Source organism: Podarcis liolepis, assembly GCF_965112155.1.
Source record: "Podarcis liolepis genome assembly, chromosome: 1".
Taxonomy (NCBI): Eukaryota; Metazoa; Chordata; class Lepidosauria; order Squamata; family Lacertidae; genus Podarcis; species Podarcis liolepis.
This window is the reverse complement of record NC_139554.1, coordinates 27,001,190-27,145,368: the sequence shown is the minus strand read 5'-3', so window position 1 is coordinate 27,145,368 and position 144,179 is coordinate 27,001,190. Positions and strand designations below refer to the sequence as shown.

The 144,179-nt window shown below is 43.0% G+C and overlaps 1 long non-coding RNA gene across 3 annotated transcripts; it reads right to left on the bottom strand.

Moving 5' to 3' along the window:
* Positions 1–35,001: 35,001 nt before the first annotated feature.
* Positions 35,002–122,957, bottom strand: LOC310707162. 3 transcript variants are annotated; one of them, XR_014526368.1, is made up of 4 exons: positions 122,772–122,957; positions 40,097–40,280; positions 38,204–38,262; positions 35,002–35,196 (listed from the first exon to the last, which is right to left on the bottom strand). It is a non-coding gene; the product is annotated as an uncharacterized lncRNA (long non-coding RNA). The 3 variants fall into 3 exon arrangements; XR_014526369.1 differs by lacking the exon at positions 38,204–38,262; XR_014526370.1 differs by lacking the exons at positions 35,002–35,196; positions 38,204–38,262 and having other exon boundaries at positions 39,716–40,280.
* Positions 122,958–144,179: the final 21,222 nt, after the last annotated feature.

Here is a 144,179-nt window from a genome sequence, read left to right as displayed (position 1 = left end):
TGGGGAACTTGCTTCCTTGGAGGGAAAACTGTCAGTACCTTGTTTGGAACCCTCCTGGTCAGACAACACAGCCGTGCCACAATTCGCTGGCTCAGTGTGTGAGTCCCCTGCAATGCCTCTATCCCCCCCCCCCCAAGTCACAGAAATCCAGGACTGCAAAATAAAGTGAAGGTATTCACCGAAGACCCAAAGAAGTGAAACAGCTTGGGCATGAAAATGATCTGGAAAAGCCTGATCTCTCCAACACTATCCAATAACAAGGCCCTTCTTGGGCAAAGGATAATTACCTGATCTGATGCCAGTATGTTCATGATTCTAATTTCCATACTTTTATATATTTCATTAGTGTTGGTTTATTTCATAGACCCACCCACTCTCTCTCTCTCTCTCTCTCTCTCTCTCTCACAGAGAATACACCTCCACACCCACCCACACCGGGGTGTGTGTGTGTGTGTGTGTGTGTGTGTACATATATATTTCTAGTTTCTGTCCATGATGTCTTGTTTTCCATCTTTTCCATTTCCACTGAAGCCCTGATGAGCAGTACAAATGAGCAATGAAACAATAAAACTGTATGAACATAAAGCTGATTAGATTTCCCCCCTCTAGGATGGATTAATGAGACTTATTTAAAGGAATAGCCTTTTTGATATCACCACCCCTCTCTTGACTAATACGATTAATCCACAAATGATGCTCTGCAAGAGAGAGAGAAACAGAGAGACAGAGACAGAGAGACAGAGACAGAGAGAGGAAAGAAAAAAGACTTCCTTAGGAATGATGGCTCACAATCAGGTTACTCTCATGAAGCATATCTCAGCCATTTCTCTTGTGGACTGCTATTCTCCACCTCTTCTTCTTCTTCTTTTTTTTACAGGAAACTGAAAATGATGTGAAATGAAGATACAGATACTGAGAAGACAATGCTTATCATCTCCTCAGTATCACTTACTATGTGGATAACGTATGAAGTCCACATAGGGATGGAGAATAATGGTGGTGGTCGTGGTGGTGGCTCCCAGATTTTGAGGCATTAAGGCAATGCGTCCTTGGAAAACACAGGTCATGCAATCTAAGAATTGGTTGGGTGCCCCGTATCAAATTAGTGGCACAATGAACCATTTGCTCAATCTTGTCCCATAGTAAATGTCACGTTGGTGGAGTGATGGGAGAAACCACACTGTGGATTACAGAGCACTTTTCATGTTTAGAATTCTGACTGGTGTATGGCTCTACAATAGTGAAACTTGACCATCTCTGGAATCAACTCATGGGATTTTACTTTGTTTTTATATATGCTGGGGAAACCCAGCCAGATGGGTGGGGTATAAGTAATATACGGTAATAAGAATAAGAATAAGTTAGCATGACAATTAGACCATCTGGTTGTACACTCCTGCCCTCTGTTGATGCACTTTGACCTGCAGAAGCAAAATATAATTTAGAGTAGCCTTCCTTACAACTCCTAGCAGCACCAGTCAGCATGGTCAATGATCAGGAATGATGGGAGTTGCAGACCAGCAACATCTGGAGGGCACTGGGCTGGGGAATGCTGAGAACAACAATAATAATAATAATAAAAAAATTTATTTATATCCCGCCCTCCCCAGCCGAAGCCGGGCTCAGGGCGGCTAACAACAATAAAACAGTATAAAAGTATAGCATAAACAACACTCTAAAATCATTCATTATAAAATTAATTAATTCAGGCCACTGGCAACCATTGGGCCATAGCTCCACGAAGATTGCCGAGGGAGGGAGTCAGGCTGTGCCCTGGCCAAAGGCCTGGTGGAACAGCTCTGTCTTGCAGGCCCTGCGGAAAGATGTCAAGTCCCGCAGGGCCCTGGTCTCTTGTGACAGAGTGTCCACCAGATCGGAGCCACAGCCGAAAAAGCCCTGGCTCTAGTTGAGGCCAGCCTAACTTCTCTGTCGCCTGGGACCTTCAAGATGTTTTTATTTGAAGACCGTAAGTTCCTCTGTGGGGCATACCAGGAGAGGCGGTCCCGTAGGTACGAGGGTCCTAGGCCGTATAGGGCTTTAAAGGTTAAAACCAGCACCTTAAACCTGATCCTGTACTCCACTGGGAGCCAGTGCAGCTGGTGTAGCACCGGGTGAATGTGATCTCGCAGCGAAGACCTCGTAAGGAGTCTTGCTGCAGCATTCTGCACCCGCTGGAGTTTCTGGGTCAGTCTCAAGGGCAGCCCCACGTAGAGCGAGTTACAATAATCCAGTCTGGAGGTGACCGTCGCGTGGATCACAGTGGCTAGGTCAGGGCGAGAGAGGTAAGGAGCCAACTGCTTAGCTTGGCGGAGATGGAAAAATGCCGCCTTTGTTATAGCTGCAATCTGTGCCTCCATGGAAAGGGAGGTGTCGAAGATTACACCCAAACTCTTAACGGACGGTCTGGCACTAATTGCGCCCCCGCAAGAGATGGGAGTTGCCCCCCCAATCCCATATCGCCCCGTCCTAGCCACAGGACCTCTGTCTTCGAAGGATTTAGCTTCAACCGGCTCCCACGTAACCATCCAGCCACAGCTTCCAAACATCTGGTCAGTGTGTCTGGGGCCGAGTCAGGATGGCCATCCATCAACAGATAGAGTTGGGTGTCATCGGCATACTGATGGCAACCCAGCCCAAAACTCTGGACAACTTGGGCGAGGGGGCGCATAAAGATGTTGAAAAGCACCGGGGAGAGTATCGCACCTCAGTTGTAGGGATGAGCAGGAACACCTCCCCAAAAAAGAATCTATTCTTTTATTTTTATTTTCCCCTTCTGACTTCCTCTGCCTTGTCCTCCTCAGTCTCAGTTTTTGATCTCAGGAGAGTTTCTAAGAGTTGTACCCAACAAAGTTACCCCATTAGTGCCTGTGCAACATGACTTCCTATCCATTCCCCCCCACCCCCAGATCTGCTCTGTGCAGTTAGGAGGAACCCAGAAAAGATTGGGAGAACATGAAGGCATGCAGGGAGAGGAGAGGGAGAGGAAGACCCCTTGTGCAGGCAGACATCCTTGCATTAACAGGGCAGTTTTTTTGGATGCCACCATATAATTTCAAGATCAAAGAACAGACTATTTGCCAGAGGTTTGAGTTCCTTCAGTTCATTTACATCTTTTCCTGTGCTAGCAAAAAAAGATGTGTGCATTTCTCCTCCTCCTCCTCCTCCTCCTCCTCCTCCTTCATCTTCTGGCAGAGTGTTCAGTAGCTGTGTGTGTGATGAGGCAAAGCCACTTTCTTGACAGCAGTGTTATCACATGGGCACATCAGCGGGCATGCCACCACCAATCTGGCATTTCTACCAGTACACTCACATGGTGCCCACCTTAGTCACATCCAGGTAGGTAGCAGAAATGCTGGTTTTGGGAAAGTAGATATGCCCCATTACACATGCAGTTTCTGGTTTTATCAGTCTCAATATAATTGCATGCTTGACTGCATACAGATTATTTCTTTGTGGAGTTTTACATAACCTGCAGATACTGGCAAAAGCCAGAATAAAAATATCTTCACCCACCTTATCAATTGCAAGAGTCATACAAATGGCCAAGTTACCCCAGGGTGGAAGAGCTGTTCTGACTGATTTTGTGGTCATCTGTATGGGCTCAGATGAAGTTCAGGAAATGCTGTGGAAAGGGAACATTCCTGAATATTTCCCCAAATTTTGATGATTTTTCAGGCCCCTGACATCTTGAAGTAATTAACGTCCCTGAAGTCCATCAAACAAAGTTGATTTTTTGTGGGGATAAGAAAGGGGTAGGAGGAATAGGGTGGAATGAAATTATGAAGAGGCTGCTATAACCCCTCCGTTTGTTTTAGAAGACTGGAGGCATTTTCTTTTTGGCAAGACATTATAAAACCCCGAACATGGGGATGTGGGAAGGTTAAGCAGTCCTGAAGGCCTTCAACCACTCAGGAACGAATGGAGCATCCATTATGCCTCTGGCAAGCGGTAATGAGCCATTCATGCTCTTATGCCTCTGGGTGTTCTTAATGCTATTAAAATGTACTTGGCTGTAAATGAAAGCAAAAGTGTAAAAAGAAACAAACTATGTGGGGAAACAATTAAAATGAAAGGAGCTCTGAGACCAAAGAAGAGAGCAAAAGGCAGCAGATTGCAAAGATGTTCGTCTCAATTATTTGCAGTGAAAAAGTGGTCTAATTTACAGAAGGGCCTTATTATTAGTGAGGCATTTTGTTACCATCCTCTTGTTTTTGTTTTAAAAAGGAACACATCTGTCAGAGCTGCTTGAAGATCCTAGCTCACAGAGGATCACGCTAGCCAGCGATCATTAAGTAAAAGTCTTTATTGAATTACAGTTTCCAATCTCACGCTGCTGCGCGCAACTCTACGTCTAGTAGCTAGGTCGGCGAAGCTCCGTCTGAGTCTCCGCCCCGTGTGCACCAACTTAATATCCTAGCCTTGCTCCACCTTTTCCGCCTGACTGTCCTCCTCTGGGTCCCTCTACCCCCCGGGGCTTCTTCCTTCCGGGATTCTTCTGACGCTGACCCGGACCCTCCTGCCTCCTTGCGCCGGGCTTTAGGACCTGGTTCCCTTTCGGGGCTGCTTACTGCGCCGCCTTCCTCTGCATTTGAACTTGGCGCGCGCGCCCAACCTTCCACTTTCCTCTTAACCGTTTCTTCGCTCCCCGATGGAGGTGTGGCCACTCCTGACTCATGCCCTCCCTCCTGTGGTGAGCTGCCAGCGCTTCCCCCCTGGCTCCCTTCCTCTTCCCTGCTTCCTGGCGGTGACGCTGGTCCCGATTTCCAGCTGCTCCCCCCTGAGTCCCCTCTGGCTCTATCTTCCTGGGGTGCCCCCCTAGACTCCCCCCTTGCCCTGGCCACTGGTGCTCCTTTCTGTGAATCCTCTGATTCACTGGAAAGACTAGGAGATCTCGGGTCGTCGTCATCACTCATCTTTTCTTCTGCCTCCTCCCCTTCGCTCTCTGTTTCCTCCCTTGCCCGTGCCTCTGCTCCTAAACCCCTGACATCCATCCCCCCTCGAAGCCCCCCATTCCCCCCTCCCCTCCTTCCGGTGCTGGAGCTGGGGGCTGCTGTTGCAAAGGGACGAACGTCGGATATCGGTCGCTTCCCGTGGCGGGCCTCCATCTGAACTCTCCCGGGTCTTCCTCCCTGCTCTCGTCGACGACGGTCACCTCCGCTTCCATCTCTGTGCCGCCGTGCTCGAAACCAGGGTCGTCCCCGAAAATGTCCATGTCCGTCTCTCCCTCACTTCCTCCTGGCGGCGTTGCTCGTCCTGAGCATTCCAGCCACTTTCTGCGGAACTGCTCCTCTGGCCTATCGTCCCACCAATACGAGGGTTCTGAGGCAGATCCCGAGGGTGACCCCTCCGGGGAACGGACGTCTCGTGTCGGTTCCTCGTCCGAGTCGAACCCCCGGAACGTGCTGGCCGAAAGCGTGGGCGTGAAAAGCCAGTCGTCGAAAAAGTCTGCTGGCATAGGTCTATGTGGGAAGAGGGCATGAAACTCGTCTTTGAGCAGAGGTTCGTCTAAGGCGTAGCCCGGCACCCAGCTGTTCGCACTGGCCGGGGTGCCCTCCTTGGCGAGAAAGTATTCTACCCCCTCTTCCCCCCATCTGGAGTCCAAAATCTCCGTGACTTCGTTGATGCGCTCCTTCTGTGCCACTCCCGCGTGCCCTGTTCTGTCTCTGGCCGGACTCGGCGCCGTTCCGGGTTCCTGGAACCTGTGCGGTGCCTTGTAGGGAGTGAGCACCGATCTGTGGAATACCGGATGCATTCTGGAACCCTCCGGAAGTGCCAGTCTGAAAGCTACCGGGTTGACCTGCTCTTCGACTTGGTAGGGCCCCAGTTGTTTATGCCCTAGTTTCTTCTTGGCCAACGACCTGGCCGGCACTGCGTGGGCTGCTAACCAAACCCAGTCTCCCACGTGGAGCTCTTCTCCAACCCTTCTGTGCTTGTCTGCTTGTACCTTGTATGCGTGCTTGGCCAGCTCCAGGTGGCGCCTCAGCTGATCGTGGACTTCCTGCAGCTCCGACGCGAACGCATCTGCTGTCTGCGGCTCCCCCTCCCCCATTCTTTCCAGTCCCGGGAAGGTTCTGGGGTGCCTCCCGTTGTTGGCGAAGAACGGCGTGACCCCCGTGGACACGTGCTTCGTGTTGTTGTAGGCGAACTCGGCAAGCGGCAGGTAATCCACCCACGTCGCAGGCTGTTGATTTGCATAACATCTCAGGTACTGCTGCATGATGGCATTGACCCGTTCCGCTTGCCCGTTGGTCTGCGGGTGTCTCGCCGACGCCAGGTTGATCTTGACGTTCAGGAAGCCCATCAGCTTCTGCCAGAAATTCGAGATGAACTGCCGCCCCCGGTCGGACAGAATAGACCGTGGCAGACCGTGAACCTTGAACACGTGGTCTATGAACAGTTTGGCGGTTTGCTCCGCCGTGGCCACCTTAGCACACGGAATGAAATGCGCCATCTTGGAAAACAGGTCCACCACCACCAGCACTGCCGTCTTGCCCCTTGAGCTGGGCAGATCCGTGACAAAGTCCAGGGCCACCCTTTCCCAAGGTTCGACCGGAATTTGCAGCGGTTCCAACAGTCCGGCCGGCGGTTTGTGCACTGGTTTGGCCCTCTGGCAGGTGTCACACCTCGCCACGTAGTCTGCGACCTCCCCTCTCATTCCAGGCCACCAGAAATCCCTGGCTACTAATTCCACCGTCTTCTCCTTGCCAAAGTGCCCGGCCGTGGGCGCGTCGTGCAGCTGCTGCAGCACCTTGGCTCGAAGTTCGTCTCCCGGCACGTAGATGGCCCCTTTACGGATGAGCAATCCATCTCTTAGCTGGAAACCGTCGGCCGCTGCCTTGCCCCTTTGCACCTCTGCCATCTTTGCTTGTGCGAAGGAGTCCCCCTGCAACGCTCGTCGCACCGCCTCTAGGTCCACGGTCGCCGCGGCGCACGCCCACACTGTTGGTGCGAAGATGTGCATGGCGGCCGCTGGTGTTGCGTCCTCCAGATACTGTGGCTTACGGGAGAGAGCGTCTGCCATGATGTTGGTGTCCCCCGGGACATACTCTATTCGGAAGTCGAAGTTCGCAAAGAACTCAGCCCAACGTATCTGCCTCTGGTTCAGGAACTGTGCCGTGCGCCAGTGCTCTAGATTCTTGTGGTCCGTGCAAACCTGCACCGTGTGCTTGGCGCCGATCAGAAAGTGCCTCCACGCCTTGAACGCTGCGTGAATGGCCAGCAACTCCCTGTCCCATATGGTGTAGTTCTGCTCGGACTTGCTGAGCTTCCTGGAGTAAAACGCTCCCGGTCGCCACACCCCCTGCGGGTCTTTCTGCAGCAGGACCGCCCCCACGGCTCTGTCCGAGGCGTCTGTCTCCACCCTCATCGGCTTGCTGGGGTTGACATGAAGCAGCTGCTCTTCCGACGCGAAGAGACGCTTGAGTGCCTGAAAGGACTGCTCCGCCTGCTCTGTCCAAATGAACTTCTTTTTTTTGGAGCTAAGCGTGTCAGTGATGGCCGCCGTCTGCATCGCGAAGCCCTTGATAAACTTGCGATAGAAGTTCGCAAAGCCGACAAACCGTTGGACCTCCTTCCGGTTGCGCGGGCTCTTCCAATCCAACACCGCTCGAACCTTGGCGCTGTCCATGGCGAGCCCCTTGTCAGACAGCTTGTAGCCCAGAAAATCCACCTCCGGCACGTCAAATTGGCACTTCTCCAGCTTGGCGTAGAGCCTATGTTGCTTTAGCCTGCTCAGCACTTCCTTGACGTGTTTGTCATGCTCCTGCTGCGACTCCGAAAAGATCAGGATGTCATCTAAGAAACAGACACACGTCTTGTAGAGAAGTCCCGCCAACACGTGATGCATAAACGCTTGAAAAACGTGGGAGCCATTTTGCAATCCAAAAGGCATAACTCTATATTCGTAGGTCCCCAGTGGCGTGAACATGGCTGTCTTCCACTCATCACCCTCCCGCATGCGAATGAGGTTGTACGCCCCCCGCAGGTCCAACTTGGTGAACACTCTGCCCTTCCGTACCTTTGCGAGGAGGTCGTCAATTCGGGGCATGGGGAAGTCCGATGGCCTAGTCACACTGTTCAAAATCCTGTAATCCACTACGAGTCTCTTTTGGGGCGTGTCCCGCTTCTTAACAAAGAATACGGGACTGCCCCCCACTGCCCTGGACTCCCGGATGAAGCCGCGCTGCAAATTATGATCAATGAACTCCTTGAGTTCTTGCAGTTCGTCCTCTGACATGGAATACAGTTTCCCTTTAGGCAGCGCCGCCCCCGGCAGCAGGTCAATTTTGCAGTCATATGGTCTGTGAGGGGGTAGCCTGTCTGCCTCCTTCTCGCAGAAAACTTCCAAAAATTCAGCGTACTTGTGGGGAATCGCTTGCAGCGTGCCTAGCAGCAGCTGTGACTCCTCTTCCTCTCCTTCCTGCCTGGGCACGATGCAGTGTTCAGCACAAAAGGAAGAGCCGAAGGTCAGCTGCCTCTGGTACCAAGCCATCGTTGGGCTGTGCTTGTCCAGCCAACTCATGCCCAATACAATGGGCGTGTCAGATAGTTGAGTGACGTTGAAGCTGATGATTTCTCTGTGATTCCCAAGTCGCATCACCATTGGTGGCGTCTGCTTCACCACTTGCCCCCCGAGCAGCTCCCTGCCATCCACCGTGACAACCTGCAGGGGCAGTGTGGCCGGCAGCAACTGCACAGCGTGCCTGTCGACAAAGTCCTGCCCTATAAAGTCCGCATTGCTGCCTGAGTCAATGGTGATTGGCACGTCCATGGTGATTCCATTGGGCAGCTGGAGAGATGCTGTGAGCCTCACTACTGGTTTGGGCGGGAGGGGGTTCACGGGCTGTAAAATCTCTGGGGACTGCGTCACTAACACGTCTGGCTGGGCCCCAGTGCCTCTTCCTCCAGCCAGACAGCGTCGTTTCCCTGCTGTGGTCCTCCTTGCTGCGTTGCTGCAGTCACCATTGCTGAGGCTGCAGTGAGCTTGTGGGGCCTCTGGGGACACTCTTTTGCCATATGCCCTGGCTCCTCACAGACGTAACACTTCCTGTTCCCTCTAGGAGGCTTCGCTTTCACTGCTGCCGGTGCTAGGGCTCTGGTTGCTGACTGAGCCCTTGCACCTCCAACCTCCATAGGTTCGGCTCCTCCTCCTGGCGGAGGCGTGGATTGCGCCCGCGCTGCTTCTCTGGGAAGGAAGGAGGGGCCCCCGGCTGGTTCGCGCCCTCCACGCCCTTCGTCCCTGCTCCACGGACGTCCTTCCAGCCTCACCCCCACTGCCAGTGCCCTCTGAACGACCTCCTGGGTGGTTCGGGGTCTCTCCCCCCTCGCGATCTCATCTTTAATCGAGTTGTGCAGCCCCTCCCAAAAGAGGTCTCTTACAGGAGCCGAATCTCTGTCCCATTCCAGGGCACTGACCAAGGCGAAAAAGCGGGCATGATACTGCCTGACGCTGGCCCTCCCTTGTCTCAGCCCATGCACCTCCTTCCGTGCAAGATCCACGTCAATACTTGATAAAAAACACCCATCCATCGCTTTAATAAAGGCATCTGCATTCTGGAGCGCCGGGTCCTTATCTCTCCATAAATTGCGTAGCCATGCTTTCGCATCCCCATGCAAATGGGACATGATGAACCCCACTCTCTCTTGTTCATCTCTAAAGTCTTTATGCAGCAGTTGCAGTGCGCACAGTACGTCGGCTCTAAAGTTGGGATACTGTTGCAGGTTCCCATCGAAGTGAGAGACCAGCCCGCCTGTCCGTCTCGCCAACCCAATTCCCTCCTGCCGGGGTGTCTGCTTTGTCAGCACGTCTAACCTGACCTGGAGATCCCTGCAGGCGGCAGCTGCCTCCTCCTCTCTCTTCCTGGATGCGAGAGCCTCGGCGTTCAGTTGTGCCACTGCGTTTCTGAGTTCCTCTATCTGCTGCTCAGCCGTCATGTCGTCTGCCGTTCGTGAGCTCGCTAGTAGGCACCTGTTTCTCTCCCCTCCTCGAGGCTGTAGATGCCCACAAGAGGGAGACGGAGCTTACTGTCAGAGCTGCTTGAAGATCCTAGCTCACAGAGGATCACGCTAGCCAGCGATCATTAAGTAAAAGTCTTTATTGAATTACAGTTTCCATTCTCACGCTGCTGCGCGCAACTCTACGTCTAGTAGCTAGGTCGGCGAAGCTCCGTCTGAGTCTCCGCCCCGTGTGCACCAACTTAATATCCTAGCCTTGCTCCACCTTTTCCGCCTGACTGTCCTCCTCTGGGTCCCTCTACCCCCCGGGGCTTCTTCCTTCCGGGATTCTTCTGACGCTGACCCGGACCCTCCTGCCTCCTTGCGCCGGGCTTTAGGACCTGGTTCCCTTTCGGGGCTGCTTACTGCGCCGCCTTCCTCTGCATTTGAACTTGGCGCGCGCGCCCAACCTTCCACTTTCCTCTTAACCGTTTCTTCGCTCCCCGATGGAGGTGTGGCCACTCCTGACTCATGCCCTCCCTCCTGTGGTGAGCTGCCAGCGCTTCCCCCCTGGCTCCCTTCCTCTTCCCTGCTTCCTGGCGGTGACGCTGGTCCCGATTTCCAGCTGCTCCCCCCTGAGTCCCCTCTGGCTCTATCTTCCTGGGGTGCCCCCCTAGACTCCCCCCTTGCCCTGGCCACTGGTGCTCCTTTCTGTGAATCCTCTGATTCACTGGAAAGACTAGGAGATCTCGGGTCGTCGTCATCACTCATCTTTTCTTCTGCCTCCTCCCCTTCGCTCTCTGTTTCCTCCCTTGCCCGTGCCTCTGCTCCTAAACCCCTGACAACATCAGTAGGCAATTCATTGTTATACATACCGTATCCTCTGTAATGTTTCATGGAGGGATCTTTTTTTTTAAATTAAGTGCTCAGGGATTTCATTGTATAATAGCAAGCATGGTAAATATTAGCAAAGTTGCTGTCACACTGCTTGATGCCGTACTCTGTAAGAAAACTTTAGAACAACATTCAAAGGGTGCATTTTCACACTTCCCAGTGTCTCCGCATTTATATTTTGATGACATGCGGTCTAGGACCGCAATACCTCAAGAACCGCCTCTCTCCATATGAACCTACCTGGACCCTGAGATCATCTTCTGAGGCCCTTCTTCATGTGCCTCCTCCATGAGAGGTCTGGAGGGTGGCAACACGAGACTGAGCTTTTTCTGCAGTAGCTCCCCATGTGTGGAATGCTCTCCCCTTCATTATTCCTTCATTATACAGTGGTGCCCCGCAAGACGAATGCCTTGCAAGACGGAAAACCCGCTAGACGAAAGAGTTTTCCGTTTTGGAGGTGCTTCGCAAAACGAATCTCCTATGGGCTTGCTTTGCAAGACGACAATGTCTTGCGAGTTCCTGCTTTTTTCCCCTCCCCCCCTTTTCTAAGCCGCTAAGCCACTTATCAGCTGATCCGATCAGCAGATAAGCCGCTAAAAGCCACTAAAAGCCGCTAAAAGCCGCTAATAGCACTAATCCGCTAATCTGTCAATGGGCTTGCTTTGCAAGATGAAAAAAACGCTAGACGAAGAGAATCACAGAACGGATTCTTTTTGTCTTGCGAGGCACCACTGTACACCTCTAGGTACCAAGTGAAAACATTCCTCCTTAACCAGGTCTTTGGCTGGTTGACGCCTGATGCCTTTTTAAAATGTGTTGTGGAAGGCAGGATTATTGGGTTGTTTTTGTTTTTATTATGTCTTTTTTGTTTCTTTAAATTGTGATTTTATGTTGTGAACCACCCAGACATCTACAGATATGGGGCAGTATACAAATTTAATCAATCAATCAATCAATCAATCAATCATAGAGCTACCTGACAGAAGGGTACAGTGGCCACTGCAGCATCTTCAAACAAAAGGAAGTACAACACCCCTAACATTCCAAAAAAAAGAATGAATGAAGATGCATAGTTCCACAAGATTTGCACATGCTAATTTATATGTAAAGATGCCAATCTAGAAATAGTTACTATTATGGAAACAGATATACATCTCACCACAGTGGGGAAGACTGCGCCCAGGTAACTTGTGTGCCGAGATGGGCAAATCTATCAATTTTGGTTTCTCTTGGTTTCTATTTTCCCCAGTCTTAAGCTTAATTCTCTACACTTCTGCATCTATATCTATCTACCCATGAAAATTCATCAGTGAATTTCTCTAAATATACACATTTTTGTATGCAATGTTGCCTAATAGACACAGTTTTGCAAAGCATTTTTCTCTAATATAATGCGTTTTGTACGTTATTTTCACTAACATATGCACTACTTTGGTATATGCATTTTTGTACACATCACTTGGCTAGAGAACTACCTTGCAGCATGTGGAGAAGTGTGAATTTAAAAGGATGGGTGTGTTTAAGTTCAGAAAATGTGAATTGGGTAGGTTTGCCCTTCAATGGGAACTGGATCAAATTTCTCCCCCATTTCTACCAGTGTACGCCTTCTCAGTCTGTTGTCCAAGATTGATGGGCAACTGCAACGCCCCTCCTGCCCTCCCTTGTTAATATTATTTATCTTTAAACTTGACTTAAACCAGATGGGCCTTCAAACACAGGACTCTGGAAAGAAAGAGACATGGCCACCCTACTATAGAGTTAGACAGATTCTGTCTTTAAAATAAGGGGTGTTGGGACCTGTGGTATCTGTGATTCATTATACTCTATAGGGAACCCATTTAGGTTAACATCCTGATCCAGCACATGAGCCCCAGACCAGGTCTGGCTTTCTAGCCTCTCCACCACCACATGGAACCAATAGTCAGAAAATCAGTGGACTAGAGCAGAGGTTTTCAACCTTTTTGAGTCCACAACTCCCTTACAAACAGCTGTGCAAGCCTTTGGGAGGCAGAGACGTGAAAGGGCATCAGAGGATGGAGGAAAGGAAAGAGGGACAGAGACCAGTGTTGCCCACGGCACCCCTGACCATCATTTAAGGCACCCTAGGGTGCCACGGCACACTGGTTGAAAACCACAGGACTAGAGCATTTTCCCATATCAGATGGTGTGTGTGCTAAACTCTGTAGGTGAACAGAGAGCTTCTGTACTTCGCTCCCCACAACCCAGCCATGTTCTAGAGTTATTTGTCCACCCTGCTACATAGCCTTCTGCTATGAAGTATGGCAGTTCCTTACCCTCAAACACAAGCTAATACAGGAGAATTACTTTAGATGATTGAACAGAAGTAGGTTTTGAAAGCCTGATCAGTTGAAAGACTGTTTTGTATCAAAATCCCGATGTGCTAAAATTTTAAAAGCAATTGTTACCAGTGTGGATTCCGCACCATTATGATTCATAACAGTTAACAGATCTTACAAATTTGCCCCAGAAGCCCTCCCCACAATTATCTTCAAATACTCCAGGGAAAATCTTCAGGGGATTTACTCAATAATTAATATATGTAATGGGGAGATAAAAGCATTGCTTCACCAGTGCATAGATTAATATTTATTAAACACAGAAACACACAATCTACCCAACAGAATTGAAATAAAAGGGGAGAATCTCAAGTATTTAGTAATTTTAAACTAGATTCACCTTAGCTACTACTAGATATTTGAAGAGGCTCTTGCCAGTACATAAGAAATTGCCCTTTTTTAGTAAGTGGCATTCCAGTCATGGTGTGTGTGTGTGTGTGTGTGTGTGTGTGTGTATAGTCAAATAAAGTGAAATAAAGGTAAAAAGGAAAAGGTTCTTGAAACTGCAGTTCAGTAGGTATATAAGTAATGCTATTATTCCAGTGAATATACAGTTAATAACAAGTCATATTTTTAATAAATGCAGTTCAGGTATCTGCATCTAAAAGCAATCCATTCATATGTTGCAAGAGTTGTCATATTTCTATCTGTTGATGAAAGGGGGCCATAGTATTATCTTTCCAGTGAATCAATATCAGATTTTGGCAGAAGAGTCCATTTACACTGACCAGCTGTCAAACTCCATATCATTGGTATGTGGTTTAGGATAATACTATAATTTGATATTTGCACTCCCTCCCCAAAGTAGTGTTTATACATCCCAATACTTTTTTTCCAAAAAATCGTAAGCGTCGAACATTGCATAAGTATATGTTTCAAAGAAGCATTTTCCTCATTGCATCTCCAGCAATGTGCTGAATTCCAATTGTGCAAAAGTCATCGGTTTCTGCAAACATCACACACCACCACATTTCTCCATCCAGGCAAGCAAGAGGCATTATCTCAATTCAAGAGTCATATTCCACCTAGCCAGAGCATGGTGGATGGCTGGTGAGGCTCAGGGAGGAGAGTGGCTTGGTGATAGTCCTGGCTGTCAGCTAAAGAAGCCTGGAGGATAGCACTTGTCTCCCAGGACTAAAGTTCCCCATCCCTGGTCCAGACATACATTACATTAATCATAAGCAAGGGATGCTCTCAAAACTAGGGGCCTCTTGCAGGTTCCCTTTTTGTACATTTAAAAAGCCAACCCTTTCAGACTAGACAAGACTAGAATCATAGAGTTTGAATGGGTCCTGAGGGTCATTTAGTTCAACCCCCTGCAATGCAGGAATATGCAGCTGTCCAGGACCGAACCTGCAACCTCGATGTTATCAGCACCATGTTCTAACCAACTGAGTTATCCTGTTTTACTTTTCATTTTCTGACTTTTAAATCATTATTATTATTTACATTTCTATCCCACATTTTTATCTATGAGCTCAAAGCGAGCCTCCTTGTCATTTAATCCCCACATCAACCCTGAGATGCAGTGACTGGCCCAATGCCACCAAGTGAGCTTCATGGCCAACTGGCAATTTGAACCCTAGTTTCCCAGGCCCTAGTGCAACATTCTAACCAATAGAACCCCAAGGATCTTCTTGGGGTTGGGGGGAACCAAAATAAACCCCAAAATGCTAGATCAGAGGTGCCATTAAAGCCTTAACTCTTAAAACTAGCCTTGACATCAATAGCGTTCCTGTTTACCAGCCAGATCTCTTGTTGTTGCCTGTTTCAAATGCCAACTCTCCCTTAAATACCACCAACAGCTCCTCATTTAAACACATATTAGCGAGGCAATCCTTCAGTCATAAACTTGCCACTAAGACATAAAGAAGATGATTACTGACATTCTGTGACCTTTTCTGAATTACCCAAGGGAAGGAATATAATGAATATCCCAGACTCAGATTGACCCCCACGACTCTTGATATGAAAGCAAAGGAGAAACAAAACAAAACAAAATTGTGACCGAAGCCATTTCTTCCCTTTCCTGTCTCACTTTGAAAGTGCAGATGAATTGATGAAATATTTTCATCTCTGCAAAGGATTTTCTTTGAGGCCTGCAGTCATCATTAGCTGCTGCCTTGCATATGGGATGTGTATCTGTGGGGGGTGGGGTGGAATGTGACATCTGATTTAACTTGCTCTGTTTGGATTGTAAACCTCACAAACACGTATGCACACATATAAAAGGAGAGAAAGAATTTGCTGTTATATTATGTGCTTTTCAGAAAATAGAGGGTCCTGCTGAATAGACGCTGGGGGCATGACTCTGCCCTAGAAATGCACATCAGTTTTTTTACTAGTTTAACTGATATGCTTTCCCTCAAGGTATCATGGGAACCACTTTTGATAGAGACCTCATGTCCAGTTATTCAGCCCAGTCAGTTCCCAGGATTCTGTTAGGATAGAGAAAATCTGTTATATAGTCCATAATATACGCATGCCCTGAGAAGGAGAGAAGCTATTTCAGAGCCTAATCCAAGTCATGCAACAACAACAAAATCATCAGTAAAATCCAACTCTTATCTCTTCAATGTTTTCTAAGCCAAAACATTCCGGAAATCAGCTGAATTTATGCATCAAGCTGATACGCTCATTGGCAACAGTGCTGTAATTAATTATCTTGGATGCGTGGGAAAACAAAGTGACCCTCTCGGTGGTCTAGCCCCAGTGAGATTCTGCAGCAAAAGTGGTTTGTTTTTTTTATCAGCAAGGGCAGGTTCAGGAATGTTTTTGCAAAACGAATAGTAGAAAATAACACACAAGGCAATCGTGCAGGTCTTACCCTTTGTAGGTCTTTGGAAAACTCAAGCAACATCTGAGTTACCATCCACACAATCAGTTCTAGCCGTGTTGATTCAAGACAAGGTGATACCCTGGTTTCAACAAGGATTCCCTGGTTTAGGACCAGTTTGCCTGTTTCATCATTGAAGCCTTACCCTAGATCTACCAGAAAATAACCTTATCTTATCTTCAACAGAATATAGAAGACCGTCCATGCCCATGGCTGTAGGTGTATGTTAGGTTGCCAAGACCCATCATCATTTGGCAATTATCTCATCAATGCATAATTAACAAATGGTATTGTTTCAGACAAACGTGGTGATGGGCACCAGCTGAAATGGCCTTAAACGGCAATTAGAAAGCAAGTCTATCAATACCTATTAGCCATTGAAGCTAGCTATATGAAGGCTAATGTTCAAAAGCAGTATGCCTCTGAATGCCAGTTGTTTGAGAACAAATAAAAACAGCATGGGTAGCTGCTTTAGGTTTGGTCAACTCACTGGTCAATCTAGTGCTGTATTTTCTACCTTGAGTTTGCATTCAGATACACTGATGTACCTTGTTATGTGGTGGAACTGTGTCATGTGTAATGCCATGTGCTGTTAAATAGCAGAAAATAACTGTATGCAGGTAAAAAGGTAAAGGTAAAGGGACCCCTAACTGTTAAGTCCAGTTGTGACCGACTCTGGGGTTGCAGCATTCATCTCGCTTCATTGGCTGAGGGAGCTGGTGTACAGCTTCTGGGTCATGTGGCCAGCATGACTAAGCCGCTTCTGGTGAACCAGAGCAGCGCACGGAAACGCCGTTTACCTTCCTGCTGGAGCAGTACCTATTTATCTACTTGAACTTTGACGTGCTTTCGAACTGCTAGGTTGGCAGGAGCTGGGACAGAGCAACAGGAGCTCACCCCGTTGCAGGGATTTGAACCTCCGACCTTCTGATCAGCAAGCCCTAGGCTCTGTGGTTTAACCCACAGCGCCACCCCCATCCCAGTATGCGGATGCCAGTATATGACCCCAAATTTCACCAACAAGTAAGTTACATGATTTTCCAAATTAACAAGGTTATGAATATATTTCTTTACCCTAGAAACAATAAACATGGAAATTAGTGCTAAATTTCCACTAGATTTCCAGAAGTGGCTTTTATGCCATGTCAAAGATTGCATAAAATGTGAAAATGAACAGTGGAAGAAATTTTGTGAAGGTGGAATAAAGGGTTGTCTGAATGCAGCCTTACTAGCCATGGACAAGAGCTATTGGCACACAAACAACACCCTACCTGGAGATGCTGGTGATTGAACCTGGACATTTTGCATGCAGAACAGGTGGCCTACAACTGAGCTGCAGCTCTTCCCCCTGTCAACCCCCCCCCCCCGGAGGGAGCTCCCAAGACTCAGCCCCACACTGCAAGCTTCATAGATCAATTCCCTATCCACTCACCCACAGTCTTTGCATTCTGTTTGTGGGTTTCCAGGAAGCATCTGGCTAGCCAATGTTGGTAACAGAATCCTGGACTTAATGGACCCTTGGCCTAAACCACCAGGGCTCTTCTCATGTTCATATGCTTTATCCATTTCAGTAGAACTGCATCTTTTTTAACAATTTCCTCCAGCTTTTCCCAGTTTTTCTTAAATGTCAAGCCGCTGCAATAATGTCTGACTGCTGAACCATACACTTCACTAAGTTGCCTTCCGTGGTTTTATTAATGCATCCCATTTCTCATTCTGTTTGCCTGCAGATGAGTCTGGCAAAGCCCCTCCAAGTTCTTTAAAAACACCCATCGGAAATCAGCTAAGGGATTTTCACGAATCAAGCTTCAATTGTGTTTTGAGTGCTGTGTGCGGGCAAAAAAAAAAAAAAATCGATGAAGAAACCCAAAACCAAAAATAAGATGTTATCACTCGAAGTGCCATGCACAGAATGGGAATTTCCCTTTTTCTTTTTGGGTAGTACAGAGGAGACAGTCAATTGAAGGCAACTATAGATAATAAACCAGGCACTTTACGCTTGGACTAGAACATCTCTGATTGGCTCAAACACACAGAGTAAGTATAGGGCGATGAAGCAGGGAAAAGAGATAGGTACTTTGCTGGGAGGAAGCCTTTTACAGTAAGTGACTGCTGAAAAGAGCTCCAACCAGACTGTAGAAGCAAGCAAGGATTTCAGAGTTTTGGATGTGGCAAACTCCAAAAGCATCTTCCGGGCTGGGTGTCTGGGTGCTTTCCCCGTTCATTTTCTGTCAGTCTGAGCTTTCAGAGAAAAACAGAAGCCACACGTTTATGCATGATTACACCAGGGGTAAGATAACTTTTCAGTCAGAGGACCATATTCCTTTTCAAATAAAATTTCAGGAGCCACTTTTCAGTGGTGGGCAGGGGAGGGGTGATGGACAGGGATTTAACTCTTAGGCTACATTTCAGCCATGAAAAAGTAATAGCATTCAACACATATACCCTCACCTCTCCATCCTCCAGACAACAGAATACAGTGTCATATATTCTGAAGATAGCATCAGTCTGAGTCTACAATATGGAGCTAGATTCACCAGTGGCCTGATACAATGTGAGACAGCTTCATATGTTCAGTTGTCCTAAATATGCCTACCTCCATGTTGGATTGTGGCCAGTAGGGTACATGCTCCAATGCCAGTGGTTTTGCCCCTCCCCCCTGACTTTTTTTGTTTTGTTTTGCTCATTTGAAATCGTGCAACCCAATAGAAATGTTCAATAGGACTTTGCCAAGATGAATGCCCTGAATGGCTGTCGTTTTCTGGCAGATGCCACTTTTCTCGCAAATTATATTTCTGGACAAATTGCGTTACCAATCAAGCCAGCAATAAATCAATATCAGACTAAATATTTAAAAATCCAATTGTTGCTTTGATTACACTGAAGTGACAAGGCATGTGATGCATTGTTTTGAAGAATGGGATGCATTTCACCCAAGAAAATTGAACCAAATTCAGTGCAGCCAACAATCTGAGACGAATAACTGTAGCTTTTATTAACTCAGTGTTTTTAATTTTGACTTGCATTTTATCATTACTTGAAACTTCCGGGCTGATTTTAGCTCTGGCTGAGTAATGAAGTTTGGGAAGAGACTTTCTTCAGGACTGCAGTTATGCTTGAATTGGCAAAACAATTCTGAACGAAAGGAGGAATATAGGCACAAACAAATCATTCATAATTTTTCTCCTTCAGCTGCGCAGTGACAATGAATAATACAGCCCACTTTTCAAGTCCCATTTTGTTAATGGAATCTTGTTCTTGATTTATTTGAATAACTGACTTTCTTTTTACTCCTGCTACTCAAGTTTAAAAGGCAACAGATGTTTCAGCCTGGAATCACTGGGCACAGTCTACAAAGCACTGTTGCTAGGCAGCCTCCATGAGCATTTAAGAGTGCTTCACCCAGTGCATGTTGAATATAAAGAGAATGTAGGGTTCTACCAGCTGCACATTCCTCCTTGGATAGGCTGATCCTATGGCCCAGTTCAACATAGTCATGATCCAATGCACTCTCAAAGTTGAAAGCACAGAAATTGCGGTATGAGGAAAAGTGTCAGCCCAGTAATGATGACAACATCTTCTACAAAGTCCTTGATGATGCTATCTGGGCAATCATTTGTTGATTGGAAGGTGCCAATCAACATAGGAAGCTGCCTTGCACTGAATCGTACCATTGGCCCATCCAGCCCAGCACAATTTTCATAGTGACTGACAGCAGCCTTCCTGGATTTCAGCTAGGTGTCTCTCCCACTTCTATCTGGAGATGCCAAAGATTGAACCTAGGACCTTCTGTATGCAGAACCATTGTTCTTCCACTCTGCCCATTCCCCATCAACATGCAGCAATGATCAGAGTGATGACATCACAGAACCCATCCTCTACTCACTTTAAAAATGGATTCCCAGAGCAGCCTGCAGGCATTTCCAGTGTTCAGGAGGGCAGCAAGTGACATCTCTGACCAAAAGTTGAACCAAGAGAGTGTTTTTTCCAATTCTTCTGGCAGTCCAAACAAGTGTTGGCATCAGCAGCCTGCAAACAATCCTTCTGGCCAGGGAAACAGCAAGAGCTGGACAGGGAAGTTGGCATTGCAACCGTCCGTTGCAGTTGCAACATCCAGCCAACTCCATTGCCCAGTACTGAGAAGACCTGCACATGGAGCATACAAGTAACACCCCCTCCCCAGGAGAAGGGTTCAAATCCCACTGTAGTATCAGGGATACCTCAGGACAATGGTTAGGGCAGTTTATACCACAGGAAGGGAGGAAATGAGGATGCACAGAGCCTACAAAAGAGCAGAGGCAAGACTGTGAGCTGGTTGAAAGCTCATTGGGAACAATCAATGCAGTAGTGACAAAATACTTGCTTTCCCGCCAACTCAAAGGAGATTTGTCCTCTGCAAGGCAGAGGCTATTTTCAGGTGAGTCTGTTGGCCACAATATTTTTTTGATGGAGGCATGTCGCTTTGTGTGGAGAAAGGCTTTGACACATCCACATTATAGTTTTGTGCAAACATGGACTGAATATGATGGCAATTCCTGCGATTTAGGCCGTTACCCAATTTCATCTAAAATGGGATGAACATTGGAGATCCACTAATGTGGATTTGGGTTCTATAATGTCAGAGAAGGGGGTGGGGAGAAAAAAGTATGACAATATGTATTTCTTCATCCAGTAAAAGCTCTATGATTGTGGAAGTCTATTGAGTATGTTGACATGATGCATGGAACATATGTACAAAAACTCACTTATCAGTTTTAAGATTACAAATACAGTATTGCAGTGTAAGTGTGAGCTATATAGGTATATGTGAAAGGATTCAGGGTCTGCCAGCTGAATTGAGCAAGGCAACACTGGTGTGCAAGTCAAAACCTGTAAAGTTAGCAAATGTATAAACCATTGCTCATTGGCAGAGCTTCTGCTTTGCATGCAGAAAGTCTAGGTTCAATCCCGAGCATCTGCAGATTCCCAGTCTGAAGCCCTGGAGAGATGCTGCCAGCCAGTACAGATAATGGGGAGATGAACCAGTGATCTGATTCGGTATAAGGTAGCTTCCCATGTCCCCATGTTCCTAACCACACACATCCTTTTGAATGTTAGAAGCAAGCTTATGTTTGATGCTATACTAGTAGACTGAATAAAGGTAAAGGTAAAGATACCCTTTCCTGTACGGGCCAGTCTTGACAGACTCTAGGGTTGTGCACACATCTCACTCTAGAGGCCGGAAGCCAGCGCTGTCCGCAGACACTTCTGGGTCACGTGGCCAGCGTGACGAAGCTGCTCTGGCGAACCGGCACCAGAGCAGCACACGGAAACGCCGTTTACCTTCCCGCTATAAAGCGGTACCTATTTATCTACTTGCACTTAAGGGTGCTTTCGAACTGCTAGGTGGGCAGGAGCTGGGACCGAACGGCGGGAGCTCACCCCGCCGCGGGGATTCGAACCGCCGGCCATGCGATTGGCAAGTCCTAGGCGCTGAGGTTTTACCCACAGCGCCACCTGCGTAGACTGAATAATCTCCCATTATAGAACAAGTGGAGCAACTCAAAGACATTCTTTCATGGATAACAACAGATCATCACAGGTCACTACAATGCTTATGTTATATTCTATCATGCAGAGTTTCTGTTTCATTTTAGCAGGGCTGGTAAACTTTTGTAAAACTTACGCTATAGAGGAGCTGCAATTGAGCAAAGTACTCCTCGGCATTGGCATTGCAAAGCCTAGCTTATCTTGATGGCTTGCACAGCATTTTCAATTACAGTGATCTGGAACTTATAGAGAAAACACTGACAAAAGCTGACCAGAGGTTGAGGAAGCAGGTCATGGTAAGTATTATTAGTGAAATAGACTATCCCCTGCACTGAGCTGGAGAGAGCAGACAAATGTCAATCCAAATGTATTGTTTGTTTGGCATGACCCCTGAGTAGTTTATTTCCTGTGTGGAAGATAGAAAAGCACTGCAGATTTAAGAGGCATAAAACCTAATAGGAAACAGTGATATTTTGTGGATTTACTTTTATTATATATGCTATAAAAATCGAGGCACAAAATCCATCTCCATAAACACTCATGTTTAATTTACATTGCCCTGTACACTGTAGTTCAAATGCAACATCTGTTTTTAAACAACGTAGCCCCTGTTGCTTCTTGTCTACTTCAAAGTGCCTGCATCATAAGAGATTGAAGTATTTGAGTCTCTCTTTCTCTGTGTGTGTTGCTAATATTCTGCTTGCAATTCATCTCCCTGCAGGACACTGAAGGAGATGTATTGGCTCTTGAGTGTTATATTCATCTGAGCAATGCCATATATGAAGAGACAATTCACATCAGGTCAGGCCCTCCCTTCTGTGCACAGGAAAATGTGCAAGCTGTGAATTTCCTAGGCAGAGGACAGGAATCACATTCCTTATCTCACTTTGCTCTGTTGTTTCGCTGGTAAAGCAAGAAGGCCACTCACACAAGCAGGTGTTTGCTGAGCTTACCTGGTCACAGTAACTTTGTTACTGTCTCATTAGCAATCCATATGTAGGTGACCCTGGGTGCTTCTGCCACTTATGAGAAGTACCTATGTGAGTCAAATGAGCCAGGTAATGTTACAAAACTTCAAGTGTTAATGAAGCTATGTAGGAGGCAGTACATAGTTAATTTTCTCCCATACAATAAGATGATGCTCACCAATGTAGATGACTTTAAAAAGTGGATTAAACAATTTCATGGAGGTGGAAGAGGCTCCTAGTGTCTATTTATGCCCCCAAATTGTACATCCAGATTGAACCTGATCTGGTCTGGACTGATCCAGACTCAATCTACCCTGCCACAAATCTGAATCTGACTCATGATCCGGAAAATACAAGTCTTTGGAAATCCCTCGCCTTTCTTGTTATACAATTTGGTTTAAACTGATTTTAATATTGTAGTTTTAAATTGCTGTAACCTGACTAGGTACTCTAGGGATCCCAGTGCTTACCCAGGGTTTGGTTTCCTTGGAATGTAGGTCAATGGAGATTGTGGCATCTTTAGGTAATAGGCATAAAACCTGAGCATAGGCTGGATGGGCTCACCCCATTAACACTCCAACAGATTCTGCTTCCCCATTAGACTTCCAGGGGAAACCCCCTCCCCAAAGCCATAGCTTTGGATTCCAAGAAAAGTCAAGCCTATCTGTCCAGCTTCCATCCCAGCCAAAAACCTCATACACCAAAACTAGCCCCACCCCAGCCAATTGTTCTCCTTCCTAGGATGACTTGGCATCCAGTCAGGTGAGCTGGGAAAAGACCAACCCCCTCCTATTAGAGAGCATCATCACATAGTCGACACATGGTTCACTCTTTAAGATGCTGAGAAGAGCACTCGGTTAGCCAGCTAAGGCCATCACCTTACAAAGAGACGGGTTTGACCACATCAGCAGGTTCTCTTTTTACTAGATTCTTTTCTCACAGATACATAAATCAGAGGTTTGGAAAGTACCCCTAAGTACCATCCAGACCAACCGTACAATCCAATAATAAATATACATTTCACAGCACGTTTAGTCATCTTGTGGTAAGTTAACTTAGCTTGTTGCACATCAGAGTCTGTTGACTCTAAGCATGGAATCTGGAAGGTTATCCTTCATTCTTTCTACTTTTTTAATGAGAAGGTAATGAATTTCTTGAAATTGCTGGCAAATCTGTAGTGTGTTTATGTTGGCTCATTTCCGACATTGCACATATTATAAGCATACACCCGTCCAGTTGATTATTATTTCTTGCAGAGTAAACAAGAATTCAGCTGTGGTCCATTTGCAGCAATGATCCAATATCAAGAAGGGAAATGACTTTCCTCACATCAATTTTCAATAATCCCTTTCAGTGAGTCCAGTGCAAGTGACAAGGATGCAAATAACCTCCTTGGCTTTGTTCCCTATCAAATATTAAGTGAAATAGGCAAGCCTGAGAGGGAAGAGAGAGAAAAGCACAATGGCACTTTAATTTGTGGAAATTCTATAATCAGGGCTATCATCAACCACTGAAGTGGTAGATGGAAGGATCATTTTGTAACAAGGTTAATTTGTAGATTGTAGCTGAAAATATACCTATAAGGTTGTTGGAAGTCAGATTTGAACATGATTAGTAAATTATGCACTATTATTAACGGCAAACAAATAGCCTCGCCTCGCCTCAGTGTGGCTGAATGGAAAAATGCCATTTCTCAGGGCACGCTGTAAACAGAAATAAACCAATTGTGAAATGCTGCTTTTGCATGTAGGGTAAGCCTTCAAAACTCAGTCAGCTCCCCCACATAATCCAGATAATCTGGCTTCTTCCTGCTCTTTCTACAGAATCAAGAAGTCCAGCTCATAGCAGGCATTTGACCCATCTCTTAATTGCCTGATATATTTAGCAAAACAACAACAAACAAACCTATGGTCATGTGAAGCATCCTCAATAAGCACAAGAGATGTAACCGGCTGTGTTCTTAGATAAATAAGGTATACTATTCATAGTATCAAATTGTAAATTTCAACAGAAGTAACTTATAAAGTCCAACAAACAAACAAAGCAGAAGACCCAGTGGATCAGATCATTCTCTAGTCAGTTCATGCATAAGGTCCATCTGTGTAATGGTGTCTATTCCACCTGTCTGTTCATAAAGTCCAAACAATCCACATGAAAGGTTGTTACAGTTCCACAAAATCCTTTCACAGAGTCTAGACAATGATTTCCGGAGTATAGGCCTTGTTTTGCCGTCCTGGGCTTCATCAGTAGTTAAAGCACATGTGTGATCTTATAGCATAGCAGTAGCTGTCTCAAGGACAGTGTTTCCGGAACAATACTGTCCTTGAGACTTTTGGGATGTCTTCCATTGGAACTTTTGAAAAACTTTTGAGAAAATCTTACTTTTTAGACTTTTGAGATGTCTTTTGTTGAAACCTTTGAATAAGCATTGTGAGACTGACCTTTGACGCCTATCTTCTACACAAGGCTTGACGTTCTGCGCCACTAGTCTGTTACATTGTATATATGAACTCCAATAGATTTATTTCTACCTTTTGAATGATATCATTACAGTGGTACCTTGGGTTAAGTACTTAATTCATTCCGGTGCTCCGTATTTAACCTGAAACTGTTCTTAACCTGAAGCACCACTTGAGCTAATGGGGCCTTCTGCTGCTGTTGCGCCGCCGGAGCACGATTTCTGTTCTCAACCTGAAGCAAAGTTCTTAACCTGAAGCACTATTTCTGGGTTAGCGGAGTATGTAACCTGAAGCATATGCAACCTGAGGTACCACTGTATTCTATTACATGTGATTTAACAGTTATTAGCCTAAGCGTTGTGTCTATATTTCTGTGAAATATGTCTTGTCAACTCATGGGACACTCCTGCAGATGCAGATACATAAAGCAATGCAACTTGATCCTTAAAAGACTTCTACTTTTATTTCCCCAGTTCCACAGGACATCTCCTGCCCTTTCTCTATACCTGTCCCCTGGAGCTTTGGCTCTGAGACAGGATGATATGCTGGATCTTAGAACTTCCAATTCTTTCACATCTTCATTGCACATATTTAAAAAGATCGCGGTCTCTACAGTGTTGTTGGCATCCATCTGTCACAGGAGACAATGGAGGAGTGTGTCTTGGTGGGGTCAAACCATTGGAGAGTTACGGCATCTGCTGTGGCGGTAGAGACAAATATGGGAAAGATATGTTTTGTTGCCGCTGGGGCAGATGAAGGCATCTGGTTGTGCTTCTGCAGATGCACCATGGCGTTTCTTTTCTCCATGGCTCCTCCCAGTGTTCATTCCTCCTCTGGCCACTACTGTGGATATATGCTCCGACTGTCTCCAGGCACTGCAGTTGTCTGCAAGGGATTTCCACACCGTGGGGTTGATGTTGCCAGCCTTCATGTCTTGGTTGCAGACACCTTCGTAATGCAGAGTTGGTCTGCCAATGAGCTGAAGAAACTGTGTGTAAGCTGCTGTTCCCTTCACCAGCATGGCAAAAGCCTAATTTATTTGCCATGGTTGTTAAAATCAGAACAATTCTAATGGTTCTTTCCTCTGTGGCTCCCTTTCAAAGCAGAATGAAAAACCAAACACAGTTGCAAGTTACACACCGCAAGCCGTCTGGTTAATGCATAGCTCCAGGAAATGAGCGGAATCATTTCAGTCACACTCTTCATTGGAACAGTAATAACCCATGAGTCCATTTTCCCTAAAAGCCTTGGAGGCAGGAAAAAAAATATCCTGTCAAAATACATCAATGTAGTAGAACTTTTTTTTTTAGTATATATGATCAACTGAAAATTATTGGACGATATACTTTGTCTCTGTCTCTCTCCCCACCTTCTGTCTCACTTATTAAGCATATTTTACTTCGATGGGAGCTTTGTTCCTTGTATATTGTGTGTCAACTTAAACAGCATTAATTTCAGGACACTATCATGGGGACAAAATGAAAAAGAGGGGAGTTTTCTCAAACATGGGTTGAATACTTGGAACAGGTTGCTAATTTTTCTCCTCTGTTGCAGAAATCGATCCTAGTCTCCATTGCTCTTTAAATATGTGCTTTTATGTTTCCTGCTTCTCAGAAAGTAGTGGTGTTCAAAGCAAAAGTGCCTACAGGAATCTACGGACTGGGATCCTTGTTCACTCTCTTGCTAGAACTATCAATGAATTCTATGTTGCTGCGCTGCTACTCTACTTTAACAGCAACAAAAGCATCCACAGCTCTTCTGTGGGCAGCATTTAGACAGTCTCACTTCTTCAAAATCCCATGGACCTAGAGTAGAAACTATAAAGAGATAAAAAAATACAGAAATATAGCATTCAGGGAAGTAGAGAATATATTAAAACATGGTAAGACTAGGCTTTGGAGGCGCCCTGATCCAACTTGGGGGTGCTTTGCTGACATTATGGTTTGACTTTGGGAGGGGTAAATTCATTCTGAACCACCCTTGTTCACCTCATCATTTGGCCCTAGCACAGAGTGGTGGTATACTCCTAGTATATACCATCACTTTCTTGGGTTCACTTTTGTCATATGGACAAGAAAAAGGGCTTCATGAGTAGGAGTGGAGGCTGGGCATTCTCTTTCTGGATTACCAAAAACTGGAAGATTTGACAAATACGGTCTTACAGTGGTAAGTAAATATTCTGACTAAAATTCTACTGAAGGAGTTCCACAGTTGTAGAAAACACTTTATTTTTATGTCTGTCCCTGCAGTATTGATTCAGCATTCATCAATATAATAAAGAAATCACCTTATGAACATATGGATCTGCTTTATATGGATTCAGGTCATCTACCCAAGATCCTATAACTGCAGTTGTCAAGGACTGAAGTGAAGCTGGAACCTTAAGGACACAAAGCCTACAATTGGTACCATAGGCGCTGGCTTCAAGGCGGCTGTGGCTCTTTGGGCCCCTTATATATATAGGGGGCCAGGTCCCCCATTGTCGAGGCCAAACACGGAGCTGGGCGTGGGGTGATGTCACGATGTCATATCAGGACTCCTTAATGTTCTTTGGAGGACAGCGCCTCTGCTTGATACTGATGCAGCAGAACATGAGGAGACCACATATAAGCTTGGAGGAACCAAGAAAATCCCCAGATATCGCAGTGCCCTGAACAGGCTACTTACTTTGCTTTTCCCTCTAGCCTTATGGCTTTATATAATTTCCATTTGTATCTTTCCCCTCTCTTTAGGCAAAACACTATGCAGTGGGCATATTATGTCTTACCAGTAGGTGGACCTGCTGTAGCAAAGAAGAAAGAACTAACTCATTCTTTGAACTTTCCAATGGAGGCAGAAGCTTCATGAGTAACCAAAAAGTAACAAAAAAGAAAAGCATACCAGGTTCTCTTAGTTCTTGCCACGAACAGCAACATATTGGTTTAGATATACTGTGTGCACTCACTTTGTTTACTGTGTGCAGACTTTTAATGTGCTTTACTCTGATCAATGTTAACCGGTTTTGTGTTGATCTTCAATTACCTCCTCTGCATGTGAGAGCTGCACTCCCTCAACAGACTGTGTTTCTTTGGATGAGTTTAAATGCAGATTTGTTACCAAACATCTGTCAAGGCCACTTGTGTATGCCATGCATCTTTGAATTAAGTAAGCAGAGGCAGATGTGCAGCTCTTGTGGGCTTTCCTATTTTTCTTAATGAAAAGTAAATTTCCCCTTCTTACTTTAAATAGTAAGGTCAAGACATTCTGGTACCTGTGTGTTCTAGTCAATGCTGTTTAATTTTCAACACCATTGCTATACTTCTGAAAACAGTCTTGTGCTTGCCAGATGTTTATGGTATTCTTTGAATCAATGGAAGTAAGTACAGTTTCTGTTTCTTAAGTTCACATTTCAGCATTTACGATATATTTGAAATCTGCCTTTATCTGCATTTCCATGGAGAAGTTTCTAATAGCTCACCAGGGCCCTTAAAATAGGGTTTCAATTCACCTACTGATTTGCCCCACACAACAAAGAAACTGTAGGTGACCTTTTACATAGAGCTTCACCTCACCCTTCATGTTCTGTAAGGAAAAAATAGAAATAAGGTCACAGCATAGTGTAAGAAACACTTTGATAATGACCACCTGTCCTTTGACCCCAGTTTTCTTACAAGTAGTCCTGATACAAAGTGAAGCCTCCAGATTGAACTTTGAGGAGTGAAGACTAAATTTCTAGACTTGTAACTCCAGCAACAGCGCAGTCCTTTTGTTCAAAAGATTCATGCGAGATCTTCACTTCCATACCTTCACATATGAATCGGACATTATATTTATTAATTCAGGAGAGGGGAAATATTAATTTCACATATACACTCATTTGGTCTGAACTGGTGGTGACTGACCAGGAACGAGATCTTGGGGTTGTAGTAAACAGCATTTGGGACTTTGTGATTTAGAGAAAAAGTCAGTAAGAGGTGGCACGATATACATTTATTAAAGTATGTATGGCATGGAGAAAGTACATAGAGAACTGTTCTTTCTCCCTCTCTCATAAAACCAGAACTCGTGGACATTCATCAAAGTTAAATGCTGGAAGAATCAGGACAGATAAAAGGAAATACCTCTTCATTGAGCTTGTAGTTGCTTCCACAAGAGAAAGAAGATTAAATTAATTCATGGAGGACAAGGTTATCAAGGACTACTAGGCGTGATGATCATACTCTGTTTCCATGGTCACAGGCAGTATGCTTCTGAATTCCAGTTGCTGGACACTGCAGAAGGGGAGAATGCTGTTCCACTTAGGTTCTGCTTGAGGGTTTCCCATACATATCTGGTTGGCCACTGTGAGAACAGGAAGTTGGACTACAGTAGATGGGCCATTGCTCTTCCTTCAAGACGACAAGGTGGAGCACACTCCAAGAGACATTAGAATGGCAGAATATAATAGAGCAGGATTAAGGGAATTCCCTGATCCTGTATCACCTTGTGATTTTTTTATTTATTTCTTTAGTTATTTTTAAATCATCCTCTCTTTCATTACCATTATCAGGACCTCAAGAGCTGCTTTAAACTAGGGTTTGGGAGGGTATTTTGTTTGCATTTTGATGAGAAACTACATCATTTATGTTAAACGAAACACAATTATCCTACAAAATTAAATGAATTTTGCAGTGAAGTTCTCCAACAAAACAACGTGTACAAAAATGAATATATTAGTGGATAGTGTGCATTAAAATGCACATGTTTGTAAAAAATAACATACAAAAAATATATTAGAAGAAATAGCTTTGCAGAAACTGCAAAGTTGGAACTGCATACAAAATTTGGATGTAAGGAAATATTTGCAAATAAAAGGATGAATTGTCATGGCACTTACCCGTGTGAAAATGCAGAGCTGGTCAGTTTGGGAGAGTTAAAATGGTTTCAGGACTGTCTTCCTGTGCTGCGTCAGATCTTTAAAAGACACCTGAAGGCAGCCCTGTTTAGGGAAGTTTTTTAATATTTAATGCTGTATTGTTTTTAACACTTGATTGGGAGCCACCCAGAGTGGCTGGGGAAACTCAGCCAGATGGGCGGGGTATAAATAATAAATTAATAAAAATAATAATTTAAGATGAGGAAAATAAGAAAGTGGGAGGAACAAAAACAAGATTAGATGTCTGTGGGTTGCAGTAGTGGTTCTAGATAAAACTCTTAGATTTAACCCACCTCAGACACACTACAAGTTGGGACTTCAGTCACTACTTATGGAATAATGAATCAGTGGAACTTGAGGTGAGTGAGCTCCTCCTAGCACACCTCACCATGAGATTCAATTTATATGATTCCCAGGGGCAGTGGGCAGGGGAAAGAGAGATTAAGACCTTTCTAAGAGTTCTCATTGGAAAGACAATTCCTGGGGGAACTCACCTGTACCTTCCAACCTTCCCTACCCCTCTACTTTCCCCAAATAGCTTGGCAAAGCCATAGACACAGAGAGCGAATGCGCTTAATGATGGTGACAGTGATGGGGCACTTGAGAGAAGACTGCAGTTGTGAGAAGCATTGAAAGGACACAAGATGGCACTTCAGAATCTATATATATCCATAGTTCTTCATCTTAAAATTATCACCTGAGGTGACTTGTAGGCATGAGGTCAGGAAATTATTTCCATTAAAATGGCACCAAAGAGTTCAGGTCCTCATTTTCATTTTGCTGTGTACCAACACTTTCCTGTGTTTATTTAATTACAATCACATGTGATTGGGAAGGGAGCACAGTCTCCTGTAGGAAGCTGTCAATGAGATGGATGAAATTAGATGGCAGGCCAGGCACACTGGTGCATTGATAGCTAAGACAATAGCTTGCATATTTTTAAAATTGTATCAAGGCATACCTATTATTTAGCACTCCGCATTACTGTCACTGTCACAGCGGCTGACATTATTCAAACAAAGCATTGTTTCAATCCATCAGTCTCTCCTTCGCTGTCAAAGATGCAAATTATGATTCACGTTGCAAACTCATAATCGGGGGAAAGGTACATTTCAGGGATGGCTAAACGATACAGGATACAAAGCCTTTGTAAATTTGCCTACCGGCGCCTGATCTATGCTGTCAGCTGTCATATGACTGGCTTAGCCTTTGGCTGCACTGCTGAAAGGAAGGCCTGGAATCAAGTGATAACATCTTTTTTTCTGGATGAGACCATTTCAGACTTGAAGTGAGGTGGCTATACTGTAGTTAATGTTGTGCACCTATTATGTGTTTTAAATTCTGGTATTTTGTGGCTTGCCATTCACACGACTCATTCAGCTGCTGCTTAGAGGCCACTGTGTTGAACTTAAAAGCGCATCCCATGCTGCTTTCATGACTATATGACGATCCAGCCTATGCCTTTTATTTTCCCTAGCTAAAGCAAAATAGCTTAACTGCAAGCAATCCTGATTGATCTCTTCAACATGAACAAGTGTCAAAATAATTTGAGAAGTCACTGTGAATGGCAGCAAAATGAATTACATTACTGATACGTTTTCCAATGGCTCGCAGGCTGGCCTGCCTCAAGTTCCACCCACAATCATCTGTGGATCAATGAAATGTGTTATTTATGCTCACTCAGTGCTTTCACTTGTCAGCGATGATCTCTTGTTGCGCACCTTGGAGGGGAGATAAAACGGACACAATGTGGCGCTCAATTAGGCATGCATGCCAGCCAAAAGGCACTGGTAGATAGCATTTGTCGGCCACGTTGCTTTTAGCTATAGATAGAGGCCTTGCATCAAAGCTGTTTACTGTATGCTTGCTTTTTTAAGAGAAGCCTTTGTGATAATCCCAGAAGTATTAACTAAATACAACAAGGAGAGAAACTCCAGTCTTCCTTTCTCAAATCTCCACATTTTTCACTCTCACATTATAGCAGATTCCATTACCCATGCCGCCTTTCAGCGTTAAAGTTAGTGGAATGTAACTGTCATGCTAAATCCACAGAACAGGCAAAATAGGTATGATGCCCAACTTCTGTTGAGCTGACATTTGAGGGTTTACAAATACAGTCATACCTCATGTTACGTCCGCTTCATGTTATGTTATTTCAGGTTACATCCTGCAGCAACCCAGAAGTACCGGGAAGGGTTACTTCCAGGTTTTGCTGCTCGCGCATGCACAGAAGCGCAAAATGATGTCATGTGCATGTGCAGAAGCGGCGAATCACAACCTGCGCTTGCGCAGATGCGCTGCTGCGGGTTGCTTTCTTTTCATGTTGTGAACAGGCCTCCAGAACGGATCCCATTCGCAACCAGAGGTACCACTGTATGTGTTTCAGGGAACTCCTTTGAGTAAAGGCAATTGAATCTGCCCACATAGGTTACCTGTATTTTGAGCATCTCAGCCAAATAGTAAAAGCATGTTTAGTTAAGCCTCTCCTCCTTTCAGAGGGGAGGAGTTGTGAGCGGGAGCTGTTCCCGCATTTTGCAGGGGGCGTTCCGGCCCCTGCTTGGCTGTCCCTGCTGCTGCGCCACGCCCCCCGGGCAGCCAACCAATTGAGGGGAATCACAACACTTAGTTTGTTACTGATGTCTTGTGGTTTCCATGGCCTGAGAGATCATGATCTCCTAAATCATGTGTCACAGAGGGAGCGACAGAGGGTGGAAAAGGAAAATACAAACTTTTTTTAAAAAAGTAGAATTTAAGGAAATAATTGGCATGCATTTTTCTATCTTTCTGTATTTTAATGTTCTTACTAGGTAGAAACTGGAACCAGAGGAGTATGGAACCAGAGGAGTATGGGATCCAGCATGGAAATGAGGAAGCAGGAAAAGAATTGCAACTAATTACAAAGGTCTTTTTTGAGGGCTTACCAAAGGCATCTGGTTAGCAATTGTGAGAAAAGGCTGCTAAGCTAGCTGGGCCTTTGGCCTGATCCAGAAGAGCTCTTCTTGCATTTGGAATGTAATTGGCTGGATCTATTACCAGTCTGTAGAGTCACTTTCACATGTGTTCACTGGCTTCACTCACCATAAACCTGTTCTGTCCTATTTCCGCATTAATCTGCAAATGCCTAAATCCATTCAAAAAGCCATATTTAAACAGAGCCCCTCCCTCCATCCTGAAAATGATAACTCACACAAGATATGTATTTGCCACTGGTCTTTTTCAGAGGCAGAAGTATGAACACTCGCTGCTAAGTGCTCCTGGGCGCCTCCTTGACATTAAGGATTCTGCAGGCATCCTCTTTCTGCTTTTGCATCTGTGCAATTACACTCTAAAGCTTGTATCCTCACAGGCCTCAGGGGCTTTTGCTTCTATCACTCTAGATTCACTTCAAAGGGAGCCCGCAGTTTCTTTTGTTCAGGGCTTTCTTTCTTCTAGGAGTTTACAATCAATTAGTCAGAGTCTTCCAGCGTCCCATACAATACAGTGGTACCTCAGGTTACATACGCTTTAGGTTACATACGCTTCAGGTTACATATGCTTCAGGTTACAGACTCCGCTAACCCAGAAATAGTGCTTCAGGTTAAGAACTTTGCTTCAGGATGAGAACAGAAATTGTGCTCCAGCAGCGCGGCGGCAGCAGGAGGCCCCATTAGCTGAAGTGGTGCTTCAGGTTAAGAACAGTTTCAGGTTAAGAACAGACTTCCGGAACGAATTAAGTACTTAACCCGAGGTACCACTGTAACAGGAACATTTTTCTCATTCAAGCCATGAGAGGTATAAGAAGGAAGGTCTATATACCTAACATAACTAATGAAGGCAGAAGTCCATTTATGCCAACCTGGTTGCTAACCTGGTTTTGGACTAGGATTCTCATCAGCCTCAGCCAGCACAGCTGACAAAGGCTAAAGTACAGCAGTGGTGGTCATCTGCAATCTTTCACCACCACCACCACCATTCAGTATTTTTTCCTCTCATTCATCCCAAGATATACAGAATACACCTTTGCTGGAGGTGTTTAAAGAGAGGCTGGATGGCCACCTGTCAATACTTCCATCAGATCCTGCACCAAGAGAGGGGTTTGACTAGATGACATCCAATATTCCCTTTGACTCTAAAGTTTTGTTATTCTGACAACAACATGCAGCTGGTATAGTGCCAATTTACCGTATTGTCCTGTCTATAAGACACCCACCCCCATGTATAAGACCCCCATTAAGAAAATGGGGGTCAGTGCTATACGTGTATAAGATGCCCCCAAATTTTTGACATTATTTTTTAGGGAAAAAGCCTAGTCTTACACATGGGAAAATACGGTATTTGACTGGCATTTGAAACTTGGCTGATTGGTTCTGTTTTCTTTTTCTAGCTAAGAGTCCTTAGTATATTGTAAAGGATTGCATGTATTAATTTCAAGGTGCATATAAGGATGCAGTGCATAAATGTGTGAGCTTGTATTACTTTTAAGACTCCATTCCTGAAAATGATAACTCACGCAAGATATGTACTTGCTACTGGTCTTTTTCAGTATGAACACTCGCTGCTAAGAGAGCCAGTGTGGTGTAGTGGTTAAGAGCGATAGACTCGTAATCCGGTGAACTGGGTTCGATTCCCCGCTCCTCCACATGCAGCTGCTGGCTGACCTTGGGTTAGTCACACTTCTCTGAAGTCTCTCAGCCTCACTCACCTCACAGAGTGTTTGTTGTGGGGGAGGAAGGGAAAGGAGAATGTTAGCCGCTTTGAGACTCCTTCGGGTAGTGATAAAGCAGGATATCAAATCCAAACTCTTCTTCTTCTTCTTCCTGGTTTTACAGGAACCACAAGCACTCTTGCTAAACTGGAAATCTGAGTGGTGTGTCTCCACCCCTTGCTTTTTGTTGTCTTTTTATGGTATTGCTAAATGTGAGTTCCCATGTTACTGACATGGCCAACAAACCAAGATATAATCAATCAGTATGCTTTTTGCTAGGGTTATGGCATCTGTCGGAGCGTCTATCTTCGCGTAAGCGGACTGCTATCCTTTGAATGTCAGTATGTGATTCATTTTGTCATTCCTCCTTTGCTAATGTAAACCATTAGATGCAGTAAATGTTATTTCAGATCAATTTGTGCAACCATATTATTATTAGGCTTCGGGTTAGTGGAGTAATATAATTTATTACATTTTCGAGGTCACTTCCATTCTCTGTCTGTTGCAATGTTGGTAGGATTTTTCACACGCCAGATGCTTTATAATCTCCATAACACTTTCCCATTTCTCATTGCATCATCTTCCTTCTTGACGATAGCAGAGTGGTGTCTAGCCAGGCTTATAATATTGGCTCAGTATCCTCTGCAAATATTGCAAACACTTTAATGTGCAGGTGCTCATAGGGTGATAAGGTGAGAGACATTATAGGCCTGCAAGCACAGCCAGCTTTTAAAGTTCTATTTAATCTGCTACAAACGAAAGGGATTTTCACACATAACACTTGGTGTGTTTTTCCCACATCTGTGGGGAAACCAGAATTTATACTAAATGTGTGGTTGCCACTGAAAATGCCAGCTCCACTATCCCTGGACTCAGCTACATTGGCAAAGAAAAAGCACTTTATATACATTGTTTATGCATTCTAACACTGTGACACCAGATGGCGCTGTGGAATTCTGTTTTTTGCTAACCCGATTTTTCATACAAAGTTTGCAACACATTTAACTGAAATGCTTCTTTTATGTGTCTAGACCCAGCCCCCGTCTCCCACTGAAATTTATGCATATCATGACCCCTTGCATCCTGATGTTTCCTCATCTCCACCAGCTTTGCAACATCAATAATTGGGTAAGCTGCTTCAAGAGCCTGTTTTCAGGCTGGTCAGACAGGATATTAATGCATGCATGCCTTAATATATAAATGAATGAATGACAGCTAAGCATGGGAGTCTCTCTCTCTCTCTTTTAAACAATAGTTGCTTTAGTTTAAAAATATGAAGGTTACTTTAAACATTAGAAACCTAGGAAGCAGTCCATTGGCTCATCAGACTCATTCTTGTCTGCACTGATTGCTGGGAGCTTTCCAGTGTTTCAAGGCTCTTTCCCAGTCATATGTGGAGATACTGAGGAATAAACCTAGGACCTTTTGTAAGTAAAGCATGTACTAGCTCTATCACTGACCTGCGGCCCTTAGAGATATATCTAGGCTTGCCATACCTGACATGTCCTGGTTTTTGGGTGTAAAAATGACGTTGGGGGAATTTTGCCGAATTGGCTGGCAAAATGTTAGGGAAAACCTGGATGTATGGCAATGCAATGGAAAAAGAAGTGGAAACAGCTCAGAAAGCTTAAAATAGAGACCCAGCACAACATCAGGCTAAGCACAATATCTGGATCTTTAGAGTGTGTGCCTTAGAGCCCAGTAGATCTTATCTTTGTTTGCTTATTGGAATCATTGTTCCTCAGCAGTGCTGTGGGATGGAGATTCCCATTAGCAAACAAAGTTTCTTCTTTGTGACAAGATCCTTGTGGCTTGGCTCCTGCTCCTGTTCAGGAAAGGAAGCAAACAATTTTGCAGTAAAGGGCTTTATGCATTTGGAAACAAAGGTGCGGACGATCCTGATGACTGGGCTGTTGCCAGTTCAAATTTTAATTGCTGGTTTTACATATATTGTGATGTATTTTAAGTATTGTTTTTAACCAGTTTGCTTTTATTATTTTTTATTCGTTGACTGATGTTTTTAAATGTTGTAAGCTGCACTGAATTTCGATTTGGCAGGATATAAATATATTACATTATAAATAAAGTAATATGAGAGGCAGTTGGGTGGAATCCATATGCATTATGAAATATACTGGGAGTCGAGAGTGGATTTAATGCTCTTTATTCAGCTCATAGTGGTGAGGAGGAATGGAATGGATCCTATTCAACTCAGTACATAACACATTATTTTAAGTTTCTTGGTGGATAAACACTATACAGATTTAGCAATTAAAGTTTAGTACGTTTGTTACAGGGCCAAGTTCAAGGTGTTACTTCTGGGTATATAAAGCCCTTAACAGAACAGTTATATATTCTCCAAAAATCTTTAATGGTTTAGTTAAGCATGTTATCATTGAGTAAATTTTCACTTAATTAGACACATCAAATTTAGATTCCCCCCCCAACATTTTCCCAGATTATTATAAGCTCCAGCCTCATTTCAGACATCATGGTATATCGAGACATCACAGTGTTTATCTGGCGATGTATCATGATATTAAAAACTAGATATTGCCCAGCCCTAGCTGCAACCGTTCCTTGCAGGCATCAGTCAAACCCCATGATCATTTTGATGCTCCATTTCTGAACCTTTTCCAACTGTGCCCCCCAACATTAAAACTCTCTCTCTGTGTTAAAAATAAACTCTCTCTCTCTCTCTCTCTCTCTCTCTCTCTCTCTCTCTTAAAATAAAGCCTCTTCTGTTTGGCAGAAGATTGTAGCAGTCAATCCTATTGTATAAACCTGGATGAAGCTAAGCAGGATTTTAATTTCAGACGTCGTGTGTGTGTGTGTGTGTGTGTGTGTGTGTGTACAAAATCCTGTGTTCTCTTCCACTAACCCCCCCCCCCCAAGTGTGTACTTGAGGCAAAGGAAATGAAGAGTCATCTTCCTCATCCCAAGGACATGGAAAGCGTAGCCTATCAAATTGAGTATCAATAATTAAGGCCTTTGATGCTTTGAATCATTTAGATAATAAGATTGCTTTGAAGTAAATAAATAACAAATTAGAATTTGTGGCAGTCACAGGTGTTTGGCAAGGCCGGCTCATAATCAAAGGGAAAATGAATGCATTTTAACTCTGTGTAATTAGAAAAAGAAATGAAGTTTATATGCAAATCGTACAGCACTTTAGTAAGAGATAACCGGTCAGATGACTTTTTTTTGTAATTTAAAATTTCATTCGAGGGGAGAATTTGCAAACTATCCATTTCCAATGCAATTTGACTACAGCTGGTTGAGCTGCCTTAGTTACCCTGGGAGAGAGATTCAGACATTGCTGGTAGGATGCCAAGCTTGTTATGGCACAGAAAAGACAACATATGCATTTTAAAACTCATCTCTCTTTTCTCCTCTCCCAGGCTGGTAGCAAACAGGCATCCCTGAAGGTTAGAGACATTGCTCGATGCCAGGAATTATAGCAAAGATCTAGTGCAAAATAAATTGGCAACAAGGAAAAAACATAGACAATGCAATTTATCTAGAGAGCCAGTTTGCAGTGTAGTGGCTAGAGGGGTTAGATTAGGACCTTAGCTGACCAGGGTTCAAATCCCTGCTCAGCCATGAAACCCAATGAGTAGGTCAGTCACTGTTTCTTACCATAACGTACCCCACAGGTTTGTTCTGAGGATAAAATGAAGAAGGGGAAACAGTGTACTCCCCGAGCTCCTTGGAGGAAATTCAACAATAAAAATTACAATATGCATGATTATTTATTTTACCTATAAAAATATTTATAGATGGCCATTTGTACAAAATCTCAAGGCAGTGTACAACAAAAGAGACAAACACTGTTAAAAACAATATAGAATTATCATAAAAATGGTTTGCTCATCTTTAAAGCTTAAAGCACTGAATAGGCCTGTGGACACACCTGAAGAGACACCTGAAGGTTAGAACTGAGGATGTCTGCCATATCTCTGCTGGAAGAGAATTTCACATCCAAGGATTAGTGGCACTAAATATTCAACATCTAGTTGAGGTCAATCGGGTCTCTTGTGACAACCAACAGTGCTCTTTCATGGGATGTCAGTGATCAAGTTGGATAGAAAGGCTCAGGTAGTCCTGAAGGTATCCTGCACTCAAGTTGTTCAGGGCTTTGTATTTCAGCACAATAACGTATCACCTGACACAGTAGTCTATGGGCAGCCAGTGCAGAGGTGTTCCATACTGAAATGGAAGCAGGCTTCTAAAGGCATAATCCTAGCAGAACAAGAGCACAGTGTGCAAAAAGGGTGTGGCATATACGATTCTTAGCCTCATTTAGCTCTCAGGGCTACATGAAAGTCACATTGTATTGAAAACAGGGGATATACCTAATCAACTCTTAGGATAATGCATTGTGCTCCCTCTTCTCCCTTCAAGAGATGATTGGTGCTGTTGTTAATTGTCTAGTTGGGCCTATGTATGTGTTGCTGGGCATTCATACACCTGGGTGGGAAAGAGATTATTGGGATCGTGGCAAGAAATCATGGAACACAAATAGCTTATTTGGGGTCAGCGCCATTACCGTGCTCTCAAAGGACCATAGGTCCCTGGTACAAATTTGCATAAAATCTGCATATGCTGCATATATAGATGCTTCTGGGAAATTTAAATGGTGGGGTCTCAGCAGCAGTGCACTTTTGCAGTGACCCCTAGAAATATTTTTGAACTGTTTTAAAAGTGGGGGGCAGGAGATCTGGGATCTACCTGTAAAGACCGGGGGCGAGGATCACTTGGACAACCCCCTAACCACCCCCTTCTTGAATTCCATGTTGCCTATAAGCTGTGGGAGCAGTTTAAAAGCACAAATCAAATAGATCAACATGCTCTGTCATGTTCATCTGCCTGGCAACAAATCCACAAATCCACTGGAAAGCATGGGATGAATGAATGATGTAGAAACAGCCCACAAACAGATCAGAGCCAGTGCAGTGGTCAAAGTGTTGGACTCAAACCAGGGAGACCAGGGTTGTAGTTCCCATGCAGCTGTAAAGTTCACTGGCTGACCTTGGGCTAGTTGCTGTCTCTTAGCCTAACCTACTTCATAGGGTTGTTGTGGGGGTGATATATGGGGAGGTGGAGAACCATGGACACCACCTTGAGCTCACTGGAGGAAAGAAGATGATCGTGATGATGATGGTTTTTATATGTTTATTTGCTTGTTTGCCACCCATCTGACTGAGTTGCCCCAGCCACTCTGGACGGCTTCCAGCAAATGAAACACATTAAGCACAATAAAACATCAAACATCAAAAACTTCCCTATGATGAGTTATAAATGTAATAAACATTGTCTAAAATAAATGCTCACTGCAGCATATCTACTCCACCAACAAATCAGAATGAATGTACAACAAAAGACAACAACAACCAGATTATCGTTTAACCTCCACAAAAGCTTTTTGCAAGCAAGTCTGGATTAATGCTCAATAAACCAGCAGTTTAGAGGGGCCCTGTGACTTTCACTGAAAAGTACTTAGTAGAAAAGCTTAGGGCTTTGTTTTTCTCGGGTCCCTTACCCGCTTTCTGTAGTAGCCAGCCCCTATTGTTTTCCTCATGGTTACTTCTCCCGTGTGTGTAGTGATACATCACCATCGTGAACCATTCAGCTGCATGCAGCTCCTCTGATTTGTGCTGTTAAGTGTTTTCCACAGCTATATTTCCCTCACCTCTTCTGATTTTCATGCTGGCCAGTCACCTTGCCTAGGCAAAAAGAGAAAGACAGCGAGTGAGAAATGCAGTGTATGTACTGAGCTGTAATCTTTTGCTTAATTAATGCATGCATATTTCATAGGCAGGACACTTAGGTGATTATTTATATCGCAATAGGGGGTGGGATATCCAGAAAGACCTAGGTATTTTTCCTTCTAAATTCCACTTTGAATATTCATTGCTACTTTAAATCCTCTTTGTTGAATTTTAAATTGTCCATGGCATTATTCCAGGGGTGAAAATCCTTTTTACAGAACTTGGTTGATAGCTTGTACAAAATTCCTAAAGGCATCTAGGAACTCTTTTAGGGCATTTCCCTTCTAGAGATGGGTATGTCCTCTGTCTAATTGGGAATGTGTCCATTTTTATTGAAGTTAATTTGGAAAATATCTACTGGACAGCTGAAATTAATTTAAAATCTGGTTGATTCCAAAGAGACCCCTAGGGTAAGGTTACCAGACATCCCCATTTCCCAGGGACAGTCACCAGATTTACCAATCAGTCCCCATACAAAATCCATTGAAGTTGAAAAGTGTCCCTGGATTCATTGAAAAAAAATCTGGTAACCTTACCCTAGGGACTAGCAGAGCCAGTACTCAACCATGAGTTGACTTTGGGCCATTGTGCTTCATCTCTCAGCCTAACCTACATAACAAGGTTGTTTTGGGGGTGGAATGGGTGCCAAAGAACCATGTGCACTGCTCTGGCTTCACTGGAGGAACTGGGTGCATGGGAGGTAAAAATGGAATGAATGAAGGGGGGCACCACCTTAGCTAGCATTTGCCTCTTCCCAATAAAATATGGTGTTTGTGTGCCAAGACGATAGGGGTTCCTTACATACTGTGAAGTTCTCACAATTAACATTATTGCAGATATTAATATTGCACAGCTTGAAGTGACTGGATGCCTAAAAACGGACACCTTTTGGAATAAAAACTGTCTAGGCCCATTAGATTGATTCAAAACCTTGCTTGCAGAACTTTCTCCAAAACAGAACAAAATGATAATAATAGTTCCATACAATATATTGTGCAAGTCCACCACATGTTCTTTTTCTCATAAATAAAAGATAATTCCTCGAAGCAGAGGTCTCTCTCTTCCTGCAGCCTCCATTTTGCCTGAGGCTGTGTGTTCCTGGAGAACTTCATTACATCCTTATTTCTACAGAACCTGAGAACAAAGACTCAGCTACCACCCTTCCAAGATGGCGAATTTGCAATTCAGTAGCCTCCCATGTGATCTAAGGTTAATCACTCATGTGTTAGCTTGCAGAGAATAACAGTTAATTGTCAACTCAGAGTTCAGAATCCTATTCTTTGTTTCAGTATAAAGGTAAAGGGACCCCTGACCATTAGGTCCAGTCATGACCGACTCTGGGGTTGCGGTGCTCATCTCGCTTTATTGTCCAAGGGAGCCGGCGTACAGCTTCCGGGTCATGTGGCCAGAATGACTAAGCCGCTTCTGGCGAACCAGAGCAGCGCATGGAAACACCGTTTACCTTCCCGCCAGAGCAGTACCTATTTATCTACTTGCACTTTGATGTGCTTTCAAACTGCTAGGTTGGCAGGAGCAGGGACCGCGCAACGGGAGCTCACCCTGTCGCGGGGATTCAAACCGCCGACCTTCTGATCAGCAAGTCCGAGGCTCTGTGGTTTAACCCACAGCACCACCCGTGTCCCTTTTGTTTCAGTATAGTCCCATGGAAAAACCCCACGTCAAAACCTTCAGTAATACACCTAGGCATTCTCCATTTCAGTGTGAATTAAATAATTATATTTAACAAACAATACATCCAGTTTGGCCCTTTAATGTGCCTCCTATTTCTGGGTTCACAGGTCCATCCTTAGGATGGCCTGATGAAACCAATAAAGCCAGAAAGACAATATGCCCATTAATATATGAAAAGCTGCTAGGCAAGGATATATCTAGGTTAGACCCAGGTGCCTAGCCTCTGTCCAAGAGGGAACTATAAAAATGGCCAGCATCATTGATCTTGCTGCAAATGGCATGATTTTTATGTTTTTCTGTCCAGTCCCAAGGGATATGGTGTCCTCTCCTAAGAAGTATGGAATTCTTTAGAGTGCATTTCATTACTCAGCCAAAGGTCACAGATGGCTTTGCAGGGAAACATCATTAAAGTGGTGTAGATGAATTCAGATAGTTTGCAGATAAGCTTGACTCCCCCGTTCCCTGTCAAAATGGGCTGCATAGAATGCAGTGCCATGGCTACCTTTGCGTGCCTTCCCCAGGTCTGCTGAGGAGAAATGAATCTGGAGTGAAACTGCTTGATCAGCCCTGACTTTGAATTCATTGCCCAAATTACTCGTACGGCATCTTGAGATGAGAGATGGCGTCATTTATAAATAGCAAGCCAGCTGAGAGGAGGGAGGGAACAGTCTTGGTGGCTGTTCAGGCTTATAGGTGCCGGGGAGAGAAATGTCGTGCACCCTTGACAGAGCTGGAGAGTGTAGGTGGAAGATAGAAAAGAACATGCTGATCGGAAACAATTAAGGTTAAAGGAAACTTATTAAAGAAGAGGAAGGGAGGGTAATTCTAAATAATGAATTTCATTAATTAAAGCAATGTGCTTGGCTTGCTCCATCCGCTGAATATTCTATCACCGCCCTTAATTTATCCACATTGTGCACGAGCAGGTGCACTGACTAGCAGAGCACTTTCCTGTACCTCAGTTTCCCATTCATGTGGAATGGAGGCTGCTGTCCTATCTAGTGCAGAGCCAAAAAGAATTCTTCCATGTTTATCCTCTTGACCTTCAATTCACAAGAAAAGAAATTGCATTTGAAAACTGTCAAAGGGGGAGAGGCGGTGTTGGTGAAAGGCTCATGGGTTGAATGTGGGATTTTTGTTGTTGCATTTAACAAACTTTTGGCAGAAATTGACAGAGAGTTCCAGGAATGGAAATGAGTCAAGCAAATGTGGCCAAGTGTTCATTCATATCATTGTTTCTGCATGTGTTTTAAGTTTGCCAGTGATACATAATTAACAGTGCTCTTTATCATTTCTCCTCCATCCCTAATGTCGAAAGAGGAAGGTAAGCTCAAGGTGAAGGCAGATTCCAAAATATGTTATCCTGCAACTCAAAGAATTATGAACAGCTCTCGATGCTCGAAGGCAGCCTCATCACTGTTACATCTCCCCATATACAGCAAGTCTTATTTGTATATGGGTATTTTTAATATAAAAAATAAATGCTAGAATGGGAAATAATATATCTCCAGTGGCTATGCAAATGTAAATCACTATATATCAATGCTATAATTATTGTGACCAAGCTTCAGTGCAGGAACGAAACCACAAGAAAGCTTCATTGAGTCAGTGGTTTCCGACAAAGATTTGTTTTCATCCAAATTGTGATGTAGTGTTGGGTAAACAAGCTTTTAGAAAACCTGCGACCAGCTGAAATGTTTCCATGACATTTTAAAATATCCAAATGAAACAGATTGTTAAGCAAACAAAAGAATTCCCTTGCTGCATCTGAAATGCAAATATTATGCATCATGGAAACGGGTACGGCAGGAAATAGGTGGAACTGGTTTTCTTTCTAATCAGTTTCTCATCAATTTCCGTGAGAGAAATGGGACACGAAAACCAACCACTCTGAATGAACAGGGCATAATAAGGAATATGGAGCTTTCCCCCCAATATTTTTCCATGATTACATTTAAAACACTCTCTCTCTCTCTCTCTCTCTCTCTCTCTCTCTCTCTCTCTCTCTCTTGTCTCATCACCATTGAGGGAAATTTCACACTGAGAAATAAAATAACCTGAAAAGTTTGTGTTGTTGTTGTTGTTAATAATATTGTGATTATCACAATGTGACCATCCTCTCAGCAATTGCTTGGCACTAAAATTAAAAATAGCAGATGTCCTACCTACAAGCTTATAATATAAAGAGGTTTAACTAAAGAACTGCAGTTCCTCAGCTTCAGCAATAAGAACCTACTTACAAGCTCTATAACTGAAATCCACACCAGAGAATAACTCAGGGGTCATTACGAAAAAGGACTTACCACAATATTGATTCTAGGCCCTCTCCTATCATATTCTGCCCTGGATCTAGTCCCCAAAAGGCCTGGTTATGCCCAAACCTCCTTGACCTCAGTTGTTACTACGAGGACCAACTGGTCTTGAATAATGTCCTGCTGGTTCCCCATGTACTGCATGGTGTGAATGATTAAAGAGTATATTAATAAGCAGTGCCTTCAAAAAAATAAACAATAACAGGAAGATGAGGCCGGTTTTTTAAAAATGAAAGAAATGCAAAAACTTTGAAAAGTAAAGCCAAAGATCAATCTGTTATAAAGTTTTCTCACCATCTTCTTCACAAGGTTTATGTTTTTTTGTCAATGAGGCGACAGCCTTGGCTTGTGTCAGCATCATACAATGAGAAATTCAGCAGTCAGTTTATACTGAAAGATAAATGATCTCTAAACTGATGTGATTTCAACAAGAGAAAGCAGTGCAAATTATGAAATGTCGTGATTTTGAGTACATTTTTTAAAAAAGAGCCATACAGCTTTTGGTGCCTGGATATGAGTTGATTTTTATCTCCCTCTTGGATTGATGGAGCAAGTGTCACGAATCCATAATGGAACCTTGTGAGATGTTGAATATATATATATATATGAGAGATCAACCTTTTCAATACTTATCTCATGGGATTTTAATCAATCAATTTGTCACTGTAGTCTGATCTGTGTCAGGAGGTAGATTTCCAAGCAGGGGGCTTTCTTCCAATGCAAGAAAACATTTTGCAAACTGCTGCTCCTTGTGTTACTGCTACTGCTGTGCCAAAAGAATTTCTCCAGCCTTCCACTGACAATTATCCATCAATTGATGAGAAAGGAAATTGCATTGGAAACTATGAAAGGGGAGAGAAAATAATGGGTGGGGTGCATAGCTTTAGTTGCACTTACCTAAGTTTTGTGATGGCCGAGGATGTTTGTGAGTGTCCTTTCTTCCATTCTACATCTCATCTCACCAGTGGTCTGTGCTTTGCAGCCTCCCTGGGTGTCCATGCTTCAGTTAAAGCTCATGGGAAAGATATCATAAGGTAACTTCTCTCATTCAGTAAACATGGGCAGCCTGGGAGGCTGCAGAATACTTTGTGTGTGGGGGGGAATACTGGAAAGAAAAAGGACATACCCTACCACCAGCCATCGCACAATGATAAGGTAAGCTCAAAAACCTCAGACCTACAGAAATATGGAAGAATTCTTACAGTCTCTGAGTCTTCTTCCACAGTGGAATTTTCTTTTCTTCTTTCTCTTCTTCTTTGAGAAAACAGAGGGCAGATTTTGGCACAGCAGTAGTTACTGCTAGAAGGTGATAAAAGCTGTCAAACCCAGACTGATGGGTGCAGGGGGGGGGGACTGCAAAGGAGGCAAAATAATTTCCTGGCTAATACTGACATTGGGAGCAGCCAGCTAAAGAACAGGGGCTGGCCATTTTGTGCCACTACACTTGAAAACAAAGAAGCCAAGTGCCCTGTTTAATCTCTTTCCTCTTTGAAAACTTTGAAGTATTCTATGCGGTTCTTGTAATCTCCTCAGCCAGCAGGAATTCAAATGCCTTTAATTCGGTAACCTTTTACTCTCCATCTTCTAATTATATTTCCACCTCTGTTTATCATCTCTACGCATCCCCTGATGTACACAGATCCTTTAGGAGACTGCAAAAGGGCCTTTCAAGAAAAGAAAAGAGGATGCTTTAAGTCTTCTTCAAGAGGTTTCCCTGTCTTTGCTTATTTGGCAAGCCATTCCTTCTAGCTTGCTTGTTCATTGTTATCAACAAAAATAAGGTTTTGAGGACAAAACAGGGGAGGTTCTGGTTCTTCTCTTTATTTTGCACTCAGACACATGACAATGAGCTGCTTTGGCACCCTTCTGCATGGTGCTGTCTAGTGGGCTGTGATGAATGTTGGACCCATATGGCCAGGAGTGATTGCACAAGGCTTCCACACTTGCATGTCATCTCAGGGAAAGGCTAACAATCTGATGAGAAAGGAAGGCAATGATTGGACCACTCCCCAAGGGTCTGGAATTCATATACATACCACAAATATATGTGATTGTGCTATGTGGAAATGTGGTGGTGCACATGCCATAGTGAACCTAGTAAATGGAGAGAGATCAGCCACTTCGGAGGCCTTGAGTATAGCCACATTTTTGTAAAGTGGTACCTTGGTTCTCAGGGGACACAGGTGGCGCTGTGGGTTAAACCACAGAGCCTAGGACTTGCTGATCAGAAGGTTGGTGGTTCAAATCCCCGCGACGGGGTGAGCTGCCGTTGCTCAGTCCCTGCTCCTGCCAACCTAGCAGTTCAAAAGCACGTCAAAGTGCAAGTAGATAAATAGGTACCACTCTGGCGGGAAGGTAAATGGCGTTTCCGTGAGCTGCTCTGGTTCGCCAGAAGCAGCTTAGTCATGCTGGCCACATGACCCAGAAGCTGTACGCCAAATCCCTTGGCCAATAAAGCGAGATGAGCATCGCAACCCCAGAGTCGGTCATGACTGGACCTAATTGTCAGGGGTCCCTTTACCTTTACTTTACCTTGGTTCTCAAATGCCTTGGTACTCAAACAACTTGGAACTCAAACACTCCAAACCCAGAAGTAAGTGTTCTAGAACATTTTCCAGAAGCTGAACGTGCTCTGTTTTGAGTGTCGCACTTCTATTTTGAGTGCCACACTTCTGTTTTTAGTGTTACGCTGATATCTGCCTGTTTCTGCTATTTATTTTGCTTTTTTGTTTTTGTGGCTTTTTTGTTTTGTTTTTGTGACTGTGTGGAACCCAGTTCAGCTACTGATTGATTGATTGATTGATTGTGTGTGTGACTGCAGTACATTGTTTATTGCTTTCATTTTATGGATCAATGGTCTTGTTCGAGAGTAAAATTCATGTTAAAATGCTGTTTTAGGGGCTGTTTTAAAAGTCTGGAATGGATTAATCCATTTTGCATTATTTCTATGGGAAAGCGTGCCTTGGTTTTGGAACGCTTTGCTTTTGGAATGGACTTCCGGAACAGATTAAGTTTGAGAACCAAGGAACCACTGTATCTTAAGACAGTTTATACAGGTTGCAAAGCTCAGCTTTCTTTGATATAGAATTTGGGTTGGGTCAATTACTGCAGAATGTTTCACAGCCTTAAAACAACAACAACAACAACAACAAACAACAACAACAGTCAGAACATTGGTCCATATAGCTCACTTTTTTTCTATGTGCATGGCAGTGACTCACTAGGATTTAAGACAGCAGTCTTGCCAATCCCTTCCTGGTGATGCTAAGGGCTGAAAAAAAGATGGAGCTTGGTTTAATGTACCTGGGACTACAAATCCTAGGTATTAGCAAATCCACATTGCTGAAACAGATTTGTGTGCAGGAGAGGGGAAAAATTTCTATTCTGTTAGCATTTTAATGAAAAGCTGCTTAATTTGCACATTTCAAAACAATACGCAAACCAAAACACCAAATCATTGGAAATTCACACTTCCCTGAATGCAGTTCTCCAGGCAAACAATGTGTGCAAAAGTGCATATCTTAGTTTGTAAAAGAATGCATACATTCATTAAAATAACAAAGAAAAATGCATTGCATTATAGAAAATTGCTTGCAGCAATGTGTTTGTTACTCAAAACTGCAAAAAAGAGCAGCACATATAGGGAGAAATTTGCACTAAAATGCTGATTAATTTTCATGAGGATTTGATTTTTTAAATTGCAAATTATTGCAGAAAGGGGGAGAACTAGAGTTATGATTGGGAAAAGAAGAAACTGAGAGAAACAAATTGGAAGATTCATCCATCCATAATCGTGAGCTAGCAGCATTCCATTGTTCCCCAAATAATATTATTTTTATATAAAGGTTTTATAGTTTTTCCTTCATCAATACTGAGACTAGGTTGAGATGCAACATAAAATAGATAAGGATTTACTTTGGAGAAGAAGGGTGGATCTCCTGAACAGTTAAAAAGCTTAACTGCCAGTTTCTTTGCTCTTAATCCCTTTTCTGATTCTGACAAATAAAACACCTGACCATCATCACTCCTCACTGTTGTGCAGGTAGCCAATACTTTTCTTTTCCAGCTGGCATGGAGAGTATTTATTTTCCTGAATCTTTTCCTCTGTCTCTACAACTCTACAACTCTACAAATGACTTTATTCTGTATATTATTTTGCTAAGATCATGAGCACTGGTCCCATCACCCCCTGGCAAATAGAAGGGGAAGAAATGGAGGCAGTGAGAGATTTTACTTTCTTGGGCTCCATGATCACTGCAGATGGTGACAGCAGTCACAAAATTAAAAGACACCTGCTTCTTGGGAGAAAAGCAATGACAAACCTAGACAGCATCTTAAAAAGCAGAGACATCACCTTGCCAACAAAGGTCCATATAGTTAAAGCTACGGTTTTCCCAGTAGTGATGTATGGAAGTGAGAGCTGGACCATAAAGAAGGCTGATTGCTGAAGAATTGATGCTTTTGAATTATGGTGCTGGAGGAGACTCTTGAGAGTCCTATGGACTGCAAGAAGAACAAATGTATCCATTCTTAAGGAAATTAGCCCTGAGTGCTCACTGGAAGGACAGATCATGAAGCTGAGGCTGCAATACTTGGCCACCTCATGAGAAGAGAAGACTCCCTGGAAAAGACCCTGATGTTGGGAAAGATGGAGGGCACAAGGAGAAGGGGACAACAGAGGACGAGATGGTTGGGTAATGTTCTCGAAGCTACCAGCATGAGTTTGACCAAACTGTGGGAGGCAGTGGAAGACAGGAATGCCTGGCGTGCTCTGGTCCATGGGGCCACGAAGAGTTGGACATGACTAAACGACTAAACAACAACAACAAAATGTTTTCTGCCTCAAGCAGGATATGTCTTTTTCTTTTTGGAAAGGTGGAATATATACCTCAATAATAAATAAGTGAAACATGCAATAACTGCACAAACTCCACCTCTGCATGAGGGTGCCAGAAAGGAATATAGGAAGCTGCCTTTTACTGGATAGCTCAGTTGGTTAGAGCCATGGTGCTGAGAATGCCAAGGTTGCAGGTTTGATCCCCGTATGGGACATCCGAATATTCCTGCATTGCAGGGGGTTGGACTAGATGAACCTCAGGGTTCCTTCCAACTCTATGATTCTTTGAGTCTGACTATGGGTCCATGTAGCTGAATATTATCTACACTGCCTACCAGCAGTTCTGTAGGATTTTAGACAGGAGTCTCTTCCTGCCCTAGGGACGAGGGTGGCGCTGTGGAATCCCCACGGCGGGGTGCGCTCCCGCGGCTTGGTCCCAGCGCCTGCCAACCTAGCAGTTCGAAAGCACCCCCGGGTGCAAGTAGATAAATAGGGACCACTTACTAGCGGGAAGGTAAACAGCGTTTCCGTGTGCTGCGCTGGCTCGCCAGATGCAGCTTGTCACGCTGGCCACATGACCCAGAAGTGTCTTCGGACAGCGCTGGCCCCCGGCCTCCTAAGTGAGATGGGCGCACAACCCTAGAGTCGGACATGACTGGCCCGTATGGGCAGGGGTACCTTTACCTTTACTCTTCCTGCCCTACCTTACATACGAAGGATAGAACCTGTGACCTTCTGCGTGCAAGACAGATTGTTCTACTGCTGAACTACAGCTCTTCCTATAGGGAAGAAACAATCAGGATCTCCTTAGCCAAGCTGGGTTGTAATATGGCTGGAAACGCAGCCATTTACCCGAGATCAGTGCAAGTATGCATGTGCGTGCGCTCGCGTGCATAAAAAGCAAACATCCTTGCAAGAATAGCAAATTGGCAGTAACCTGTGGCTGCCAAACTGCAATCTCAGTGAATTAATCTTTCATTTCATCTCTGGATTTACCGTAGCTGTTCAATCGGGAATAAAGTTATGATTGAATTGAGATCCGTTTACATTCATTCCTCATGCTGCCACATAATAAACACTTTTATTACCCAAGTTTCCTCAGTGTATATATTATTAGGAATCACACAATTTGTCTCTGTGTTGACTGTGGGAAATCAATAAGAAGGAGCTGTATTTTTTACAAGTGCAGAGGGCCTGAAGGAGTTTGAGGAGAGAAACCAAAGTATACTTGGGAAGAGAATTTTGTTCAGACCACATTTCTGAGTGACCCAATCCAAACCTCACCAGGGCTGGGCCGCCCATGAGGCAGACTGAAGTAGCTGCCTCAAGCAGCAGAACCCCAATGGGGAGGTGCCCTACCCACCCAAAAAATGGGGAGAACCAGCTGCAGTGTTGGCTTCTAGGTTCCAGAGAGATCTCACTGGAACCTGGCACCCACTGTCACCCCTCTTGTGGTGAGGGGTTCCACTGTTGAAAACCATTGCTGCAACAGCATGACCCTAGTAAACATGGCTTTGGCACTGCAGGAGGCGGGGAGGAGGAGGCTGCTGCTGGAGGAGGTGGCACCTGAACATTTTGCCTCAGGCAGCAAAACAGGATGGGCCACCTCTGACTCTCAGCTTCCAGGTTAATGCACAGATCTGAACTGCACCCTTCTCCAAATTTTATGATGCATTTTTAGGCTGAAAAACTGCACAAGAAATGAATTTTGTAGTGGCCAATGCACACTAAAATGTGAATTTTAGGGGAGATTCACATTATTTAAATGCACATGGCTGGTCTCTGTATTCCATATCTGAAGGAGATTTGAAGTGTGGTTGCACAAGAAGGGGTCTTTTCAGCGGTGACCCCCCATTTCTAAATGAAATTCTCAGGGAATTTCATTTGCTGCCACCACTGTAGATTTTTAGGCAACAGGGGTGGGGAGCACCCTGTTGCAACAGCTTTAATAAATATCAGGCTTACTAGCTGCCTTCCTTCTCAATATTCTCTGGTTGGCCTCTCCTACCAATAGAGAACCTAAAAAGAGGACTATAGATGGGCTCTTGGGTGCCCCATAAGAGGAAAGGAGCAGTTTTTTTTCTTCTAACAGTTACATGCTTGAATCATTCTTGGATTACAGCAAAAGAAACATACCAGATTCTTAGTTTTTATATAAAAAAAATAGAAGCATCAAGTTAAAAAGTAGATTTTAAAAAAAATTAATGAAAACAGGCTGCTATAGGCACATCTAGTGTGAGATACTTGGTTTGGACTTATTTGCACTCATATCAAGCCTTGGGGGAAGACATGATCTTCTTGCATTTGGAAAAAATAATAAAAACAAACAAAAGATAAAGCTATATTCTTTGCACAGGAAGAGTTAGGGTAAGATGAGCTGGAGAGAACAGGGTTATGTAAATAATTAACCTTTTGAAAATAACTCTTCCCATTCGAGTGTGCCTATCAATACAATATAATTACAAGATTTTATTCACTCTTTGCGGTAGGTGACAAAAGGTAATTTAAAATCCAAGCCTGTATTTGCATATTCGGTGGCCCTGCGCCTTCCTTGGAAACCCTGACATGAGAAATGTGCCAGCTTTTCTTTCATTTACATGTTTTAAAATGGATGCTAAGCTGAAAACGAAGGCCAGTCTCCTCCAGAAGGTTTGCTGAGCTGCATCACCCCTGTCAGTTTGGTAATGCCACGATCATGCTGAGGTATGTATATAACTGAGCTGAAATGTTGATTGACTCGACTTTTAACTTTGAATATGATGGATGGAGGAAAAGGAAACTTCTATTGAGATGTTCAACCAAACTACAGAGATTCTGGCTATTTCCTGGTTCGCTGTTTTAAGCACAATCCTGCTCTGATGTTTGTTTGTTTGTTTATTGTTTAATTAGCCAAAGGTCTGGGAGAAGAGGAATATTTTAGCATGGCAGTTAAAGATATGTAACAAAGGTATCAGGCGAGCCTCCCTAAGTTTGGAAGTTATGGAATGTTTATCATTCCATAAACAGGGAGCCAGTGCAGAAAAGGCCCGATGTATTGCAGTCCTGAGCTATTTAAGGCTTTATAGGTTAAAACTGCAAGAAGTTCAAACCTATCCGTTCTTAAGGAAATCAACCCTGGAAGGACAGATCCTGAATCTGAGACTCCAATACTTTGGCAACCTCATGAGAAGAGAAGACTCCCTGGAAAAGACCCTGAAAGTTGGGAAAGATTGAGGGCACAAGGAGAAGGGGACGACAGAGGACAAGATGGTTGGACAGTGTTCTCAAAGCTACCAACATGAGTTTGACCAAACTGTGGGAGGCAGTGGAAGACAAGAGTGCTTGGTGTGCTCTGGTCCATGGGGTCATGAAGAGTCGGACACAACTAAATGACTAAACAACAGGTTAAAACCAACACTTTGAATTAGCCCTGGGACTAATTGGCAGCCAGTGCAGTTGGGCCAGGATCAGTGTGATGTGCTCAGACCATCTTGTCCCAGTGAGCAACCTGGCGGCTGAAACCTACACTAGCTAAAGTTTTTGAACGTTCTTCAGAGACAGCATCACATATACTGTAACCTACAGGTTACCAGAGCATAGACAATACAAGTTAGGCTAATCCTGTCCAGATAGAGGAGCAGCTGGGCCACCAGCTGAATCTGATGGAAGGTACTCTGTGCCACCGAGGCCACCTAAGCTTCAAGTGACAGTAATGGATCCAGAAGGACCCCGGAGCTACATACCTGCTTATGCAGAGGGAGTGTGATCCCATAAAGTGCGGGCAACCTCCCATTCATCTAGTCTAGGGAACCACCCAATAACAGTGCCTCAGTCTTATCTGAATTGAATTTTAGATTATTGTCTCTCATCCAATTCATTACTGAGGCAAGACAATAGTCCAGCATATCCGCTGCCACACCTGCAGATGTAAAGGAGAAGAAGAGGTGTGTATCATCAGCATATTGCTGAGAACGTACTACAAAACTCCAGATAAACCCACTCAGTGGTTTCATGTAGATGTTAAACAGCACGGGGGATAAAATTGAACTCTGAGAAAGCCCACAGTGAAGGCTCTACATAGCCAAAGAGCGCTCCCCAAGCATCATCCTCTGAAAATGACCATCCAAGTAGGCCCTGAACCATTGATTCTCCAACTGAGACAGCCAGAAGGATACCACGGTTGATGGTGTCAAAAGCTGCTGAAAGGTCAAGGAGCACTAACAAGGACACATTTCCCCTGTCCCCCTTCTGACAGAGGTTGTCATACCAAAGCAGTTGCTGTGTCAAAATCAGGCCAAAACCCCAGTTGAAATGGATCTGGAAAATCAGTTTCCTCTAAGACTGCCTGGATCTGGATCGAGACCTGGATCTAACAAGGACTGCATTACAGCAGGAGTGGCCAACATGGTGGGGTGCTGCTTCTGATCCACTTTCCCAACACTGGTGTCACCGTCATGGACCAGTACAGTGCATTACAACAATGGTGAGGTTGGGGCTCCTCAGATGTACCACCAGAACCAATCCGGTCCTCCTACTGGTGTCTGGGCATTTTCAACATATATAGTGTGGGGAAAATTCATTCCCCCCCCCCCCCAGTCCTCATGAATCCCACCCCCTTTGGTGAACTGGAAATTCCTCCTGAGGTGTCTTTTTTCCATTCTGCTTGGCCCTGGTTTACATTTGGGGAAAACACAAAATGCAGCTTTAGATGCTGTTTGTGTTTTCCTCCAGATTTTGTGATTTAGGATTTGCCATCCTTTTTTAAGCAAAAGGTATGTTTATGCAACCAATGTGGCTTAATTAGGCTACTTACTTTAAGGAGGTCAAAGACTTCAAGCTCTTGTGAGCAGACTGGGGAGGTGAGGAGGCTAGACATTGGCTTCATAGCCCTAGCAAACCAAACCAGGATCACCCCTTAATTTCTGAGCATGTCTGTAGCTGCTTCCTTGCAGAGATGCCTACTGAGAACTAGGCAGCTCTTTCACCGCCCTGACAAGAAGCTTTTTGCTCCTGTTATTATTACAGATTTGACCAGTGACAGATATTTGGAGGTGAGGGGTGGGAGTGAGAGTGCAGAGATTTTTATTATTTTGTTGTGATCCCATTTTATGACATTTTAAAATGGTGCCTGATGAAGATAAGGGCTCTTGTTAAAATAGCACCCCAGCATTTTGCTCTGCTTTGAAGCCATGAAAAGGCCCATTGACTTGAAGAGACCATCAGGGCATGCATGCCCTTTATTTCAAAGGGGTTTCATTGGTGGTTCCAATGCCAATGTTGTATGGTTTTTCCAGCCCTACTTCTGATATCCACGAGAGGAGTGTGGTTGGCTGAAGTCAGGAAGCCTGCACATCTAGAACTGCAGCTCCTATATGTGGAGACCCCATTCATGAGACGAGCGGATGGATGAATGAATGGATGAATGAATGAATGAAGGGGTCTCTCATACAATTAGAACTCAGGCACACTGTCCCTCCCACTCATGCCAAGTGACATCCCTTCATTCTCAACTCTCCCACCCTTAAACCCTAACAATCAGGCGACGACAGCATGTGAGAAATAGCCTAGTGGCACAGTGGCGCTAGCTTTTTATTGCTTGCGAGCACGCAGAGCCATCAGTTGTATGATTGACACATAATAACACCCTTCTTGCCATAAAAGCAGCAGTTTTGCCTTATTTATGTAGGTTTTGAGCCAATAAGCTGGTTTCATAACGCACTAATGTTTGCTTGTAAGCAATAAACCGAGTGCCTGTGCAATAATTCTGACTAGGAGGAAATTATTATGAGATTGGAGGCGAAGTTTTACCGTGAGCTCTTTGTAGCTGCACACCACCCCAAACAGCAAGTGAAAGATAACATTGCAGATCTCTTAAAATAATGTCAAATGTGCCTTCTCTTCTGGGCATAAAGAATTTAAAACTCCTATTCTAAACGCTTATCAGGTGATTTTCACCCATTCCAGTAGCAAGCAATCTTGTGAGTGAATGACGTGTTACTGAAATATGGATGTTTTGTATTCCAGATTCCAAACTGATGAAAAAGAATATATTAAAGGAAACATTTCTTCTAGCAATGTGTAGAATTTGTCCTTTTTTACATTGATTCACCACCACCACCACCATGGTGTTATTCTTTCAGTTTCATAAAAACAGTCTTCAAATGGGCACTTATATTCAGGTTCTTACACTTTGAAAATAAATAATATCACTGAAAACTGGCTGCCTTCAGATGAAATATTGGCAAAATGGTTTAACATAGATGTGTTGAAAAGCAACTGTTGAAAATGAAGGTGAAAATTAGGTTCCACTAGTGGAGAAACTAAGTGTACCTATGGATTCAATCACCCTCTTTATTCCTAATAGACTTGAAACCCTGAGGGCCAAACTAACCATTCATGTAATCAGCTATTGTGTTATCCCCCTCCCCACCAAAAAAACTGCTTTCGATTGTTACGAATGGGAGTTCCTTTCCAGTGCAAATAGCAGGCTTGTGGGAGCCATTCCAGTTCTGAAGGCAAAGGGTTAAAGTTGTTCCAGATTGTGGGTGGAGGGACACATCTGCTGTTTACATTTTCAGAACCCTTCATGCAGTTTCTAACATTGAAAATGTTATCATACTGAGTTTTCTACACATTACTGCACTGGGATGGGGGAAAATTCAGTTTAGTTCTCATTTTAATGGGAACCTACCTAGCGTGCCCTTTATGTGCAACTATGTACTTTGTTGAATTTTGTAGTGCAGTTTTCTAACCCCCCAAAATGTGTATATTAGGGAGAAATATGTATAGAAAAGCAAAATAAATAGTGAAATAGTATAAAACTGCAGTATATTAGGCAAAATTGCATTCAAAAATGTGTATATTAGGAAAAATGCACACTAAAATGCTGGTGTTCATGGCAGCGGCGTAGCGTGGGTTGTCAGCACCCGGGGCAAGGCAAGTAATTTGCGCCCCCTAACCCGGGGCAAGGCAAGTAATTTGCGCCCCCTAACCCGGGGCAAGGCAAGTAATTTGCGCCCCCTAACCCCTAACCTGCCGCCGCTGCCAGCTTCTTCTTTGCTGCTGCCTGGTCTGGTCTGGTGTGGTTCTCTCCCGCGTTCAGCGCTGCACTGGGCGGCCGCTGCACTGTCCCTCCCCCAGATAGTCCCTCGCTCTTTCTCCGCACCGCACGCCTGGCACCCACCCCCTCCACAGTGGGCGGTGACCCAGTGGCTCAGATCGGATTCGCACAGCCAGCACTGCAGTGAGAGAGAGTGAGTGAGCCAGGTAGGGGCAGAGAGCTGCGAGTGCGAGCGCCCCCCCAGATGTTGCGGCCGGTGCGGCCAGCCCCCCCTGCACCCCCCACGCTACGCCACTGGTTCATGGTTATTATTTTTTAATCAGTCAAAAATGGATGCAGATATGTGGCTGGCTGACCTTTGAGCTGTTTCCAGCAACCTCTGATTTGTTTGTGTGGAGGTTAGATGATGTTGCATCAAAGCAAATGGTAACCTCCACTTCCATATTCATATTCCCATCGCTTTCCTTATTTCAACAAGTCCAATCTTTTGAAGAGGCAGGTTTGTTGCACAAGACATTACAATAAACTACTATTGTGCAACCTGAAAACAGTTACATTCTGGAAGTTCCTTAAGAATGTGGGGTGGGGGGGGAGTAATAGACTGGTTTGTCCACCCATAACTGGGTGTGCTGTCTGGTCCAAATGAGGCAGGCCTAGAATAATAATTACTTGTGCAAGCATGCAACATAGCAGCTAATTCATCAATGTGTTCTCACTCTCTGCACTGGGAGTGATTGAACAGTCCCTGCCAGTTTCATCCTATGGCCGGTGCTCTTTTGTAGCATTCAACTGATTGTGCAAAGGCATCTTCCTGCAAAGCACCTGAGAGTGCTTCTCATTCAGCTACTTTTGGGGGAGGGTTCGGCAAGCATATGGAAAAGTCAATAAACCTGTGAGAAGGCGCTATAGCTGCTGAAGAATTACTTGGTTCTCTCCCACTAGGATAACAAGGGGTGGGGGGACAATCACACCCCTTATTCAAACGTATTTCTACCCTCTGCCTTATTTATTTTATGGTAATTTAGGAAACAATTTGCAAATGCTCACCTCCGAAACAACTGCTTTGGTGACAGCAAAGAGTTATTGACAAGCAATTTACTTTCCACTCCACTGGTTTAAAAATAGAAAGTAACCAGAAAGAAAGGGCGAAAATCCCCGCCTCACATATTGCCTGGGGCATATGGGAGATATTGTAGCTCATGCCATCTTTTTCCAAAGCTAATTTAAATTAAGAGAATCGACATCCCACCTGTTATGCGGTACCTGAGTTTCAGCTGAAACCTGCGAGAGATGAACCTTAGGACCACCGATGTGTGACTCCTTCCATCCCTCGCGTAAGTGGACTGTTATTACCAGCATGGTAGAATTTAATCAGCAATGTTTTCTATTGTCTTGGCTCCCGGAAGGTGTTTTGTGATGCAAGGAGAGAGCAGATTATAAGTTTATGGAGGAGACTTATTTAGATTAAGTTGCTGTTTAAGATCCAATAAAGCCAAACGAGGAGGGACCCATGAAAGTTTTATGAGTAAATAGAGGAATGGGGGCTCAGCGGAAGTTCATCCTCTGAGGTTAATTTCTTCCTCTGCAGTCTTTTGAACTATAAAGGTGCAGCTCCTCCCTGCCACTAAAAGAATCCTCAGTATCGTGGAAATGGGCTTTTAGAGGATGTATGCTGCAGTGTGCATGCACACCCATCTTCTGAACCCAACTCGCTTCTCCCCTTTAGGTGCCTGTCAGGAACTGGACTGAGGAGGAATGGTGGAGACCGCCCCCCTCCTCCTGCAATTCCCAGAGAAGAGGGAGACAGTGTACATTTACAACAGTGGTTTGCAGAAGGTCCCAGTTCAGAGGCTGCAGAGGGGAAAAACTGGGAGAGGAGCAGGAAGAAGAAGCAGCACCACCACCAGGGGAGAGACAGCTGACAGACTCATTATCTTTAGAAAGCATTCCAGATCCCCCCTCTTCCGGGACCCGGTGGGCATTGAAAGCAGGAGAACAGAAAGCTCTGAGGCAGACGGCACAGATCAGCCAATGTAGGAATGACGTACAATAGGAGAGATGGAAGGGGTGGGGCTTTACTCAGAGCAACACCATTATCCAAGAGATGGCATTTCTATGTCTCTCTCTGTGAATATTGAATAAATAGCTTCTTGTCATTTCATTACTGGCAGCCTGCTGTGCGGGGGGGGGGGGGGGGTCAGTTTCCCTGAAGCCTGACAGTGTCTGACAAAATGGAAGCAATAAGCAAGCTGTTGGCTTTCCTTTCACCTAAGAATGTTATAAGAGTACTGATGGGTCAGGCCAAAGACCCATCGAGTCCAGCATGTTGTTCTCACAGTGGCCAAACAAAATGCTTAGGGGAAGCACAAGTGCAGGACCTGAGTGAAACAACACTCTCCACACGTGTGATTTCCAGCAACTAATATTCAAAAGCAAGACAGCCACCAGTAGTGGAGGTGGCCACCAATAGCATTAACCTCAGGTCCAGCCAGTGGTGGGCTTTACTGCTTACTGCTAAATAGTGCATTCAGCTTCTTGGGTTTTGGTGATTTGAAGAGAGGAGGTATAGGGTTGTTGTTGCTTTCTAATTTTCTGATACTTTTCTGCAACATGGCTTCCCATCCAATTAGGACTGCAGGGTATTTGCAGCTGGACAGCCCTCATTACTGCTATAGTGCGTGAGTTGAGCTGTAGGCAGTCGCCAAGTGCAAGTTGGGTACCATGTGCTAGGAGCTGGAAGTAACAGCCTGAAGTCAAATCAGAGGTCCAAGAAGCCAAGCTGCTAGTCCTGATTGTTACATATGCACCATCCAAGTTCAGAGGCAGGGTGCTACTGAATGTCATTTTCTGGAGAGCAGTAACAGGAGAGTCTTACTCCCGGTGAGATCTTTACTCAGTCCTTGCCTGTGGTCAGGCACTTCTCTGGATGGGTGAGTTTCCATCTGGCATTTAAGGCACCACCTTTTCTGCAGGCTTGAGAGCCACTTAGCCTCATTGACAGATGAGGAACTCACCCTGGGCTCAGATTGCCTCTCTTTGGCCTCATTGCAGGATCCTGGCTCCTTAATCCCACATGGAGCCTTCCCTGGGGCTTGGTGTAAGGCTTGGTTATCCTGGCCTTCTTCTGATGAGGATTCCCATGGCTGAGGCATGACACTGGGCAGACAACTGTTAAGGATCCATTGAAGATCCTGCTTTGATCAAAAGATCCTCCATATGAACTGACCTGGACCCTGCAATCATCACCTGAGGCATTTCTTCATGGACCTGCTCCATGAGAGGTCTAGATGGTGGCAACACAAGAATGGGCCTTTTCTGTGGTGGCTCCCCATTTGTGGAACGCTCTCCCCTGGAAGGCTTGTCTGGCACCTTCATTACATATCTTTAGGCATCAGGCAAAAATGTTTCTCACTAACATGACCTCTGGCTGATTAACATTCTATGCCCTTTGAAATGTGTTTGTAGGAGGGGGTTATTGGTTTGTTTTTGTTTTTATTATTTTTGTGTTCCCATTTTGTATTTATATTTCATGAAGCACTCTATGATCTTCAGCGATATACAAATTATTATTATTATTATTATTATTATTATTATTATTATTATTATAGCATGGGCTTGGACCAGAGGACCTTCAAAGTTCCTTCTAACACTATGATTTCTCTCCCCCCCCCCATGTTTCATTACACAATAGCCCTTCTCTCATGGCACACTTTTGGAATTACAGGTGTATAAAAGTATGGCAGAATAAAGCAACTGAAGTGTACTGTACTTCAGCCCTTGGGAGCTAAAATAATGGCTCAAATTTGTCCTTTCCTTACCAATCTAATCATTTTGCAGGCATCGTGTTCCCTTAAAAACCTGCTTTTTGCAATGTTTAAAAGCCCATCGATCATTTTGCTCTTATGCCGCTTTGCAATTGAAATAAAGTACCGAACACCAGAGTGTCTGCATCACAGCATTTGAAAGGTACAACATTACATTCAAGTTATTGTATTTAATAAGCCATGCAACAGATTGAATGGCTGACATGCCAAATGGCAGCTTGCAGAGCTACTACATGCAGTTTTTTTAAAAGACCGTCTATATAATGCCTCTTGGAATGAGGGTTTTCGTGACAGCACCATCTCAGTTATTATTGCCATAGATTATCCCCAAAGCCATACATTTTCTCTGAAGCACCCTTGCAAAGTGACTTCTGTCTTCCACATTCAGCCACTAAAAAACCAAAATGAAAATTCTGAAGGGCGATGTATGCATGCAAATAGCTTCCCGCTCTTAAATATGAAAGAGAAAAGAGAGAGAGAGACACACAGAGAGAAATCCAGCGGCCTAGTTGTTTTTCTACAGTAACACCCTCTACTTAAGGGAACTAATGAGAAAAAATATATTTCAATCAAGTTCAACTTGAAGGGAAATTTTACATTCTGATGGGACTGGTGGCAGCGGGGCTGGCTTGAGTTGAGAAAAAGCCTGTTGGCTATAACACGCCACATGTAATTTTCAAAGCATTATCAAAGACCTTGTAAGAACCTAGAAGATTTGTGCCTGCAAGCCTTCTTTTCGATTCCTCCAGGAAGCAATTTGACTGCGAGACTAATAAAGCACTTTGTATCCTGTCTATAAAAGCCCATTTTGAAGCTGTGGCCTCTTTTTGTTGCTGTTGTGTATGCTTAACATACCTCTGCTCCATCCGGTCGCTGAGCCTTTGCATGTGGGTAGGAACGGCACAGTTTAGACAGACCGAAAACAAGGAAGGCACAGGAAATTGGATATTACAACCATTGTTATTATTTTATTATTTATTATGATGGCCATAGCTGAAGGAAATTGTTTAATAGGTCTCAGAAGGGGGGGGGGGAGTAGCTGCGCCAATTTCCTCTCCATCTGCTTGACAGCCTTGAGGCCCGTTTAGACATTTGTCAGAATGCACCGCTAGCACTTTTCCTGGTTAGAATTTCTTCAGGCTGCCATTCAAAACTCTCTCTCTCTCTCTCTCTCTCTCTCTCTCTCTGTGTGTGTGTGTGTGTGTGATGGTGGGACACCTTATCGTTGCTGTTGATGCTACTGCTGTTGTGCAGTTTGGGGGCAGAGCACATATACCATATAGTGCCCTGCCCCCCCTAAAGGGCTTACAGTCTAGAAATACGCACAAGAGACACAGAGGAAGTAGAGGGAAATGCAGAACTCGCTTTCTGCAAGAAGCAGCTATGGCCTCCAATGTGGATGGCTTTAAAAGCTTATTTGACAAATTCATGGAGGATAAGGCTATTCATTAAGGAGGGGCGTGGGTGGCACTGTGGGTTAAACCACAGAGCCTAGGACTTGCCGATCAGAAGGTCGGCGGTTCGAATCCCCATGACGGGGTGAGCTTCGCTTGCTCGGACCCTGCTCCTGCCAACCTATCAGTTTGAAAGCATGTCAAAGTGCAAATAGATAAATAGGTACTGCTCCAGTGGGAAGGTAAACGAAGTTTCCGTGTGCTGCTCTGGTTTGCCAGAAGTGGCTTAGTCATGCTGGCCACATGACCCGGAAGCTCCCTTGCCCAATAAACGAGATGAATGCCGCAACCCCAGAGTCAGCCACAACTGGACCTAACGGTGAGGGGTCCCTTTACCTTTACCTTTTTAAGGCTATTCATGGCTACTAGCCATGATGGCTGTGGTCTGCCTTCATAGTCAGAGGCAAGTTGCTGGAATCCGTAAGAGCAGAGAGGGCTCTTGTGCTCAGGTTCTGCTCCCTGGTTTCCCACAGGTATCTGGTTGGCCACTGTGAGAACAGGAGTCTGAACTAGATGGGTCATTGTCCTGATCCAGCAGGTTCTTCTTATGAGAATTTCTCCTGAATAGTCTCACCATTTTTTATTTCTTGGGTGGAAGACACCATTTCCTTCCTATGTTGCTCCAGAACAATGCTAGGTTTATGGCATTGTGGAGGATGCAAAACCGGCCTGCTTCTGCCACTAGTTCCATGAGGAGCAGTCATGGTTTTTTCTACACAATTCATGCTTAGAGCAATGGCACATCATCAGGTATCATTGCAGCAAGCAGGAATCAAAGGCAGGAGCCCCACTGAGACCACCTATCATGGGATGATGGTGGGAAGTGGGAATGAGTGACAGCCCCTCCCCACAAAGAAAAAAGTCTCTGCATGTAAAATTTGTCCATGAATCTGTGCAGGTCAGGGGGGCAGAGCCAGGCATCAAAATAACGACTCCTCTGTTTGCATTCTCTTAGCTTTGCTGTTTGTCTGATCAAGTTCAGCCCCTCCAAGTGTCCCTATTTTCCAAGGACATCCCTGATTTAGAGTAGTCATACCAGTTTCTGATTTTATCTCAGAATGTCCCACTTTTCTGTGTCATGTCCCTATTTTCCTTGGAGAAATGTTGGAAGCTATGCAAGTTTTATGTAATCACTCTAGGGACACATTTATACCGTATGTTTGAAGCCCTTTAAGCAGTCATAACTTCCTCTGAAGAATGCTGGGAGCCGTAGTTTGTTAAGGATGCTGAGAATTGTTAGTATGCCACTATTCCCTTTATAGAAGTACAGTTCTCAGTGTTTCATGTGAAGAGGGATTGACTGTTAAACCATTCTGAGGAGGGTAGCTCTCTGAGGGGAACAGGGGTCTCCTAACAAATTTCAGCACCTGGAACAAACTACAGCTCCCAGAATTCTTCAGAAGAAGCCATGGCTGCTTAAAGTTGCACCATTGTCACTGCTAAGCTAACCCATTTTGCTGCCTGTTTTAAGTGGTGCCAAAATGTCCAAACTTAAAATTGCTGTATCATTCAGAAACCAATTATTGCCATAATGTATTCTGCCCCCAATGGGACCTGCTTATTGTTCTGATGTATATTTTTAGAATCAAAGGGACAATCCCATTAAAAATCCTTAGGCAGCCTGGACATTCTCAATGCAGGTAAACAAACTATTCAAACCCTGGGCTGGCTATTTGAATATAAATATTTTCTTCTGGTTGGGGACAAAGTTCCACATTGAATCTTCAACATGAAGAAAGGAAGATTGTTTCCAAATGGGAGAAGAATACTAGTTGAAAAGCCATGTTTCCTTTTTTAGAGTCTAAAGAAGACTTTGAAATGTAAATGTTCAGTGTGGAGCTCAGGGAACCCAGGGTACCAATGATTGCTATTAAATATAATAGGTTTTTTTCTCCACCTGACTCTATACTTATAAAGCCATAGTTCTGAAAATTTAATAAAGTCTTTAACCAGCAGGAATAAGCTGGTTCTGATGGGAAGGGCACAATCAATGAGATAATCATGCTTTTTACAGCTTTTCCATTCTCTTAAATTTAATTCAGTCATAACTAGGGATGGGCAAATCTGTCAGTTTCAGTTTCTCATTTTCCCACCCTTAAATCCACTTCTCTGCATTTCCACATCACTTTGCATTTTTATTAGTAAAAAAAAGTCATGAAAACGCATCAACATTTTTGTGAGCATTTCTCCTAATATATATGTTTTTGTATGCAATTTCGCAAAACAATTTCCCCTAACATAATGCATTTTTGTATGGTATTTCCACAGGCATATGTGCATTTCAATGCACACTTTATCCTAGTGTGTGTACACACACACACACACACACACACTTGTGTAACATGGCTTGAGAACTACACTGCAACACACAGGGAAATATGTACAGTGGTACCTCGGGTTACAAACGCTTCAGGTTACATACACTTCAGGTAACAGACTCCACTAACCCAGAAATAGTACCTTGGGTTAAGAACTTTCCTTCAGGATGAGAACAGAAATCGTGCTCCGGCGGCGCAGTGGCAGCAGGAGGCTCCATTAGCTAAAATGGTGCTTCAGGTTAAGAACAGTTTCAGGTTAAAGAACGGACCTCCAGAACGAATTAAGTACTTAACCCGAGGTACCACTGTATTTGAAGGACAGTTGTGCTTTGGTTCATGGATTTTTTCTGGAAGTATGATTTAGATAGGTTCACCTTTCAATGCAAAATTGGATGGAATTCCCTCCTCATGTCTAGCCATCACTTGATACTTAGGAGGCTACAGGCAAATCCTTCATGAAAGCCAAAATTAGTTCTGAGACATCTGGCATGACAATGAAGGTTTCATACACTTTCAAGACACACTTCTAGATACAAAATATCTAGCCTTTTGCCCAGCTACATTTTTACATTCAGAAATCAGGAGTGTTACAGTGTCAAAAAAGAAGAAGCTGAGTTTAGAATCAAAACAAGGACTATGTTTCTCTTTATAGAACCAACAGGGAAGGGAGACAAAGTGGCTTTATTTATCTATTTTAAGTTCAGACTGGCAGTGGCAGCCCCGGAGGGTTTATGGGGCTCCCTGCAGGCTTGATTGTCAAGCCATTGTTCTCTTGTTACCTGGCTTTTGACTCACTGAATGCTCACCTGAGGCAGAGATACTGACTCCCCCCGCACTATGGTCCTGACTTCATAAATAGAAAACTACTGCTCACCTGCAACATTTATAATGACTTTAGCAGCAGAAGCAGTGTTGAAGCTGTGGGTTGCAAGAACCTTTCTAAAACTGGTAGAAAGGTTGAGCTCCAAACAAGACTTTCTTTGAAAGGAGTTCATTTGCTCAGATTACCCTCTGGAGTGCAAGGGTTTGCTTAACACTGGTTGGAAAGGGCTGGGTGCAACCAAGACTTTCTTGGAAATTGGCTTCATTTGCTCAGATTAGCAGAACCTTGGCAGGGAAATCAGCATGCCATCTAATACAGTGGCCTCTCTATGGCTACAAGTGATGTTGTGTGACTCATTTCTGGCTAGGGAATCATAGGACTGCTAAAGGAATCATGATTCCCGAGCTGGAAAAAGTCATATTCTTCACTGGCTACTTTCAGACTTCATAAAATTCCACCTCTCCCCACTTCCCTCTGGTTTGGATTTGGATTTGATTTGATATCCCGCTTTATCACTACCCGAAGGAGTCTCAAAGTGGCTAACATTCTCCTTTCCCTTCCTCCCCCACAGCAAACACTCTGTGAGGTGAGTGGGGCTGAGAGACTTCAGAGAAGTGTGACTGGCCCAAGTCACCCAGCAGCTGCATGTGGAGGAGCGGAGATGCAAACCTGGTTCCCCAGATTACGAGTCTATCGCTCCTAACCACTACACCGCACTGGCTCTCTCTCTCTGGTGAGTCTTTTCTGCTCTTCTTGAGCAAAGAGAGAGTAGCAGGGAGAGGGGACTGATACCAGCAGGGAGGGCTCATACTAGCTCATGGGGATTTTGCAAATCTGACTATAATTGAGCACTCACAAATCCCCTCAAGACTTTGTGCTGCTCAATGACTACGCTCAACCTTGTTGGGTTTGTGAACTGAGGAGGGTGGTGAAGGGCTATAGTCCAATGGTGGAGCATCTGCTTTGCAGGCAGAAGCCTCCTGGTTCAATCCCCAAAAACTCCAGGTAGGAATAGGAATGTTTTCCTTCTGAAACCTTCAAGAGCTACTGTCGTGAATGAGCCAGCTCCCAGGGAAGGTTTACAGCCAGCTCCCAGGGAAGGGTTACTGCCAACTGAAGAAAGCAGCCAGGAACAGAGAGAGTTAACTGCCATGCAAAATGAGCATCAGCCAGTGCCAACTCCCCTTGGAATGCCGGCTGATAAGGGAATGGCTGAGGGCAAGCCAGAATGAGGGCAAAGCTCACCGGAAGCACAAACAGGTGGGAAAGAGTTAAGCAACAGCCTCTCAGAGAATGGGGAAGAGGAGGGAGCTGACCCACTCAGTCTGAGGTCTTGATGAATGGGAGGGCTGCAAGATAGGAAGCAAAACAAAAGAAGCATGAAGTGAATGCTCAGTTGCTTCTGATCACACAGGAAGCAGTCCTCAGAAAGGTTATCTTGATTGATGATGGCGGAGGCTGTTTTAAAGCTGTCCGGAGCTATCTGTTTGTTTTGACAATAAAGTATCCTTTTTAATTAACTAGGCTCACTGTGTTATCAAGCGGGGAACTGGACTCCTAACAGCTACTGACAGTTAATGTAGACCATCAGAGCTAGGTGGAACAGATGCCTATGTTTGTATGTATTCTGTTACCCCTGCTGATTTTGTGGTTGGGAAAGAGATGCAGATGAACTGAAGGAACTGAAAGCTTCTGCAAACTGTGTATGTTCTAATTCTAAAATTAGTCTGATAAATTCTCCTAGTTAAACCAAAATATAGGAGAGAAGAATTTAGAGCAGTGTGAAACCAATAGACAGAATAAAATGGAGCAAATTCTTTAATCTTTCATGCTAGCATTAAAGCAGACCTTCCACATGTTTTCTATCTGCTTTTTAGGGTGTCCACAGCACCCTAAACTCCTGATGGTGGCAGTTATGAAAAATCCTTGCTAGCTGTCTAAGCTAATGTTGAGACTTGGACTGCTTAACCACCCAGGAGTTTTAAAGCAGAGGGCAAAATAAAGATGAGAGGCAAATAAATTAATAACACCCTCATACTGGAAGAAAACCAATTTATTCCAGTTGACACAGTGGCTAACTCCCTCTGCCTTCTCCTACAACGCTTTGATTTTTGACACAATAGTTGTCAAGAGGACAGGTATGCAACATTGTGAAGGTTGTGCCTTTTTGTATGGTGTACAAAAGAGAGCCAGTATGGTGTAGTGGTTAAGAGCGGTAGTCTCGTTATCTGGGGAACCGGGTTCGCGTCTCCGCTCCTCCACATGCAGCTGCTGGGTGACCTTGGGCCAGTCACACTTCTGTGAAGTCTCTTAGCCCCACTCACCTCACAGAGTGTTTGTTGTGGGGGAGGAAGGGAAAGGAGAATGTTAGCCGCTTTGAGACTCCTTAAAAGGGAGTGAAAGGCGGGATATCAAATCCAAACTCTTCTTCTTTCTTCTTCTTCTTTGTGGTCTTCCCTTTGCAGGAATATACAGCCTCAATATAGAACCTGCCTTTTTCTCCTATCCCTGATAACCGTGGATCTTGACAGCTTGCTGATTCTCCTACATTTATTTTCAAAAGCATAACTACATTTTTTTTTTATTTGCTAGCTAAAGGACCAAATCTAAATACCTAGTAATTTATCTCAGAAGTGAAATCATATCATGAGTAGTGTTTCCTATAATTGCTTGCACTAGAGGGATTTATGCAGGTGTAAGGTGGGCAAAGAAAGCTATTAAGTATTCAATGATAGTGATTTCGTATCAGGCAGGTAAATTGTTGTATTTGCATTTCTTTTTCTTTCCTCTGAATACTCAGTTTCTCCAAAAATTCCTTAAAGTAAATTTGCAGTTGCAGGTACTTGCAGGCAATACAACTGGAATACACTGGAAGGAGTTTTTCAATGTATCCTTTGTCTTTTTAACACTAAGGGATTATCTCCTTTTTACATAAGGTAGGAGAGGGAAACCTCAGGCCTGGGGTTTGAATATGCCCCCCCATGCCTCTCTATCTGGCCCTTAGGTTGCACCTCTTGCTACTACTGCTTTGCACCCCACACATTTCTTCATAGGGGAAATGTTTCCTTTAACCCTGAAAATGTATCTTGCTTGTTTAGATGGAAAATAGAGGGTGATGTATGAGTGTGTGTAGAGAATAATAAAATTAGCAGTCATAACATTAACATTCTATACTGTTCCACTTGCACTCATTGGGCAGAAAGCTGAGAAATGGGGGAAAGCTTACGTTTTAGTACGCAATTGGGAAGAACACTACCAGCATCTGTTCTCGCCACCCCATTTTTTCATGGAATACCAGAAAGATAAAAATTCAAAGGGACCTCAACTATTCCTGAGGGGGCCAACTCCCCACCCATTGCAATGCCCTAGAGTATTTTGGGGTTTTAGGTGAAACGCCATCCTTGTAAAATTTTGCAATGGCTCAACTAAGAATCAAATCACACATTGAATCATTCATTCCTATTAAATTCCTTCAAGGTCATGGTCTGAGATCAAACATGAAGAAGGACTCAGAATCTGCATCACACCTGAGAATCTTGGGCAGTTGCCAAGGCTCCTGTACCGGGCAGAGCCCAATGCTCCCTTCTGCTCTAGGCCAATGTTTGGATTTTCTTTTTGGCCTGCCAAACCACCATTTTAATTTTCCATAAAAGCTCTCAAGCACCCCAGGACCAGCTGGTGGTGGAGGGGCTTAGCAGAGGGCATTTTCCCCAAGGAATGAGCCTCTGACTCTGTTACCTGCACTGAGGAAAGCCTGTGGGATGCATGGGGGAGGGAGTTTCAGTGTCTCTCACTTTCTCATTTTTCCAACCTAAGTTCAGTGCTCCAGCTTTCCACGTCAGTTTGTACTTTTTTCCAAGTCCTCGTGAAAATCCACCAGCAGTTTAAAGTGATTTTCTCTTAATATACACATGTTTATATGCAATTTCTGCAAAGCATTTTGCCTCATATAATGCATTTTGGTGTTATTTTTGCTAATGTATGTCTTTGTATGTACACGTCCCCTTAGTAGATACAACCTGGTACGCAGGCTGAGACCCTACCTGCCCACGGACTGTCTCGCCAGAGTGGTGCATGCTCTAGTTATCACCCGCTTGGACTACTGCAATGCGCTCTACGTGGGGCTACCTTTGAAGGTGACCCAGAAACTACAACTAATCCAGAATGCGGCAGCTAGACTGGTGACTGGGGGCGGCCGCTGAGACCGCATAACACCGGTCTTGAAAGATCTACATTGGCTCCCAGTAGGTTTCTGAGCACAATTCAAAGTGTTGGTGTTGACCTTTAAAAGCCCTAAACGGCCTCGGCCCAGTATACCTTAAGGAGCGTCTCCACCCCCATTGTTCTGCCCGTACGCTGAGGTCTAGTGCCGAGGGCCTTCTGGCGGTTCCCTCATTGCGAGAAGCAAAGCTACAGGGAACCAGGCAGAGGGCCTTCTCAGTAGTGGCACCCGCCCTGTGGAACGCCCTTCCACCAGATGTCAAAGAGAAAAACAACTACCTGACATTCAGAAGACATCTTAAGGCAGCCCTGTTCAGGGAAGTTTTTAATGTATGACATATTAGTGTATTTTTGGTATTTGTGGAAGCCGCCCAGAGTGGCTGGGGAAACCCAGCCAGATGGGCGGGGTACAAATAATAATAATAATAATAATAATAATAATAATAATAATAATAGACATACAATTTGTCTGGATAACTGAATTGCTGAATTGGGAGAAGTGGAAATTCTGTCTCAAAGCTGTGGTTTGGGTCACGTGTTGTTTTGCAAAGCAAAAATTAGGTGGATATGCTTTTAAATATGAACTGAAATGAATTTCTGCCCCAGCCCTCTGTGCACATAAGATCTACTGCAGCTCTAAAATAGTGCAGCATGGGGGCAATACTGCCTGTTATTCTTCCACGATTGAGTATGATACAGTCTGCAGAAATCTCTTCCAGTTTTGATAACTGACAGGTAGCAATGCCTAACCACCCGTCCTTCATTCAGGGAGGCTCTGGAAGGTATTGCATTGTAGTCTATTCCTGGCTACAAGTTTTTAGTTTTAACTGTGAGAGATGGAAAGCCAGCCCCCACCCTTCCTCCTGGTCGCTCCCTCTGAGACTGTAAACTGTTTCCTTTTAACTCACCTCTCCAAGACTTGCGATGGTGTTGAGTGAAGGGTGATTGAGCTCATTTATATGCTTGCTAACCCATTTTTGGTCAGCATGGGATTAATGCACTACCTGAGAAAGAACCGCATTTGTTATTGTAGGGAGAAAATGCAAACTTGGGGAGCCTCTACAAGCTGCTCTTTGAAGAACCTTTGTTACTCCCTTTCTTTGTAGTGTGGAGAAAGGCAAAGAGGGGGAAAAGCTTCGTGCATCATGATTGCTGGGTTGGGGAATATGTTACTGAAAGGCTGTCATATGTTTTAAAAAATGGGCTTAGAAACATTATCTAGGAAGAGGAAAGTGGACAGCTGAAAAGAAGAGAAAAGATAGCAATGGTATAAATGCACAAAGAGCATTCTACACCCTCTTTATACACCTGAGCAAAGAGAGGTCTGCATGGAACAAGAAAAAGGCATATTCAACAAGCTGCTTATTAAATGGGGAATAGTTTCAGCAGGTAAATGTTTCCGTAGCTGGCAACAATAAAGTTTGAGACAAAAACAATGTTTTGTGTTAATTAGGAGGACTAGAATACAGTGGTACCTCAGGTTAAGTACTTAATTTGTTCCGGATGTCCGTTCTTAACCTGAAACTGTTCTTAACCTGAAGCACCACTTTAGCTAATCGGGCCTCCTGCTGCCGCCACGCCGCCAGAGCACGATTTCTTTTCTCATCCTGAAGCAAAGTTCTTAACCTGAAGCACTATTTCTGGGTTAGCAGAGTCTGTAACCTGAAGCGTATGTAACCTGAAGCGTATGTAACCCGAGGTACCACTGTACTGCTTTCTGAACACCATCTTGCTAATCCATGTTCTTTAAACCCATCAACTTTTACACTCAAAGCATTTACTCTGGCACTGTTCTGAGTAGGTTTTACTCAGAGTAGACTCACTGAAATAAATGAACATGGTTGAGTTAGGCCCATTAATTTCAAATGGTTGACTCTGATTAAAACTTAGTTGAATGCCACCCATTTTGTTGGAAGTGCAACAACAGAGTTCATTCAGATTGCAATTTAAGGGTTAACGTCAATGAGTCAAGAGAGGGGACTGGTGGAAATGTTGCTTGGCAACTAGACTAAGTAGCATGATGTTTACTGAGGCAGCATGTATTCTGATTGGCTGTGAACTTCTGAAGGAGGTTTTCCCTGCTCTGAATATTTTATTCAGTACGACCCTGCTGTGTATAATGTGTGAAGGAAGACAAAACCTCTCTGTCACTTTCTCATCTCATACTGTTCAGTTATCTTAAATAATTGCTTACCCCATATATGCCAGCCCAACCACTTCAGTTTGTGGAACTAGCACTTTTACAAGTGCCACATAGTGTTCTTTCTTCACTTGTGAGCAATCACTATTTTAGTGTGGCGGCACCTATTGCTCCCTGCCTAATAATATGGGACAAAGAACTTCATCGTACTTTTCTCAACGCCTACTAAAAACTTGTTTGCTTTGGCAAGCCTGCCCAGACGTGTAATTTCATTATACTCATATATTTGTTCTTTTTAAAAACAAACAAACAAACAAACAAACAAACAAACAAATACATACTGTTGATTTGATCTATATTCCGATAATTTTATTGTGTCTACAGCTTTTAACATCTGTTTCTATTGCATTTTCATTTATATGCTATACTATTATGTAAACTGCTGAAAGATATAATACTTAATAATATGTAAGTTGCTTTAAATTGTTTTTTTAATATTGTGCTTTAATACTGTAACCCACCCTGGGACCTTGGGGTGAAGGGTGGGTAATTAAGAAATAAACTAATAATAATTAATTGATTAAGCAGTATCTAAATGTTGCTAAATAAAACAAACAAAAAGATAGATAAATAGATTCTACAGGTCAGCGGTTGCATTTTTTCTAAGTACGCAGGGTAACGACACCTTTGCGAAAGACATGGGGAGTTTATCACTTACGCACTGTGTGTGCACTTGGTACTCAACAACCTCTACCCAATATAACACACACACACACACACGTACACACACACACACACATGCAACATGGGAAACAATCCTATCTCTCACTTTGTAAGTTTGACCTTCCATAAAACTCAGAGTCCCACCCCACCCCATTCATCTGTGATAAGAAACTTCCAATTTTATTTTTTTCGCTGTTGTCAACTAGCTGGTCTCTACCACGTGATGAAACATATTCGATATAGTTGTATGATAGGATCTAATCTTTAGATTAATATGGAACTTTCTATTTGTCAAGACGTTACGCACCCTCCAATGGTGGTATTTGCTTTTTCTAATCCTATCCTCATTATTACAGTCACCTTCACAGCACCGTCCTCAAACAGCAGGCCTCAAACTTACCTGACCCGGCCAGCTTCTTTCTGGTCTTGTGCGTCCTTAGCTTGCACTACAAACTTTCTTATTTTTAGAAATATTTTTAAAAAGTATTTTTTAGAAACAGTCAAAATAATAGTGTTTAAACGAAACAAACCCTGCTTTGGAGGGTAGGACTCGAACCAATGGCTTTAAGCTACACGAAAGGAGATTCTGACTAAACATCAAGAGCAACTTCCTGACAGGAAGAGCTGTTCAACAGTGGAATGGTCTCTTTCAGAAGGTTGTGGACTCTCCTTCCATGGAGGCTTTTAAGCAGAAGTTGGATGGCCATCTGCCATGGATGCTTTAGCTGAGATTTCTGCATTGTAGGGAGTTGGACTAGATTACCCTTGGGATCCCTTCCAACTCTACAATTCTATGATTCCATGAAACCAAGAGACAGATGCAGATAAAACAAGTTGAGAAGTTGACCACAATAGTACAGCGGTAACACAATATTCTGTTCTGGAGTTGGCTCATTAAGGCCACATTCACATCACAGATTTAAATCACTATGCTACTATTTTAGACCATCATGGCTTTCCACACACACACACAAATGGGAAGCTGAAAGTTGCTAGGACAACGCATTCCCCTCAGAGCCACACATCTCAGAGTACTTTAACAATCAATACTCTCCCCCCCCCAAAAAAAAAATCCGGGAATTGCATCTCTGTAAGGGGATTAAGGGTCTCTCAGCACCCTTAACGAATAACAGCTCCCAGAAAACTTGGGGGTAAGCCATAGTTATTTGAAAAAGCTCAACAACTTTCCCCAACTTTTGTCTCTGGATTTTCACTTTTTGAAATATGACAACCCTAGTGAATGTGGCTGAAAACTACCATAAGCCTGGGGGAATGGAAATATTGCAAACTGGTGACAGGAGCTAATCAAAGAGGCAGCCCTCAATTTCTCCAAAGAAAGGGAGTTCCACAGCCAGGGTGCAATCACCAAGAAGGGCCTAGTCTGTGTCCTCACATCTAGGGACAGTATGAAGAGCCCTCTTTTCCAACTTCAAAGCCTGGATATATGGGAAGAGGTGCTCTATCGGATACCTAAGTCCAGTGTAATTCAGGCGGTTCTGTGTTAACATCAATGTCTTAAATTGGGTAACATACAGCAGCCAGTGCAGATCCTGCAAGTCAAGTGTCATTGACTTTGACGTGCCAGTCAGGACTGTTGTGGAAGCATTCTTCCCTAGCTGCAGTTTCTGGAGCATTTTCAATTGTAGCCGTACGTGAAGCACACTGCTGCAGTCAAGATGGGAGCTTGCCTGATCAAATAATTCCGGACCACCTCTCCATGCTATTTCACTGAGGTACTTAATAAAACACTGTTGTCAAGCTTGAATATACTCTTCTGTCCCATTTCATGCTCTCCTTGGTGGCTTCTTGTTTTTGTTCCCCACTTTATAAATCAGTTGCCGATTAGTGCAAACAGAATTGACAATTATGCTCAGCCTGCCTCACCTCATTTATTCACTCAGAGCATTCGCTAAGACTTGTCTGGCCATGCATCATAACACTCACCTATTACATTGACAAATCTGCCACGTAGACTTGCAGGATATCCACCGGTTGCACATAGAAAACAACAACCTAAGCAAGGTTTGGTCATGTTAATTCTCCCGACAACCGCACTTGTGAAGCTATGACTATGATGAGACAGTCAAGGTCCCCTTTGCTGTTCTGATGTGAGCTTAAAGCAGGCATCCCCAACCTTCGGCCCTCCAGGTGTTTTGGACTACAATTCCCACCATCCCTTTCCACTGGTCCTGTTAGCTAGGGATCATGGGAGTTGTAGGCCAAAACATCTGGAGGGCTGCAGGTTGGGGATGCCTGGCTTAAAGCAACACCACTTGAAGTGTGATTGGGGGCCTGGTGGCAAAATGATGAAAAGGAGTTTGTCAGTGTAACACGCATTGGATGAATGTGTGTGTATGAATCAGGCCTAGGATCTGTGGTGGTTGGTGTCCATTGGGAGGGACAGGGTGGAAGGTTAGGAGCCCAACAGCAGGAGAAGCCAGAGTAAATGGCATGCAGAGTCAAGAGAGTTGTGGCCAGAGGAGAGTGCTGGGGGTTGGATAGAGAGGCACAGGTCAGAGGATTACCATCTGGATGCTATGAAACTAGTTGTAGAGCAACCTACACAAACATAAGAAGAGCCTGCTGAATCAGGCCAGTAGCCCATCAAGTTAAGCATCCTGTTCTCACAGGCGACAACCAGGTACCTGAGGAAAATCAGCAAACAGGACCTGAACAGAAAAACATTCTCCCCTCCTGTGGTTTCAAGGAACTGGTATTCAGGAGCATTTCTGCCTCTGACTGTGAGGACAGTGCACAATCATTGTGGCTCATTGCCATTGATAGACCTATCCTCCAAGGATTGATCCAGTCCTCTTTTGAAGCCATCCAAGTTGCTGGCCATCACCGCTTCCTGTGGGAGCAAGTTCCATAGTTTAACTATGGGCTATGCGAATAAATTTTCGTTTAACTGTACTGAATTGTCCAACATTCTGTTTCATTGGATGTCTACTAAATTGGAAGGCACTATATTGTAGACACACTGGCTTAGGCAGTTCTCATGGTTCTCATGAGATGCTTTAACCTGTCCAACCTAGCAAAGGTAACATGTCTTACATAGTCTTTGCATTCACCTCTCCTTTTTCTCTCTACTTTTGCCTGCAACCTGTTGTATTAGTATGGCCGTCTTTAAGAATTTAAGCAGCTAAAGAGGAACTAGCACACTGACTGACACCTTTCTTCTGTTCATACAAGCCCACTGGGGGGTTGGTATAAATTTGGTTGCTGGCTCCAAACTATTGTTCTTCAAGTCAACACTTCTCCTCCAAAGGGGCAATTAATATTTGAACACTGGGTTAATAAACAATGTGAAATGCCAGAGAAGAACAAGACACAAATGACACTATGAGCAGTAACAGCGGAAGTTATGATCAATATCAGTTTTGCATTTTCTGCCTATATAAAACAGCAGCACTAGCTACAGAATCTTTCCAGTTGCATTCCCCAATGTCCTCCCAGGACATGAATCTGGGTACTGCTAGAGGGAAAAGCAGGTGGTCCTTATGAATGATAAGTCTTTCAATCACTGGCACCGTGGTTCTCAAGGTGTGAGACAATAATAAGATTTCCCCACCTCCCCACCACAATTGTATATTGTTTATACTAAATATCAGAGTGTCAACCTTTGATTTTCTGTGCACTGTGGATTAATAGAGCAGCTATATAATTTGTGTCAGGAAGGAGCTGTAAGTGGCACGTTTAACTCATTCAAATCTTGCTCCGTAGGTTCTATTCAGCTAGGAGGCCACATATGGAGACCACAGGAATCCTCTTCCTTGGTCATCCTTAATTTACTCCTCTCTACAGAACCATAGAATTGTAGAGTTGGAAGGGTCCATAAGGGTCATCTAGTTCAACCCCTTGCAATTCAGGAATCTCAACGAAAGCATCCATGACAAATGACCATCCAACCTCTGCTTAAAAACCTCCAAGGAAGGAAAGTCCACAACTTTCCTCTCTCACTACTCCCCACTAATGCTTCCTGCCTTTTCCTTTGATCCCTCATCTGGCTGTGCAGTACTACAGTGTTGTGAAATAGCTTGAATCATGTGGAACTCATTGTCCTGTGGGATCTCACAGCCTCACTATCCAGGTCATCAAGTTGCTGCTGCTGATAGAACAGGACCTTGATACTCATCTGTCTCTCAAATCCGTTCCAGGACTGGGTAAACCTTTAGTGTCATTTTTCTAGATCAGTGACATCAATAATCAATGTTTCAAAAAAATGGGACAAGGCAACTGTGACATAATTGTGTTGGGGGATGGTAATGGATAATTTCTTTCAGCCACACTCCAGAATATTGTACAGTGCACAGATTGGAAATGAGAAATTTGGGCTTTTCAGGCTGGTGGGTACATTTTGAATTTTGAGAAAATGCCATAGGCACCTGTCACAAAATGGCTCCCATGGGGGCACATCCTAACACAAAATGGCTGCCACATCTAAAAAGTGTGCTACATCTAAAAGAGCAGAAAGAGCTGATCACAATATGGTGAAGGCATCCCCTCACAGCCCCTTCCCCAATAAAAAAGGCACGTACATGAGCCATCAACCACTACCTCCAAGCTCTCTCACAGAGAGAAGCTCTTTGCACTTTTTTTCTGCTCAGAACAAAAGGGATGTCCAGTCTTGGTATCTCGATGTTAAAGGGGAAAACTTCAGTTTGATGGACAACTGAGCAGGAAGAGCAGTCTCATGTGTTGTGACTCTTTAGGGGATATTTGCTGAGATCTTTTGTTGTTGCCATCGAAGGTTACCCAGCACCTGTAAATGTCTGGTTCAGTCCCTAAACAATAATTCATTGGTACATGAATGAGCCTTGTGCTTTTGAGCACCCCCTCTTTTATCCCTCACCCTCTGGTTTGACCACAAGATGGAAACTGACTCCTTCCATTCCATCAAATCACATTTTGTTGTTTCATCTAAGCCAGACCATACTATGATTAGCTTAACCTGGGGTAGCAAACACAGTGCCCTCCAGATGTTTTTTGACTATAAATCCCACTATCTTCGACCATTGGCCCTCTTAGCTGAGAATTTCAGCGCAACACTATCTGGAGAGTATATAGCTGACTACAGTGAGTTTAAGCCATGTTTTATACAAATAGCCTAAATCATACATTGTTTTCCAAGCCTGCCTTATTTGGATAAAATATGGTTAAAATTGATCATGGTTCATAGTTTGGACAAAACAACAACCGATAGCTAGTTGATAACAGAATCAGAAATGTCTGAGCTTCTCCTCATGCCCTAAGCCAATGTGATGTCCTTCAGATGTTGAACTGCAACTGCCATTATCCTTAAGCAGTGATCACACTGGCAAGGACTGATGGGAGTTACAGAGTTACCATTCAAAGCATCTAGAAGGCACTATATTGGCTATCCATGCTGTTATGTACTATCCTTGGATCCTAGAACAATAGGCAAGTAGGATCCTAGAATGCAACAACTGATTGGCTTGCAGGAGAAGACCAATCAGGCTACAGGAAGAAGTTAATCAGCCTATTAGGCTGGTAGGATCGTAGAATGCAACAACTGATTGGCCTGCAGGAAAAGACCAATCAGGCTCCAGGAGGAAGTTAATCAGCCTATTAGGCTGGTAGGATTGTAGAATGCAACAGCTGATTGGCCTGCAGGAAAAGACCAATCAGTCTCTAGGAGGGAAGCAGAATCAGCCAATCAGACAGAACTCATTGTGTAAATAATGTATATAAAAGCCTGAGGTTTGGTGGGCAATTCAATCACTGTTTTACAAGCTGCAATAAAGAGCATGAAATCACTACAGGACTCTGAGTATATTTCGCATGCCCAAAGTGTTATATCCAAAAGTGGACTTACTCTCCTAAATTCAAAGTGGATATTCCCCTCCCCCTTTTTAAGAAGAATAAATTCATCTCCTGATCTGTAGCTATCTTGTACCTTTGTTCTTTATTTTCTCTACTGCAATTCTTTTCCTAAGAGAGCTTCACACCAACAGCCACAAGGATAGTGAGAACAATTCTGCTTTCTTCAAACAGTGTAACCCCCAGAGCATTTGAAGCAATCCATCCCATCCTGGCATGCTGTCTGTGCTAAAATATTCTATACTCCCAACAGAAAGCATTTCCATATCCTCCTGTGTGGGCCATGGCAGAGAACAGAAAGCCCCCCCCCCAGCCATTCCCCATGAAACTGAAAATGCTCATGCTTCTTGTGAATTGCGTAATTACACTTAGCACTGTAAATCTTGGAAACCCTGTCTGTCCAGGAAGTATTTCAAGATGTTTTCATATTTAATTGCTCGATCTCCCAATGCAACCATGGCCAAGAGCTTTGGAACTCTTGAAGAAATGCAGGAGTGCACAATCATTCTTTAAAAATTACTTAAATAAAGAATGCAATTTGGACAGGGTGACTATAGTGCTTACATTTAATGGATAATGCATCCATCATAAAATGCTTAAGGAGACAGAAATGAGGCACTTTTAAAACTCCCTTAAGACAATTTTATTCAACATGCCTCCATTAAGATGAACAATATCACAGTCCTGGAAGAAATGGATCTCAATTACAAGAGAACTGTTAAGCATGGGCCAGGCATCTACAAAAGGTGATGTTATGCTAACTTTGTCAGTTCCTTTGGGAACATTGATGGTTACTGGTTTCAGCATTCCCTAGTGGTTCTACTCATGAGGATTAGCAGTAAAGAGTGCATATGCTAATGGACTTGTGGCTTTGCCTTTCATGCTTTTGAGCAACATGCAAAGATGGAAAAAGCAGCTCTCTCCAGTAACTGGAGATGGGTGAATCAATCAATTTTTGTTTGTCTCAGGTGGAATCTACACACATATTTTTAAAAATGCTGTGAAAATGCATTTTTTTTAAAAAAAGTTTTGAAAAATACATTGAATTTTTCATAGCTCACTGTCACCATCTAGTGTCCCGTTTCTATATTGCACTTTGCAGTGCATTTAAAACGTTTTATTTGCAGCTGTATAGCTGAACCCTCAGTTTCTCATATTTTCTAATCTTAAATCAACTTCTCCCCATTTCCGAATCAATTTGTGGCTTAAAAAAAAAAGTTCTCATTGAAAATCACCCACATTTTAGTGTGAATTTCTTCTAATTGCATTTCTATATGCAATATGGCCTAATATATGTGTCACATTTTCCTCAATATAATGCATTTTGTATGTTATTTTCACTAATGTATGCATTTCACCAAGTATATGCATTTCTTACAAAATTCAGAGAAGCATTTTGAAGGATCGCTGTGTGGTTTTTGAAATTGTGAATTACATACGTCCAGGGGGAATGAGCCCCTTGAGATGAAACAGGAAGTGCTGCCTTGTTCTGCCGTGCCACTCAGCTCAGCCACCAGCACTGCTGCCAGACCACGCACCTCTGCCAGCATCAGCACCCATTTATGGCATGATTTCCTGATACCTCTCATGGGATCTTGCAAGATTTTGGTGAGATCTCAACACTAATGCCAGCACCACTTATCCACCAGTGGCAGAAGTAGCAGGACAGGTGGGGCACCCATGGGAATGCTGGCTTGGGGGCTTCTGCTGCCTGAGGTGACTGCTTCATCCCACCTCATGGGTGGGCCAGGCCTCGATAGATCTACTTTTCAATGTGAACCAAACTGGATTTCCTCCCCATCCTTACCTGTGATGAGTTGTGTATTTGAACACCTTGCTTTTTGGTACAGAGCCACACAATTTCTCCCTCTACATGTTATGCAGAAACATGAAAAGTGGAAGTAAATGTCCCTTCCACACCCAGTTTTTATCTTCTGATAAAGTCATTCTGACACAAATAATGCTTCTATTGAGTTGGGTCAAACATCCATGGAGAGAAGGCTTTCATGCAGTTCTCTGGTGTATGAGTAAGAGCTTTACATAAGTTCAGTCAAGGTTCAGTCTTAGCATTTTAACATTTGATAACAGGCCTATGAACAATACTGTTGATCTACTTCCATTTAGGATTGACAGTTCTAAAAGAGATGAACCTTTGGATTGGATCACTATCACGAAGATAGGTGAATAGATTGTATAGCACTCTGACTGGCATTTGGGTTTCAACATCGCATTATTTGCTATCTTTTCTTCCACCACATGAAAGTGACCTATTTGTTTACAGCATAGCCACTCCCTAGATATGTATGAAGTTACCTTATTAAGGTAATGAACATTTTGCAGCTTAGAAAGAACAGCTCAAAACTGATAAATTATATATGTTTCATTTCTCTCTCTCCCCCTCTTTTTCTTTGGCTGATTGTAAGCTCTAGCAATAAGAAACATCTTTGGATAAGAGCTTCAATTAAGTAGAATGAAATATATATGTGGTCTACGAAAAGTGAAACAGAAATGTAGACTAGAAAAGGATATGCTTTTGTTGCAAAAGCACAGAATCATGTATGAATTTCTAAGCACTACATATTTGCCCAAGTGGTTGTCAGACACAATGGGTTGTACGCATTGATGTGCAAGTGGAAGGAAGTGTCTGCAATGGATCTTTTTCTCCATCTTCTTCCCCTGTACCCTCTAAGGAAGCAACCTACACTGTAACCAATGTCTTACGAGTGTCCAGTGGGAAAGAAATCAACAACAACCGGGCAGAGAAATTATGTACTTTGTTGGATAAATCCCTACTCCCTCTTACTGCCAGTCAGTTTGAGGAAGATGTTGGAAAGAAACTATCCTTGGGCCTGGGTGACTCCAGCCCATCAAATGTTGGTGCCGAATAGCCTGGTTAGGATTAGGCCCCAGCACAAACTTTGAATGAGTGGATGAAGTAAGTAAAAACAGCCAGCTGGCTGGCCTGTGTGTTGCCCAACCAGGCTCCCAAGGGATGACGGTGGTGGTGGTGATGATTTATTGAATTTATGTTTAATTCCAAAGACTCCAATGCGTTTTGCATACCCCACATTTTCACTTTGGCTATGCTAGCCCATTTGGTCACTGAATATGTTTATAGTCAGTAAAGTTGTGACCCTTAATCCCATATTGTTGTCTTGTGTCTTTGTTCCAGTGGGGGAGAGGAGCAGCAGCAAGATGTAGATGTAGTGGAACTGGTATCTAAAGTTGTAAGTGGAGAAAGGACCAATGAAATGTGAAAGGTCCACATCAAGGCTCATAGGATTGGAGTGGAGAGACAATACCTTAAAGTGGCCTTGTTCTCTAGATGTGTCACACTATATGTTCCATCAGCCCCTCTTCTCATTGTGCTTGTGAAACATCTTCAAAATATAGCAAAAAAGAATTCTAGCAATACTACTAATATCACACAGCAACATTTCAGAGGAGATTAGAAATGTCACATACATTTCTGTGCCACAGAGCTGAACTATCACCAAAAGAGTCAAATTTTGGTTGGGGGGAAAAATTCCAAAGCATTTCAAGACAAGCAAATAAAAATCAATAAGAGGTGTAGAACCTGGTGCTTGGTTCCATATATTGCTAAGGTAGAATTCATCTCTACCTAAAGAGAATTTATGAGAGAAATTTGGAGGTTTCCATTCAGGCAAAACATCTGAAGAATATTGGGGTAAGCAAAGGGAATTTCAAGAAACTGGTGGAATTTCTTATTTAGGAGCGGAAAGTCCACACATCCCTAACACTTGATATGTTGACAGCAGATCAACTTCTTGCGAAACCAATTTCAACTCAATATTTGCCCATAGTCACCCCTTAGTGTAGATCAGCCCACACTTTGATATGCCTAGATTTCAGTGTTAAATCAGGATAGCCAACATGGTATCATCCATGGTGCCTTGGACTATAGTTCCCAGCAGGCCCAGGCAGCTTGGCTGAATCTCACAGGTGATTGGAAGTATATCCACAACATATGGAGGTCTCCATGTTAGCTATCCTCTGCCAGCCCTTTAAGACTTCTTAACTGCTTTCAGAAAAAAATATTTTTACATTCTTAATGCCAATGAACAGATATGGCTCCCTCTAATTCAGGTTTTTTTAACTGAGTTTAGCCATTTCAACAATCTCACTTCTTGCAATATTTATCTTAGCATCACGCCTATGTGTGTGCATGTGTTGCTATTTTTGGTATCTTTTCTGTTTCCTACTGGGACATATAATTGTTACTTGGCAGATGCATCCTGGCATGTGGAATCATTACTCTGAACTTTTCGTGAGCCCAATTAGCAAACAGCAGTGGCATTAGGGCTCTGCTCAGAGTGAAGCCTCTGATCCACTTTTCTTCACCTGAGCACAAAATTTGCAGGAACATGACATTGTAATAGATTTTGCATAATTATTAATAATTTTGCTTTGTGCATAATTTTTGTTTAATTCATTGCTGTGAGATCCCATTATCATGCCTAAGAAGTTACCTTTCCAGTGGAAAGCAGACAAATGTTTATGAAGGCAAGTCGAAAAGGTTCAGTAAATATTTGCCAGAAGATTAATATGCACAATTCCCAAGGTGCCAGAGTGGTGCGTAGCTACAGTGACTAATCCATCTTAGCAATGAAATAGGACTAATGACATTTCATTCATGGCTGGGCGATGTCATCTTCAGAAGGAGATGCTACACAAATTGATGTTGTTTAGTGTGCACTTAGAAAGCTTTTCTAGCTGGTGTAAACTTGCAATCCTGGTCTACACCAGCTGTGGATCTGATCCTATGAGAGTTTTGGTTATGCTTCAGAGAGAGAAGACTTTCACGCAGTACTCTGGTGTATGCTATCTAATTAGAGTTTGAATGCTGAGATGCTCTTCATATTTTCTTTTTTTCTCAATTTTAACAAGCTTCTCTCTCACAAAATATCACCAATTTGGCGGGTTCCTTCATACACACTCTCTGTTCTCTCATTCTGTTTCTCTCTCTGCCTCTCCCCCTCTCATCCTGCCCTTCACTCATTCAAGCTCTCTGTGCTCCTCTGCTTTTTGGACATGCTCTGTTGAACTTGCCCTCATCTTGTATTGCTACCAGCAATTCTAATTACTTATACTGAAAGCATCTTCAAGAGTTCCATGCAGAATAACCTACCCACCCTCAAACTGTGTGATTAACTCTAACCTCTTTCACTGGACTGAAAGAACAAGTTTGGGAAAAGGTTTAGAGGTTAATTGCCAGTTATTTTAAAAATGTTATTAAAAGAAAGGGGATGGCAAAATGTAAGAATCAATTTCACACAAATCCAGCAATTTCTGCTTTCAACCAATGAATGTGAGATATATATATATATATATATATATATATATATATATATATATATATATGCAGGTTTTGGTGTCTTCGGGTGTCTTCCCGTGTAAGAGTTGGGGTGTCTAGGCGACGTTTCGACGAGGTCTCACTCGTCATCTTCAGGCTGGTGCTTTCGGCTTCTTGTTACTGGAACAGAGTTCTGTTCCAGTAACAAGAAGCCGAAAGCACCAGCCTGAAGATGACGAGTGAGACCTCGTCGAAACGTCGCCTAGACACCCCAACTCTTACACGGGAAGACACCCGAAGACACCAAAACCTGCATTCCTGTACCCGTGAAAATCTACGAAAGCATATATATATATATATATATAGAGTACTGTTCATTTGGGTCAACGTAATTTGACTTTGTATAGAACCCTCTGTGAAATGTGAAAATTGTCAGTCTTAATGGATTCAAAGGATTTCTGAATCAAGGTCCCAAGTCAGGGGAAGACAATCTCCTCCGCTTATCCAACATCCCTGCTTATTGCAGTAACTTTGTCTCGGAAGAATTAAGATAATGCAATGGTTCGTTTCCAAACTGGCTGCTGTTGCTTGGCACCTTCTTTTAGGTGTCAAAAGCATTCATCTTGACTGACACAATTTAATCATGCGAGTTTGGTTAAATTCATTAAAGCTGACATGGGCTATAGAAGAAGTGGACTGGGGCTTATGAGATGGGAGCAGGAATTATTCTAATGCACACAGATCTCTGATTGGATCACTCAGTGCATTTCCCCCCGCAGAAAAGCCTTCCCTGAACAAGTTGAAATCAGTCCTTTCATTGTGTTTGGATGAGACTGGAAAAGTGATTTGGTAACACCAACTTAGCTTACAATACCAGTTCTATATTAACTTACTGGCTCCTGGACTTAATCCCTCACCTATAAAATGCAATCTTGTGAACAAGACTGAGGGCATTCGGAATTAAATATATTTTTTTAATGTACCTTTGATTGATCTCCATACAGTTTAACTTGAGTTGGCCAGGCATCAGTGGTTGATATCATTAGGCAACTTCTAGGTCCTATCATCAATTGGATGGAGTTAATGAATAACCACCACAATCAAAACAACAACCACAACAATTGGCTTGTATCCATTAATTGGTACAAGGTGGCATGATGGAAGTTTGTGCAATTATGCATGACATGTATAAAGTAGATAGAGAAAAGTTTTTCTCCCTCTCTCATAAGGCTCTAACTCACAGACTTCCAATGAATGCTGAAAGATTCAGGACAGATAAAAGGAAGTCCCTATTCACACAGTGCATAGTTATGGTGATGGTCAGCAACTTGGATGGCTTTAAAAGAGGATTAGACAAATTCATGGAAGACTAGGACCAAGGGCCATGATGGTTATGCTCTGCCTCCACATTTGGAGGAAATAATGCTTCTGAATACCAGTTGCTGGAAACCACCAGAGGAGAGAAGAAGAAGAAGAAGAAGAAGAAGAAGAAGAAGAAGAAGAAGAAGAAGAAGAGGAGTTTGGATTTGATATCCCGCCTTTCACTCCCCTTCAGGAGTCTCAAAGCGGCTAACATTCTCCTTTCCCTTCCTCCCCCACAACAAACACTCTGTGAGGTGAGTGGGGCTGAGAGACTTCACAGAAGTGTGACTGGCCCAAGGTCACCCAGCAGCTGCATGTGGAGGAGCGGAGACGCGAACCCGGTTACCCAGACTACGTGACTACCGCTCTTAACCACTACACCACACTGGCTCTTGTGCTTGGGTCCTGCTTGTGGGTTTACCATAGGCCACTGTGAGAACAGGACGCTGGACTAAAATGGCCATTGGTCTGATCCAGTAGGCTCTTATGTTCCTAGGGGTGGCTTTTGGAATCTTCAGCCCTATCTGGATCCTTGAGTTAAAGAGGGAAGAACACAGAAGGGATACAGGATGCAGCTTGACCTCTCATCCAGATGCTATGGTGTAGAAGTCAAGAAAGAGGAAGTGTGGTTGCATTGGGTCGTATTGTGACCCTCTCTGTTTACGTAAACCAGTCAACGTACAAATTGTGACTTAAATATGCCTTAAACCCACTGCTGCCTTTCATGGTGCCTTTTCATTCCAGTTCTTCTTTTCCTGCGTGGGCACTTACTTGCATGTACATCACACAAAGCGAAGGACCCCAGCCCTGACTTTATCAGCGTGTGCTGACTCTCATAACAATTCATTGATGGTTTGTGCCTCAAGAACATATTTTCTGAACAATTACTCAACACATATGATAACAGTGTTTATCTCTAAGTACTCCCTTATCTATTCAAGAGCAACTGTACAATTTATTTGCCGTTGATTGCTTCCCCTGCCCCCAGTTTCACACTTTAAACAATTTTAATTGTTCACTGAGATAGCTGTTATTTAAAGGAGATTATATTTGCAAAAGGTTTCTAGCAGTGGCACTCACTCAAGGTATTTCCACTCCATTTTAATTAATAGCAGATACTGTCTTATTCCAGGTCAGACTACGTATGCCTCTAACTTGGTGCTGTTAGGTTTGACTGGCAGAAGCATTCAAAGAACTCAGGCTGAGATTTCTCCTCAGCCACTTGGGGCCTAAAGTATAATGGCTGACTCCTATGTTTAAACATGGGACAGTCCCATTCATGTGGAATTCAGAAGGTAGGGTGCAATTTAAAGTGCTATGGGTGTATTCAGGTGGGTGGTGTTGAACCCTTCCCACACTCCTATTCTTACCCCTACAGGTCATCCCTTCTGATGCATTTGTCCCAATCAATCTCAGCTGCAATACCAGAAGATAACATACCTAGGAAATAAGTGCCACAAGGAGTGGCTTCACTGGTATTGTAAAAGTTATGGGGAGAAGAGAAGGTTCTTTGGCTCCACCCAGTGCATCCCTTTGCCTATTTTACAGTTAACTCAGAACCAGAACTCAGCTGTGGGAAAGCTCCTGGAGGGAACAACTATGGGGATTAATAATATAATTGGCTCAAGCCTGTTGGCAGCTTCTACAAGTTATAGTTTGGGGCAGAAGTGGAGAATATGTGGCCTTGCATAGGTCAGATTCAAAGTCCTATCAGCCCCAATCAGCATGGCCAACGAACTGGGGTTACAGTCCACCACCATCTGGAGAGCCAGAATAAGGCTGAGAAGGACACTTCTGAAAACCTAGAGGGTTGCTGCCACTCAGCAGAGCCAACACTGAGTTAGATGGACCAAAGCCTTGACTTAATACAAGGCAGCTGACTGTCGTCCTAGTGGTCCCTTCAGATGATGTTACTTATACATAGCAACCTTCTGTTTGAGTCAGAAGATAAGAAGAGCCTGCTGGATCAGACCAAAGGCCCATTTAGTTCAGCCTCCTCTTTTCGTAGTGGCCAACCAGATGCCTATGGGCATAACATAGAGGAAGGGTTTAATTTTCTAAACATGAAGTCATTCCAGTAACATTTTTTAAAAAGAAAAAGATTCATACCTACAGTTTGTCAACAATCACCACAGCTTGAGAGAATAGCAGAAGCACATCTGAGCAGGTGTTTTCAAGACACCATATGTTTCTTGTACAGAGTGAGTGACAAGTGACAGGGGAACTGAAAGAGGCATTGATTTATTAATAAAGGTAACTCAATCTTTACATGGACATGTTTAAGAGTGAGAGGAAATGCTTACAGGCACGTTGACATCACAATAAGAGCATTCGAAGAATACCAGGAAGAACTGAGTATGTAGACCCGATCTTCCCTCTAGATCTGTTCTGGAGGGTTCCCCAGTCCACTGAAGCAGAGTTGGGGGTGGTGTAGGGCACCGATGGTGGGGAGAAGAGAGGGAAAGCCTGATTGTGCAAGTGGAATATTAGTTAGTTGATAACTAATTGGTTCCATTGGTTCATCTAGCTCAGCACAACCTACACCAACTAGCAGTGGCTTTGCATCGTTTTCAAAGAGAAGTCTCTCCATTGGACCTGGAGATGTATGTTCTCTACCACTGAGCTATGGCCCTTTCCAACCACTGCCTGTTTCACAGAATCCCAAGTAGAGAAGAAGATCTAGGGAGAGAAAGATTCAGCATTTCCTCCCATATGGCTTTTTTCTCCTACCATGGTGAATCTGCATTAAGGATCCCATGTTTGCTGCTGCATAATACTTAAACTTTACACTAAAGCTGTGTTTGATGTGATGCTAGCATAGTACTAGTGCTTTTTTCTGGGGGGATGCAGAGGTTCACATACCCCTAAACATTTTGCGAATCTAAGTTTGGCCTCATTGAGGGACAGTATTTCAATATGAGTGGGAAAATGAGAGTACCCTTAAACATATTTTTTTTTTTTTAGAAAAAGGTACTGCATAGCACTATCTTTTGTGCTGGTTGCCACCCTTTTGTCCAGTATTCAGGATGCTTCAACAGAAAATCAGTCATGCAACCAGAGATAGTCATTCCTTAATAAGCAAATGGCAATAAAAGTTTGATTGATTCTTTAAACATCCTTTAAAATTGCTTGAGGCTAGTTATGTGTGAAACCACACCATCTCCCACAGGTTGAAAAATAGTTATGAAACCCTTGATATTTTGAGTATTTTACCCACTTTACTAAAATCCTAAATACTACTGTGGATTACGGAAGGCTTAACAAATTCAGGTAAATTACTCAGGTAAAACAAACTCGGGTAAATCCATGTAAATTAACTTTTAATCTTTGTACGAATTAGTAGCCAAGTGATATCTATTTGTACAAGCAAACGCAGCTACAACCAGCTCTGGCCCCCAACAGTAGGGTACAGCCAGAAGGGTGCCACCACTGCCCCCCGACATGTGCTGCTTGAGACAATCACTGCATTCTGCCTAATGGCAGAGCTGGCCATGTTCTTTAAAGGCAGTTCCCATCATATGAAGCAATGCTGAAACTGAATTATTTAAACCAGAGGGAGCAGTGCAAGTGAGCAGGGGGCAGAAGCAAGCCAGACTTCTTTGTGACACAGAGTTAGAAGCAATTTCTACCCCGCCTCCCTTTGGCATTAAGAACTCATTTTCATGCTCAGGATATGCTCCGATCACTGTTTTCACTTTATTTCTTTTTCTTCCGACTGCAATCATGGTCACACATCATTACGGCATGTTGGTTATTAAAAAAACAAATCAAATAGTCTAGTTCTCCAGTGGCAGTTATAGGAGGTGTGCACAAGATTACGTCCCCCCTTCTATACCCATTGCGGTGACATTTCTTTTGATCCTTGAGCACACTCCAGTGCTACCGTAATTGTTTCCCACTTAAAAAAAAGCAAACTTCCTAGAATTAAACATTAGTGACAGCAACTAAACCAATTTAGCATTGTTCAATCAAATACTTGGGCACAAATGAGGAAAGGACAATTATATGTTAAACTGTGTTTTTATTCTCATTTCTACATAATTCTCGGGATAATTGACAATTAACCTTCAGTGCTTCTCACATTCTTTACCTCTATTAGGACAGCTCTCTCAATGGAAGTACGAATCTAAATGAATTCTTACATATAGTAGTTTGTTGGCATGATTGGAGGTGGGGAGCTCATAATGGCTATGGCTCTGCCCTCCACAAATGGAAGGAGTAATGCTTCTGAATCTCAGTTGCTGGAAACCACAGGATGGGAGAAGCTCTTCTGCTTGAATCCTGCTTGCCCAAAGGCATCTGCTTGGCCTCTGTAGGAACAGGATCCTGGACTAGATGAGCCATTGGTCTGATCCATCCGGCTCTTATGTTCATAAGGCTGAAAAGGCTCTCTAATTTTCTAGCAGATTTGCTAGCTTCCATTTTCTATGTAGGGGTGGATAAGTTTGTTTCTGTTTGCATTTTAATGTGAACCCATCTAACGTGCACTTTTCAAACCAGTACAGGGACCAAAGCACAGCTATCTACTGAAATGAGCATTTATTTGAAATTCATGCTGCCATTTGTCAACCCCAAAGTGCATACAATAATTCATATATTAGGGACTTTTCACACACATTGTGTACAAAACACACTTGTGTATAAAATGTGTATATCAGTGAAAACAAGAAGCAGAAATTAGGGGAAATAACTTGCAAAATGCACATGCAAATTTAAGTACTGGACAAAATTGTGTACCAAATTGCATCTATAAGAAAGCATGTGCATGAAAACGTACCACACGCATGCGTAACATTTCAGTGTAGAATTCTTAGAAGTTTAGTCTTTAAAACTGCAAACTGATGGGGTGAACTGAAGTTAAGGTTTCACACAGCTTTCACTGAAGTTAAGATTTCATGGACTTCAGAACCGAGCTTCTCATTCTGAAGTCCAGTTGGGAAAGCAGCCCCAGGTCAATTCCCCAAACCCAACTTAAAATGAGAAGCTCAATTCTGAGGTCCATGAATACTTTGTGAAATCTCCTAATCTCCCACTCCTCCCCCCCCCCGCCACAAAAAGTCTGCTGATGAAAACAGCCAATAATAAGACTGTTCTGTGAGAAGAGCCCTGAAGAACCAGGCCAGTGACCCATCCAGTTTAGCATCCTGTTCTCCTTGTGGCTGACCAGATGCCTCGACAACAAGCCCACAAGCAAGATGATGCAGATCAGCAGAGTAGATGACTCTTTGTGCTTATGGCACTAGAATCCACCAAGCTTAGGGTTTCAAAAAGTAAAATTCCTGACACCCACAAAGTTGCTGAGCTTTTTTAGGAAGACTCCCAAATTGTTGAGCTTTTTAAAGAAAACCACAAAAATTGTTGAGCTTTCTTGGGGAAACCTACCTCCAAAACTGCTTATATTATCGTGTTGCCATACACCTGGGTTTTCCCTGACATTTCGCCAATTTGCAAAATTCCCCCCAACACCATTTTTACACCTGAAATCTAGGACATGTCAGGAATTTCCTGATGTATGCCAAGCCTAACCAAGCTACTTGAGATGAAATTGGTCAAAGCAGCAATTGACACTTTGTGACTAAAGAGCCCTCCCTCTCTTTGTAATTGACTTTTAGGGGGGGGGGGAAGAAGTCATCATGCAACTTTTTAAAATAACAGAATCTTCTTAATTGACTCTTCCCCTCCTCCTCCTTTACACACACACACACACACACACACACACACACACAGTGGCTCTCTAATGCCACTTCATTGTTCACTGTCTTGTTGATTGCTAACTTCATTCAGGGGATTGATTGAAATAACACTGAAGCTAATCTGTAATCAGGCTTTTCACCCTCTTTTCTTAGGCATTTGCTCTGGCTGGTGTCAGGAGGACGGTAGTGCCGTGACCCAGAGACTGTTCTCAGCAGATTTTTGGTCTTTTTATGAACTCGTACAGGCTGTTCAGAATGAACAAGATTGAATTGCTTGAACTACCATGCCACTCCTTGCTACTTCCAGAATCTTAATAAACTTGGCGCACTTCAGAAATCTCCCTATTTACACCTCCGCTTGTAGGGCAGGACCCTGAACATGTTTTAGATTGGGAACAGGATAATTTAGTTTCAAATCATCTAGTCCAGGGGTGAGCAAAAGTTAGATTGCGATCTACTGGTACGTCTCTGGGTGCCTTGCAGGAGATCAGCAAGCCACACAGGGATTTTTGACTTTCAGATGTTTAACAATTGCAGGACTCTCCCCAAAGGATATGATTATACATTTCATGGTGGCTGCTCGACTTACTATAGCAAGATATTGCAGATCCCTAAAGATTGATTTGATGGACATTTGGAAATGCGTACTACATCGCATGGGGATTTATGGAAGGACACTTATTGAATGCTGTTATTGCTGTAGTATTGCCCTGGGTTTTTTTCTTTCACTTCAAAGGAGTGTAGCTCTCTCTCTTGGCTTTACATGCATTTCGTTATACAGTGGTACCTCGGGTTACATACGCTTCAGGTTACAGACTCCGCTAACCCAGAAATAGTGCTTCAGGTTAAGAACTTTGCTTCAGGATGAGAACAGAAATCGTGCTCCGGCGGCACGGTGGCAGCAGGAGGCCCCATTAGCTAAAGTGGTGCTTCAGGTTAAGAACAGTTTCAGGTTAAGAACGGACCTCCGGAACGAATTAAGTACTTAATCTGAGGTCCCACTGTATGTCTTTGGATTCTATATGGAAAACATTTTGAAACATTAAACAAACAAAAAAGAGAAGGGCTCCTCAGTCTTCTGAGGCCTGTAGGCACATTTGCAACCCAGATAACCTGTCATAGCTATAACTCAAACACAATGCAAACAATCACACACTGCCACCTATTCAGAGCTACAACAGAATTTCAGGTGGGAAGGGGGCCACGTGGATGCTTGGGAAGGACTCTGCAGGCCATGGGTCCATGGCTACCACACTCGCAATAACCCCAACAAGAGCAGCAATTCACTCCCTCTCCATTTCATGAGAAGAGCCCTGCAGATGAGTTGAAAGGCCCATCAAGTAGTGCTAGCCAGATGGGTGGGGTATAAACAATAAAATTATTTTAAAATATTATTATTATGTTTTGGATTGCGACTCCCATCCTTCCCATCCATTGGCAATGCTGGCTAGGGCTGATGGGAGTTGTAGTCCAAAAAATATTAAGGCTACCACAGTGGAGGCTCCTGATCTAAGGGGAAGGTCTATAGCTCAGTGGCAGAGCAACTGATTTAAATGCAGATGGTCCCTCACCCACTCCACAGCATCTCCAGGTAGGGCTGGGAAGGACTTCAGCATGGAATCCTGGAGAGATGCTGCAAGTCAGCAGAGTGGCAATACTGAACCAGATAGACCAGGGATGTCCAACCAATCAACCGCGGGCTCATTTTTGTCCCTGAGGGAGAAATGAACCGTAGAATGAATGTATCTGGCCTTGCCCCCTTGCTCTGTCCTTCATTCGTGCACGATTGCTAAAACAGAAGACGGAGTTCTCGCTGCCTGGTTTATTTTTTGGTGAGCGCTTTATGGCCTGCCCCCCCCAAAGCAAAACAACTTTGCCCCCCCCCAAGAAAGCTCAACAATGTTTGCCTGCCCCTCTAAAAAAAAGCTCCACAACTTTGGCGTGTCCCCTAAAAATACTCAATAACTTTGGACTGGCCTGAACTTAACTCTGAACTCTCTCTCTCTCCCCCCCCCCATGGGTAGATCACTGCCAGTTTTTTTTATTCTGAGAGTAGATCACAGTCTCTTGGGAGTTGGACTTCCCTGAGATGGACTATTCAGTTTCCAGTGGCATGCTGTCTGCTGTCTCCCTGGCTGCCTGCACTTCCTGATCCGATAAATGTCCCATGGCAAGAGCTATTTCGCAACATCTCCTCCTGAGCTTTAGAGAGACTGGCTGTGAAATGCCTGAGATCAATGCACTTGCTGATTCTATTTTTAATGGAAGTCCTTTCTGTTAACTTGTTTTGTTTTTTTGTTTAAACAACCTGCACGGGTTTCTTTAAAAATTAAAAACCTCAACTAAAAATACCAAAAACAAACAAATATCTGGTGCACGGTAGACAAGCTCCCTGTATCCTGTGCTTATAGGACTTTCAGCTGAGGATGCAATGAGATTTTCAGGAAATATAAGCGAGCACTCAGGAGGGCTGCAAAGTGCTTGCAACATTGTGTATAGAATGAATGAAGATGTATAGAATGAATTACATGAAACACGTAAAGCCCATTTGACCACCTGGAAAGTAGGGTAAACACAACAAAACCTCCATCCCATTCATGAGAATTTCACAATTTTTTTTCTCTCCTTTGATTTTTTTTTAAATCAATTTATTTTCACATTAATTAATGGAGAATGATAAAGAAAAATGAGATTTTTTTTCTGTACAGCATAGGTGCTGTGAGGAGGACAAATTACTGATCCCTGGGAACTTGGTACACCTGTTACACACACACACACAGAGAGAGAGAGAGAGAGAGAGAGAGAGAGAGAGAGTTATTGATTTAAAAAATCAAACTAATTTACAACAATCGCAAGTTAAAACCATACAATAAAAATAATGCAAAATTTTAAAATCGGAGATTAACTAACTACTACAGAAGGGTGTTTTCTCTATTGCCAATGTATGCTTGGCAGTAAAGAAAGGTTTTCAACAGGGACTTAAAACTGAAAACAGAAGCTGTTTGCCGAATCTGTATTGGCAGAGCATTCCACAGGACTGGGTTGATGACACTAAAGCCTAAGTTTCTTGCTGCTGTCAAATGAGCCTTGCCAGCTCATGGGCCTTCAGCCGGATCCAACAGAGCTCTTCTTATGTTCAAGTACTTTTATATTAACCTCTTCCTATATTACTAGAATTGAACCCTTTAATGAAAACTGTCTCCTCCAGCTTTGTTTGTGCCCCTGGAATATACATTTCATGTTTTGGACTACAGCCTATTCATGGGTGTTGGCAGCGAATTTACCTGCTCTTTACAATGAAATCCACGGTCCTATTAATGTGCTAATGAACTGATTAATATTGACCTTAGTCCTCCTCCTCCTTCCCAGAGGTCAGCGTTTAAAAAACATTGTTAGCTCATTTGCAAAATGAACATTGACGAATTTCCTCTACTGAAGAAAAAAAATAAGCAAAAAATCAATTAAAAATCTAATTACTTTAATACCTCTTGTCTTGAAATTATGCTGATGACACTGGATCAAAACCAAAAAAATATTGATACTGTGCAAATTACTTGTCAGCAATGTATGATCAGCACAAAGACATGGTAGCTAAGTATCAAGACTATTTATCGTTTCCACTGCAAATAGAAAACAGAAAGACTGCTTTATTACTCAGCATGCCTTTTACCATTGTTTGTTCACCATGCATATTTCTTATTAAAGTTCCCATGTGTGGCAAGTCTGAGATTTAATTCTCCCTTGAGATCCATTGGAAGTTAAGCTTAATCTCAGTCTAATGAATTTTCAAGTTTATTATTTCTCCCCCTCAAGTTGATTCAGTCACCACTCAATAGTACTGATATAGCAGTGGGTTGTCTGACAGGATCCATTGTGTCATGTGCCATTTCCCAGTAATAATAATAATAATAATTATTATTATTATTATTATTATTATTATTATTATTTATACCCCGCCTATCTGGCTGGGTTTCTCCAGCCACTCTATTAAACATTAAAAGCTTCCCTAAACAGGGCTGCCTTCAGATGTCTTCTAAAAGTCTGGTAGTTGTTTTTCTCTTTGACATCTGGTGGGAGGGCATTCCACATGGCAGGCGCCACTACCGAGAAGGCCCTCTGCCTGGTTCCCTGTAAACTGACTTCTCACAGCGAGGGAACCACCAGAAGGCCCTCGGCACTGGACCTCAGTATCCAGGCAGTAGATTTCCCATAAGCAGTTTCACACACACACACACACACACACACACACACACACACACACACTCTTTATCAAATATGTGATTGCATTTAAGTCCAGTGTACAGGGAAATTCTGTAGATAAAGCTCTTCCACATAGATCTGACCGCCAAAAGTTACTAGATGTGGGAAAGAGTCACATGAATACCCAAGAATATACACAGGCATTTCCAGCCACCTTCTGCTTCAGCCGTCATCAAATGACACCTGCTGGTAAGGGCATCAGTCAACCAATAAGCAGAAATGACAATGCAATACAGTATCTATATGGTCCGTCAAGCAATGTGGGGTAATTAAGGGCAGATCCCTGCCCCAATGGGCTTACAATGTAAAATTTGACATAGGAGAAACAAGAACATAGAAGAAGAAGAAGAGTTTGGATTTGATATCCCGCCTTTCACTCCCCTTCAGGAGTCTCAAAGCGGCTAACATTCTCCTTTCCCTTCCTCCCCCACAACAAACACTCTGTGAGGTGAGTGGGGCTGAGAGACTTCAGAGAAGTGTGACTGGCCCAAGGTCACCCAGCAGCTGCATGTGGAGGAGCGGAGACACGAACCCGGTTTCCCAGATTACGTGACTACCGCTCTTAACCACTACACCACACTGGTGGGAAGGGAAGTGGAGACAGGGATAAACAGGGAAAGAATATGCTATTGTTCCAGTTACATGTGACTATATGAACCAATGTGGTTATAGAGTGTTGGACTAGGGCCCGGGTAACCAGAGTTTTGAATCCCTAATTGGTTACGGAGCTCACTGAGTGACTTTGGACCAGTTACTCTGTCTCAGTCTAAACTACCTCACAAGGTTATTGTGGGGATTAAACAAGGAGGGGGAGAACCCTTGAGCTCCATGGAGAAAATGCAATAAATAAAATTGGATACCGTACCTTAGGCCCTTGTTCACCCTATCACCCACTCACTCATCACCACTGTCATAAGTAGATAGCCATATCCAAAGCCTTTCTGTTTGTGCCAGCCAGGGCAGCGGTGTGTGTGTGTATGTTTAAAAAAACAACCAAAAAACACTTGCTCCACCAGTTTCAGACTGATGTGGGTGAGGGGCCTAATGGGTCAGGATCCCTGAAAATCCCTGGAGGTTTGTTTTCAGAGGTTCCAAAGTGTGCATTTGCCCACCCAACCCTGAATACTCCATTTCAGGGCTCAATGCTGGCTACCCCTAGTGAGAAAACTACCAGTGGCTTGCTGCTCCTCATCCACTCTGGACAGCTCACAGCATATGTCAGAACACACTAAAACATCAAACATTTAAAACTTCTCTAAACAGAGCTGCCTTCAGATGTATTCTAAAAGTCAGATAGTTGTTTATTTCCTTGACATCTGAAGGGAGGGTGTTCCACAGGGCGGGCAACACTACTGAGAATGTCCTCTGCCGGGTTCCCTCACTTCTCGCAGTGAGGGAACCAGCAGAAGACCCTCGGAGGAGGACCTCAGTGTCTAGGCTGAACGATGGGAGAGAAGATGCTCTTTCAGGTATACTGGGGCGAGGCAAAGTTTGGGACTCTGCGACAGTAAAATCCATCACTGCTGGCAGTGTTTCTCTCTACCTGCACTCCTAACAACACACACACACACATACCAGATATGAACATAGGATCCTGGAACGGTTGTGCTGTAAAAAAGACCCCCAACAACAAAAATCAATATGATCTGAAAAAAATAAAATTCAACATAGCGTTAAGGAGATTGCTCCCAGAGCGCAAGCATCTCTGCTTGCCTGATACAATCATCCCCTTCCCCCTAGGCATTTTCTAGGGGTTGTCTTGATCTCCCAACCTAATCCAGCGTCGGAGGAAGCCGCTTGGGTGACTGAGGCGGCGTGCCTAGGAGCAGGGCTCACCGTGAGGCCTCCAGAGTCTGCCTGCCTCCTCCCACTCAGCTGCCCTACAGCTGGGGGGGAGGCAGTGGGCTGACAGTTTGGGCAGCGTGGAGCCTGCACGCGCCCATGGCACCGTGTCTCTCCCAGGCAAGACGTGTGGCTTGGGCACGCTGCAGGCCCCGCGGTGAGTGCCACCCGGCATTTTGTCACCACCTCAGTGGTGACACCTGGGGTGGCCCACACCCACTGCACCCCCTTCCTCCACCCCTGACCTAATTTGGGGGCATGCACAGGGGAGAAGAGGGAGGAAAGTCCGGTTGAGCTAACAGAAGTCCTTGCATGGTCTTCTGCTAGCAGGCCCAGTTAGTTGAACGCAGCCCCGTATTTTGATCAACATCTGATGTATCCTTAAAAATATATATGAAAATATACTAATGATTGCAGGCTTTTCTTCAAAGTCATAAGGGCTAGAAACATTTTTAAAAAGCATTTCTTATTCCAAGGATTATGTAGAAGATAAAAAAAGTTCTTTGTTAACCATATTATACTTTCAGCAATGCAATCATCAAGCCATGCCTTATTAATATATCTTAAAAGTCAGGGGGTGAACTAATCTCTACCTTCTTCTTGTGAAAAATTTGCATGCTATGCAGTTTGTACTTTTTTCAGTTTGAACATTCAGTGCTGGTGATATTTGAAACTGGTAGGCGCTTCATTAAAAGGATTATTTTTAAATGTAAATAAAATTTTGATTAGCATGAGAAAGTGTTGCAGTGACTTTATAGAGGAATGTCTGACATACTTTGCAAGATTGTAACATTTACATTTCAAGGGCAAATTTCATTTTCCATTACATTGATTGCCATTAACTCCACTCTTAACCAACAGTTAAGCCACATTAACTGAACAGAGGAATTTGGCCTTATTTCTTTACAAATGTCTCTTTAATACTCAACTACATAGCAATGTCGTTCATTTCAGTACTTTCCAAGTAATAGCTGGATATTGGGGGCAATTCCCCGAAAGGTATTAAACAGTGTGATTATTGTGGAGCTGGAGGAAATAAATCTGGAATCAGATAAGAAATTAATGCATATAGAATGGTTTCTCTGTTCTCACATACATTGATCTCCGTCTATAATTCTGTAGGCCTCCTGGTGTGTTAATGGAGCTCTCAGCAGACTTCCCCCATTCATTCCAATATTGAGGGAAGTCTAAGTATGCAACAGTGATGCATGCAGAGAACGTTCGCAAAGACTGGACCCAGTATAGGATCTCTTTATCTGGTAAGAGCTCAATGAATGCATCTGTCAGGGGCTGGACTGAGGAGGAATGGTGGGGACTACCCCCCCTTCTCCTGAACCTTCCCGAGAACAGAAGGATAGTATAGATTTAGAACAGTGGTTTGCAGAAGGGCATAGTTCAAAGGCTGCAGAGGCGAGAAGCTGGGAAATATTGAAAGAGGAACAGCAGGAAAAAGAAACACCATGATAGACTCAGTGTCCTTGGACAGCATGCCTGACCCCGCCTCTCCCAGGATCAGGTGTGCATTGAGAGTAGTGGAACAGAAAACTCAGAGGCAGAAAACTCAGATTAGCCAACACACGGGTGATGTAGAATAGGAAGATGGAGGGGGTGGGACTTTACTCGGAGCAACGCCATTATCATAGGTAGACTGCATTCCTTCATCTCTCTCTGTGCATAGTGAATAAATTACTTGGTAAGACCTGGTTTTTGTTTATCTGCTTCTTGGCTGCCACTGTGGGAGGGACTGGATTCCCTGAAGCCTGACAGCATCAAAGCATGGGCACACACAAGGATAAGTCTGATTGTTTTGGTGGTGGATTCCAACAAAACTTTGTACATCTGCCTTATTCAGAGTGGTTGTCATGAAGGAGCAGCATGCAAATTAGCCCTTCTGTTATCCTTTGAGACACAGCCCTTTTGTTGCCCTTTGTACATAAGCAACAGAGTATTCCCACTTGTTTTCATAGGTTATAGACTTATAATTAAACTGTTGTGCTGAGTGGAAGTTTCATGAGGTTGCTCATTTGACCTCGGTGGAGGTCAAAATTCCATTTTTAATTGCTAAACATTTTGCTACTGCACGCTTCTACTTGGTTTTTAAGGACACTGGTTAAGCCATTCCATGCAACTTTGAGAACTCATTAATTTTGTCTTGTCTTTTAAATCTGTTATCAAAGTTGGTCCAGAGTTTTGGAGAATAATATTCTTTGTATAGCTGATGCAGAGCAACGATTAAGATTATGAGCTGGACAACCCTCAGTTCAAATCTCTCATCTTAGTCATGAATTTGTGAGGTCATGGGAAGTGTGTGTTGTCACAAGTCAGTCTGAAAAGTATGTGCTCTAGTGCTCTGTGCTGTACTTATTTCTAGTCTGCTGTCTGGGTTAGGCCACGGGCAGCACTCTGAAGTAAGGAGCCAAGTAACGAAACAGGTCAACGCTCTGAACTGATAAGTGTAGTGAGTCAAGCCAGAAGTCAGAACAAAAGAGCAAGAAAGGACTGGAGGACAAGTCAAGAAGCAAGAATAAGCCCAAGAGCCAGGACTGAAGAGCAAGTCAAAACCAGAGGATAAACCAAGAAGAACAAGCCAGGAGTCAAGACTGAAGAACAACCAACAATACAGAAACATTCCAAAGCTCATGAAAAAATTGTTGCTCAAAGAAGGTTCAGCGAGAGAAGTAAGGTGTTTATAATCCTTCCAGCCTGGAAAGATCTAGTGGTCAGCCTGGGTGGATCAGTATAGAACATACTTCACTAAGGAGGCTGCAACACTGCATTATGGGAGTCAAATCGACATTTTTTACTTTACGGATGATTGAAATCATATAAAATGATGTGGGGACTGTACATATATAAGTGTTTTCAGAAGGAGTCTACCACTAGCAGTCTGACTGAATTCAAGCACTACTTCAACTGCCGTGCCCCAACACCCACCCTTGATTAAGACCATCCTGGTAGAATTTGAAACTCTATTCATATGCAAGAATATTTGTTGCATGTGTATTTCACATATTGATGTGCCTATTGTATTTGGAGGTTTGCATCATTTTGGGTGAAGTTAGGGTTGCCATATGTCAAGGAAAATCTGGACATGTCCTCTTTTGTGGGGTTAACATTCCCATTGGGGAGGATTTTTACATTTTTAAGGAAATGTCCGGGTTGAGGGTTTTATAAAAAAATGTTTTATGGGGGGGGAGGGGGTTGGAGGGGCACACGCAACCTCCGGAGGGTGCTGTGCCACAGAACCAGAAGCGCCACAGTGGAGTTGGCAGTGGCTCAGGCTGTCCTCTTCAAATACTGGTTAAATGTAAGGGATATTGGCAGAAAAGGTGGCATTGCATGATTTGATAAGTCACAGGAAATATTTTAGCCTTCTTCTGCACGACTTCCAAAATAATGAGAACCACCTTATTTTAGGAGAAGCATGTATGGTAAATTTCCTTATGGATGTCAGAATGATCAGAGCCAAGTTTTGTATTGTTCGAACTGTTAACATTCCATCAAAATTTCACATTGAGTTGTTGAATAGAGAAGCACCACCAATAGGTGAGCAGTGCAGACAATTCTTCTGCATGAAGCACAACATCTTCATTCTCGGACAAAATAGGTCATTGTCACCCAGAAAATATAGTCTCCAAAGCAGTTGTACAGGTCCAATTGGCTACGTGGGTGGTCCACCCTGTGAACAAATAGTTTCTTCATTCCTACAAACACTTAAGGGACAATGTGTATCCCATTTCCTTGTTGTACCAGTCTTTAGGATAAGAAAACATCAGCATCTTAAAAGCCACAGCTTCTCTTTTAGATTTCTGTTCAGGCTGCACAATATGGCTGTAAGTTCCACAGAGGCTGCAGGTAATGCAACAGTAGCAGAGAGATCCAATAATATATATGCCTTTTCTGATGGGCGTGGGCATAATCGTTAAATGTTCTGGCATTTATTAAGTATGTAAATTGATATCTAATTAACTAGCTGCAGCTACCTAGTTAAATGCCAATTAAATGTATTAACATTTCCACACAATTTTAATGTGTCAATAAGAATTTAACTGTACCTTTATTGCCATTGTAATTTTGAGTTAATTACATGACCAAGATGATTTATCTCTTGGGGGGGATTATTAAGTCTTTCTCTTGGCTCTCTTTAAACAAAGTCCTTTCCCCCCTTCACACTGAATGGAAAATATATCTTATATTTTATCATGCATAAGCCTTGCTAAATGTTGCTGGAAGTGCTTAGTGATGAAATAATTTCAATATCTAAGAGAATTGTAGCACATATTTGTTTCACATGCAGAGAGAGAGAGAGAGAGTTTTATGAATGGGCAAATCTGTCATTTTTGGTTTCTCCCAGTTTTTCGTTCCTTCCAATTATAAGTTCAGTTTGCACTTCCATATTAGTTTGTATTTTTTTTAGTCATTGTCAGCATTAAAATGTGAATTGTGAATATACACATTTTTGCATGCAATTTCCCCAAATATACATATATTTTCAAAGCAATTTTTAAATGTGCAATGTGCATGGAAGCCTCCTCATGGTGGAGAATCAAGATGTAGCAGAGCCTACAGGCAGAGCTGGTCATCCATAGGTCAGAGAGAGAGAGAAATGAGGCTAACTTGCACTTAGTTTCTTTATTAAGGAAAGAAAAAAAATGCAAGGACGCTCGTAAAGGCAAGCCCTTTTATGAAGCAGTTGTTCGAACTGTCATGCAGCCCTTCCTATGCTCTCTAGCCCTCTGAGTTAGGGCCTCTCCCTCTGTGATCCTCTGCTACTGTAAACCCCAGAAGCCTCCCTCTGTACCTACCTAGCTTGGCAACATGTAACATTTGTCACATTCTAGGAATAAGTGGAGCAGGAGATCCATGGGAGAACTGCAGGGTCGGGCTCCCCTCTGTCATCGCTGTCGGTGCCTGCATCCAAACAGGAAACCTCATAACCCAGGCTTGTGCTGGGCCACCTGCCTATTTCTGCCTCTTCACTATCCCTCAAGCTCTCTGCTTCTAGTATCTCCCAGTTCATCCCCACTTCTGAGGTGTGGCCAGTGTCCCACCACCGGGCTCCTAGATCTAAGTTACCTTCTGTGTCTTCCCTTGGGGGGCTCTTGGGTGTGTGGCTTCCACCACTCTTCCTCATCCAGCCAGTCCCTGACACAAGATAATGCAGAGTTCTTGGGAGTCTTAAGAACATAAGAAGAGTCGACTGGATCAGTCCAATGGCTATTTTAGTCCATCACCCTATTCTCCCAATGGCCTGCTCGGCTTCATCTGAGGCCTCTGGGCATGCTCAGGGTGGTAGAATGCATTTCTGTAAGAGTGAAATGACTCCATTCAGCTTTCCACCAAAACAATTACAGGACCGAATCCTTCCCATCCTCATGTGCCAATATATAGCAATGCAATATCATTTTTGTAAAAACAAACAAACCACAAACTCTGCAGTAGATGCAAACAAGCCAGAGTACATGGTATGTGTAGCCTACCTTAGCTAATATTTGTATTTTTGCTTCACATACACTAATTTATACAGCTCAATTGGGCATTGAAGAAGGCAGCATGATTTGTAACTAACTATATTTTTCTGAAGATCTCAATTTTAGCTTCTCTCAACAAATAACGGTAGGCGTTTACCCCCAAATGTGCCTTCAGTTCCCCTGGGTTTAGATTTATTAATGACCATTGGATTCAGAATAAATATGCCAGATGGAAAAATCATTATGTTAGTTCCATTTTCTGAATAACAATTTGGTTTCTCAGCGCTTCAATAATGCATCCTTAATTTTCAACTCGGAGCATCTCTGAAAATACTTGAAATTTGGGGCATCATTTCCTTCTCTCCTCTTATAAATAATGTGTTGCCTGAGTTTATTGAATTTGACATTATAGGTTGAATAATCTCTCTAAAAGCATTTTTGTTTGTATTGGATTTCAGTCTTTGAGGACTACCAAAGAAAGTATTGCAAAAATTAGGAGAAAGGGGAAATTAAACTGAGAAGGCATATGAATAGCTCTCTTCATCTCCATGGCAGCCTAATTTAAGATAGGCACATGGGTGCATGATAACAAATACATTTGAAGGAATAGAAATTGCAACGAGCTTCTGTGCTAAAGATATGGCCTGCGCCAAATAACACCTCTTTGGGCATGTGTAATATTTGCTGTAGTTAAGTGTGTCTTACTATTATTTGAGAGTGAAAGCCTGTCCTTGTGTTTAGTTATGATACCAATGGCTATATGAAATGTGAGACCGGGCTGGGGATATTAAATGGCGTAGTTTTTCGCTCTGCCCTACATTTGTTGCAAGCAGCACTGTTCCATTTCCGCTGTAGTTTACCCTCCTCTGAAAACGGCATTATTCATCTCACTGTCCGCTGTCGCAAAATTATGTCACCTACGTAATTTCTGCAACTGATTATGTAAATTGCACTGCCATTACTTTACCCCACTCCCATTCATTCCAGTGCAAAGGAAACACAATGCTAACGGGCAACAAATGTAATCCATTATGCATTTTTTTGCAGACTGAAAGCAACAGCAGCAGCAAATATTGATGTATTTCCAGGATTGTTTTCTGTTCCAGACTTAGGACAAATAAGTGAATATCAGGAATTTTTACTCCTGTTTCTATCAGAGTCCTCCAAAATCCCTGGCCTGGCATTTAGTGCATGGAATCGCATGAGCACTGCTCCAGAGTATTTTTCATTCTCATGTATATTATATCTATTCGAAAAAAGTTTGGTTAATGAAGAAATTACATATCTTTCTACTCAGGAGCCAGTGTGGTGTAGTGGTTAAGAGCGGTAGTCTCGTAATCTGGGGAACCGGGTTCGCGTCCCTGCTCCTCCACATGCAGCTGCTGGGTGACCTTGGGCCAGTCACACTTCTTTGAAGTCTCTCAACCCCACTCACCTCACAGAGTGTTTGTTGTGGGGGAGGAAGGGAAAGGAGAATGTTAGCCGCTTTGAGACTCCTGAAGGGGAGTGAAAGGCAGGATATCAAATCCAAACTCCTCTTCTTCTTCTTCTTCTTCTTCTTCTTCTTCTTCTTCTTCTTCTTCACGAGTGTTGAACTAATTGGCTGATGAAGAATTCAACAAAACAGTAGTTGTTATCCAGAAACACTGTTCAGCAGAGTTCAGAGTTGGACATCAGAATCGGACATTTGCTGATTATACAAAGTTTCACAGCTTGCTCTTCGCTGGGTAAAGTCTGGCACTGTGATTCATTTAAGGACTTTCAGAGACTTCAGTTTGTTAGTTTTGATGTTTTGAATTAGTCCATAAAGTTTTTCACATTGTACAGTGGTACCTCGGGTTACATACGCTTCAGGTTACATACACTTCAGGTTACAGACTCCGCTAACCCAGAAATAGTACCTCGGGTTAAGAACTTTGCTTCAGGATGAGAATAGAAATCGTGCAGCGGCGGCACGGCAGCAGCAGGAGACCCCATTAGCTAAAGTGGTGCTTCAGGTTAAGAACAGTTTCAGGTTAAGAATGGACCTCTGGAACGAATTAAGTTCTTAACCCGAAGTACCACTGCAATTGTTTCTGGCCATCGTATTGCTTTTGATATTGCTGACAATGACAAATCTAGCAAGATCATACACCTGACGACCACCATAATCATGAGTGGGACAATCTACAAAAGTCTATACTATTTGACACTTACCTGAGTCACCTCCGTAGCTGAAGGCAGTAAGTAATGCTTCTGAATGCCAGTTCCTGGAAGCCACAGGAGGGGAGAGTGTCATTGCACCCAGGTCCTGCCTGCAGGCTTCAAATAGCTGTTGGCAGCTGTGAGAACAGGATACTGACCTAGATGGGCCTGATCCAGAAGGCTCCTCTTACATTCTTATTCAACAGAAAGTTGGAATTAATATGAAGTAATGGCTAAAGAATAACAGCTCTTTAAGAAATAGGAAAACGAAGGACTCTTATTAGGCTTCTTCCTTTGCTAAAAAGGGTGATACATCTAAATTTGTGTTATAATAGTAATCTTGGTCTGAGGCGGAAAACAATATGAAAGTAATCAGAAGCTGAACGACAGGTTGGGGAGATCAAATAGTTCAGCAAAGACAAAAGAGATGGGTGTGTATAATTATTTCAAGCTATGTAGCAACAGCAACAGCAAATCATGTAAATTGATAATAAAAAAACTTAGGTGATTAAATTTAATTTTGTACTTAGGGTACTCCCAAGAGGACGGTCTGCTTGTCATCATATAAAATTTACAGCAATAAGGCAGTGTAAACATTGGGAGTCATTACCCTGAGTGTGGCAGATATTTAAGGCTGAAAATGTTAAACCTAAGAAAGGTTATCTTGCAAAGTCTGTATGTACAAAACTGCATTTTTTTATGGGAAGGTGCTTGCAAAAATGCCTAGATTAGGAAAATAAGGTGAAATTAGGTCCCTAGTACATAGAGATGGGGACGGAATTCAGCTCTGTTTGCATTTAATGGTGAGCTTTCCTAATGCACTCTTTTGGAAACACTACACCAGGGGTGGGGACGCTTTGAGGCGCCAGAGGGCAGATCCCTATCAGAATCTGCTTGGGCCAAATCTAGCATGTGGGAGGGGCTAGATACCTGTCAAGCATATGATATCATTCCCCCCCCCTCTAAGTTGGCATCCAGCCACTTTTAAATCTCACTGATTTCATTGGAAGAGATAGCCATGTCCTCTAACTTTCTTCCAGTGAAATCAAGCAGACTTAAGCCTACTCAATTTTTATAAATAATGACAATTTTGATAAATTGGTATCTGAAGAAGTGTGCATGCACATGAAAGCTTATACCAAGAATAAACTTAGTTGGTCTCTAAGGTGCTACTTGATTTATTTATTTTTAAAATATTTTTGATAAATAACACGGGTGGTGCTGTGGTCTAAACCACTGAGCCTCTTGGGCTTGCCAATCATAAGGTCAGCAGTTTGAATCCCCGCAACGGGATGAGCTCCTGTCACTCTGCCCCAGCTCCTGCCAACCTAGCAGTTCGAAAGCATACCAGTGCAAGTAGATAAATAGGTACCACTCTGGCAGGAAGGTAAACGGTGTTTCCGTGCGCTGCTCTGGTTCGCCAGAAGCAGCTTAGTCATGCTGGCCACATGACCTGGAAAGGTGTCTGTGGACAAACGCCGGCTCCCATGGCCTGAAAGCGAGATGAGTGCCGCAACCCCATAGTTACCTTTGACTGGACTTAACCATCCAAGGGTCCTTTACCTTTTTACCTTAAATTATTTACCATGGTTTGAAAACACAGCAGTAGGGGAAACCTGCTAATAAACTCCATGAAGTATGCATTTCTTCATTCTATCTCTGAATTATGTTATGAGACTCTCTCTATTTTTAACAAGCTTCTACTATACTGCTGGCACACATGGACCATACTCTGTGACACACTCATTTAATTGTCCTTGTCCTTCCCTTGTGCTAATATACTCTAATTCCACAGTGCACTGCTGCCCTTAATGGATTAGTCACACACATCCTCTTTTAAAACAAACTATTAATACATTAGGCACGGAAACAATGGCAAGTTGCAACCAAACAACTCCTCCATGCAGTGTACTGGGAAGGATACAGAATGTCACTTCCAGTCACACAAAAGAACACCACTTGACACAATATGAAGGTTTCACCCATAAATGACACCAGGGACTCCATGCTCCTTTTTATTATTAGATTTTTATTGTTGTTATTTATTAAATTTGTATGCCGCCCTTCATCTGCAAATCTATTAAATATGTGGATTTTTTGAATAAAAGTTATCACTCTAATATGCAGCGTTCAAGATCATGTATACTTTGAAATTATTGGGCTTTAATGCCAATTCTCAATCAGAATTAGAATTTTACCTCCACATTGAAATCTCTTGTAGTGCAGAATTTTTTTATATATATAGCACTCTCCCTTTTGTGAAATGATTGCTAAGAATATGTACTCTGAACACCCCAACATTCTCCCACCCTCCCTCTCCCTTGTCCAAGCTAAACTTCCACCAAAGAACTAATATCTCTAACATCTACTGATGGCCACCTTAAACAAGGGTGCCATGTTGTAAACACACTGGTTACAAACAAGTAGAAAACAATTCCAGAGAATGGCATCAAACTCACCCCTTCTGCCCCTTTTGGAGCATGGAAAATCATATGTTTAGCATCACTGAGGTCCTCCTCCAAGGGTCTGCTAGTGGTTCCCTCACTGAGAGAAGGGAACTTACAGGGAACCAGGTAGAGGGCCTTCTCAGCAGTGGCCCAGAATATTTTGTTGCACCATTTGGTTAATGACCAGTTAATGACCAGTTTGAGCGGGTAGCCCCATTTGTGCTGTATGACTGCTTTCTGAGGCCCAGAGGTATATAGGTGGAAATCGTGTCTGCTGTGGAGGGTGTCAAGTCAGAGATCTTGAAAAAATGCTGGCTGAGGATTCTCCATACAGCGGTACCTCAGGTTAAGATCTTAACCTGAAACTGTTCTTAACCTGAGGTACGCTTTTGCTAATGGGGCCTCCTGCTGCTGCTGTGCCACCCGCGCATGATTTCCATTCTCATCTAGAGGTAAAGTTCTTAACCCAAGGCGCACGATTTCCATTCTCATCTAGAGGTAAAGTTCTTAACCCAAGGCGCACGATTTCCATTCTCATCTAGAGGTAAAGATCTCAACCCAAGGTACTACTTCCGCGTTAGTGGAGTTTGTAAGCTGAAGTGTTTGTAACCCGAGGTGTTTGTACCCCGAGATACCACTGTATTCAATATCTTTCAGTGCTCAGGGATCCTTCATGCACATATGTTCAGATCATGATGATGGTTCTGCATGTCTTCAAGATGCAGTTTAAATTTCGCTTGGGAATGCTTTAGCATTTTTACAGAGGTTTTTTCTTTTAAGATGAGGTCCACAGCTTCATTAGCTGCTGTTGTGATTTCTGCCATGCTTTTGGTAAGTTTAGAGATGTCCTGTCTCCATCATAGGCAAATTTGAGCAACAATTCCTCTTACGGCATTGGTGTCACCCTGCTTCTCCAACTCTTGCCTATCCCTTCTTGGGGGTTAGCAGCTCTATTGGGCTCACATGAGCCCAATCTAGCCACAGAATGAGAATCCAAAGCAAATCCCAAGCATCTAAAGTTCATTTTTTAAGTCTTGTGTATGCTGTGAGACATGTCCCATTGGATGCAGCTGAAAAGGAGACTGAGTGTATCTTCTTTGGCCAAGCATTTTGCTAAAAATCTTCAGGTAGGAAGGAAAAATGAGTCAAGGCACCACCTTAATTCAAAAATGTTACTATTCACAAGTTGATTGCTTTCATTAACATCTGTAGTGAGGAAAGAAACCATTGTCCCTGTGTAGACTGAAGTGCCTCATGTAACTTTCTTGACAAATGGCAGTCAATTAGTTTCATGCTGGAGGCTCCCTTGAACTAAGCCAGAACTGAGCCAAGTTGAACCGTGCAATAAGTGAAACAACCACATGAACAGTTCTCTCCAAGTCAAGCAATCCCAGTTGCACATGCTCAAAACACACTTTATAACAAGATCAGCTTTGGTCCTAATTAACCTGAGTTATTTCTCAGCTTGTGGTGGGCTAATGAGTGGGTTTCATTTTAAGGAAAACAACAACCTGCCAAAAATCTTTAGACTATTCCTTCCCCTTGCCTCATTTATCAGCTGTAAAAGAATCAGGAAGATAGCTATTAGTAAACAAAGCCCTGCCTGTGCAGCAAGCAAGTTCTTTTTAGCAAACACCAGATTGCACCTGTAAATTACTTTGAATAATAGTTAACACCTCCCAAGAACATTGCAAACATTTACTAATTAATAAAAGTCTCCAACAGAAACAAAGCCTGAGAGGCAAGCAGATGTTTAGCATCCCTAGTTTCCAAATGATATAGAAAATGAAAGCACACCTTCTGTTATCAGGATGCCTTCGCAACCGCTTTGGTTTTCTCACCTTGTTCATTTGGTTTCCTCCCATTCCACACCTATGTATATACAGTAGTTAGAACTGGACATGGAACAACTGATTGGTTCAAAATTGGGAAAGGAGTACGACAAGGCTCTATATTGTCCCCCTGCTTATTTAACTTATATGCAGAATTCATCATGTGAAAGGCTGAACTGGATGAATCCCAAGCCAGAATTAAGATTGCCGGAAGAAATATCAACAACTTCAGATATGCAGATGACACAACCTTGATGGCAGAAAGTGAGGAGGAATTAAAGAACCTTTTTAATGAGGGTGAAAGAGGAGAGCGAAAAATATGGTCTGAAGCTCAATATCAAAAAAACGAAGATCATGGCCACTGGTCCTATCGCCTCCTGCAAATAGAAGGGGAAGAAATGGAGGCAGTGAGAGGTTTTACTTTCTTGGGTTCCATGATCACTGCAGATGGTGACAGCAGTCACAATATTAAAAGACGCCTGCTTCTTGGGAGAAAAGCAATGACAAACCTAGACAGCATCTTAAAAAGCAGAGACATCACCTTGCCAACAAAGGTCCGTATAGTTAAAACTATGGTTTTCCCAGTAGTGATGTATGGAAGTGAGAGCTGGACCATAAAGAAGGCTGATCGCCGAAGAATTGATGCTTTTGAATTATGGTGCTGGAGGAGACTCTTGAGAGTCCCATGGACTGCAAGAAGAACAAACCTCTCCATTCTGAAGGAAATCAGCCCTGAGTGCTCACTGGAAGGACAGATCCTGAAGCTGAGGCTCCAATACTTTGGCCACCTCATGAGAAGAGAAGACTCCCTGGAAAAGACCCTGATGTTGGGAAAGATGGAGGGCACAAGGAGAAGGGGACGACAGAGGACGAGATGGTTGGACAGTGTTCTCAAAGCTACTAACATGAGTTTGACCAAACTGCGGGAGGCAGTGGAAGATAGGTGTGCCTGGCATGCTCTGGCCCATGTGGGTCATGAAGAGTCGGACACGACTACACAACTAAACAACAACAAAACACAGCAGTAGATGTTGTGCATTGCAGGCAAAGGTCCAGGGCCGGCCCCTGGCATTTTCAGGTAGGTCTGAGGTAGTCAGTGTAGACAATGCTGAGCTAGATGGACCTGGCATTCAAAATGGAGCTGGCGTTTGTGCCTCTTAACCTGCTTTCCTGAGAGGCACTGGTGAGTGGTTAGAAAGGTGCCATTTTGATTCCCCCCACAATGCCATCATGTTGGGGCGTGGGAATGTCAAAATGCTGACTGGCACATAGATGCTAGCCTCAGTAGCACTGTTGCTGACTACTGCGGTGCTGCTGCCAGCAAGCCCAGTAGGTGAGGGTCCCACACCAGTGGCAGTTAGTGACCCATGGACGTCACTTTATTTGGGCATCAATGAATTTGGAGGCAGTGCTGGACCTTAGTCACTGGCATTCATGCTTCTCATAAAATGCTTGCCATCTAGACAACAGTCCCTTTGTCCAAGGTAGTGGTGGGGGAACCAGCTTTGAGTAATATACCAGTGAAGCAGAGAGGAGGGAAATGAAGTGCTGAATTCTACTGAGCAGCCACTCTAGTGCATCAATGTGCTGGCCCAATTTTTTTTTGTTTAACCCACAGTTTTTACATGAATCACAGCACCTGTCAGCATGGTCAGACATCATTGCCTCACATGGTTGAACTAAGCCATTGTCAAAATAAGAAAGCTAATAATATTATATGGCTTCTCGCTGCATTCCGGCTTGGTTTGTCCCTGCCTGGAATCTTTCTACACGAAGTTGGTTAATTCACGAGGTAGAGACTGGCTGGTCTCTTGCTTGAAGTATAATGTGAATTTCTTTCCCATGGAACCATCTTGCAATTCCAGCATTTCCTGCCTGGTGCAGAACTTGCTTCAAGCTTTATTTCCCAACTTAGTTCTCATTCATTCATAAGAGATCCATGAGTGTAAACTTGACCCATTGCTTTGCATGGATTATCCATAGCAAACAATTGTAATGAGAGGAATTGAACGTGGCTCTGTATTTATTAAAGAAATTACAAGCTGTCGCTTTTTTCAAGTACCTTGTGTGTACTCAAAATTAATATGTTGATGTTAACACAGATTTTCAGTATCAAGGACTGCTTCTCATAATTGCCCTATTCCAAATATATAATTTCATGGCTTTGCATGATGACTTTAGAATCACCAGCATTATGCATGTTCAACAATGTTTTCTTTATCTTAGAAATACCTTCTGAAGTTTCAGCCTGCTCTTAAGATTGTATTGCTTCCAAAGACAATAGAATATATTCCAATGACATTGTACTACAATGAAGGGTAGGCTGAAAATATTCTAAATAAATAAATAAGCAAATCCATTCTGTCCTGTTTCTGCATTTGTAATCTGCATTTTTATTTCATTTTATTTTTAACATTCACGCAAAACTTCACGTCCAATTGTGTATTTGAATACATATTTCATTTGAGTGTATGCTTTTTTAAAATGAATTTCATCCCTTCTTCCATCCAACCCCAAAATTCAAATTTTAGGCTATTTAAGATGAGCTTTCACTAGCCTTAAAATATGAAAGGAGATGTTGACTTGCACTGCTCAACTAGGTATTATATTAGCTGTGTAGTCAACTTAAAGGTAAAGGGACCCCTGACCGTTAGGTCCAGTCTTTTATCTACTTGCACTTTGACGTGCTTTTGAACTGCCAGGTTGGCAGGAGCTGGGACCGAGCAATGGGAGCTCACCCCGTCGCGGGGATTCGAACCGCTGACCTTCTGATTGGCAAGCCCGAGAGGCTCAGTGGTTTAGACCACAGTGCCACCTGCGTCCCTTATTCACTTGGAAGGCAAGGTTTATGGAAATCATGGGGTTAAGCCCAGAAGACAGTGACCTGTGGAGTAGGAAGCTGTTCTATACTGAGTCAGACTCATTGGTCTCTCCATCTGAGTATTGTCTAAACTGACTGGCAGCAGGTCTCCTGGGTTTCAGACAGGGTTTTCTCCCAGCCGTACCTGGTGATGCCGAGGATTGAAGGTGGGACCTTCTGAATGAAAAGGAGATATTCTGCCCCTGAGATGCAGCCCTTCCCATGTAGAGGGAGGAGTGTATTCTTAAACTTAATACATAACATTGAAGTGGCTTCACCGACAAAATGAAATAAAGGTCAAGGGAGTGCCAGTGCATCTCCCCATAGTTTCTTCCATGTACATCATAGTTACATAATGTCATCATGCTAATCATGTGGCCATTGACTGCCTGGGAGCATGACGTGAAGGAGGAACCATCAGATGATTCCACAGGAAAAGTTCATATCCCCCTCTTATATCTAGTAAAAGACACAATCACGGCAACTAGATTTTTTCTTCATTTGATTTGCAATTAAAATATACTATATTAATTTTATTTTGTATGTCCGTCATTGTGCCTCACCCATGGGCGTACAAAAGTCATTCTTTCAATAGGGAAGATCATTGTTTCTCTCGTGATCTCTTCCTGGAGAACATCACTTTCTTAACACTATCAATATCTCTAGCAACGAAGGTGGCTGGCAAAACTGGCTTTTCAGTTCCAAAATCATGTCCTTTAATAACACTAATCACAAGAAAGCAGAGCTTGGAATATTCAGAACACTTTATTTATTTATTGCTCAGGGCTTTGAGTATGGGGTCACTTATTAAAGTTCTCTGGAATAATCCCAAGGATCAATGAGGACTGGAGTAAAACTCACAGCTGTGAGTCATACAAGAAGATGTGAGTCATATCATATATTGGGTGGATGAGGCCCCACCTGCCTAGAGCACGAGGAAGCATCCTGATCTAGGTACAGACCCATGAATGCATTGTTTGGTGATCACCTTAACAATACACGGCATCTTTCAGTTTCTGCATCTGCCTTCCTGTGAACTGCTCTGCAAGGTCTGACAAGAGTCGGATGCCTCCTGCAGAGCAAGCCGTGAAGCAGTGGAAATTCCCCGAGAGATAGCGTAGTTGCTACTTCACTTCCCCCAATTCGAGACATAGGCTCTGTGCCATTAGTGACTTCATGATGCACAGAAATGTATTTCATGCAGAATTTCCTGTCCAGGAAACTCAGTGCAGAAAAATGCACCTGTTTAATTTCTGTCGTGCAAGCGTTAAAGACAAATTGATTCTGTCAAAGAAAAACCAGAAAGTCAATGCTATGTGTGCAGCGTAGAGCTAGCGAGGGAGGAAGAAAAGCTCTGATTAAAACTTGGCAGCTGCGACAGGTAGCTCAGGGTATAACAAGCAATCTATGCTCCCTTTAAGTCCATTCTTTGACTTGTTGGATGAGAAGGAATTCACCAGCTTCCACTGAAATGGCCCTACCAGTCCAAATAAGATTCAAATCCTGATGCATGGCAAGTTGACTTCAATAAAACCTAGTTTGCTGTTTTACCTCCACAGTCGGAGGCAGTATGTTGGGATACACTGCATGTGGTCCCTGCTTTCATGCTTCCTACAGCCATGTAGATCAGGCATAGGCAAACTTGGCCACTGCTGAGAATAGGATGCTGACTAAAGTGTTTTGATGCAGTAGGGCTTTGCTTTGGCTTCTATACATTCAACAAAAACAAGGTTCCTTACTGTTCACTAAAAAAATAGCAAACTGAACCCCCCCCCCCCACTCCAGAAAAAGAGGGAACAAATTTGTGCAAAAATTGCCCATGCAAATTTGTGTGCATAGATATAAAATTCAAATTGGTAGGATTTAGATTTTGATGGCTGAAAGGTCTTGCCTCCCTCCAAGCCTGCAATACCAATAACTTCTCCTTATACAGAAGACCAATAGGCATATTCACCCCAAAGGAATCTCTTCTCCTTCATCTGATTTGCAGTCTGTAGCACAAAGCGTGTTCTCCTTCATGGAGAGCACGTGTTGCGGTGGGGGCCGCCAGGACACTCCAAAGTTGGGGGCGGGCTAACTGATCGTTGGCCACTGATGCGATTGGGGCTTCCCTTGTTGGGAAGAAATTAATGTTGCCATTTATTGACAGCCAGAAATGCTAAAACTCCTTGCACGAGGCTAGGGCTTCCTCTTTTCGCCCGTGCAGCGGATAGCCCGTCCCTCCCTCCCTAAAATAGGGTTGTTCGCTTTGACCTTGCTATGCCTGTCATGGGGTCGTCTGCTTTGGAGCGGGGGCCTGGTAGGAATTTTGTCCATCTGGCTGATTGGCTGGGGCCATTTGGTTTTTGCCTACTGCGTAGCAAATCGTCACAACTTGTAAGGTTGCGGTTAGGCATTGGTTTATGGTTTGGTTGGTTGAGGGGCATGGATTGGCTGTGCCTGCCCCTCTAATGCTGCTGCTGCAAGGGATTCCGTTAAAGGAATTGGGGGCTAACTATTGCTTGTCCACTCTGTCAAGGGGGCTCGGGCCATAGCAATGAGCTCCTGGTTGCATTTGGGGTGAGGGCAGATTCCCTGCTCCGTGTAACCCCCAAGTGTATTCCCCCATTCTGACTTTCGCATTGTGCAGAATGTCAGTCTGTCCCCCACGGTGGGGGCAGATAGTCGCAACCAATGCCTAAGCAACCACTCACAAATTTGTATTTTTATAAAGTTGTGGCCAAAATTATGCCAAAAACCTTAAACAAAAATTCTGTGTGATGTGTGAGTTATTGGGGTGGACCTGGGGACGTCGACACGCAAAGGAAATTGCAGATATCTTAATCTTTGTAAATAGAACCACTCTTTAATGTCTTAGGCAGAAGAGCAGCCTGTTATGTATGCAGGCATTGCAGGCTGAAGTCAGGCTATATGCATGCAATGCAGTCCTAGGCCTTCAGGCCTCCTGAAGCTCAGGAGCTTCATCTGCATAACAAAACACAGGATTCTAAAACCCTCCAGTTACACTGTTAGTAGCTGGCAGGCTGCCAATCCCTGCTGAGATAGGGCCAGTGCTGTGATTCGCTAATTGCAGCATTAAGGTGACCTATCACAGGTAGTGTGTGTGTGTTTGCCTGGGCTGGCTTAACAACAACAACAACAACAACAACAACAACATTTTATTTATACCCCGCCCTCCCCGGCCAAGACCGGGCTCAGGGTGGCTAACATCAGGTATAAAAACAATCGAGTAAAATAAAATACAACTTAAAAACAGGGTTAAAATACAACAAGCCCAGATCAAAAACTCTTTGGGGGGAGAAAACTTCAAATCTTCACCAAGGCCAACTATCCAGACTCGTCCTACATGGGACAGAAAAAAGCCAGGGAAGTCCCCAAATAGGGGTTCCATCACAGAAGGAAAAGGAAAGAGGAGGAGGGGATCAGGCTGATTTTATATATATATATATATATAAGGTTGCAGGTTTTGGTGTCTTCGGGTGTCTTCCCGTGTAAGAGTTGGGGTGTCTAGGCGACGTTTCGACGAGGTCTCACTCGTCATCTTCAGGCTGGTGCTTTCGGCTTCTTGTTACTGGAACAGAGCAGGATCTCAGTGTTTGAGTTCCTATAAATACTGTTGAGGGGGTGTGGTGTGTAGCCTCCAACGTTCTGGGCAGAGAGGAAGTTCCCAGGTTAGTGTGCCTTTTCTTCTTTTGTTCCTTAATTACTTGAGGGATATCTTGAGTGATTTCTTGAGTATATATATATAAGGTATATATATATATATAAGGTATATATATACTGGGCCAAATGCCCCTGTCTGTCATTCTTGTTCCTGATGTTCCAATAAATCCTCTTTGAGCTGAATCTCAGTCTTGGGTCTTGCCCAAACCCACCTACACTTCACAGCCCATCTTAAAATGCTGGTTGTAATGGTGGGAATTATGTGTGCTGCAGCAATGAGAATAGGAAAGCCCACAAGATTGCAGGAGACTGCAGCCAGCACACTCTGCAACTTTTGTTGTCAGTTGTCACCTCTGCGTCTTATTTTCACTTATATACCACTTAATTGCCAAAGTAACTTAAGAACGTAAGAAAACCAGAAGACCCTGCTAGTTCAGGGCAATGGCCCATCTACTGTATTTTTCACTCCATAAGACGCACCTGACCATAAGACACACCTAGTTTTTAGAGGAGGAAAAGAAAAAAAAATATTCTGAACGAAACCGTGGATGTATGGTTTTTGTGGTTCATGCTGTGGTCACAGACATGATATGTGATTTGAGGGTGAGTTTGGGGTAGCCCAATGCAAAAATCCTGAGAATCCATGTGGATCCATGCTTTGTAACCATGTTTTTGCGGCATTGCGGCCCCACGAAACAACGGATGCGTGATTTTTTGGTGCAGGCTATAGCCATGGACATGCTATGTGATCTAATGGTGAATTTGGGGTGACCCAGTGCAAAAATCCTAAGGATCCATGTGCTTTTACCTCCCCCTCCCAGGCAGTCTTTTCATTATCTGGAGCAGTTTTTTGATCCTCCTTTTCTTCTAATTTATCTCCTCATTGCTTTAATGTTCCTGTCTCCTCTACTTGCAAGTTCGCTGTCTTTACCTCCCCCCTCCCAGGCAGCCTCCTTTATCGCTAGAGTCCCTTATCTCCCCTCCCGAGCGCTTGATCAGCTGCTCAGCGGCTTTGTTTCAACAGCCCCTTCCCTCTTTCTAAAAAAAGAACAACAACAACAACATGATCTGCTTTTTGCCCCTGGGCAATTCAGCTCCAGGGACCATGCATTCACTCCATAAGACGCACAGACATTTCCCCTTACTTTTTCGGAGGAAAAAAGTGCGTCTTATGGAGCAAAAAATACGGTAAGTCCAGCATCCTGTTCTCACAGAGGCCACCCGGATGCCTGCCAGAAGTGCTCAAGAAGAGCACGTACAAGAGCAATCTCCCCTTCTGTGGCTTCTAGCAGCTGATACTCAGAAATATTACTGCTTCCATCCCCATTACTACCTCCACGTCTAAGGTCATGTCCATGCAACACATTTAAATCACCCTTATACCACCTTAAGGGTCACGACTTCCCCCAAAGAATCCTGGGAAGTGTAGTTTGTTAAAAGTGTTGGGAATTGTAGGTCTGTGGGGTCAGCATCCTTAATAAACTACGCTTCCCAGAATTCTCTGGTAAAGTAATAACATGTCAGAGTGACAGCCAAGCTGAGCCTTTCTCTTTGGCATACACAAGCCTGACACACAAGGAGCTCGTTTCACAAGGGAGCATTCAAGCAATTGCCTCTCTCTTTGCAGCTTGAAGTCCTGCAGACTAGGAAAAGGTTGGTCTTAGGCTGCCCTAAAAGAGAACATTTGGAAAATGTGAAGAGATTCTGCCTGGATACCAGAATTCATGTGCTTTGACAGGAGAGGGTTTTGCCTAAGCCGAGCTATAGCTAGACAGTGAGTCTTCTAACCAACCGATTCCCTGAACAACATCAGGCAAAGGGTTTTATGAAAGATGATGCAATTTGCGGGATATTAGCTAATTTATTCTGGTAACTCACACAAAATTAAAGTTTGATGGCCGTCTCCTGTCTAGAAACCCACAATAAACAAACCATTAAATAATTCTTTAATATCAACTTACCGTGCACATTATAAAGTGGCACATTATTTTTTGTAAAATGGATCATTTATAATTTTAATCCAATGTGTTACCTCTGTAGTTTGCTATAAAATGGAAAGTAATGCAATTATGTCTAATCAGCTAGAGCAAAGGGTGGCATTGATAACAACATTAGCACAGGTTTTTTTATTATAAATATTGCTTTCAAGCTGAGATCAAGAAGTTACTTTTTCAGTGTGTTCTGCTATGATTCATAATTTGTTTTATTGACTTAGCTTTGGACCCTGGAGCAGTTTTGTCTTTAGCTAAAAAGGCGAAAACCTTAAAAATGATTTCTTGTTGATTAAAATTAACATTTAACAGCTGTTGTGTTCCAGTACACATACTTTTTGACCTCTGTGTTAAAATAAGCAGGTGGTTCAACACTATTGTCAATATTATTATAAGTATAAAGAAGCTGCTGCTATTTAAAGCAGGGAAATGTGCATTCATTATCAAACCTATTATTAGCTTTTATACTTTAAAAAAAAATATTGCTGGAATGATTTCTGTGTCAGTGTAAATACAGTTTCTTCCCTGCATGTGTTTAAGAACATTCTTTGCTACATAGTGAGAGAGAAAATAAAGTAAAATCTGCTTGTAAATATGGATCAGCTGAGGTGGTGGGAGAAGGATGTTAATGCAATAGTACATATTTAAAACTCAACATTTCCATAAATCAGAAGTAGCTGCATGTTGCTTTTGTACTTCTGGGGTTCAAATGAGAACAGGTCTTAGAACTCCCCTATGTAATAAGCCCAGAATAGATTAGTGCAATATTTTTATTATAAATATTGCTTTCAAGCTGAGATCAAGAAGTTACTTTTTCAGTGTGTTCTGCTATGATTCATAATTTGTGTTTTATTGAGTCAGCTTTGGATCCTGAAGCAGTTTTGTCTTTAGCTAAAAAGGCGAAAACCTTAAAAATGCTTTCTTGTTGATTAAAATTAACATTTAACAGCTGTTTTGTTCCAGTACACATACTTTTTGACCTCTGTGTTAAAATAAGCAGGTGGTTCAACACCACAGTGGTACCTCTGGTTACGTACTTAATTCGTTCCGGAGGTCCGTTCTTAACTTGAAACTGTTCTTAACCTGAAGCACCACTTTAGCTAATGGGGCCTCCTGCTGCCGCCGCATCTCCAAAGCATGATTTCTGTTCTCACCCTGAAGCAAAGTTCTTAACCCAAGGTACTATTTCTGGGTTAGCGGAGTCTGTAACCTGAAGCGTATGTAACCTGAGGTACCACTGTATTGTCCTCATCAGTGTTTTCCCACCCTGGCTCTAAAGAAAAGGTTGGTTTGTGTTAGCACTAGTAGCAATGCAAGGTGAAGTGATTTTCTGAACAATGTAATAGAAAAGGGACAGGAGCTTTTAGAAGGTCTAAGGCAGCCACCATGTTCATTTTCTTGTTCTGCCTCAACGTTTCGCACAAAGATTATTTTTTTATGCAGCAAATCGCCTCCTAGAAAATGCTTTCAGAAGCTGTCCCTATCAAAGTGGAGCCAAATAACAATATTCATGCAAATTTCACTTTGGTGAGAATATTGCATATTCAAACAATTGCCAAGCGGAACTGAGAATCGAGCACTGCAGATTTGCATCGAGTGTGACCTTTGTCACTTTGAACATGATTTGTAACAAGAATTTAAGTGGCAAGGGGATGAAACAGCTGTAGTTCCTAGTTTAGCATGCTATCAATATTTTACAGTGAAATGGTATCATGTCTGTTGTTCTTAAAGTGGAGAAAAGGGACAAAAGTGGGTTGGAAAGTTACAAAGATGGGAGCTGTGTACAAATCAAAATTTTGGATATTCTTACTGGGAAGTTGACTTGCTTTCACAGGTTTCTTTCACAGCCTCTTTATTTAAGGTAGATAAGGACAAGATGAAATTATACAATTGAATATAAATATAGATGGGAAACGGCTATGTATTGTCAGTACTTATCTACTTTAAAAAAATTTCACCTATGATCTTTTTCTTTTACTTCTTTATTTTTTCTTTGTTCTTTTTTTCTTTTTTCTGATATCTTATCTTTCATTTCACTCCTTTATTGTGAATAGCATTTTATAGAGGTATAAATAACTGTAAATATGAAAAGAGACAAAAATATTCTCTAATTTTTTCCCTTGGTTATATGTATTTTCTTTTTCTTTTGTATTTTCTTTTGTTGTAAATATGTATGTTTTCTAATTTGTACTTAATAAAAATATTTAATAATTTATTTATTTATTTATTTATTTAAAAAGAGATAGTGATGGCCAACCATTTGGACAGCTTTAAAAGAGGATAATAGATTAGACAAATTCATGAAATATAAGGCGATCAGTAGTTACTAACCACAATGGCTACACTCTGCCTCTACTGTAGGAAGTCACATGCCTCTGCATGCCAGTTTCTGGTAGTCACAAGTGGGGAGACCAGCAGACTTGTTTCTGAAAAATTTTACGCATCACTTGGGAAGACAGGCGAACTAATACCAGTGTACTGGAAGAAGCAAAGATCACCAGTGTCGAAGCCATGATTCTTCAACATCAACTTCGCTGGGCTGGTCATGTTGTTCGGATGCCTCATTATCATCTTCCAAAGAAACTACTCTATTCCGAACTTAAAAATGGAAAGCGCAATGCTGGTGGTCAACAAAAGAGGTTTAAAGACTGTCTCAAGGCAAATCTAAAAAAAAATGTAGTATAAACAACAACAATTGGGAAACACTTGCCTGCGAGCACTCCAGTTGGAGAACAGCTTTTACCAAAGGTGTCATGGGCTTTGAAGACGCTCAAACTCAGGACACAAGGGAGAAACGTGCTAGGAGGAAGGCATGCTTGGCAAATCCACACCGTGATCAACTCCCACCTGCAAACCAATGTCCCCACTGTGGAAGGACGTGTGGATCCAGAATTGGCCTTCACAGTCATTTACGGATTCATTGTAAAAACCGTGTTTATGGAAGACAATCTTACTTGGCTATGAGTGATCACCATCTATTTGCCCACTATGAGAACAAGATGTTGGACTAGATAAGGCCTGATCCAGCAGACTCTTCCAATGTTCTTATTATCTCTGCAGCAGCTATGCATGATAGTAAGAAATACCACAATTCCACATACGTCTACTCAGAAGTAAGCCCTGTTGACTTCAGAAGAACTTACACCCTGGAAAGTGGTTGTAAGTGGACAGTCTAACAGTGCTATCCTAACCATGTCTTTTTCAAAGTAAGTCCTACTGAATTTAATGGGTCTTACTCTTAGGTAAGAGGGATGTTGGTGGCGCTCTGGGTTAAACCACAGACCCTAGGGCTTGCTGATCAGAAGGTCAGCAGTTCGAATCCCCGCAACGGGGTGAGCTCCCATTGCTCGGTCCCTGCTCCTGCCAACCTAGCAGTTTGAAAGCACGTCAAAGTGCAAGTAGATAAATAGGTATCGCTTCGGCGGGAAGGGAAACGGCGTTTCCGTGCGCTGCTCTGGTTCGCCAGAAGCGGCTTAGTCGTACTGGCCACATGACCTGGAAGCTGTACGCCGGCTCCCTCAGCCAATAAAGCGAGACGAGCGCCGCAACCCCAGAGTCAGTCACGACTGGACCTAATGGTCCGGGGTCCCTTTACCTTTACCTTTACTGTTAGGTAAGTGGGGTTAGGATTGCAGCCTAAGGAAATGAAGATTTCTTCAGCTGAAGGGTTTACAGGATGATCGAAGCTGATAGTTACATTTCCACAGGCTTGTTCTGTAACTCAATAACTCATTCTAAAAAAAGCAAAGGAATTATTCTTTCTTTCTTTCTTTTAAGAAGATGGGCTCTCTATTAACCTTTCAGGAGCAGAAAGCTCTGGAGTTCAAAACAGCTAATTTCCGCTTATACTCTCAAAGGCTCTCATAGCCACCAGATGCCAGTTTGGGTCATAAACTTTAAAGGATGAAAAAGCCATTTCCCAGCTTTTTTGTTATTAGTTATTATTACTTATTTAACGCCATTCGTGTCTATGGATCTTTCTGTGAGTGGACTTTCATACCCTTTCCTGATTGTTCTTCCTAATCACAATAATCAATGAAGGAGCCTTAGTCTTTGCCCTGAGCCTATTGCAACACAATAGAATACCATAGGACTATCACCCTCTCAATAAGACAATTGTGCAAACATCTCATAATTTTATATTATATATATATATATATATATATATATATATATATCTGTGGCGATCACACAGATCACACAGGGTCCCCGGACATTTAATGGTCTATTGATCCCTGTGCCACCACTGTGCTCACTTCCTCGCTGCCACCAACCAGTTACTCTCTGGTAAAACACGGAGTCCAGGCAGTTGTTAAAAGTGAACCTAATACCTTCTGACTGATTATCTCAACTGTTTGACTGACTCCTCTTAACAAATTATCTCACTCTCTCACACCAAACTAGCCCAACCCACAGACTTGACTTATCTGTCTCTTCTAACTCCAGACTGTCTTCTCCACCCTGACTCTAATCTCCCCCTGGGTTCCCATTGGTTAGTCATTTTACAATTAGTTAACCCTTTCCCTATGAACCCAGTATGATGTCACACACATAGGAGGGCAAACACCACATCAGCCTACCCCACAAGTTGTCCAGGGATGGACAACACCATAAAAGTGAAATATTTAGAAATATAAGCTGGCTTGCAATTAAACCTTGCAGTTCTCTTCTTTGCTTTCACTAGGGGTGGGGTCTTGAGAAAACCTTGCAATCTTCAGACAGTCCTGCATAACTGACAAATGTGGTCTTATTATTGAGAATACCTTGCTGCCTTCAGACATTCATATTGTTGTTTTTTTCAATTTTTTTATTAAATTTTCTGTTTTACATTTTAGAATATTCATTTAAACAACCTTAAAATATCAATGACTTCCCTTCTTTTCTTACCATGGTTTATTTTGCATAACATAAATCCCTGCATATTTTACATAAACTAAACCATTCAGTATTCCATTATTACATCCATCAAAACTTATTTACACTGTTGAATTTATCATAATGTTGCCAATGTTTTCAAGTGTACACAATTTCCCCCCATATAATCAACAAACATTTTTCAATCCTCATTAAAAATATGTGCTTCTTGTTCTCTTATTCTATTTGTTAGGTCTGCAAGCTGAACATTTTCTATCAGTTTAAGTTGCCATTCATCTTTAGTTGGTACCTCGCTCGTTTTCCATTTTGGGGCTAACAAAACACAGGCCGCTGTAGTGGCATACATAAATAACCTTTTCTGACAAGTGGGAATTTCTGTCTGATTTCTCCCTAACAAAAAGGAGTCTGGGTTTTTTTTGGAAAAGTACTTTTAAACATTATTTTCAATTCATTATGAATTATTTCCCAATATTCCATTTATCCTTTTACAGCTGCACCACATATGATAGAATGTACCCTTAGGGTACTGAGGGCATGTTGCAGAAAAGAAACCTCAGGGGCAATGAGTGGAATTGGCTACCATCCAACAGCATAACCCAGGCACCTCCACTAGCTTCTGTTTAATGACTTCATCAGCTAGCTTCATCCTGCCAGCTCCCATGGCTTTCATCTATTCATATATGTATCCACTGGTTTTCTTTCATACAGCACATTCACATGCATGCACAGAGCATTTGCACTGACCGCATTAGAAACCTTCTACCCATCCACCCACACGCAGCAGGCATCCATGAAAAACATTCATTCATTCACCCATTCATTGTTTTATTTGTATCCCACCTCTCCATAGTTGAAATAGTGCTCAAGGCGGCTTACAACATGACAAGATTTACATAATTACCAACATAAAAAAGTCATAAGCAATAAATAAAACACATCAAAAAGTACACAACCAAATGGAAAACCATTTCCACATAAATAGTAAAATCTAAAACTAAGAATACAGCATTAATATCAATCACAATTTAAAATGACATAGATAAAAAATAAAAGCAATTCAAAAACAAAAATGGAGCCCTCTCTGCCCAGCATGGGCAGCAGCAGTCCTTTATGGAGCCTGTCAGGCCCCGCCCCAAGCCAGGTGGAGAGAAGTAGGGTGGGGCCCTTCAGGCTCCCAACAGACACATTCACTCATCATTCACTCTCCATTCATTCACATTCATGCTCCAGCTTCAACTTACAAAAATCCACCAGCTTCTGTTGGCCAATTTCAAAAGATGAAGACGATCAGCCTGCTTCAGCCTTACAGTATCCTCTGACTTCCAAATACGAGCTCCAATAGGTCCATCACTAGACACCAGGAAGCTTCTGACCATGGGTATGACGAGCCACCTGAAAGCTATAATCCCACTCAGCAAGTGAGCTTACCTTGCTATTACTCCATAACATTCTGCTTCCAGAAGATCACCTCTTTCCATCTGCCAATTTGCCTGCTGCAGGTGGAAGAAGATAGGAGAATGCTTTATGCCACAGTCATTGTCGTCTGTGTTCTGTAGGGAAGAGAGAAATGCTTCCCCTTTAGCCTACCAGCTTTTCTCATGGCCCATCTTTGTATCCACTGTGTTGCCATGTGCTTTTGTGACATCACAGGCAGTAGTCAGCCAATGGCAACAGAGGGAGATGCACCATCACAATCTCTTCAGGTCTCACAATTGCAGGCACACCTCAGCAGTCAGGCCATTGTCCACTTAGCTCAATAACATCCACAAAAGCAGTGGCTTTCCAGGGGACTTTTTCAGCCCCATCTGGAGATGCCAGGGTTTGAACCTGGGACCTTCTGCATTCAAAGCTGGTGCTCTACCACTGAGCTATGGTGCTTCCCCATTAATTGTATAGAAATTGTGTAGAAAGGAAGAATACAGACAGGGTGATCATTGCTGTTCTTCTGCCACTTGAAGCAATGGCGATAGTTTTTTTTTCCCCTGTAAAAAAAAATTAGAAAGAGAGAGAAAGAGAAAAGACTCCAACATTCTCACCTGCTGTTTTTTACATTGTAGAACAATTCTAGGGACTTGTTTTTCTGGCCCGCTCTGTCCTGACGGGAAGCCTGTTGGCAAAGGACCAGTCATGCCATTTGACAATGTCATTTTCATAGCACTGAACAAATCTTCCTAACAAATGCGTAAAGTGCTTTGTCTAGGTTATTAAGTTAGTCTTCCCTAAAGGATCAATAAACAGAAATATAAGTGCATAATCATAATTTATAAAACTTCTAATCTTTTTAACTGCTATAATAATCTTTTAGGAGCCATGGTGGGCAAGAGATTGGCTGTGGGGCACTTCTGTGGTGTGTGTTCTGGTTTATGTGACTTGAATATTTACAAAATGTTGATTCCTCCCTCCCACTGCAAGCTGGAGAAGAGGAGAAAGCAAACTCGGAGACTGGTAACTCTCTATCAGAAACCCAGGTCTGACTGTGTAACACATATAACACACATATATGACTCCTTTATGAATACTATATATGAATATGATAGTATATGAATATATATGAATATTATAGTATTAATTCATATTATAATATGAATATAACTGTATACATACAAAGACAGTCTGGTTTTCTCATCTGTTTCAGGTAATTTGAATTATGGACTCCAAAAACAGCTGTATAGTTACCTAACATATTTAGATTTCTTTTTCTTTTTAGCATTATCCCATTATAGTACCTGGGAATTAGATTGACCATAAAATCAAGAAGATCTGTTTAATCAGTCTGGAATTTGTAGATAGGGATCTGCCTGGTATGGGTTATAAGAGGGCCAGTGTGGCGATCACACAGGGTCCCCGGACGTTTGACGGTCTATTGATCCCTGTGCCACCACTGTGCTCGCTTCCTCGCTGCCACCAACCCGTTACTCTTGGGTACACACTGAGTCCAGACAGTTGTTAACATTAAACCAAATAAACAAGTTTATTTTATAAGCATTAACAAGTTTATGGTTTCAGATAATTTTTCTTTTCAGTTTCTTAACCTTAGTTTCTTTATCAGCCTATACATTCCTAATACCTTCTGACTGATTATCTCAACTGTTTGACTGACTCCTCTTAACAGATTCTCTCACATCAGACTAGCCCAACCCACAGACTTATCCTCCCTCTCTCTTCTCTAACTCCAGACTGACTTCTTAACAACTCTAACTCTAACTCTAACTAACTCTAACTGTAACTCTAACTCTAACTCTAACTCCTCCCCTTGGGTTCCTATAGGTTAGTCATTTTACAATTAGTTAACCCTTTCCTTATGAACCCAGTATGATGTCACACACCACAAATGCCACAGCCAGTTTCAGAAAAATGCAATGAATAATGCCAGAGAAGGCCTTCCCAGTTGTGGCCCACTGCCAACAGAATGCTCTCCCAAGTGAGGCCTGCCTGGTGCCGACACTGATCTTTTCAATGCTAGACATATTAGTGATAGGTGAGAGCTGCAGTGCCACATTTGGATGGGAGTCAACCTTGGCTCCCCTTCATGATGGACTGCCCACCATTTCAATTTACCCCAAATGCAGTACCCCATCTCATAGAATTTTGGGTAAATTAAAATGGTGGGTGGCCACTGTAGGTGGTAAGAATTGAGCTGGAGTCCCATTCAAAAGTGGCACTGCCATCTGCTAAAATGCCATGGGGGGCCCATCGAGGATGATGGGAAGTTTGCACAGCTAGGCTTGGCCAGTGAGTGGCCCTTCTGAGCTTTGGGGACCTTGGCTAATGCCAGGCCTGGCTCCCAGTGCTGCAGGGAAAGGAGCAAGGCAGGTGGAAACAGCCACACTCAGATGGCAAACACAGTCTTTCTCAGCTCTCACAGTTCTTTTGGAATTAGTTCCTTATACTCATACTGGGCGGGACATTCAACTTTTGCCAAACTCCAGCAACTACAGTGGCTCTCTGCTATAGTGTCCCAAAAGGTTCTTCAATGCTCAAGAGCAGCATTCAGGGGCCAAGTGGGGTCCAGTGCGTAGAGGTACATCAGTAGAAATCTGGAGCCCCACCCTGGATTTGTGGGAGGTCCTTTCTGCTAGTCCAGAGCTACCACTTGATACAACCCAATACATTCAAATTAATTTAGTGTTAACTTTAATCAGCAGTAAAATAACCCAGAACTGAAAATTAGCAAAGAAACCATTAATATAGAAACATAAAATTACAATTCATTATTATTATTATTTTTAAAAATGTAATTAAAATCCAGTAGTTAAGAGCAGTGAGTAAACCATTAATACAGGAAAGTATAAAATTGCATTTCCTTGGTTGGATGCATCATTAAAGCTCACAAAAAAATCTTTCATTATCTGACTATATAATAAATATGACTAATGTTAGAATTTCTAATGCCATTGTTAGATGAGGGGAAAAATACAGCCAGCAGCCTGAATAGCGTGTTCTGTTTTGTTGCCTAGTAATCAAAGAGGGAAAGAATTAGAATGCGGTTTGTGTGAATTAGAATGTGGCTTTCAAATCCTGGTAACTTCAGGGGAACTCCTTGAGGGAAGCCATAGGACTGTCTGAGAGCTGCCATCTTCTCCAACCTTGACAAGCTCACAGACTGTATATACTGAGTGATTGTTGCAGGCCTATGTGTTAGGTGTATGCATGCCCCAAACTCACATCCGGTGGTGGCTGGTACCCACTGGGACTGGTAAGGAAGAAGACATGGAGGACAGCAGTGATGGGCAGAGCAAACTAATTTCCCCCCTTTCCTCTCCCCTCCCCGCTGACTTTTACAGGGACAACCCTGAAAGCTGACAGCCAGGGTTATCTCCTGGATTGGCTGTTAAGTAAGAAGGCAGGCAGGTAGGGTTGTTTGAGGTTGGTCAGGCATGGCTCCATTCACCCTAATGGAGATTCATCTCCACTGCTTGAATCTCTTTGGTTAAAAAGGACACGTGAGATTGTATGGTTGGTGTTGCGACCACAGCTATAGTAAAAGTGACCAGACTTAACAAAAACAGGGCTATGAATTTGTTATAAACATGCAACACCAGATGGCACTGGAGAGCAAAAAAAGTTCTTTGCGATTTTACATCACAGTTTTTTTCTTTTGTTATAACATTTAATTTCTGACTTATTTATAGTGGCTTTTTTTCTGTGTGTAGATCCACACACCCCTTCTCCCTGAGAAAGCCACCAGAGCTTTAGGAAGGAGTCAGTCCCTCTCAGGTACAGTAAGTGGGCAAATGTTGTTTGTGTGTGTGTGTGTGTGTAAACAGAATTTTTGTGGCCCTTTTCACTTCCTCTCAAATCCAAATGTCCCTGCATGTCTAAAAAAAGTTGGTGGCCCCTAGCCTAACCACATTACATGTTTAACAAGAACTGTGCAAGCCTCTTCTTTTTTAAGTACACCAAATTATGTATTGGGAGATGATATTGTTCTCAAGATCACAGTGTGCAGAGTGTAGAGGTTAAAAGCTTCATTCCCCAGCAACAATCTCAGTGAACTTCACCCCCCCCCCCCCGGTGACAATTAACATGAGGAAAAAGGCTTCCATTTTCCCAGTGTGACTTTCTCCCCCCCCCCCCCCAGTACTAACTGGCACAGTGGGGAACTGTGGTGGGAAGACTGAATGTTCCCCTCCCTGTGTGCTGTGATCCTGATAACATTTGGGTGGGTAGGGGGAACAAGCCTGATATTTATTTTTCAAACACTCACAACATAACTGCTTATCACACCATTAACATTCCTTGTAGTTAGGTCCCTGAAACACCTCTCTACCCAAGAAAGTTGGAAGCACAGATCTGTAGCATAATGTTTGCAAAGCCATGCAGATAGACTAATTTGTGTGTAATACATAATGGCTCCAAGGCTTGTTGTTGATGAGCATCCCCACGCATGTCAACTGTGAGTGCAACATTTTGTTGGACTGGGGTGACACAGCTTTTTAAAAAGATACATCACACAGTTAACTGCATCTCACTTGCTTCTCAAAATGCCAATATATTTAATGAAACATTTCATGTGCAGCAGGGCTTGGGGTGGCCTCACTGCTAAATGTGAAGCTGTTCTGAATCTCATTTTCTAATAATTTCTAATTCCTACGTATATATTTTTTTCTACAAACCAACAGAAAACCCAACACCTCCAATTTTGTATGCAGCAACAGACCAGCTTTAGAAAATGTCACATTTGGGAGAGGCAATTAAGCTGTTTCTGGGAGCCGAGAAAGCTCTTTAATAATTCTAACAAGGGCATTTTAACAAGGGCATTCTTGGAGATACCCAGAAAGCCTGTGGCTAGAGAAAATATAAGCTGAGGTTGCAGCCTGCATCCCTCCATGTGGTGGGGGCTGTGCTGGTTCCCTGCTGAATTAAGTCTTTTTTGAAAGTGTTGTACAAGATGTGGATGCCTGCTTGGTAAAAGTGTCCTTTGCCAGTACAGGTGCAAAAGCACTCAGTTTATTTTTATCACAGTGACAAGAAACAGAATCAGCTTAAGTGCTATGTCTAGTAACTATCCATTCCTAGATTGCTCTAAATCTGTTTCCTCTATATCTGTACACCAGTATCCACTGGAACAATGGATATGCTAATGAAGAGTGCAGCATTCCCCAATGAAAATAGGGAGAATGATATTTTTACCATTTATACCCCACACATCTTACTGGGCTGCCCCAGCCACTCTGGGCAGCTTCCAACATATATAAAAACATAATGAAACATGAAACATTAAAAAAAAACCTCCCTATACAGGATTGTCTTCAGATGGCTCAGGGGTTGGATAACTTCATACCCTCAAACATTTCTCCAATGAAAATAGGGCATCCTAAGGAAAAGGGGAACATTCTGGGATCGAATCAGAAACCAGGATGGCTTCTCTAAATCAGGGGCATCCATAGAAATTAGGGAGACTTGGAGGGTCTGTAGAAATGACCGCTCCCCACATCAAATGGGGGGTGCCTTTTGTGTGGTCATGTGCAGCTCCCTGGATCCCGGTAGTTCGGGCTGGCTTCTCCCTCCCCAGGCTGGATACCTGGAGGTCTCTGCCTACATCAGCCAATCGCCCAATCCCGCCTGGGGAGGCGTTGCCAGGGGATCAGCCATGTAAGGGGCGGGACCGCCCTGCCCACACAACAGAAGGTGAATCTTACCTGCGAAGTGCCGGTTGGCTCCAGAGCTTCTCCCACCCTGCCCTCCCACAGTTAAGTCTTCTTTTGCAAGTAAACCTCTTCTCTACAGGTACGCAGGTGCTGCTACGTCATGGTCGCTGTTGAAGGGCCAGAGGGAATTTTCCTGCATTGGCAGGTTTTGCCTTTCCTGTAGCAAAATGTCACATCTTTGGTGGTTTCTTGTCTTGGGCAGAATCCTTTCGTCTCACTTCCTAAATGGGAGGGGGGGCTTGAAGCGATGACCCACGCCCCCCCTTGCAGTGGTGATCCCAAGGTTCCCCGTTAAAGGGGTCTTGAGGGGAGGCATTGGCCATACACCGAGAAGTTGTCATTGCTCTTCCCTCCAACAGCGGCAAAACAGGGGGTGGGCTCTCTGCTTGAACATAGGTTCTTCAGAGCCAGCCCAATACCTACACATTCTGGATAACCCTGATGTCTCTGGGATCTGGGAAGGATAAACTACCAGTGCTTGAGTCAAGGTCTCCCTGCATCCAAAACTTAATAAAGTTGTGGCCAATTTTAATCCCATAGTACATTGTCTTGAGTCATTATTCCACTTGGGGGTCGCTGGGGTTGGGGGGACTCCGCCTGTCGAAGCAATAGACAAAAAGTAATTTGCATGCAGTCACAGTTGAGGGCCAGGCTAGTGTTGTTGTTGTTGTTGTTTAGTCGTTTAGTCGTGTCCGACTCTTCGTGACCCCATGGACCAGAGCACGGCAGGCACTCCTGTCTTCCACTGCCTCCCGCAGTTTGGACAAACTCATGCTGGTAGCTTTGAGAACCCTATCCAACCATCTCGTCCTCTGTCTTCCCCTTCTCCTTGTGCCCTCCATCTTTCCCAACATCAGGGTCTTTTCCAGGGAGTCTTCTCTTCTCATGAGGTGGCCAAAGTATTGGAGCCTCAGCTTCACGATCTGTCCTTCTAGTGAGCACTCAGGGCTGATTTCCTTAAGAATGGAAAGGTTTGATCTTCTTGCAGTCCGTGGGACTCTCAAGAGTCTCCTCCAGCACCATAATTCAAAAACATCAAGGCCAGGCTAGACATGACGGCTATTCTCTACCTTTGACATTGGAAGCAGTAATCCCAGTTGCTGGAAAACACCCTGCCCCCCCGTTTCCCCCCAAAGCTGTTTTTTTCCAAAAAAATGAAAAAAAAATAGTTTGATATAGTTTGACTATTCCACACATTTACTTTAAAAAAAAAGTTCTTGGGGAAAAAATGGCTTTGGAAAAAACAGGGGAAAAAACCCTGGTGTCCCCCCCATTTTTCCTGTCCCCCCCAGGCCTTCCAGCACCCACACTTTGGAGCTCCCTGCCGACTGACACCAGGCAGGTGCTCTCACTGTACTCTTTCCGGCAACTGCTCAAAACATTTTTGTTAGCGCCAGTCCATCTGAACACGTAGAAGCTGAATGTGATTTACTTCCTTTTAACCACTGCTGACTTTAATAATCTTTTGAATACTCTTAAATACCTGCTTTTAACTGTGTTTTATCAATCATTTTAATGTTCTGTTGTATATTTTTGTAAACTGTTTAGAAGCTCTCTTACCATCATGCAGTTTATAATATATAATAACAAATTTAATTTTAAAAACCACACACACTCCTTTTCCTTTCAAACAGAGTTCAGACATATTATTCAGTAACTGGATGTTGGTTACTTCCGGGCCTGGCATGCAAAAAAATTGCCTTACACTTACTTTGCCCTGGCTGTCCTCAGGTAGAGATGGGAAGGCCTGGGGGGAAAACGGAAAAATTGGGGGGGGGGGAGGTTTTCCCCCTGAAGCCATTTTTTAGAAGTCCATGACAAAGAAAATGACAAAGAGGAAGAGGAAGAAGAAATGGAAAATGATAGCAGTAGTTCAGAAAATGAGATAGAATAAACTGCATTTATATGTTGTATCTTCTGTTTCTTTTCCTCTAAAGCACTACTCAAAGAGTAGACCTTCTATGGAGCTTAAATATTAAGGTGGACCTTAACTTTATTTGCTGTTGGTGCTAAGGGGCAAATCTGATTATTTTTTATTTTGATGGTTTCTTCTTTTCTTTTTTGCTTTTGAGGGAAAGGGGGTGGTTACCTGTTTTATTGCAAGCACAATACTTTTATATACACTGCATTTCATACAATTTGTAAAACTACTACACACTGAACTTTTTTTTCAATTTTTCCAAAGTTTCTATTTTTTCCGGGGGGAAACGGGGAAATGTTTTTCCCCCCTCATGGCTTCAAAATATTTGGAAATTTTACATCTCTGTGCAGGACTACTGACTGTGGGGTAGATTATCACCACATCCTCCTGAATGCACTTAGAATTCGGGCCACCATACTGATTACAAAGTGGAGCCAGTCCATGCAGAGATAACGGCCAATCAGATTTCTCATGATTCCTGTGTTGGAAAGCATTCACATATTCATTCCTTGAAACACTGGTGGCTCTTGAGGTTGTCAATGAGGTAAATGTTGCTTCAGGCTTACTGCAGGAAGTGCCAGAAGAAGGCTGGAATCTTCTCTTTTTGATACAGCTTCCAGAGAGTGATTCTGAACAGGGACAGTTTCTCTCTCTGTCTCCATCTCCATCTCCATAAGCATTCAATAGATGTGCAAGCTCCAGATACTAGCAGTTTGCTAGTGGTTATGATTTATGCCACTCCTTTCCCTCTCCCCTATTTTTGACAAACAGTATTGATTAAGGTGTCACAGGGATGCTCTGAAAATGCTTCATTATTGCTTCAACAGAAAATCCAATAAAATTAGAATTTACAACCATACTACAAATTTTCCTAATTTCAAATTTAAATTGCACTCCCATGTTTTCCTCTCATCTCACATGAAACATGTTTTGACTGTAATATAGGGGAGTCAGTTGCAATTTTATGAAACTCAGGTTTGTGCCTTTAGAACAACTTTCTTACTTATTTTCTGCTAAAAATAGAAGATCTCAAGGACACTGGAGCTTAAGTCATAGAATAAGTAAATTAACAAAAAGTTTCACTTTAACATGGTGCATTAAGGGCTTTCCATGTTCACTCAAGCTCCAAAATACCAGGGAATTGCTGCTGCTAAGGGCCGCACCCATAACAGATACAATATTGAGGACATTTTAATATGGTATTGTATTCTATCCTGTGGATAATTCCAGCTTCACCATTACCCGGGAACCAGATGGCTGTCTGTGGCAGATTGGTGGACATAAATCCCAGATTTGTCTGTTACTACAATAGACATATGGAGTCTCTGGACTGTAATTATGAATGAACACATGTGAAATTGACAAAACACAGCAAAAACAGACTTGTGACACATCAAATCACATCCTTCAAATCCAATTAATTACAATTTTTGTTGTTACTGTAATTGTTATTGGTCTCATCTAGCAGGGCTCTTCTTAAATTCACATGAGATCCAGTGTGGTTAGAGTGGCTAGAAATATGAAGACCCAGGTTCAATTTCCACTCACTCGTGAAGCTCACTGGCTGACCTTGGGATGGTCACTACAGACTTAGCCTAACCTACCTCACAAGATTGTTGTGAGGGTAAAAATGAGGGGGGAAAGGGGAATTGTGCACACTGCCTTCAGCTTCTTGAAAGGAAAGTGGGATAGAAACATAATGAATGAAGGAATGTTACTAATGCTAAGCTTCTTGAAAGAATAGTTGCAATAGTGTTCTATACAGATATATTACTCAAGCTTTACTATCAGAAGCATTTGCAGTAAAATCTGGGTGTAAGATGAAAAATCTGGGCAACTGAATCAATTAGATTATATGCCACAAACCTAGCACAGTGAGATTTGGCATATATGCCCCTGACCACTGTAGTCTGGTGTGGTGGTAATGACAATGACTATAACCAATCCGGCCAGAACCATACTCCAGCTAGAAAAATATTTGGGCTTGCTGTGTTCCATACCCATTTGACAATAGGAATCAAGCAACATTTGGTATTTGCAAAGGAGGAAGGGCTTTCTTATTAACCACACACCGGTCCTGCTCCCTCAGTAATGTATATTTGCTGTAGGATCTGCCAGTGCAAAGTGAATTTACCTGGGGAAATCTAATCACAAACCCTATGACCACTGTCTGTGTGTGAAATTGACATTGGAGAGATTAGTGGGATAGTTCATAGCCATCATTACCGACAGGAACACGGCATTAGGCAAATTAAAATGAAGTCCCTGGTGTTTAAGTTTCCAGGAAGCACCAGATGTACAGAAAGGATTTCTTGTACAGGGGCAGCTTAAATGTCTCAATTACGATTATGTTTCTATTACAGCAACCCTCTGCCAAATACAATTCCCAGATATTAGCACACTTCGGAGGACATCTTTATCTTGGCAGCTAAGATGCAATTTTAAATGTCCAGTTTGACATGTGCAGCGGAGGCAGGAGCCTAACAAACAGCAATGTTTTCATCCACCAGAAAGAATTTTATTTTTTTGATGGGCCTGTTTTAAAATTAATATTAATGGAGAAAGAGTAATACAAAAGAGGTTTAGTCTCATGCAACAATCTTATGAATTTTAAACATCATTATGGAAATATCCTGACCTGTTTTCCCCCCAATGTCCCCTAATTCTACATAGGTACAATTAATCATAAGGGGCGAGGTGATTGTGTGGTTACAAGTAATACAGGTTTCTTAAAAATATAGATTTTTATTTTTCCTTCTCTATTTATTTTTTTCTGTTGGCCTTCCCTTTAAATGATTTTGACCTGGATGTTCTGAATGCAGACTTCCTACTTGTGTTCCTGTTTTCATTTTGGGATCACAGTCTGGGATACCAAGCACGGTGATCATTTCAATGATGCTCTGTTTTAGAGTATCAGTCATTATGTTACTTTGTTATAGTTTTCTGCTTCATTTAAACCATTTCTGTCAGCAGGTTTTGTGTCTACTTGTTTAGATATAGTGATGCCACCCATTTTTATTTTTATTTTTGAAAAATGAAAACGGAGACATTTGTGCAGGTTACTGCTGAGACATAACATTTTTTGATGTTTAATGGATTTTAAAATAAAGAAGAAAACACGAGCATGTGCTGTGATAAGGTTTCTTTCAAAGATGAATGGCAGTGGGAAGCAATGGCCTTTTTCATCATTGTGTGGTTGTTTTGAGTTAGAAAATGCTTGATCTTGGTGTGGAGGCTATACTTGGTGTGTGTGTGTGTGTGTGTGTGTGTGTAAAGATAATAGATCAGGGGTGGTCAGTCCTTTTTGACCATCGGGCACATTTGGAATCTTGAGAAAGTGATGGGCTTCAATCACAAAATGTCTGCCATGGGTTGTGACATAATAACACAAAATGGCTGCTGTAGGGGCACTCTGGATTTTTGAGGGGCTATTTACTGAAAACAGCCACATTTGTTTTAGGTACTATTGGTGGGCACACTTTGGCAAACTCTAAAGGTACTACAGATTAGTCCAGGAAACTGAAACTAACATGGGTATGAAGTCCTCTAGTTACTATGGAAATTCTACTGCCCTTCCGTTTGGCTGCATGGCTGGGCAAGGTAATTGAAATAATGTATGTAAGTGAAGCTGGCAGGCAGGCAAGGGAAAGTGAGAGATGGGGGTTAGACACACGCACATGTACACACACAAACACACACACACACACAGAGAGAGAACGGAATAAACATAGGAAGAAATAAGCCAGAAAATGGTGCAGAGGACCCAGACTCCAGAGGACCCAGACAAAAGAGACTAAGCTTGAAAGTACAGTGGTACCTCGGGTTACAGATGCTTCAGGTTACAGATGCTTCAGGTTACAGACTCCGCTAGCCCAGAAATAGTACCTCAGGTTAAGAACTTCAGGATGAGAACAGAAATCGCATGATGGCAGCGCGGCAGCAGCGGGAGACCCCATTAGTTAAAATGGTACCTCAGGTTAAGAACAGTTTCAGGTTAAGAACGGACCTCCAGAACAAATTAAGTTCTTAACCCAAGGTACCACTATAGAGGAGCAGAGGATTAGAAGCTGGACTGCCAATGGAGAAGAATGATCAGAATGAAATGGTTCTTTTCACTATAACTTGGCTAAAGTACAGAAATGGTGCAAGCAAGGTTTAGATGGATGTGTTTTCCTCTGCTATTTTCATATCCAAATTGCTTGTATGATAAACTGTTAAAACCATTTTAAAATAAGGAGAGAAATCAATAATGTTGCGGCTTTTCAAAACCTTTAATAAAAGCTAGATTTATTGTCGGCTTAACCTTGATCTGAAGCCTTAATTTTCACCCACCACATAACTACTGGGTCCACTCTACCCAGTACAATGAGTTGGCTGGGATAAGATGGAAACCTATAGCAGATGACAAAATTATAGACAATAATTGGCTGGAGGACAGCCCTAGTGAAGGCAGCCAGGGAAACTAATGGCATTAACTTGATTGGCCAGGTAAGGGGAGGGACCGTCTTGCCCACACAACAGAAGGAGATTCTTACCTGCGAAGCGTCAGTTGGCTCCAGAGCTTCTCCCACCCTCCCCTCCCTCAGTTAAGTCTTCTTTTGCAGGTTAAGCTCTTCTCCGCAGGTACGCAGACACTGCTATGTCAGGGTCGCTGTTGAAGGGTCGGAAAGGAATTTTCCTGCATTGGCAGGTTTTGCCTTTCCCGTAGCAAAACGTCACAACTTTGGCGGTTTCAGGCCTTGGGCAGAATCTTTTAGTATATCTTCCTAAAGGGGTGTGTGTGAAGCAGTGACCCACGCCCCCCTTGTGGCGGTGATCCCAGGGTTCCCCATTAAAGGGGTCTTGAGGGGAGGCATTGGCCATATACCAAGAGGTTGTCATTGCTTTCCCCTCCGACGGCGGCTCTCTGCTTGAACATAGGTTTTCCTGAGCCAGCCCAATCACCACACATTCTGGATAACCCTGATGTCTTCCAGATCCCTGGCTGGGGACTTGGAAGGATAAACGCCCAGTGCCTGAGCCAAGGTCTCCCTATATCCAAAACGTAATAAAGTTGTGGCCAATTTTAATCCCATAGCACATTGTCCTGAGTCATTATTCCACTCGGGGGTCGCCTGGGGTTGGGGGGACTCCATCTGTCCACACATTGGCAAGGCCAGCCATTGTCACTTTTTCCATGAGCACCTGATTTTGAAAGAAGAACAGAACAGAACAGAATAGAATAGAATTCACCTATTCCTAATTGAAATATGATAGATCCCTTGCATCTAGAATGCACCAGCTCAAATAATTGATGCATGCTCATATATTTTTGCACCTGGTCCCTTCAGCTTTGTTTTCACTCAAGAAGAAAGGAACTTAATTTTCTTTTTACTGCTGCCATTTTAAGGAATAACTAAACTGGGGCTTTACTGAAATATTCTAAGCCAGGGGGAGGTGGGGCACTAGAAAGGATTAGAAAGGGAAGATAGATATAGATATATATAGATATAGATGATATAGATATAAATATAGATATACGAGTTTAGTCTAAAAATATTTGAGACACCTTTTTTTCTCCTTAAGGCTCTTGTGTAATGCCTTACTCTGATGATCCCAAAGCAGTTTTCATATAAAAACATCAAGAAAACCTTATGAGTTGTCAGCTTCTGTCTGTCTTGGGAGACCATTGAAGAGTGACAGTGCCTGCTGTGGCTGTAGAGACCAATACAGGAGAGGCATGTTTTGTTGCAGCTGGGGCAGGTGAAGGCATCAGGTTTTGCTGTTACAGGTGTACCATGACATTTCTTCTTTTTGCGCTCCTCCAAGTGGCCATTCCTCCTCTGGTCACTGCTGTGGATGCATGACCTGATGGCAAAAGATTCCTATACAGTGGGGTTAATGTCGCCAGCCCTCATGTCACTTTTGCAGACTGAAGCCAGCTTCCCATAAAGCACCAAATACAGAAGGAGATCCAGGCAAAGATAAATTAGAGTTTCATCCTTTCCCCATCTTTGAAAGGCTTCAGAAGAAAGATGGGTAGCTAACAAATGTTAAAAACCTTTTCTTATTGATGATGAAAACAGTAATTTATTTCATTTATGAATCACTTCCCACCAGGCTTTCTGCAGCAATTTGCAATATAAAAACAAAAATAAAATTTCATATAAAAACAGTTAAAACAATTGCAGATATGAAAACATTTAAGAATATATATAAATATAACAACAGTTTAAAACAATAACAGCATATACATAAAACCAACGCATTAAGGGGAGAAGAATTCCATGACCGAGTAAGCTCTTCTTCAGGTCCCTATAGAGCATCTCAGGCTTTGTGGTGGTTTATACAGGGGATGTGGGTGGCGCTGTGGGTTAAACCACAGAGCCTAGGACTTGCCGATCAGAAGGTTGGCGGTTCGAATCCCCATGACGGGGTGAGCTCCCGTTGCTCGGTCCCTGCTCCTGCCAACCTAGCAGTTCGAAAGCACATCAAAGTGCAAGTAGATAAATAGGCACTGCTCCAGCAGGAAGGTAAACGGCATTTCCATGCGCTGCTCTGGTTCGCCAGAAGCAGCTTAGTCATGCTGGCCACATGACCTGGAAGCTGTACGCCGGCTCACTCGGCCAATAAAGTGAGATGAGCGCCGCAACCCCAGAGTCGGTCACGACTGGACCTAATGGTCAGGGGTCCCTTTACCCTTTACCTTTTATATAGGGAAAGCCACTCTATCAAATTGAACACTACCATTTACATCCAAATTAGAATGGCTTCTCATAAAAAAACCCCAATACACCGCCAGAGAACAGACTTCGTCCTTGGATGTTCACTAATTACTTCTCTTGGTGGAAGTAGTTCAAATGAGAAAAAGGAGGGAGTAGAGCTTTATTGTTCTGCAGCACTGCTTTGAAAGAGACAGCCTTGCCCCATTGACTCCTAACACTGGTATGTAACAAGCACAGGGATTGTCTTTCTGATTCTTGTTCCAGTCAGGACTCAAGACACCATAATGGGATGGGGTTAGGGAGGAGTTTCCCCATTAGCTCTCCCTAGTAAAGACCTATTTCACAGTTTGAAATCCATCCACCTCAATTGCTGTGGAAGTAATTAAAGTTTCCAGCGGAGAAAGTTGCACTGAGAAGAGGATCTACTTTGAAAAGCTTCTGTGCTGCTCTGACAGACCGCAGAGGACAAAGACAAACCCTCACGGAATCCTTATCCCCAGTTTCTAACACTTGGGCAAGTTTCTACTTCCTCAGCATTTGTATTACTGATTGTCCCTCTCCCCCCCCCCCCGCCCGGTTCCTCAAAGGACACAAGAATATGAGGCTTACGTAGCTCCTCATCTCCTCGTTCAGTTTTTAAAGATCACTTTGATGTTTCAAAATAAATCTCATTATACCACAGATCAAAGGGGACAATTACTTTCTCCAAAGCTGTACAATAAGCCAATTAGCATTTCATCTATTTGCATGGAACGTCAGCATATTGAAACCGAACATAACTTCTGTGGCTGGGCTTGTCCCCAGTGAAAGCCAGAGGCGATCGAGGTCATATGGTCCCTGAGATACGCCAGCTCTTTAATAATTTTTCCGATACAATCCTTTCAGAATATAGTTAATATGCAGATTTCATTTCAGAGATCTAAGTGTAACGTCCCAGAAAGTTGCCAGTGCAGTTTTAATAATATGTTCTGAACTATAAGATCCTGGTGGATTCAAGCTGGCAGGAACTCTTTTGGACATGGAAAATGTTGTGTTAGTTTTCCTGATAATGATGCTATCACTTATTTTCTTACATTCCTTTCACACTGCAGTACCTGCTGTGTTGTGGAACAGTAGCTTTTGGACCGATATACCTGCACATCCGAGAGACGTTGTTTCCAAATGACACAGTCTCAGCAACCAACGTACTCTACAGGGAGCTGGCTTCTGGCACCAGGCCAATTGGCAGACCAACTCCGCATTACAAAGACGTCTACAAACATGATATGAAGGCTGGCAACAGGCAACATCAACTTTGTCGTGTGGGGTTCCTGACATGTGGGAATCCCTTGCAGATGACAGCAGTGCTTGGAGACAGGCAGTCAAGTTGTGTATCCATAGCAGTGGCCAGAGGAGAAATGACCATCGGCAGGAGTGCAGAGAGAAGAAATGTCATGGTACACCTGTAACAGCAAAACCTGATGCCTTCATCTGCCCCAGCTGCAACAAAACATGTCTCTCCCATATTTGTTTCTATAGCCACAGCAGCTACTGCAACCTGCCATCAGTTTGACCTCACCCCCAAAGGCGTACCCCTCCATTGTCTCCTGAGACAGACTTATAGCAACAACTGGGGTGTGTGGGTGTGACACAACTGCAAATATAATTGAACGAGCAAACATCATTGGACAAAGTCATTACTCTTTCCGCACACATGTGCTTCTGTTCCTCCATGATTCACCCAAGAAAATGGCAGGGAAGAGTTGTATTCCTGGTATACTGCCCCCAGATTTCATCACTTTACTTCTGGAATTTTGTGGGTCAATGGGATCGCAAACATATTATTTTCTGGAAGCAATTAACACGGAAATGAGTGCTAAACTTTTAGTGTATTCCACTAGTTTTTCCAGAAGCATTTTTTAATGTCGTTTGAAATCTCAAATATAATGCAGAAATTAATAGTTAGGGCAATGAGGAAATGGAACAAACTGCTGTGTAAATGCATCATTTGTATTTATGGGTGCCTTCGTATTCCATGATAAAGTTTCCATTGGTTGCACGTGGCAAAGATTTGGAATCCTGTATACTGTTCTGACTGCCTCAACTGAAAAAGGATATTGTAGAGCTGGATAGGTTCTGAAAATAGCAACCAAAATGATCAAGGGTTAGAACAATTCCCCTATGAGGAAAGGTTACATCCTCTGTGGCTTTTAATTCAGAAAAAGGGGAAAGATGACTGATGTGTGATAAAACATATCAATTTTTCAAGGTGGCTGGGTTGTCTTCAGTACTGTTAACAAAGTCATTTGAATAATGCAGACTCAGTCCTGAGAGAAAAGAAACAGATAATAATTTATGAAATAAACTGAACAAACCAGTGTATAATTTGAGGAGAAAGGAACAGAGTGCTTTTACCTTTCTTGTCTCGGTCCTTGCCATCACAGGGAAAGATTCAACAACTATTCATAGGAAAACTTCCTCAGAACTATATAGCCAGTCAGAACTCAGATTACTTCAGAAAGGATGATGCCAGTCTGATTGGATGCTAGGCAACACCACCATTCTCCTTTTGGGTAGCTGACAACACTGAGAACAGAATAAACCCATGAACTGTGCACTGAATGATGCCTGCATTTGAACTTTTCTCTCCTTCCTAGGAATGTTGGATACTTGTAGAGAACTTGAGTGGATGATCATCACAGCCTCATTTTTTTAAAGCTATTACTTCATGAATGTAAATAATGCGAAGAATGAATATTGAGATTTTTGGTTGGTGGGATTACATTTTTAGTGTTCTTTTTATTTCATACTCATGAAAGAGACAAATAATTAGCAATACAGAAATTCACCTTAACCAGCAGCAAATGGTGAGTGATGAGATGTGTTATGACAGGAATCCACTGGGGGAAATGGTCAGACTAAGTCCTGGAAGCAAACTCATGATCTCACATCATTCTTTCAGATAAAATATTGTCTATTTACATTGCGAAAGGAGTTTATACACTGTTGTACACCACCACAATCTCCAAGCAGTGCAAGATTCCAGGTGCACTTGCCAGAGTCTGTGTTTCTTTCTGGAAATGAGGCACACTGGAGAGTGTGGTGTCTTTATGATATATGTCTTATTTACACATTGACCTCATCCTGGGAATGGCTTTGACTGGCTGGCTAAACCAGGTGAGGGTAGCCAATGGGTCTCAAACCTTTGGTGAGTTAGGGACTTTACCTCCATCCAAAGACAGGCTCTGGTGGATTGAGCAGATGAGACCAATAGCTCACTATGGTTGAGAAGGTGGTTTCTGCATGTGCTGTAGAGGAAAGTGAGGGGCAGATGGGGCTCATTAACCTGGAAAGGTAGCCCATCTAGAAGAAGGAAAGCTCTGATCCTAAACCTCCACTGCCTTGCGGGACATATTCAGGGGAAGAAAAGTCTTGTGTAAATCTTACAAAAAACCAGAGTGGAGTCTCCAAGATTGTTGGGTGGTGTCTTGCATACCTCCTTCCAAGAACTCATGCCACCAAGTTGCATCCTGTCTTCTGGGCATCCCAGGACCTCCATACACACTGCCTAGGCTTGTGTCCCAGAGAGGTCACTTTGGTGCTACTAATGCAGCAGTTTTACTTCACCTGCACACTCCACTGTATCTCAAGACAGATTGGTGCTAACAATACAACCAGAGCCTACGATGGAGGGGTTCACAGCAACCCACACCAAAAGCGTATTGCTTCTTCCATAGCTGCAGGAAATGTACTGGTGAAGCAGCATCCTGTACGATTCAAACTTCCTGCCCTCTTCAGTGCAGCTGGGAGTAGGAGGAAAGGAGAGGCAGTTATTTACTTTCCCCTGCCTGCCTCCTGGCTGTATGGGGTTTTAAGAATACCTTGATTAAGCATTATCCTTCCCACCCCCAATTTAGGTTCAGATCCAGGTCAGGTGTTCCCTAAATCAGGAGGTGAAGACAGGAGTGTCTGGCGTGCTCTGGTCCATGGGGTCACGAAGGGTCGGACACGACTAAACGACTAAACAACAACAACAACAAATCAGGAGGTTGGAGTGGTCATGTGCTGTGCACATCCCTAAAACTAATAAATTATGCTATCAATTCAACAATCTCATCTTTCTTTCTTTCTTCTTTTTTCTTTCTTTCTTTCTTTCTTTCTTTCTTTCTTTCTTTCTTTCTTTCTTTCTTTTCCAGGGTAAAGCTAGATACTTTTTGCTAGAATTATATAAAATGTATACAGGTGTTGTCCCCTATAAACAATAGTACCTAGCAGTTTCCACACAGAATTACTCAGAAGTGAAAGTGATATCCCCTTTCCTACCACCACATTCTTCTGATTTCTCCTTCTTGTTCAGCTGAAGCAAATTATTGTGCTGTTTATGTGACACAGCAGAGAGAAAAGAACATAAAAGACCACAAGTAGCTTGTAAATTCTAATCATAAAGCCAGGAATGTTAAAATGGAATTGATCAGATTAGCAGAATAGCTTCTTTTGTGTCTTGCGCCGTCGGGAAGAGATACCAGTATCATCTCCCAAGCGCTGCCAATGGAGAACAGAAACTTGGCTTCCTACCAGAGCTCCATAAAGTATTTACGAATGTAGTAATTAAAATTAATGAATAAAATGTCGAATAGGCTTGACAGAAGAAAACAATCAAAAGGGAGATTTAGTTTCTTATCAGACCTACTACTTTAGAAGGGATTCCACCATACTGCTCCATCTACAGCAGAGGACAATGAAGATATGAACATCAAGCCCAGAACTTCATTCCTATGTGTTTATATTAATACTTGGGAATTATCTTTTTTCTTTTTCAATGGATGCATGAAAGTAGAATACAGGACAAATGTTCAAATGACTCCTGCCAAGAGAAGGCTGGGGGGTGTAGGGAAGTGATTTTCTTTTCTTTTCAGAATTCTCTAAAATCTCGCAAGAACATAGGAAGAGCCTGCAGGATCAGACCAATGGCCCCTTTGAAATATATTATGATCCTGTTTCTGAGTGTTAGAATCTGGGGGTTATGGACCCTTTTCAGTAGTTTACTTTTAGGATAAAGGACAAAACTTACCCTATTTATTTTTCAGTGTTGGCTCTGATGATCAACTGTAGTTAAACAAACAATATGTCAGAATTATGGTTAGGAAGATGGTCTCATAAAAACCAAGTGGGATGATGTATGAAATTATTCTACAGTTCACGTTTTGTATTGTTAATGAGCTAATTATTAATAGCTTATGTGAGAGCTGATGGTTGCAGAATGAGTCGCAGTTCAGTGTGGTTTATGCAAATATATTCTAATACTGTGTGATTCCTGGTTTCAGCATCATGCTGCTTTACTAACAAATCTGCACATTTATCTCTCCTGCCTATACTTAATCCTATGTGTACTCAATTGGGAGTGAACCCTAGTTGGGACTTGCATTCAAGGAAATGTGTATATGGCTGGGCAGGACTTTGAATGTGAAAATGTACTTTCTAAATGCTAAAATATGGAGTCAGGTGTTCTCAACTGGGGAGAGGCAGTTTGGCTCTCTCTGTCCATTACCCTGTGTCCCTCGCTATCCTTTTCTGCCATGACTCTGGAGCATGGGTAGACAAACTAAGGCCTGGGGGCCGGATCCAGTCCAATCACCTTCCCCTGCCCCTCTCTGTGTCTTTGGGTAGTGATGCAGATTGGCTCTTGAGGGAGGAGCAAGCATATGAGTGGTGCTAATATTGGAGATGTGATGGCGTAGGTAAGCTCACTAGGAGCATTCTGCCCATGGACTCTGAAACCAGGAACCAGCACTGTTCCAAACCCAAATACATAAATCTAATTAGATTAAAATTCAGATTACAATAATTCAAATTCTGACTAAACAGCAGGAAGAGCTTTCTGACAGCTGTTCAACAGTGGAATGGTCTCCCTTGGGAGGTGGTGGAGTCTCCTTCACTGGAGGTTTTTAAGCAGAGGTTGGGTAGCCACCTGTCAGGTATGCTTTAGTTGAAATTCCTGCATTGCAGGGGATTGGACTAGATGACCCTTGGGTTCCCTTCCAATTCTACAATTATATCATTCTAAAAGAGGCATCTCATCAACTGCCTGGAAGAACAGTCTGATGAATCACGAGACACACTGCGATGAAAGATTAGCTGTGTGCAAATGGGAGGAGGAGAAGAGAGTGTTTATCCAGTTTTAGCAGGAGAAACATATACCAGTTTAAAGATATCATGGTGCTATGTGCAAGTCTCAGTTAATAAAAAAACAGCTTTTGTTCTCATCTGTTTATTATATATTTCAGCCCGTTGATACATAGTGATTAGGTTTCACTTAAAGTCGCTTGGGGTTTAGAGTTCTCAGTGCCATTCCGAAAATGGCCTCTTCTCCATACCTGGAGTATAAAGCAGGTCTCTCCCCTCTCTGTCTCAGTTGCTATTGCCACATTAGAAAGAGCATCTGTTTACATGCACAATAAATAACCAGCAACTGCTGAGTTGGGGATACATTGATGCATAACCAAACTTTATGCCTTTCCTCCTTGCATTTGATCTTTATAATGTGAGCATGCTGATACGATCCAATTAATCTGAAGCGAGATACCAGGCAGGCTGACGGGCTGGTTTTAATTTACTGAGTTATAAGTAGCTGTATTCGCTGCCCTGTGTGTAGCATTTTGCACCCATAAATTATTCGGTAGCAATTATCTCTTAAAATGTAACGAAAGCTTGTTTTTGCTGTGTCCTGAATTCAGAACAATGTAAAGAGCTGAGAAAAGAGATGTACGAACACAGCTTCACATTCTGTGGGGTTTTCCCCACGGGGAAACTTGCACCGGTGACTTTTGTTTAGGAAGTTTCAGTGTTGACGACTCTCTTTTGTGCTCAGAGATAAGTAAAATTGAAGATGTGCTCCTTTGCTGTATATGTGAGTCTGACCCAGGTCTCAGGATGCATACCTTGCGAAACAACAACAACAGCCCTATTCATTGCAGCAGCTTTGGATCAGGCATCACATTATTTTCTTAGTTTTACTGCCTATACTGTCAGCATTACTTAGTTGTTAGCGGTCAAGTGGAAGAACCTGGCTCTTAGTAGAACA